This window comes from Staurois parvus, unplaced genomic scaffold, assembly GCF_062004578.1.
Source record: "Staurois parvus isolate SC_StPar_1 unplaced genomic scaffold, SC_StPar_1.0 ptg000198l, whole genome shotgun sequence".
NCBI classification, from domain to species: Eukaryota; Metazoa; Chordata; class Amphibia; order Anura; family Ranidae; genus Staurois; species Staurois parvus.
This window is the reverse complement of record NW_028317994.1, coordinates 15130389-15252284: the sequence shown is the minus strand read 5'-3', so window position 1 is coordinate 15252284 and position 121896 is coordinate 15130389. Positions and strand designations below refer to the sequence as shown.

The 121896-nt window shown below is 41.5% G+C and overlaps 1 protein-coding gene across 2 annotated transcripts; it reads right to left on the bottom strand.

Moving 5' to 3' along the window:
• Positions 1 to 960: 960 nt before the first annotated feature.
• Positions 961 to 69548, bottom strand: GLDC (glycine decarboxylase). 2 transcript variants are annotated; one of them, XM_089678132.1, is made up of 24 exons: positions 69201 to 69548; positions 65747 to 65825; positions 51881 to 52016; positions 41222 to 41386; positions 40727 to 40804; positions 38796 to 38943; positions 37598 to 37794; positions 28243 to 28339; positions 25088 to 25193; positions 23455 to 23594; positions 22980 to 23060; positions 20705 to 20799; positions 20499 to 20625; positions 19221 to 19363; positions 18655 to 18730; positions 16148 to 16273; positions 15642 to 15791; positions 15381 to 15493; positions 15062 to 15200; positions 14776 to 14887; positions 9376 to 9471; positions 8537 to 8709; positions 5623 to 5703; positions 961 to 2185 (listed from the first exon to the last, which is right to left on the bottom strand). In XM_089678132.1, the coding sequence occupies exons 1-24, from the start codon at positions 69477 to 69479 to the stop codon at positions 2042 to 2044; spliced, it is 3081 nt and encodes a 1026-aa protein (XP_089534258.1). In that variant the 5' UTR covers positions 69480 to 69548; the 3' UTR covers positions 961 to 2041. The 2 variants fall into 2 exon arrangements, with proteins under 2 accessions (XP_089534258.1, XP_089534259.1); XM_089678133.1 differs by lacking the exons at positions 51881 to 52016; positions 69201 to 69548 and having other exon boundaries at positions 65747 to 65810.
• Positions 69549 to 121896: the final 52348 nt, after the last annotated feature.

Here is a 121896-nt window from a genome sequence, read left to right as displayed (position 1 = left end):
AGGGAGCGCGCACAGCTAGAAAAGGCGGGTGCCGTTTATGAATGGCAACCCGCCCCTGGAGTGACACCGCCCTGCCGTTTATAAACAGCAGGCGGACGGCAAGTGGTTAATGAACCTTAAGAAATAGATTTTATGGCAAGTACAAAATTCTTATCATTGAGATTCCATAAACTACCAAACTTCTCTAAGTTGTTTCGTTTTATGTTTAAACTCTTCAAAACTGATCAGAAGTTTATTCTAGCCCACACATGACATACGTAATGTTGAAACTCAAAACTGACTGGGTGTCCTTGCAGTTTTCATACAACTGGTTTGCTAAAGGGTTAGTTAACAATACACCATGCAGTCAATGGGGCTTAGGTATGTTCAATAACCCTATGCAGCTTAAAAAGAAAAAAAAAAAAAAAAAATAATAATAATAATAATAATAATAATATATGCCTAGATAGATAGCAATACCTGTAAGCCACTCTCATTTCCCCGAAGCCTGGCCCAAAAAAATTCTGACAAGTAGCTTTGCCCATCTATTTCTGTTACTAGGATGTTCCAACTATTGGGCACTCGCCCCCAGCATCCCAGGTTGGAGTGCTCTCCTCTGCCAACCCCATATGCATGCGCAATACACTTTCTGCTCTTGTCGCAACATCACAGACCTCAGCTGCTGCTATGAGAGAGCACACTGCACATGAGGGGGCCTTTGTGATAGGACAGGGCACAGCTACCTGCAAGTTTTTCTGGAGTGGAGAGAAATTAAAAACTGCTATTGCCGATATGATAATGCTGGGATGACAAAGATGTATTGGAATGCTGACTTTTAAAAAAATTAATAACCAAAAAACAAATCATGATACAAAGCCACAATTTGTAGCATAACCGGAAATACAAAACATTTATCACATACTTAATGCGACTTCATAAATTATTGCAATGTAACTAAAAGGAAGAATATTATGCTTTAGGTATTGTAAGATTAATGCGTTTGCTTTATTTCCCAGATTCCCTTCCTGCCAGTGGCTCCAAGAATTTACTTTTTTTTCCACACGTTTTAAAGTTCTTCATTGACTTACAGGTTCATGGACCACAGTTGATGTTCCATGTACAGCACTATGAAAATGAGAAAACCCCTACAGATCAAACAATGAGATCGACAAGCACATTCAGGGCTTGGTAAGATTCCATGACTGAAGAATTTTATAACATGCAACACATTTATCTGAACCAAATTTAAGTATTAAAGTGAATCATTTACAGTCAAGTTTATGAAAAAAACTGTCATACAGGGATATCCCTCTGCTATTAAGAATTACACTGAAAAACCATGTACATCTGTAAGAAATATATTTACATTGTCAGGACTTATACAATGATCCAAACTGTTCAAATATTTACTCCTGTCTGAACTGAAAGTACACAGTTTAGCACAAAAAGGTTTACAAACAAATAAAAAAACAAAAAAAAACAAAACACATTTGACTACTGCAAAGAGTTTGCATATTTACAACAATGTCAGTTGTCCGACAACTTGCCTTTCATTGCAGTACTGTAAACAGCAGTTGCCAAAACTATACGTACCTATAAAATATTGGTATTTGGCAATTACCTTTTCTGCAGTTGCATGATTACTATTAACAGTCTTGTTTATACACTGAAATGCACACCAAATGACAATATTAAAAAAATATATACATATATTTACTGTTGTTAAAAGGAAACCTGTTGAGACAGTTATATAAGACAAGACTGCTATTGCTGAAGTTTATCTGAAAATGCTAGTTGACTGGCAGTCAATGGCTTCAATACTCAGTCACCAATAAGTACAGAGATGGCTTGCATTCTTGCGTTAGGTAAGTGATATACCATTAAATCTATGTCAGCATGATAGCCGGACTACTAGCATTTTTAAAAGATTAGCAATGGTATCCCCCATATTTCTTTCATGACCGGTTCCCTTTAAAAATAGCAAAATTGTTGCTCTCAGTATAGCTGAATGGAAGGTTTGTATTGGTAGTTGGAACATAACATGAAACACTAAACTGTAATACTATGAAGAAGCCCTCTTCTGTTCCGTGAATGGAGATTCATACACCTCCATAGGAGGACAAGTGCAGACCAAATGTTGATCCCCGTAGATATCATCAATTCGCGCTATCGTGGGCCAGAATTTGCTCTCTGGCTTGACAAAAGGCTAGGGAAAAAAAAAAAAAGTGTACACATTAACTTTTTATTCCAAAAGGTCATTGAATTAAAAACATGTGCACAGGAATAAAAATGACTATGTATATGCGAAATACAGTGCCTTGTTGTTAGCACTTCTGCCTTGCAGCACTAAAGACCTCAGTTTAAGCCCAACTAAAGGACTACTTGCATGGAGTCTGCCTGCTCTCCGGGTGCAGGTTTACAAATATAATATATACTGCTCAAAAAAAAATTAAAGGAACACTATGAAAACACATCAGATCTCAATGGGGAAAAATATCATGCTGGATATCTATACTGATATGGACTGGGTAATGTGTTAGGAACGCAAGGATGCCCCATAGTTTGTTTTTCTGGGTGTCTTTGATGAAAATGATCAACCTACAGAGGACTGAATTCAAAGTGAAAAAATTATGCAGCAGGCTAGTCCATTTTGCTGAAATTTCTTTGCAGCCACTCAAAATGGTACTTAGTAGTTTGTATGGCCCCCACGTGCTTGTGTGCATGCCTGGCAATGTCGGGACATGTTCCTAATGAGACTACGTGTGGTGTCCTGGTGTATTTCCTCCCAGATCTGGACCAGGGCATCACAGAGCTCCTGGACAGTCTGAGGTGCAACCTGACAGCATAAGATGGACCAAAACATGATATCCCAGAGGTGTTCTATTGGATTTAGGTCATGCAAGCGTGGGGGCCATTCAATGGTAACACTTCCTTCATCCTCCAGGAACTGCCTGCATACGCTCGCCACATGAGGCCGGGCATTGTCATACACCAGGAGGAACCCAGGACCCACTGCACCAATGTAGGGTCCGATAGGGGGTCCAAGGATTTTATACCGATACCGAATGGCAGTCAGGGTGCCATTGTCTAGCCTGTAGAGGTCTGTTCATTCCTCCATGGATATTCCTTCCCAGACCATCACTAACCCATCACCTACACAGTCATGCAGAACGATGTTACAGGCAGCATAACTCCACAGTTCTCCACAGCTTCTCCAGTCCCTTTCACGTTTGTCACGTGCTCAGGGTGAACCTGCTCTCATCTGTGAAAAGCACAGCGCGCTAGTGGCGGACTTGACAATTGTGGTGTTTAATGGCAAATGTCAATCGAGCTCTATGGTGTCAGGCAGTGAGCACAGGGCCCACTAGAGGATGTCAGGCCCTCAGGCCACCCTCATGAAGTCTGTTTCTTATTGCTTGGTCAGAGACATTCACATCAGTGGCCTGCTGGAGGTCATTTTGTAGGGCTCTGACAGTGCTCATCCTGTTCCTCCTTGCACAAAGGAGCAGATACCGGTCCTGCTGATGGGTTAAGAACCTTCTACAGCCCTGTCCATCTCTTCTAGAGTAACTGCCTGTCTCCTGGAAACTCCTCCATGCTCTTGAGACTGTACTGGGAGACAACGCAAACCTTCTGGCAATGGCATGTATTGATGTGCCATCCTGGAGGAGTTGGACTGCCTGTGCAACCTCTGTAGCCTCATGCTACCAATAGTGACACTGACCCTAGCAAAAATGCAAAACTAGTGAAAAACAGAAAAGATGAGTAGGGAAAAATGTCAATGGCTTCCACCTGTAAAACCATTCCTGCTTTGGGAGTTGTCTCACTATTGCCCATCCAGTGCACCTATTCATTTCATTAACATTAAAAGCAGCTGACACTGATTACCAACCCCCTCTGCTGCTTAACTGACCAGATCAAGATCCCATGAGTTTAACTGACTTGATGCTATACTCTGATTAAGTGATCCTTTAATTTTTTTTGAGCAGTGTATTATAGACACATTATATTACCAAAAAGTATTGGGACACCTGCCTTTATATGCACATGAACTTTAATGGCATCCCAGTCCGTAGGATTTAACATTGAGTTGGCCCACCCTTTGCAGCTATAACAGCTTCAACTCTTCTGGGAAGGCTGTCCACTAGGTTTAGGAGTGCGTCTTTGGGAATGTTAGCCCATTTTTCCAGAAGCACATTTGTGAGGTCAAGCACTGATGTCAGACGTGAAGGCCTGGCTTGCAGTTTCTGCTCCAATTCATCCCAAAGGAATTCTATAGGGTTGAGGTCAGGACTTTGTGCAGGCCAGTCAAGTTTTTCCACCCCAAACTCACTCATCCATGTCTTTATGGACCTTGCTTTGTGCACTGGTGCACAGTCATGTTGTAACAGGAAGGGGCCATCCACAAACTGTTCCCACAAAGTTGGGAGCATGAAATTGTCCAAAATGCCTTGGTATGCCGACAAATTAAGAATTCCCTTCACTGGAACTAAGGGGCCAAGCCCAATCTCTGAAAAACAACCCACACCATAATCCCCCCTCCACTAAACTTTACACTTGGCACAATGCAGCCAGGCAAGTACCGTTCTCCTGGCAACCACCAAACCCAGACACATCCATCGGATTGCCAGACAGAGAAGTGCGATTTGACACTCCAGAGAACATGTCTCCACTGCTCTAGAGTCCAGTGGTGGTGAGCTTTACACCACTGCATCCAATGCTTTGCATTGCACTTGGTGATGTAAGGCTTGGATGCAGCTGCTTGGCCATGGAAACTCATTCCATGAAGCTCTAAACACTGGTATTGTGCTAATCTACAGGCCACACGAAATTTGGAGGTCTTTAGCTATTGACTCTGCAGACAGCTGGCGACTTCTGTATGCGCTGACCCCACTCTGTCATTTTACGTGGTCTACCACTTCGTGGCTGAGTTGATTTTGTTCCCAGTTGCTTCCACTTTGTTATAATACCACTAACAGTTGACCATGGAATATTAAATAGCAAGGAAATTTCAAGGTGGCAACCTATCACGGTACCATGCTTGAATTAACTTAGCTTCAGAGAGTGACCCATTCTTTCACAAAAGGTTTGTAGAAGCAGTCTGCATGTCTAGGTGCTTGATTTTTTTTACACCTGTGGCCATGGCGGTGATTGGAACACCTGAATCCAATGGTTTGGAGGGGTGTCCCAATACTTGCAAAGGTAAAGGAAAATGGACATATTACAAGTACGGTTTGAACATATTCCATTCCAAAAAAAATACTCACAAGTCTAATTTGTTCCCAAGTCCAACAAAGTTAGTATTTGCAAGGAGTCCCCCTGTCAGAACACAAAGGCACAGCAGGGGAGATCACTGCACTAACATCGCTTTTGTTAGTACGGTGATCTCAGTTGTTTTCGTTCAGCCAGCTTTACATGATTGGACATGGAAACACGTTTGCATCTTTCAAAGTTCACAACTTGAATGTTCGCATGTAGGGGACTTACTGTACTAGTGTATGCACCTCTATTCCATTCTATTACCAATTTAACTAGATTTTTATTTTTTTCAAACTGGTATTTCAGAAATTTAGTACCACATAAAACAAATACTGGATTATACATTGTTAAAAAGTTACATGAGCTTTTATTTCTGAAATTTACCAAAGGAAAGGCAGCCACTTCTCTTGTGTATGGTCGATCCCAGTTGGAAGATGCAATGCATGTCAAGGTGTGTGGAGACATCTGCACAAAAAGATGAAAAGAAGTATGCAACATTATTAATTTATTCAGTCAACGCAGCAAAATATGTTGAAAGGAAAAACATACATTATGAAATGTTAAAATGTATTCAGTGTATACATTTTCTGTAGGACAAAATATATGTCTGACAGATCAAACAACTGCATTTCTCCACAAAAGAAATCTAAATGTATAGTGGTCACCACAAAGCTTAAGCTGGCCATAGATGGACTGAATCCTCCTTAACCGGCCAAGATTCAAGCCATCCATAGGCAGGCTGGTTGTACTAAAGTCGTAAAGTCCATCAATCATGGCTGGTGGCTATATCCGCTAACAGTGATCATTGTTTTCTGCCAGCTGGGAAAACTCCCCGCTGGCAGAACACAATAGCATTGCAGGAGAGATTCCCACATCATCACTCACTGTGAGATAGAGATATTTTTAACACGCAAATGTGCATTGATTCTGCACCTGGTATAAGCATTTTCAGAAACAGACACTCTGTTGTATAGACCTTCATTCAAACCTCTAGTAAGTTTAATTCTATATAGATGTAGCGAAATTTTTAAGTGATTCTAGCGGATAGAATTTTAAATTAAAATAAAAAAGGAGGTTTACGCTTTACCTGCTCTGTGCAATGACATTACACAGAGCAGGCCCTTACCTGTTCTTCGGTGGTCACCCACGGTATGGTCTACTTCTTCTTTCGGATGTCTCCATAGCAAGCCCTGTGCAAGGGCATGCTCCCGAGTTGGGTTGTGTACGTCTATAATGGGCACCTGTACAGGGGTGTGCTGCCGAGCTGGGCTGTGTGCATCTATAAATACACACAGAGTGGCTCGGTCACACCCCTCCCCTCCTCACAAGATTTGAGCAACAGCATCAGGCTGTGTCCTATGAGACCAGTAATTGAACAGAGAAGAGATGCATATGGAACAGACCAGGATCATGAGAAGAGGCTAGTAAGTGTTAAGGGATTTGGGAAGGGGGTGGGGAACAGTTAGTGGGGTGTTTTTACCTTAAAGCAGGAATGCATGAAGGTAAAAAGAGATAGCTTTTAGAACCACTTTAAAATCCGATTTGCTACTGTGGGATGATCACAGATCCCATCACGTTTCAGTGTGTAGGAATACAGTATGTATGTGGGGTGGATTAAACCCCTGGTGCCAAACCTGTGCACTTTGTGTGTGGCCCTCAGGGCCTCTGCAAACACTAATCTGTATTTCCCTCGATCCTTGTTCGAGCAATGATTTCTAGCTCAAAAATACGAGTGCAGCGCTACATAAAATTAAGTGGCAAAGAATAAATAAATAAAATACAGTAAAATATTAAAATAAGTCCACTGTAATATCAATATATGGATTCCTCAGTCCACAGTGAAATATCAGACGTTGTAGGTGCAATCCGGTCTCCCGTTGTGATAATATGAATAGATTGCCTACTCACCAGAAACCCAGTAATAAATGCATATCTGTATCACATGCATCCTAGGATCTTGACTAAAGACAGCCCGGAAATGGAATCCTCTGATGGTCCCTCAGTGGTGTAAGAAAAGGATACCTATCTGGTCTCCAAGTATTTACTTCATCAAGTCTGCAGCAATACCTAAATCACTGGGGCTGAGACATGGAGGCTCAGTGCCAGATATGGAGAATAAAGGTGCTCATAGTGTAGTATTTAAAACTGTAAATTTATTGCATTAAAATCTGAGCAGAGATACATACATAAATGACTGTATATAGTATGAAACTGCTATGAGCAGTAAAAGCACCCAAAAACACTGACCAGTATACATCTAATGTGGGCCGCCGGACCTCCTAATCCGGCGGCGTAGCGTCAAAGCGTGCAGGAGCCCCGGATCAGGAGGTCCGGCGGCCCACATTAGATGTATACTGGTCAGTGTTTTTGGGTGCTTTTACTGCTCATAGCAGTTTCATACTATATACAGTCATTTATGTATGTATCTCTGCTCAGATTTTAATGCAATAAATTTACAGTTTTAAATACTACACTATGAGCACCTTTATTCTCCATATCTGGCACTGAGCCTCCATGTCTCAGCCCCAGTGATTTAGGTATTGCTGCAGACTTGATGAAGTAAATACTTGGAGACCAGATAGGTATCCTTTTCTTACACCACTGAGGGACCATCAGAGGATTCCATTTCCGGGCTGTCTTTATTCAAGATCCTAGGATGCATGTGATACAGATATGCATTTATTACTGGGTTTCTGGCGAGTAGGCAATCTATTCATATTATCACAACGGGAGACCAGATTGCACCTACAACGTCTGATATTTCACTGTGGACTGAGGAATCCATATATTGATATTACAGTGGACTTATTTTAATATTATTTTACTGTATTTTATTTATTTTTCTTTGCCACTAAATTTTATGTAGCGCTGCACTCCTTGTATTTTTGAGTTTATCAGAAAGGTTTTGTGGTTCCTTTTAGTGCATTGGTCGCTTGTCGGATTGCACTCACTAACTTATATTTTCTAATGATTTCTAGCTGTCTCATGTAATGTGTCTCCAGTCTACATCGGTCTCCTGAAGCATGTGCCACTCCTTTAGCATGTCTGCAGTCTCACTGACCATCTCTTGCATCATGTCTGCAGTTTCTGACCATCTCTTGTGTCATGTATGATATCTTGCTTACATTTATTTGTGGGTATTGCAAAGATTCTGAGGTAAACTGACCTCAGCACATAATGTAGTGTGCCAGAGGTTGCTACACTAGCAAATGTGAATTATGACGAAAAGGCCTATGGATGCTGCAGAAAATTTAGGGTCTCAATGTTCAAACTTTACATGAACCAGTTACTAGTTTACCTTTAGGGGATTAATCCTGGAGTCCATTCTTCCTTCCTCAACATCAGCTATTTCCTGTCTTATATTGATCATGGCATCACAAAAACGGTCTAGCTCAGCTTTGTCTTCAGACTCTGTTGGTTCAATCATAAGAGTACCTGCCACTGGCCAGGACATTGTAGGAGCATGGAAACCTGAAAGAACAAATGAGATTGCTAAACAGCTGATGGCATGTAACAGAACATCTTAATACAGGTGCAAACAACTGATCTAAACTTTGTAAAATAAACCTAGAGTGATTGTATCTGCTAGTTAGCATGGCCTTTAAGCTAGCATAGCATACCTCTAGTGTGGTCCTCAAAGCATTAAAATTCAAAAATGTAAAAGAAGGTAAATAATGCATACATTGGATAATTTGTATTCTAAAGAAAATTTCAGCCCAAGGCCTGGGCCTTCTCCAAAATAGAGGAAGTCTTTCATCTGCAAAAAGACATTTGTATGTAGAAAGACTCTACTAAAAATGGAACCTCAAAGTGGATTTTTATTTTCAGACCCATTCATTTTGAAAAACAGCAATAAATAGTGGCAGCATTACATTTATTAATGCATAAAGGCAATCAATGGCAGATATATTGTCTGGAAGTCTTTAGGTTAGGTTTCATGTTTTTCATATGGTTTTAGCAGTAACTCGTGATGCAGTTTTCAACTTTTTTTTCTTCTTTTTTTGGTAACAATCACAGAAGAATCATCTCCGTGCAGACTGATGCATAAAAGGGTTGCACAAACACCAGTAAAACCAGTGTCACAGTCAAGGGTACCCCAATATCACAGGAAAGATGATTTTTTTTTTCTTTACTTACCGTAGTCTTGCAGTCTTTTTGCAATATCAACAGCTTCAATGTTTGCAGATTTCTTGAAGGGTCTTACATCAAGAATAAATTCATGAGCCACACAACCTGCAACAAGAGCATGTCAAATCCATAATTTAGATTTTAAGCATGTGTATTATATAATTTCTCAAGTTAAAGGATATATATCAATATTTCTGTATTAACGTAAAGCTTAAGGGCCAGTTTACACTATGTCTGCAGCTGAATTGCACAGAAAAGCACTGTGTGCTGTTTGATTCACATGTGGCTATGTGCTGTGCCATTTCAAACCCATTCATTTTGAATGGGCTTAAATCACACTGTGCCAAAAGTAGGGCATGTACAAAATGTACCATGTGATCTAGTGTAGGCAGGTGTGGGCAAATGCACTGCGTTTGGGGTATCGTTAAATTTTTGATTGCAAAAGCATTTTGGATGCGGTTGAATCACACATGAACACAGTGTGCTTCTGTGTGATTCAGATGCAGACATGGTGTGAACCAGCCCTAAAAGGATTTTTTTTTTCAGTTGCTACCTATGAAGTACCATGTCACTGTAAAATAATGTTAGGCTTTTCTTAGATCTCAACTACTTATAAAAAGGGGGAAGTTTTACCTTCCAAAAATGATGGGTTTTGTATCCATTTCTTCCATTTACTCAGCCCTGTCATACAGCAAAGCCAAGTAGATCGTCCCAATCAGTTAAAAGAGAAGTATGGCCAAAGAATGTTTGGTCATACTTCTTTTCTGAGGCACAGGAGTGCACTTCTTTTTATTTCAGCTGTCTGCTGATGTCACAGATGGCCTAGGCTCTGGAAGAAACCCAACTTTAAAGTTGGGATCCACCCTGGGCCTGGACCGGTAGCTGACTCAGCCTCTCAGAGTGCCTGAGTCACCCACTCCTGCCCCTCCACAGCTTGGCGCTCCAATGAGTGCTGGATGGGCAAAGCAGAGAGTGCTGAATGACAATCACAGCTCTCTGCTCAGTGAAACCTGAGAACTAAGTGATTAGCGGTCACATGATTGCTTGATTGTTGGTCTTAGAGCTAGCAGGGGAGAGCTGCAGCAATGTAGGAGAGTATGAATGTTTGTCTTTTTGGGTTTTTTTTAGTCCCTTTAAGGACTACATTGGTATCCATTTGCTTGCTCTGCTTTCTCCTATCAACATATTTGTTGTCAACTCATTTACATGTAGAACATATATAAAGTGGTGTAGCGCTCATATATAAAATAAATAATCTAATAATATTAAATAGTTTTGATATAGTAGATGGTAGGCACAAGATGAATGCTCTCTCCAGGTAGATATAAAATATACTCATATATCAGGTGTGCTACATGTAAATGAAGGTAATAGTATAAACCTCCTGTGCTATGAAGTGGAAAATAAATTAAAAATAGCTCCTAACACCCACAACCTAATACCTATAAGTGAATGCTAAACATATATAAAGTGATATATAAAATGTAGCGCTCATACATAAACCAAATATGTATAAACAAATGAATAATATTAATAGTAATACAAATCATAAATGGTGATACATAAATATATAGTGACCTGATCCCCTCTGGGATCTTAAAGTGACCTGAAAACCGTGAGATGAAAACTGTGGTCCAATTTGGACCCAATGAGGTAAACACACACACACTGCTATCCAATTACCCAAATCCCTAATTGGGATCAGTGGCTAAACACAGCCTGAAAAACAAAACAAATAAATGCCACATACAAGTGAATCCTCACCTCCTTACCATGACCCAATGGGTCAGACCGCTTTTGGGATCACAACTGGATCCTCCACGAACAGATTCCCCTTTGTGGTATCCTTCCAAGTAGTAGTAAAGGCTACTTCAGTATAATGCGTTTAGCATCTCAGATCACCTTAAGATTCCCTTCAGATGTACGTACCCGTAATATAGCCAACTCTCATATGGATCATAGTAATGACATGAAAAAGAGATCCTCCATAGTGTAGTACCATTTATTATAAAGCCATAATATTGCCAATTGCCCACTCACTTGATATCAGCAGATAATAAGCATTTCAACCTCATGCTATGGCTGTAGTTTGCATGGGTTTGTTTGGAGTAGCAAGATGGCATCCACGCTGGATGTGAGTCACCACGTGCCTCAGGGATCCTGAGGAAGTCACGTGTTAGTCGTGACGCAACGCGTAGGCACGTGGTGACGCACATCCGGCGTGGACTCCATCTTGCTACTCCAAACAAACCCATGCAAACTACACCCATAGCATGAGGTTGAAATGCTTATTATCTGCTGATAACAAGTGAGTGGGCAATTGGCAATATTATGACTTCATAGTGTAATACCATTTATTATAAATATAAAGTCATAATATTGCCAATTGCCCACTCACTTGTTATCAGCAGATAATAAGCATTTCAACCTCATGCTATGGGTGTAGTTTGCATGGGTTTGTTTGGAGTAGCAAGATGGAGTCCACGCCGGATGTGCGTCACCACGTGCCTACGCGTTGCGTCACGACTAACACGTGACTTCCTCAGGATCCCTGAGGCACGTGGTGACTCACATCCAGCGTGGATGCCATCTTGCTACTCCAAACAAACCCATGCAAACTACAGCCATAGCATGAGGTTGAAATGCTTATTATCTGCTGATATCAAGTGAGTGGGCAATTGGCAATATTATGGCTTTATAATAAATGGTACTACACTATGGAGGATCTCTTTTTCATGTCATTACTATGATCCATATGAGAGTTGGCTATATTACGGGTACGTACATCTGAAGGGAATCTTAAGGTGATCTGAGATGCTAAACGCATTATACTGAAGTAGCCTTTACTACTACTTGGAAGGATACCACAAAGGGGAATCTGTTCGTGAAGGATCCAGTTGTGATCCCAAAAGCGGTCTGGCCCATTGGGTCATGGTAAGGAGGTGAGGAGGAAATTCAGCCACTTTTGGATTTATCACCAGTGGCTGTAATGCACATCCACTGCACCACCTGCATGTTTTGGAAGAATTAGTGTAACACTCGGCATATATGCACATCATTTTGGACTTTTATAATTAAGTTTTGGTTTTTGATTTATCAGTATATTTCACTATACTATTATTTTTAAGACAATATTTTGGAATTAATTTTGAGAGTTATTCAGTGGGGGAGAGTGTTATGATTTTCAGGTATGGTGTGATTTTTTTGTGCACAATTTTGGAGTTCTTTGAGTTTTTTTCACTAAGCACAAATCACTTTATATAGGAGGTTTATCCCCCAGTGCAGGGATTTACTTGTATGTGGCACTGGTTTGTTTTGTTTTTTAGGCTGTGTTTAGCCACTGATCCCAACTAGGGACTTGGGTAATTGGATAGCACTTTGTGTGTGTGACCCACATTGGGTCCAAATTGCACCACGGTTTTCATTTCACAGTTTTCTGGTCACGTTAAGATCCCAAAGGGGATCAGGTCACTATATATTTATGTATCACTATTTATGGTTTTTATGTATCACCATTTATGATTAATATTATTATTAATTTATTTATACATATTTGGTTTATATATGAGCGCTACACCACTTACAGGGGATGACCAGAGACTGCGGAAACAGTACAGGGGATGACCAGAGACTGCGGACACAGTACAGGAGATGACCAGAGACTGCGGACACAGTACAGGAGATGACCAGAGACTGCGGACACAGTACAGGAGATGACCAGAGACTGCGGACACAGTACAGGAGATGACCAGAGACTGCGGACACAGTACAGGGGATGACCAGAGACTGCGGACACAGTACAGGGGATGACCAGAGACTGCGGACACAGTACAGGGGATGACCAGAGACTGCGGACACAGTACAGGGGATGACCAGAGACTGCGGACACAGTACAGGGGATGACCAGAGACTGCGGACACAGTACAGGGGATGACCAGAGACTGCGGACACAGTACAGGGGATGACCAGAGACTGCGGACACAGTACAGGAGATGACCAGAGACTGCGGACACAGTACAGGAGATGACCAGAGACTGCGGACACAGTACAGGGGATGACCAGAGACTGCGGACACAGTACAGGGGATGACCAGAGACTGCGGACACAGTACAGGGGATGACCAGAGACTGCGGACACAGTACAGGGGATGACCAGAGACTGCGGACACAGTACAGGGGATGACCAGAGACTGCGGACACAGTACAGGGGATGACCAGAGACTGCGGACACAGTACAGGGGATGACCAGAGACTGCGGACACAGTACAGGGGATGACCAGAGACTGCGGACACAGTACAGGGGATGACCAGAGACTGCGGACACAGTACAGGGGATGACCAGAGACTGCTGACACAGTACAGGGGATGACCAGAGACTGCTGACACAGTACAGGGGATGACCAGAGACTGCGGACACAGTACAGGGGATGACCAGAGACTGCGGACACAGTACAGGGGATGACCAGAGACTGCGGACACAGTACAGGGGATGACCAGAGACTGCGGACACAGTACAGGGGATGACCAGAGACTGCGGACACAGTACAGGGGATGACCAGAGACTGCAGACACAGTACAGGGGATGACCAGAGACTGCAGACACAGTACAGGGGATGACCAGAGACTGCGGACACAGTACAGGGGATGACCAGAGACTGCGGACAGTATAGGGGATTACCAGAGACTGTGGACAATACAGGAGATGACTAAGACTGCTGACCTTTGGGGAGGGAGGGGGAGCGGGTACCTGAATTTGACAGGTACCTGCTCCCACTTCTGCGGAGTTGTCCTCCCTTTAGTGTGGGCACCTGGCTGACAACCGGGTGCCCAGTGCGCATGCGCGAGAAGCGTTGTGCTTTGTGATTGGTCCGGCGCCTTCTGGGACCTGTCATGTGTCCCAGAAGACTCCAGGCCATTCACAAAGTGCAGCGCTTCTCGTGCATGCGCACTGGGCACCCGGTTGTCAAGCCGAGAGCCCGCACTAAAGAAGCCGGCACGGGAAGACTGTGCAGCGCTGGACAGAGGAACAGGTAAGGTCCTGCTGCAGAGCTGAACGGCCGGCCCGGTATTCTGACACGGCGGCGGTGGAAATACCGGACCGGCCACTCCATAAGACTGACATTTTCCCCCGTTTTGGGGGGGGGGGGGGGGAAAGTGCGTCTTATGGAGCGAAAAATACGGTATTTTTAATTTATTTTCCACTTCATAGCACAGGAGGTTTATACTATTACCCTCATTTACATGTAGCACACCTGATATATGAGTATATTTTATATCTGCCTGGAGAGAGCATTCATCTTGTGCCTACCATCTACTATATCAAAACCATTACCAACACACCAGGTGATATGGCAATCCAAAACCAAAAGTGAAAGATCAGAAGCAGAAAGTCATATCAAGTCAGACTTGCCTCTAGATCCTCGAAACAGGACTTTGTAGTGGTTTTCTAGTCTTTTTGCCATGTAATTTGCATTCAGAATAGCGATCTCTGTGGCATGTTTGAGTCCCTTTGCACCCATCATCTGTTGGTGTAGACCATCAAGAAAAAACATAATTTAGTTAAAACCCATAGAAAAAAAAAAAAAAAAAAAAAGGAAGGACTAAGTAAGTTCTGTTGGGCCTTATTGGCTACAACTAACAGCAGTAAGTTATGAAATGATTGGCTAATTTAGTGAGGTGTAAAGTAAGAATAATACCTTGATGTAAGCCCAGGAAATGGGTAATATAGCACTTGAACCCCATGGTGCTGCACTTACAGTACCCAAGGACCGGCCATCATTATCCTGAAGTGCAATGACTGGGTGATTTGGCAAGTAGGGTGCCAGATGCTTTTTCCTAAAAACAGTTCACATATTATTAAAAACACAGAATTGAAAAGTGGTACGTTCATGAAAGATCAACACTTATTTCTCTATTCTTTTTCCTGTGTGTTTTCAAACTCCATAAAATTAAAAAGAAAACAAAAAACAAACACCTAATAACAGTGATTACATAATGTAGGGTCAGGTCACTCACACTCCAATTGGTCCCATTCCAGGTCCTCCTCCACCATGGGGTATACAAAACGTCTTATGCAGATTTAAATGGGAAACATCTGAGCCATAGTCACCAGGGCGGCACAGACCAACCTGGGCATATGTTTGCAAAAAGCAAAAAATGTGTTATGCACTGCTTAAAACTGCATTGAGTGAACAGTAAAATAGATTTGTAGTTCACCAGATAGAAGGATAGAAGGAAAAAAAAAAAAAAGAAAAAAAAAAAAAAAAAGGGGCTTACCTGGGCATTCATATTTGCTCCATCCAAATAAACCTGGCCTCCATGTTCGTGAATGAGGTCACATACATCCCTTATGCCCTCCTCAAAAACTCCATTGGTGGAAGGGTAAGTGATCATTATAGCAGCCAAATTGTTTTGGTGTTTGTCTACCTATACAGACAAAACAAGTGCTATACATAAGCTCATACAAAAGGCAAAGTGAATGTGTGTACACAGATAAACTTTCTGTACAAGTATGAAAGGTGTTTTGTGCTCCAGAGACTCTGGAGCTAATCATGCCTTATGCCACTGCCAGGGTTTTTTTTGTTTTTTTTTGTAATAATCTATAGTATCCTTGAATGGATCCTGCTCATTTATCTGAGCCAAACAACCTGCATAGCCCAGTAACTCTGGAGTCAAGAGACTGTAAGGTGAATTATAATGTGCCACTAGTACTCATTAAAGCACGGCCAGGACAGAGCTCTATTACTTATACAAAGGCTTCCTTCGTGCACAGAGTTACCTACCATAGCTCGCAGATGTGCCAAATCAATGCTTCCGTCCTTATCTACTTCTACGGGCTGAATTTTCATTCCGGCCATCTGAGCACTTGCCGGGTTGGTTCCATGCGCAGATTTTGGAATTAGACAGACCTACAAAAAGAATTATTTCTGACGTGTTGACAGATGCAGGAGTTTATATGATAGGCGATGAAGGGTAGAGATAGAGACACAGACACTAACACAACATAACACTGACCAGTAAAGTCAATAACACTGATTATCTCGTTATAATGGCATCTGAACGTGGGTGGCATATATTAGGCAGCAAGTGAACATGTTGTCCCTAAAGTCAATGTGTTGAAAGCAGAAAAAAAAAAAATGACACACAAGGATTTGAGTGACTTTCCCAAGGTCCAAAGTGTAAATGGTAGATGACTGGGTCACAGAGTCTTGAAACTACAGCTCTTGTGGAATGTTCCTGGTTTTCAGTGGTCAGGATCCACCAAAAGTGATCCACAGAAGGAAAACTGGTGAACCAGCTACAGGGTCATGGGCTTTCAAGCCTCACTGATGCCCAAGAGCAAAGGTTGGCTCATTTAGTCTGATCCAATAGAAGACCTACTGTAGCTCAAATTGCTGAAAAAGTTAGTGCTGGTTCCAATATAAAAAGGTGCAAGAATACACAGTGTATCACAGTGTGTTGTGTATGGGCCTGCATAGCTGCAGACTGGTCAGAGTGCCCGTGACTTGTGTCCACAGTCAGAAGTGCCTACAATGGGCATGTGAGCATCAGAACTGGACCATGGAGCAATGGAAAAAGGTGGCATTCTCGGATTCAAGAATGGCTTGAGGAAACAAGTTCAAGATGGTTAGCCTCCAAATTCTCCATATCTCAATCCAATTGAGCATTTGTGTGACGTAAAGTATCTGCTACTGACAGATTGATGCCAGATACCACAGCACACCTTCAGAGGTCTAGTGGAGTCCACGTCTTGACAGGTTATTATAGGTGGTAATAATGTCATGGTGGATCAGTGTATATAGACAGCTTTAATTAAACTAGAAAATCTACAATTTCTGGGGAAATTGTGTGAAGTGTTCTTGCCTCCACCAGTAGTCTACAACTGAAGTGGGCGGAGTAACTGGGTGGAGTGGCTTGAGTACCTGTTGTGTGGTTGGAGTGGCTGGAGTAACTGTGAAAAGGTTGGACTGGAGAGAGTAACTTTATGGACTGGGCAGAGTCACTGTGTGGAGTGTTTAGAGTGAGTAAAGACAGTAAACATTACACTAACCAATTGATTGATCAAATTTAAAAAGTGCACATGGCAAGCTTGATAGAGTGAGAAATGCATTTCAACTTTTAATTATTTATATAGCATATTTAATTGCAATGCTGTTGCCCAAAGTGCTTCACAGTTACATTAAAACATACATTTATAAAAACATTAGCAGCATTATCAAGCCTAGCAGATGAGGGTATGACCACATGCATTTGGGGGGGTCTCAGCATCTTGACGTAGAATGGAGGTGAAGGTGTGCTATCTGTTTGATGATAATCAGTATTCACAACCACTGTTTCCTGGCAATGCTCATGCCTTGTTTATGCAGGCTCTAAGCGTGTTCACAACCATTGCTTAAAACACAATACACAGGATCATGATAGCTGTAATAACTGTGCAGTACTCCTGAATGGAGACAGTGCTGCACCCTGGAGATGTGCTGAACGTTTTGATATAAGATTTATGTAAGTGGGCTTGAAAATGAGGGAGTGATGGCAGTTTAGAAATCATGTCCTGATTTTTCAGCTCACACTCTAGCTTTTGTCACTCTGCTGCCTGCTCACACACCTGGGTTCCTATGGCAACTCACTCTACAGCAAGAGCAGTGAAGAGCAGTTAAAAACAAACTGCTCCAACTTGCTCACTTCACTGGCGGTTGCCATCTTCAAACGGTTGTAGTTTAACAATTATAAATCCTACACCGAAGATCTTTATATTGTGAGAATCACAAGACCCAGACCTACATGTTGATGCAGAGTATGTCTCTGAAATATAAAAAATGATATAAGATTTGTGTAGGTGGGCTTGAAAGTGATGGCAGTTTAGAAATCATGTCCTGATTTTTCAGCTCCCACTCTAGTTTGGAACATTCCGCCATTCATTCCTATGGGACCAATTTCACCACAAAAACGCCGATATTTCGTGAACCATTCAGCGAAACGTTCCACAAATAGCACACCAATCGGGAACAATCCACATGTTTCGGTATATTACTGTCTACGTAGTGTAAAAACTGTGGGAGGAGTTAGGGTGGTAAATTTGGCTATAATAGTAAGAATATATATGTGAGATAACAGTAAGTGGTCTTGCCATGCAAGAACACTTAGATATGAGAAGCCAATAGGAGCGTTCACAAGTACAGTTAGACACATTTTATGTCACAAATGTGGATCTGCAACCTTGACCTGCATGCTACTACAGCCTCATTTTTACAATTTCATAAACATTTCACTTTACTAGAATCATACTCACTGTGCGATGATGTTCACCTTTTCCATTCAGGTAAGCCTTGATGGCAGCCAGGCCAGCATATTCACCCTGTGCGCCACTGATTATACAAAAAGAACTACATAAGCCACAATTATACAGCGGATTGTTAAATTAACACAGATTGTATAATTACCCCTGGTTCACAAATAGCCAATACCCTGCTGGCTGGTTGTGGGAATCGTTGAGATTCCCGCACCCGCAACCACATCGCGTTTCTTTCAAAACGTGTGGTGATGCCATTCATTCTGAGTGGCACCCCCCATACATCTCATCCCAGAGCGCAATCGCAGGTGTGGGATCCACATGGAAACATGGTCAAAAAAGTTTTGGAATAGATGCATGCACCTTTTCCTTGCATGAAATGCGAGCACAGCAGCCCATTGAAATGAATGGGCTGCCGTGCCCACACTAGTGTGAACCAGGCCTAAGTTACATTTTGCAAATATAGAAGTACATTTTATCTGAAGTGTTGACACTTACTACACCTCTTTAAAAAGGAATTATGGATAACTTGCCACAATATCTGTTTAACTGCACTATATTCTAACCTGTTTGGCTGGAATGAGATTTTGTCATATCCAGTGATTTCACACAGATCCTTCTCCAGTTCCCTGAAGAGCTGCTGATAACCCTGAGCCTGGTCCAGGGGCACAAAGGGATGGATGTTGGCAAACTCCAGCCATGTAATTGGCTACAAAAGAAACAAGTTTTCTTTACAAACATGAAAAATGCACAAACCTGTACACTAATCAGACATGGAGCAAACCGGTTACATTGTTACCAGACTGTAACTAATGTTATCCTCAAGGAAACTGCAAATTCATTCATGCCTGCAACTGATTCAGCAGATGTGACTTTCTCCAGGGACCCAATTCACAAAGAAATGCATTAAATATTTTCGCTGTCTATGTTTTAGGATTAAGGCATTACCGATCAAAAGATTAGAGGTTTATTATTTAGTATAAAAAGTAAACAAATAATAAATAAAAAAAATAGTAAAATTATTTTTCTAATTGAACATTTTTTTTACTTTATTAGAGGTGACAAAAAAAAAAAAAAAAAAAAAAAAAAAAAAAAACACACACTACAGTCCTGTCTTTGAAGATATTGAGGCAGGGGAGAAGAAAAAAAGAGAAGATTGGGGATATGGAAAGGGGGGTTGGTAGGCAGAGGTGATGGAAGAGAGGAATGTATGTGATGGTTGCCAGGGAAGAGAAAGAAGGGGCTAAATAAGGTATACAGAAGGGTAGTGAAAGGAGGTCTGGGTTGGGCAGGGCTCAAATTTATGAAAGAAAAAAAAAAAATGTATTTTATATCTATCTATCCATCCATCCCACACATTTTTTTTTTTTTTTTTTTTTTTTTTTAACACAGATGGAACAGATCCTCTCCTACATCAGTTTTACCCGTTTGCATAGATGTAGGAGAGACTGCTGTGTGTAAAGTGCATAATTTACACAGATGTCAGCTTTGAAAGCAGGGGGTGGGGAGCTGAAGTTCCATCTGAGAGCTGATTGGAGGAGGGACACTCTTTCACATAGCACCCAGGAACAGACCTGAGGCTGTCAATCACAGGCTGTGCCCTCCCCGGTCACCAGTTTTCTCTTGGTGTCAGGAAACCTCATCAGAAGAAGTGACTCAAACTTATAAGAGAAGAACGAGGCAGCGTACAAAAAAATGACACTTCGTAACCTGGATTGAGACAAACACACACTATAGAGGAAAATGCTTTGTTCAAATTTTATGTCTGAGGTTTATAACCACTTTAAGTCAAAGCTCATCTGGTCCAGCCATTGGCAAGAATGGCAACAGTAGTGCTCTCTTACTGCAAGCTCAGATGAACTGTTCAGCTTCATAGTACAGGACCCCAAAGGAATCATACTGTGCACGAGAGAAATATCTTTATTCTCAAGCCGTTTCATGTAGCGGACAATATTGGTTTCTGAATGGTAACTAGGGAACAAAAAGCATAATTAGAATGCTAATATTTGTAGTTTTGGCTCCAGAATTGTTGCCATCTTCAGATGCTCACCTGTTAAAAACTGGATGTGCAAGGAACTTGCTAGTCCTCTTAAAAGCGGTGGCTAAGATGCCTTTTTCCTCATTCATGTTTTCAGCAACCAATTCCTGCATGAGAAATGTAAGAACCTTAAAATCACCAAAGAAGAATGATAAAAGAAACATACTAAACCACATGACTGAAGAAGGAGCTCATTGGGGTATACGCTTTCAGTCCTGCATAGTTCCTGGATGTGAGCTAATCTGAACTGTATTTTAGAGTTTGACAAGACTACTTTAAACTGAACTTTTGATACTGATATCACCTGTAAAACAGGCATTTGTGAGTCTTCTTCATGTTTGGATTTAAGAAGGATAAGTCCACCTTTTACAAAAAAAAATAAATAATGCACTTTTTTTTGCAGGTAAAAAAAAACAAACAAAAAACTGCATTATTTTACACTACACGCTGTAAGGCATTGCACCCGTGATCAGAAAGATTGCAGGTCAATGCCTGGATCCTACATACACTCGGTAAGCTGTGCCTCATACGGGCACACAGTTACTAAATGGCAAGAAGAATCAATGGACTATAAGAGTGCTCGCCAGCACCCTCGCAATTCATTGAGAACAAGCCGTCAGCCACAATGGTTGACAGTACTTGTAGGCATTCATGAACAGGAAATGATAAATGAATGATGCAGTCATGTGGGCATAGCCCCGCACAGCTGCAATGTTTTTAAATTGTGACAGCGGGTATTTGGAGAAAATCCCCACCCACTGTCACAGAGGGGGGAAAGGGGGGAGAGGAAGCAGGAGCTGGAACATGTTACATGTTCCACCCCAAATACAGGTGGAACAACAACATGTTCCAAAGGTTTCCTTAGCCTTTACATTTACAGCTGGAGTGTAATGCAGTGTCTGCCAACAGCTCAACCATTCACAGGGGGAAGGTGGGGTGGGAAGGGAAGGAGAGTACTAGTATGGATAGAGATCCAAAAATGCAGGTAGCTTTTAGACCAACACACATTGTCCTTCCCAAATCTGAACAAAATCATTTGGATCAATATACACTTTTGGCAGGGCACTCGGTAGGGATCACACCAACTTCCATGCACCCAGCTCATTTTGGGAGGAGCAGGCAATGTAAAACAAGTCCATAAGAAAGCAAGCACTTGGTGATGGAGAACATTTGTTAAATCCTTTATAGTCCACAAAGCAAAAAAAAAAAAAAAAAACTTTTCATTTATTTTTACTTAATGATAACCATTTGTATAAACAAACATTAAAAATTGTTAAAATGAACTACTCTTAATGGTCACTGATAAATGTGCATCTGGAAAATATTAAAAATATTGATTCTCTGAATTAGTTTGTATATAATGTAAGAGGGACAGGCTCATCTGGTATTGGCAGCAATAAACCATACACAAGAAAGTGAAGGAACAATTCAGGACAGCTTTGGACATTTTCTGACTAACAAGGTGCCCCTATAATGAGCTGCAAAAAACAAACTGGTAGCGAATGCATTTTTTAATGGTTCTGTGGGATCCTCCTGTTGGGTGAAATTACAGAGTTATACAGCACAGAGTGTGTGAGAGTGCAGCAGTCAGCTAGAGACCTGTGAGCAACAGAGATTTAACCTAACGTACGGACGGGCTACCATATGATATGCAGACCTAGGAAAATTACCTTATTTCCAGCCAAAGCGCTGCAATACCTAGAAAAAGAACTTAAGACTCAGAAAACAAAAAAAGGTTTCCTTTTTCTACATTAGCCATAAACCCTGGAGCCCTTCAACATGTGTATATGAGAAACCTAGGCAACACATACCATCCACAATCCTGTGTGCCATTACCTCACAATATGTACATGAGGTCAGCCATATTTTCCCAGTGCTTATGGTGGATCTGCATCCGCTTTAGTAATGCCACCCATTGTCCACACTCTTGCCCACCAGTGCCTCACAATATATACATAAGGGAAGACATATCTGTTCAACTCATATGGTGATTCTGCATCCTCTTTTGTAGTGCTGCGTAATATTGTCCCTTGTTATTCTGCTTACCCCATTGCATGTCTATCAGACAGGAACTGTAGGATGGAAAAACAGACCTTCTGCAGTCCTCAGGAATGTGAAATGCTCACAATACTTTTAGTAGCCCAGTTTTTTTGGCAAGAAGTACTTTTAAATAAAATAGGATTTGGTAATGATGCTCCGATTAGTCATATCTAGTCGAAATTAAATGGCAGGCCACTTAAATCAGCAAAAGAACAGAAAGCAAGTAACCATTTTGGATTGTACTTACTGCTGAGGATTCACAGCCAAACACCCACAGTAAGTCATCAAGGTCTTTCTCCTTAACAGTCTCATCAATAGACACTCCAAGCTGTTAAAACAATATTCAAAGTCTATTAAAACCTTTTAAAGTTGTAACGGTTTTATTTATTTTTACAGTAATACTGCTGATAATCCCTTCATCGACTAGAAGTTAGTTAACTAAAACATTTTGAAGAGCTGTGCAGGCTGGGTGGGTAGTCAACACAAGTCTATCAGGACTGGCAAGTATATGGTACAACAGACATATATTAGGAATATGAAATTTTTGGATAACGCAGTTTAATGAACAGGGAGATATGTCATTGCTGTGTACACTGAAAAATGGGCAGAATCTCTGTTCATTTCTTTCCCATGTTTGGCTTTTGGACAGCAAACAACTTCAAGTGCTAATCAGAAAACAGAAAAGACACTTGTGTATTCTACTAGAAGACCAAATTACTTACTGAACCATCGCTGTAAACACGAAAATTTATCTGTCGCTGAGCAGCACGATCCAGAACCTCTTTAACTGGACACCCACAATGTATCTTTAATGTGTCAAAAAACATCTCATCGTGCAACTGATGCCCAGCTCTCTTCAGACCTGAAAAAAAAAAAAAAAAAAAAATTGGATAAACTATTGGCGCAAAGCTAAAAGCAATGTAAAACTTTAAATTAAAAGTATAACATTTTTTTCTTTTTAGATTGTAGAACATCAAATTTGTACTGCTATCTGTGTTCCTTGCTTGGGAGAGTGATAAAAAGTCCAAATTTTAAAGTGGTCACCAAAGCAAAAGATATAAGAAAATCTTCAAAAAGGAAATGCTTTTCCAGGTACACTTAAGAGGATAATATCTCTTTTAACGATCAAGAGATTTGCACTCCATCTTGGTTGTGCCAGTAATGGAGGGCATATTTCTCAAATAGGACGAAAAAAAAAAACCCAAACACATAACCACACACATCAGATATCATTCTCTACTCTATCCAAAACAAACTTATGGGCTGAGGGCTATCCCTACCATCATGGGGCAGAGATGGTTGCTTCAGAAACTAATCACCAAGCAACAGTGTTATGTGGGAGAAAAAAGGGGACTCATATGTACCAGGTATTTTATTCACTCCCGGTGCCCAAACAGAGTGACCAGGGAGTGAAGAAAATGTGGCTAAGAGCTGCTGTTAGGGATGCCATTCAAGTAAACCTGCTGCTTTGCTCTGTATGGACAAAGCACGGGCTTGCTTTAAAAGGTAAAGAACTAAAAATGTGTTTTTCTGGGGAAAAATGGTCATCTATACCAGATCTGTGGTGACCTGGTGTGTACATTTTGTACTTTATGCCTCAACCATGGCAGGTTGAACACACACACACCTCCCTTAGAACTAATAAAATTAAAGCTACCTGTATTATCCAGCTGTCGTTTTCAAAGCCAACTTTAAAAGCATATAAAAACTCAACAAAAACTGTAATACATCACAGCTTGGACTAGCTGTGGTGGCTGCATTAGTTTTAATTTTTTCAGGCTTCCCCCCACCCCTTTAATGTTATGCAGTGATCCTACAAACACACTTTCTTTTTCTCCTTGTCTGCAAGCATTTCTCCATTTTAGCTATGGGGGAAGCCATGTTTGTCAAAAAGCTGGACTTCTAACAGGTCTGTTTTTGGTAATCTCAATTACATGGTGTATTGGTAGTAGTTAGTAGTCACAAGGACACTGCATTTTAGGAAAGATCAACAGGTATTTTTTGTACTTGCTGAAAATATTTTTAGTGACCAATTCAATCATTTTCATCAGGTTTTAAAGCATTGTAACAATTCATAGTTGAAATGCGGCACTGGGGGGGGGGGGGGAATATTTTGTATATATGAGGTGGAGTCGGGTTTTAACTGCTTTATGTGACCAAGGCCCAAGACCTTCCCTCATTTCCTGTGCCTGTGACACAATGACAATCAGGGGAACAGCTGTCACTGGGACATGAAGATGAAAAACTGAAACCTGACTAATACAAATAAGAGAGAAAAAAAAAAATAAGAAGGGTTTGGTTGGAATTCACAGCTTTAATAAACTAATTATTGCAAGCAGACCCCTCTGAGTGTACCTTCTGCAAGTATCAACGTGGCATTGTGAACTCTCCGTGCTATATGTTTTAAGCCATTTGGACCGTGATACACACAGAACATAGCAGCCATGTTTGCTAGCAGAGCCTACAGAATAAACACACAGTTATTACAATATTCACTATAAGAAATACAAAAATGCATCCCAAAGAACATACAAAAATGGGAAAAGAAAAAAAGAAATGTACTAAAATACATTATTTTCCTCAGTTTTTACAAAGGGTATAACAAAACAAGACTATATGGTTAGTAACACAGAATGTATCCTTGTGGCTAGCAGAAGCCAGCATTCAATAAAGACTTGATAAACTTAGTGTGAATAAATCACCAGTACCAGATGGCTTACATCCAAGAGTCCTCAAAAGAACTTTTAAAAGGTTATGAATAATGGCTTAGCTATAACATGGCAAAGACCGCTTAGAAAGTGGAATGGTACCAGCTGATTGGCAAAAAACGAACATGGGACCAATATTAAAAAAAGGCATATATACATACCTGGATACTATAGACCAAATCAGCCTAACATCAATAGTAGGTAAACTATTGTAGGGGATGATAAGGGACCATATCCAAGAATTTTTTTATGAAAAGTCTTAGTGGTAACCAGCATGCATTCATGAAGGATTGTTCTTACCCGTTAACATTCTATGAGGAAATAAGCTGTAATCTGGATAGAGGAATGTCTGTGGATGCGCTATATCTGGATTTTGCCAAAGCATTTGATACAGTTCCCCATAAACACACAAATTTAGGTCTTTTGGCATTGATGATAGTGTATGTACCTGGATGGAAGACTAGTTACACAAGCACACCCAGAGGGTGGTGATAAATCGTGTATGTTCTGGAACATACACGATTTATCACCACCCTCTGGACACGCCCCTGTAGCCAGTCTTCCATCCAGGTACATACATTATCATCAATGCCAAAAGTCCTAAATTTGTAAATTGTGTTCTGTCTGTGCTGTGTCTTTAGACCAATTCTGTTTAATTTGTTTATAAAAATGATACAGAGGTTGGTATAAAAAGAGTTCACTCTCAGGATTTGCTGATGATACAAAACAAACAGGACAATAACTTCACAACTGAAAAAAAAAAAATAAACTATTTACAAGAAGACCTTGACAAATTATAGGGCCTGTCAGCTACAGGACAAATGAGGTTTAAGGTTGAAAAATGAAAAAAGGTAATGCATTTGGGGGCTACAAATCTAAATGATAGTTAGTCGCTAGGGGGAGAACCTCTGGGGAAAATTGAAGAGCTGCAGCATGCAAAGTCAGCAGATGAATTAGCATGCATTAAAAAGGGTATTTACTCAAGAGATAAAACCAATTCTCCCACTCTACAAAAAACTGGTTTGGCCACACCTTGAGTATGCCATCCAGTTCTGGTCACCAATCTTTAGGAAGGATGTGTTGGAGCTGAAGAGAGTCCAGAGAAGGACAACAAAGCTAATAAGGGGACCTTAATTATGAGGAGCAACTGCAATCATTAAACATATTCTCCCTGGAGAGGAAACGCTTAAGGAGGAGATAGGATAGTAATTTCCAAGTATATAAAGTGTGATTCTAGTATAAAGAGAAACTATTCCGTCACAGGTCGCTTAATAAAAAAAAACAGCCACTCAACGGGGTTGGACGAGAAGCGGTTTAATTGCAGTACGCATAGGGAGTTCTTTACAGTTAGAGTTGTAACGACGTGGGCTCCCTTCCACACTTGGTGGTGTCAGCGGGAAGATTTGAACAAAAAAAACAAAACAAAACACAACACACACCATGCAGTATATAGGGGTATAGGAAATGGTTAGGACTTAAAACAAAAAACAAACAAAAAACACACACACACGGCTTAGGCAAATTAGGTTGCCTAAGGCCTCACACTCACCTTGCGCCCACCTAATTTGCCTAATGCAGCCGACTTGAAAATGAAAGGTATGTGGCAGCTCTATAGCTGCCGATCACCTTCATGGAGCTGGCAGCGCAGTGCATACCCACACCGCCTTCTACCGACGGCCCCCTTTCTTCTGTGGTTCCCGGGATCTCCCACTCTTACCAGAGCCCGGAACACATCCACCAGCTAGGGGAGGGAAAGTGTTGTGAGACCGATGCAAATACATGCCTTGATCTCACATTCAAACAGTGAAACCGGAATTTATATCACTTTCGGTTTCAAATGCACCCTTTCCTGGCCAGTACAGCCAGGGGACACCTCTAACCAAGCTGATCTATGTTTGGTTAGATGGTGTGAAGGGCAAGGGAAACATTGGCATCTATTAGACTCCTAATGTCTCTATAAAGAGTACCTGCCACCTGCCCAATGCTAGCACATGGGGGTTTATTAACCCCTTGTGATAGTAACCAAGTAAAAAAAAAAAAAAAAAAAAAAATTGCCAGAACCCTGCACACTGCTCTGCAAGCCCCTTGCAATCCACATAGTGGGGACGTACTAGATCATGGTTGATTAGAGCCCTGGATTAGTTGTTATTATTTTAATTTTTTTTTCTTTTTAACTGCCCTGCTTGGGGGTGGGGATTCAGGAAAGGAATGGGCTGGTAAATATGACCATCCTGAAATAATCCCTGTGAGCCCTGCTGCAGCAGCAGCTGGTGAAGGGAGAGGTGGTGAATCCAGCAGCACTGCGGGGTGGGCACACAGCAGGGTGAAGGAGAGCGTAGGTGATCAGAGCAGCTGGCGATGGGTGGGTGGTTTGTGGGGTGCAGATACTAGAACGGATCCTCATGTGTCTGGGCCCTGTATAGGAGGGCCATTACAGGTGGCCCTGTAAACTTACAAATTATAGTAAGGGAACAATATATGGCACAGATTTGATGCTAGTGTGTGGCTGTCACAAGCAAAGAAAAAAAAAAAAAAAAAGTAATACACAAAAGATTTGGTTTTACTTTTACTCTCTACTGCAATAGCCAAACCTGAAAGTATCTAGACTGGCTACCACAAGGGTCCTCTGAGGAATTGGGAAAAAAAAACAAAACAAAAAAAAAAACCCCACACACCACAACTTTTACTACCCCAGCAATTCAGATGAAATAAAATTAAGACGTAACATGTCTTCTCGTAGGCAATGGAATAACTCAGACACAATCCTGGCACTTGGTTCATGCATCAATTTTCAGGAGTTACCTGTGCTGTGCAGATGTTACTTGTGGCTTTGTCCCTTCGGATGTGTTGCTCCCTGGTCTGCAGTGCAAGTCGATATACTTCCTTTCCAGCAGCATCCCTAAAGAAAGAATAGAATGAAGTGTAACAAATACCTGTTTAATCTGCCAAAAATTCAGTGAGCCAATAACTTCCTACGCTGGCCATAGACTGAACAAAAATTTGGCTGGTTCAGGAGGGACTTCCAGAATTTTGATCCCTTTGTGGAAGTCCTAATGCCTGTCTTTACTGCCCCCTACCCCTATGAATGAGCCACTTACTCATTTCTGCAAGATGAAAAATTAATATCTAAACATTAAATATTTAGACTGCAGAATCTAATGTGCAGTTGCTGTTTTAGTTCTTGTTAGAATGTTAAAAGTGGGCAAACAATCAATGTCCACTTTCATGGCCATGCGGCCATCACTCCCTCTTGATGGTTAAGCATTTTAAGCGGTAAGCTCAATTTACCTCAGATGACACTTTCAGAGGTGTATGGCCCTTTAAGAAATGTATAGGTAGTTTGGGCGGGAAAGCAGCGCTCTACGTGACCTTGTGGAAAGTTCTGGAACCCTGGGGCTTATTATATAAAGAGCGGCCTCCTGCGGCAATTTGCCAGTTGGTCGGTGTTGTCCAATGAGCTCCTTGAGCTATAATACTGTCAGAAGCTTGTTGACGAATAGCCGGTCATGAAGACCCTGATGCGACGTGTCCTTGAGCAGGCTGGAAGCAGTCAGAAGACTGTCTCCGGTGCTGTCTAGATATGGACAAAGGAGAAAAGGAGCGGCGGGAACAAGCTCGGGAAGTGGCGGTGGGGGAAGAAGATGACTCACGAGCCCACCAGCAGTGAAGAGGCCACGGACTTCTCCTGCTAATACTGTTAATCCTAATACTAACTATTCTGCCATATAGACTAATTCTTCAGCTCCTTTTACTGTTACTGCTCATGTTAATTCGCAGCCATCAAACATTTTAATGGTTTCTGATACGCAGACTGGTAATACAGTTCATCCAAGTGTGAATAGCAGTTTATCAGCAGTACCAGAAACTTGCTTTAAAGAAGTATTGCCTTGTGAGATCTCACCACTGGGTTACCATTTGTCTAACATGATAAAAGAAAAAAAATATGGAAAGGGGATTATATTGATATTTTGTCATTGCTTCCTTCGGCGAAAGATTTTGTGTCTAAAACCAAAAAGAAGTCGGAGGAAAAAAAAAAAAAAATGGAGGAAGATAGGCATAGACCAGTGCGAGATCATTCCATAACTGGCTTCAAACATTTGCAATATTTTCTAGTGCTCTGGAAGAAAAGCATCCAGAATTTTGTAGTGGCCTTTTTCAACATCTGGAGCATGTGTTAGAGGTATATAGGAATTTCAGAGGTTTGGGCTGGTTTTTTTATGATGCGTCTTTCAGACAAATATTAGCAGTATACCCTACTATGAAGTGCGGCATGAAGGATGTCGGTTTGTGGTTAAATCTGATCTTACCACAAAGTCCTCCTTTGGTTAAACAACAGCCTATGGTTTCGTTTTCTCCAAAAAAAAAAAAAGAAAAAAAAAAAAGAAAAACAAAAAAAAAAGGAAGGTTTTTGTTTTGCCTATAATGAAACACCGTGTAAATGGGTGTCTATGTTGGTATAAGCAAGAATGCTCCCATTGTTCTGGAATGCACTCTGTCATCAAATGCTTTAGACCGAATAATTCGTTGCAACAAAATTCAAGGGAAAATTATTTCAAAAGCCCACACTCCAGTGAATTTGGCAAACATGCTTCATTGGTTGGAGCTTTACCCAAACAGGGAGAAAGCTAGATTCCCAACGGAAGGTTTTACCAACGGTTTCCCTTTACCCATATTTTCTGGAGTTGGATGTGTAATGGTCAATAACTTCAAATCAGTAGATAAGTATTTTAATATTGTTCTTGAAAAGTTGGATAAAGAAATTAGGGAAGGCTGCATTGCAGGTCCTTTCCCTGCCCCACCTTTTAAAAATGTCCGTATATCTCCGTTAGATATCGTTTCCAAGAAAGAGCCGAATACATATCGTTTAATTCATCATTTGTCATTTCCTAGTGGGTCATGTCTAAATGTTGAAATAAATGAAAAGTTGTCATCTGTTTCTTATAGCTCTTTTAAAGAAACCATTCATAGGATCAGACAATTTGGAAGGGGATATAAAGTCTGCATTTCGTTTGCTACCAATTTCCCCCAATTCTTTCAGCTCTTTAGGAATTCAGTTTACTGGTCAGTTTTATTCCGACAAGTGCCTGCCCATGGGTTGTTCAGTATCGTCCGCTTATTTCAAATCATTTTCTCATTTTTTACATTGGGTAGTTACATTTGAATCAGGTGGGGATAGAATAATACATTATCTTGAAGATTTCTTATTGATAGGCCCACCTGATCACGAGTGTGGTAATTTATTGCAACTATTCAGCCTCATCACCCAGCACTTTGGTGTTCCGTTAGCAAATTAGAAAGCAGTTTTTCCTACATATATTGATTTTTTAGGCATAAATATCAACACAGATGTTATGGAATTTAAATTGCCACAGACAAAAATGTGATAAAATTAGCATCCCTTATAATGTCCTTCTTACGTCGGAAGAAGGTTTTGCTAACGGAAAGTCAGTCCCTTCTGGGTTTACTGGCATTTACATCTAGAGTCATGCCTGTTGGCAGAATTTTTTCTCGCCGTATGTATTTGGCTATCTCGGGATTCAAATCCCCCTTTTCACATATTCGTTTAACCACTGATTTGAAAGAAGGCCTTTTGGTTTGTTCTAAAGTTTCTGGAAAAAACTTTAATGGCAAGTCGTTCTTTCAAGATGTTTTTGTTTTTGCTCCAGATTTCGAATTATTTGCAGATGCAGCTGGTTCCAAAGGGACTCCTGCAATATGGAGAACACACTGGTGTTGCGGGGAATGGCTTTCGGAGTGGGAGATAAATAAAGCAACTAAGAATGTACTTTTATTAGAATTATTTCCGCTAGTGGTTGCATTGTAAATTTGGGGAGAACAATTTAAACATAAAATAATGTTAATACAGTCGGTTAATAAAAGGAGTGCTTTATGCAATAAACTGCCTTTTATCAAAATCTATTTATGTTATAAAGTTCCTTAGCCACCTAGTCAAGTTATGCTTACAACTTAATAAATGGGTAAAAGCAAAATACATTCAAGGCAAGGAGAATAATATTGCAGATTCACTATCTCGATTTCAGATGTCAAGATTTCATCAGCTGTTGCCAAATGCAGACAGAGAAGGAACACCCATGGAAATTGATTTGACAGTCATTTTTGATTCTGTTAAGAATTCATTAGCAAACAATACATGGACCAATTATACGATCACATGGAAAACAAAAACTAAAAAAAAATAATGGAAGGATATCAGCTCGGAATTCATGTTTGCTTCTGATGCTCCTAATGAATCTGTAGTTTAACTGCATAACAGCACAAAAAAAGTTAAGAGTATTCTTATAGTCCTATCACAAAAATGTTGGTGGGTATTTCCTTTTTCTTGAAGATAAACAATCAGCCCCCTTGTGCCAGTTAGTTTTTGTTTCAGCAGGCTCTCAAGGGTTATAAAAAAAATCTCATACTTGCTCAGATAATAGAAGACCTCTCTCTATTCAAAACTTAAAAAAAAAAAAAAAAAAAAAATCTACCTTACTACTACTTCTGTTTTTCTGAGTTTGAATCAATTTTATTTAAGATCGCCTTTGTCCTTCTTTAGTGCTCTACGCATATTGGAAATTTTGCCTCGTAATAAAATTTATTAAAAAAGGAGGCCTTCATTTTGAGCAAGTTTTATTATCAGATAATGGAGTCCGTATATTTCCAAATCAAAAACGGACCAAACTGGTATAGGACGTTTGATTAGCTTACATAATTGTGGCGCTCCAATTATTTGTCCTTTAATTGCTGTTCGGCAGTATCTATCCTTTAGGCCAGTTGGTTCTGATCCTTTTTTCATTCCTGCGGATTCTTTCCCCCTTACAATATATCAATTTGTTTCCGTCTTTAAGAAATTTCTTTCTAGTAGGGCTAAGTCAGTATAAATGTAACCCCCATTCATTTAGGATAGGTGCAGCTACTGAGGCTGTAAGAATGGGCCTGAATGATACCATTATTAAAGAACATGGTAGATGGGACTCTCGCCGTTTTCAGTTATACATTTGACCTGATCATTCTGTTTGAATTCGAAGTACTAAAATTTGTGTTTGGATCACTGGACACTTGTTTTTTTGGGCAAAGAAAAGAGCAGCTCAACATTGCTATTCCACAAATATGTCCATAGATCCTTCATATTTTCAAGTTTATTGGAAGGGTATGAGAGGCTTACAGTGGGCCAACTTATTCTTTCATCTTTCCAGGGTTTGATATTTGGCCTAATACGGATATATTAATATTTCATCTGCAGGGAAATGATATACGCAAGGTAAAAACATTGGAGTTGTTGTTTATGATGAAGCAAGATAAGCACCGTTTGAAATGATCATTCCCGAATACAACTATTATTTTTTCTGAGGTTTTTTCCATGCCTGCGATGGCTGGTATGTCCTCAATTTAAACCTTTAGAAATAGTTAGGAAAAAGGATAAATAGGGCTATGGAAAAATTCATGCCACTAATTAATGGTTGTTCTTACCGCCATGTAGATCTGGAAGGTTTTAGTGGCATTTATAGATCTGATCAGATTAAATTTATCAGACATCGGCTTAGATATATTTACAAAATTGCATTGAATTGGCTGTGCTTTTGGAGTAGGCCGGTCTTATAAGCCCGAAATAAAAGTACAAATGCGGCGCTCTATAATATTTACAGTATGCAGGTGGTATCTCACAGTATTCAAACTTATTTGATATAGTACATGCGGATTAATGTGACTGTTATGACACAGTGAGCAATAATTAACTTTCGTGACTGCGGTACTATATAATATTAACAGCAACAAAGCTTATTGGATATAGTTCATGCGGAGTGATGTGACTGTGGATACACAGTAATCAAGGATTAATATTCATGACTGCTGTAGCTGGAAGCAATGAGCATACTATGCACCGACTAGATAGTATCACATAGTAACGGAAACTTGTAGGATATAGTTCATACGGAGTAATGTGGCTGTGGTGACACAAAGAACAGCGGATAACTTTCATGACTGCTGTGGCTCACGAACGTTATCCGCTGTTCTTTGTGTCACCACAGCCACATTACTCCGTATGAACTATATCCTACAAGTTTACATTACTATGTGATACTATCTAGTCGGTGCATAGTATGCTCGTTGCTTCCAGCTACAGCAGTCACGAATATTAATCTTTGCTTACTGTGTATCCACAGTCACATCACTCCGCATGAACTATATCCAATAAGCTTTGTTGCTGTTAATATTATATAGTACCACAGTCACAGCAGTCACGAAAGTTAATTATTGCTCACTGTGTCATAACAGTCACATTAATCCATATGTACTATATCAAATAAGTTTGAATACTGTGAGATACCACCTGCATACTGTAAATATTATAGAGCGCCGCATTTGTACTTTTATTTCTGGCATTTCTTGGAGGATCTGAGGTTGTTTCCTATTCTATGCTGGCTGCTCCCGCCTGTGTTTTTCCTTGTTGTCACCCAGCGCTCATATTTTTATTGTTTACATTGGTCTTATAAGCCTTGCTTGTGGGGCTTGTTGTTTTATGCTATTTAATTGATGCTTGAGTCCTTAATGACTGAGCTATTCTTGATTATTTAAGTCTAAGTTTAATACATTTGAATAAATGATATGAGTTACCGGTATTATTATTTAATTTTCAATTGATAGCAATAAAAGTGTCACGGCCAATTTTATGCCAAAGAGCAGGGCCCTCGAACCCCTCGTGCATTGTTTTGTCACTGTATTGTCTCATGTACTGTCCCCCACTATAATGTACAACACTGAGCAAACCTGTTGGCGCTATATAAATACTGTATAATAATAATAAATAATAGTGTGAGTGTGTGTGTCTTTCTTTATTTAAGTTACAAAGTGGTATTCAGGGAGGAAATTAGTACGGCCTGCATTCCCATGAATTGATCATACACGAGACAAGAGAAGAGAACAGCATGACAGGGCAGGCTGACAGACTGCAGAATTGGAATTAAAAGGCATACTACAACTGCAGGAGTAGCCAGCAATGAATATCAGGTTTTTGTACAGTTTATTTAAACCTCATATGGTTTGGCAGCAAGTAACCCCTATAGTGGGCAGCAGTGTAATTAGCACTTCTGCGTGGCAGTACTAGGGTCATTGGTTCGAATCCAAACCACTGCACTACCTGCGTAGAGTTTTCATATTCTCCCTGTGCCTGCGTGGTTTTTCTCCAGATACTCAGGCTTCCTCCCACACTCAAAAGGACATGGTGGCAGGTTAAATGGCTCATGTCTATATTGGCCCTAGTGCGTGTGCACATGCATATATGTATGTATGTACTGTACGTATGTATGTGCGAGTTAGGGATGTTCCATTGTAAGCTCCTTGAGGGCAGGGACTGATGTCAATGTACAATATACATGTGAAGCGCTGTGTAAATTGATGTACAATACAAGTAATGATAATCATATTAATAAAGCTTAAAAGAGGGAATTATTTAACACGACAGCACATCTAAATTAACAACATTCTAAAGTAAAAACATTTTTTACCTTAATGCATTCCCTGTATTAAAGGGAAAAAACAAACATTTTACCACTTGTTAAGCCCCCTCCCTTCCTAAACACTTATCGGAGTCTTCTCTTCATGTACAGCTGTGCCCAGCTGCAGGTTCTCTCCACTCTCCCTGGTCTCAGGCAGCAGCGGAAGTCATTGGCTTCTGCTGCTGTCAGTCAAAGTCTGTGAGAAGAGAGCAGTAGTCGTAGCCGAGCCACGTTGTGTGCATGCGCATGATTGGACACATAATGCCTAGCTCGGGAGCAGGCTTGCAAGTGTGCCCCCATAGTATACGGCTTTCTATGGGGTCACATGCTAGAGAGGAAGAGACAGTGCTGGCAGGGGGCTCCAGAAGAGGAGGTAAGTGACCACTCTGTGCAATACCACTGCACAGAGCAGGTAAAAAAAATAAAGGCTTTACAGTCACTTTAAATCTGTCACACACTGCTTTTTATCCAACTAGTGAATTCTTGTGTACATTCCAAAAATTTGTTTATAGGTAAAAACAGTTCGGCAGTGCATCTATAACAGAATGTTCTGACGGCCTCACACAAGAAAATTTACTAGACGTCTTCTTCTATGTACTGGAAAAAGGGTTACTTTAGTGTTAATCTAGTGTTTTGCTATTTCTACAATCATGTGCTAAACAAAACATTCATAAAACTTGGTTTAAACTAGTGTGACTTCAAAGTCATGCAATTTCCAGTGTGACTTTCAAACTCTATGGAACTCAAGTCGCAAGACAGTTGCATCAAAGTTGTGTAAGAAACAATGAATCAACGAAAAAGCTAAAACCTAGAATGATGCACACAGCCGCATCCTACTTTATGTCTAAGAAGCATGTCAGGGGGCAGAAGGCAGAGCAGGTCTGGATGGAGGCACACAAAATCCTCCCCCGAATGTTGGGGGTGCCTGCATCAGGATCATGCTCACCATGGAATCGTCAGTCCTTGCCCTATTGCCCTAGACCTTCACTGGTTATGGTGCTGGCAGCCAGGCTGGACCATGGCAACACATGATGCTGATACAGGTCAAACTGTTCTTAACCACGGTGCTGCAAATATGAGATGCAATCTATATTGTATTCAGTTATGAAGGGAAAAGAGTGAGAGAAAACTAAAGGGAAAAAAAAAAAAAACACCACAGCATGTTGTTCAATATAATATGTACCAACATTGGGAAATATGAAAATTATTACACTGACAACAGCTTACCTAGAAGTTACCCAAGCACTGCCCTAAAGGTGACAACTTGACTGCTGAATTTCTAACATGTATGTATGCCAAACACACCCAATTAAACAATTTCTTTGTGTTTAGAGGTGTGTCACGTTTGTGTTGTGACCTATGAATAACTTAATTAAAAAGTTGGCTTTTTCTTTTAATGTTTGATGTATATATTAAAGGCAGACCATTTGTTTTCAGCAGCTAGAGATTTACATTGTTATTTTCAGGACCACCACACGTGGCACAGGATAAGGCAATACTTTAATCATAAAAATGCTTATATAGCCAAAACTCCAAAACTATGTTTTAGATGGATGAACTAAAACCTGCTAGATTTTAATGCCATCTGTGTCCCAACAGTAAAGTTCACCCTCCCTGTGTCTTGGTGACCACTGCAACTGGGACAGAAAGTGACAGGAAATGTTAAGGTTTAGAGCCACAGCCAGAACAAGATATAATGGTGACTCATTCAATATAGGCAAAATGTTTCAATGACAGCTGTCTAAATGCCACACACACACACACACACACACACACACACACACACACACACACACACACACACACACACACACACACACACACACACACACACACACACACACACACACACACACACACACACACACACACACACACACACACACACACACTACAATCTGACTGTATAATCTCCTTAAAATCTACCAACAACTATGTAGAACATGGGCCTGCCACATTATGTACAAACTGATTGTATAGTTTTAGGTAGGTTCTCATATTACATGTTTTTGTTAAATTTAAAATTGACTATATGATGAACTTTTAGAGGACAAATTTCCCTCATTTATTGCACCAGGACACGAAGTAAGGTTAAAATCCCCAAAACAAAAAAGGAAAAATTATTCTGGCTTTGTTATGAAACACTACAAGCGTTAGTTAATGTAAAGGGGGCATTAGTTTAACTGTTAAAAGTTTGTTTATGCTTTTCTCTAAAAAGAGCCAAGAATACATAGTTTGAGTAGTGTTGGGTGAGGGTATGAGCTGATGATTCATTTTAAAAGGATTATTTTAAAAATCAAAGTGAACTAAGCTCTATCTTTTACAGTCAAGGAAGGTGCCATCATTATCTCATTTTGATCTGAAGTTGTCATGGTTCTACATATGTGATCAGTTATGACAGCAGCCATTTGCTGGCTTATGTGCTTTACTGTTTTGTGCACTAGAAGATTTTTAACATTTTTTTTAAATATTTGTGTCTCCAAAAGCCTGCAGTGAAACTACTGCACCAGGCTATCAGAGTTAACAACTAACATAACAGTAATCCTCTTGCTATCCTAAGAAAAGCTGGAACTCATGCACCATGGAAAATAAACTTTTTCTTAAAATTTTTACCCATATCTTACACAAAAATCTTTGTAATCAAGTATAGATCAACATACCTTGTGACACCAACCATCCTTCCAGGCATCATGCGAATTAGATTCTCTCTCACAGCAAAAAAAGCCGCGTGTGGTCCTCCATAGCCAAGTGGTACACCAAACCTTTGGGAGCTTCCCAGAGCTATATCCACCCCAAACTCCCCAGGAGGTCTCAAGATGCACAGCGCCAGAAGGTCAGTCGCACAGCAAGCCAATGTCTGATAGAGAAGTTAGAGTTATTAAAATTGGTTTCTAATAACAAAAAATGTCACCCATATGACTTCTGTCTCACATAAGCAATTTTCATTTTTATGGTCAAGCCATTATTTCATATATGTTGAATTTGACAAAAAAAAAGCTTTTCTCCTGACACATTTTCAAATAAATATTTTCCTGGCTTGCTTATGGGCAAATAATATTTTTTCTCTCCCTTAGATGTGTCTGTAAAAAAACAACCTCCGTGAAGGTCAACACTCTTGTTACTGGGCAAAACTAGATCCTTATTTTATTTCTTATGCCTTAGCAACAGGTCCAACAATCTACATTGGTCCATAACCTTCCTTCTGCATAATTGGCTATGTCCTCTTTGATCTATCATGAATGCTGCTGCCAGACTCATCTACCTAACCAACTGCTCGGTGTCTGCTACCCCTCTCTGCCAGTCCCTCCACAGGCTTCCGATTGCCCAGCAAACTGAACTCAAAATACTAACAACATACAAAGCCAGATACAATTGTGGCCCAAGCTACATCACCAATCCTTTATCCAAATATCACCCAAACCATCCTCTCTGCTCCTCCCAAGACTTCCTGCTCTAAAGCACTCTTCTTCATTCCATGCTCATCTCCAGAGCCTCTCCCATCCTCTAGAACATTCTACCTCAATCTGTCCAGCTATCTTCTACTGTAGCTGCCTTTAGGCAAACCCTGAAAACTTCTCTTAATGGAATCCTATCATGTCTCCAACTAAGTCAATTTTTATCACTTCCATCAGCTCATCCCCCACAGTTATAACCTTTTTGTACCACTTGCTCCATCCTATTAGACTTAAGATCTTATGAGCGGGGCTCTCTTAGCCCTCTTGAATTTTATTGCATTGTAACTGTACTGTCTCCCTTTAGATTGTAAAGCGCTGCACAAACTCTTGGCACTATATAAATCAATAATAATAATTATTATGAAAACACAAAGACATATAGTGGATATCACTACATACTTACTCCATTTTGGTGAGCTCTATCAACCAGCTGAGTGAATTCTTCCACTTTTCCATTTGTATCAGGATATTGAAACAAAACACCACTGACATCTTTTCCAGTGAAGTCCATCTCATGTGGCAGCATGAGTTCTGTTGTGACACCAATGTAGCTATAACATAGTAAAAAACAGCCAGTAATAAAAAATGTGAAAAACAAGACAAGACACCAGTCAATCATATGTTACATAGTAAGGGATTACTACAGTAGGTTGGCTAAAACTACAAAAGAAAAGGATTCAGGGGTGTTTATTTCAGGTTATTGCAAAAAGGAGAAAGTAAGTAGTTTGGTCTGGCAGTGGAGAAAGCAAATAGAATTCTAGGGTGTATCACCAGCATGTGGAAGTAGACCCAATGTCCCTATATATGGAGCTTTAGTTAGACCTCATTTAACTACTTGCCTACTGGGCATTTTTACCCCCTTCGTGCCCAGGCCAATTTGCAGCTTTCAGTCACACTTTGAAAGACAATTGCACGGTCATGCAACACTGTACCCATATGAAATGTGTATCTTTTTTTTTTTTTTTTCCAAAGAAATAGAGCTTTCTTTTGGTGGTATTTAATTGCCACTGGGTGTTTATTTATTTTTTTTAATGTTTATTGTGCAAAAAATAAAATAGGAAAAAAAAGTTTGTTTCCATTATAAAATTTTGCAAACAGGTAATTTTTATCCTTCACTGACGTGCGCTGATGAGGCTGCACTTATAAGCAACAATGATGGGCACTGATAGGTGGCACTGCTGGGCAACACTGATCATCAGGGCCCTGATGATCAGTGCAGATCTGCTCTGCTCTGTTACAGCTGCCAGTTATTGACAGTACTTTCCTCACGCTGTCACAGCGTGAGGAAAGTGCATCCGATAACCGGCAACTGTATTTACTCAGTGATCTGCTGTGTCATTGGACACAGCTAATCAAGTGGTAAAAGGCCGTTGCGATTGGCCTTTTACCTCATATGATCAGCTTTGTCCATAGGACACAAAGATCACGGAGAACGCCGGGTGCATGCCGCTGGGGTTGCGCAGGAGGGCGCGTTCGTCATATGAAGCCCTCCCAGAACTGGACAACCGCACTGTACCCATCATTCAGCTATAGAGCGGTAAGGATGTGGTTAAAACATGGTGTCAGAGTCTGCAGACCTCACTTACAAAAAATATTGAATCAAACAAGAACTGGTTCTGGCAAGCTTAGTAGATGATCAAAAAAAATATATACTATATATACCCTCCTCCGGTTGAACTGAATGGACTTGTGTCTTTTTTAGGGTGGAACATGTTCACACTGAAGCAGCCTCTCCCAGATTCCACTGCCTCTAGTGACAGCGAGCCAGGGGCCTCTGCCTGCCCAGCCACATCATTCACTCGCAGAGTTTAGTGAATGGGAAAAACTGCAACCACCATCAGCCTTTGTCACTGAAGGCTTGTAGTTTTCAACGAACTGCCAGAGCACTGGTGAGCGCTCTAGGTAGTTCATTTATGGTTTCTGTCACTGTGTAACTGCCTGCCAGTATGAGCAGACAGCTTACAATGACCATCCACAGGAGCCCTGCATTGCACCAGTGGTTTGCTGATCGCAGGTGCAATGCTTTACAGGAACCTAATTAAAATAAATAAATGCACTTTTTTACCTGCAAAAAAGATGTGGATTTAATTATTATTATTTTTTTTTAAAAGGTGAACTTATTCTTTACAATTGGTCAGGTCTATTTTAGGTCTGTTTTTGAGAAATTATGCATATTCAGGATTAGAAAAAACTTATTTAGTACATATAAGGCTGCTAGCTAAAAGACATAGGCTAGATCGGTGAATGATATATAGGTCAGCAAACTAACAGGACATAAATAAGAAATTCAGAGACTTACTAGTGATCAATGAGAGAATAAAAGAAAATGCTTACTTGGCTCTTGTCTGTACGACAGCTATAGTTTGAGGATGACATCTGCTATCCACATAGAACTTCCTCCTCTTGTTTTGTCTACAAAACAAGAAGGATCAGCAAGACCAAATAACGTGGAAATCATTACAAACAAATACTCAGAACCTGCATTTTAAAAAAAATATAGTTTGCTTACCAGAAAACAGTCATTTATCATGCACAATATAGTGCACAAAAGAAACAGGTGCTAATGTCACTACCACCAACCACACTACTGCAAACAAAAGACCGTTGTAAAAAACATTATTCAGGTATAGGAGGATTGAATAGACAGGTTTACAAAAGGGAGGTGGTGGTAGTGATGCTTAGACATAGTGTCAGCAGGCAGGGAGGTGAAAATGCAGAAAGGCAATGCTGTCACCCTCCTGGTTATATTGTGCGATAGGGATGAGTAAATCTTAAGCATGGGTCAGAAAACTGTAAATATCTTGGAAGGGAAAAAAAAAAAGTTCAAACCTGTGGCACAACTGCATGGCTTCAGCAGCAGCTGTTCCTTCATCCAGTAAAGAAGCATTGGCCACATCCATCCCAGTTATATCACACACCATAGTTTGATAATTCAGCAAGCTCTCCAGACGGCCCTGGGACACCTCCGGTTGATATGGCGTATACTGCGTTACCCTAGTGAGATAAATTTTGGTCAGAATAAAAAAATTATAGGTTTGCCAGATCACATGCAAGACAACCTCATTTGTCTGCCTTATCACTAATAAAAAAAGATTCCAGGATCACCTGTGTCAACCTTACTTATAAATGTGTGTAGTATATGAGTTTTATCTCCTTGCTGCATCTGTGCTAGGACCATTTCATTAGCTATATGCATGTATCTAATATAGTACAAGGGACCTAAATGCCTGATTATTGTGAAAGAAAGCAAGATTTGTCAGTTTGAATGGTGTACTACATTAATGTTTGCATTAGCAAAAACCTAACTCTGGGAACTGGATTCACATTCACCCCATTTACAATAGGATGAATATGCACAAAGCGAATGCAGCTGCTTGAATCTCATATGTATGGTATGCTGCACAGGAGGAGGTGCCAGCAAGGGTGAGCCTATGAACCACCTGCCTGTTCCCCTCTGCATTGAACTGGTTTTAAGGTCCAGTTCACCATGCATTCAGTTAGACTAGAACTACAGACAAGACTCTACCCCCCCCCCTCAATTTGGATAGTATAAGGGAGGGTTAGAACATCTTTCAGATTTTTTTTTTGTGCCATTTGTCCCATTGGGGAGATTTACCTTCCCTTCCTGCCTCATTGCCAAAACAGGAAGTGAGAGGAAATCCCTGAAAATTGAGGGAATCCCTTGGGGGCCCCCAGGCCACAAGAACTAGTGTCACCATTGAAAGATTTCCCCTCTATTATGTTTCTGGGAACAACCCCAATTTTTTTTTTTCTCCCATGGATAACGGTAAAACAGGACAAATAGAAAGGGTGAATATCCCTAATGGGGACACAGACCGCAAAAGAAATCTGACAGGTGTTATAATCCATCTCCACTCTATCCAAAAAATAAATAAATAAGGTTTTACCTTAGTTATACATTAAGGAGAAAACAAACAAACAGTCTATACATTAAAGTCAATAAAGTACTTTAACCATTTCAATACCGGGTACTTTTACCCCCTTCTTGCCCAGGCCAAATTTTCAATGTTATTGCACTTTGAATGGCAATTGCTCAGTCATGCAACACTGTACCCATAAAAAAAAAAAAATATCATTTTTGTCACACAAATAGAGCTTTATTTTGGTGGTATTTAAATCACCACTGAGTTTTTTTTTGTTTGCTAAATAAACAACCCCCGCCCCATATTTTTTTAATTTGTTACAAAATTTTGCAAATAAATAACCTTTCATAAATTTAGGCCAAAATGTATTCTGCTAAATTTTTTGGGTGAAAATACCCCAAATTAGTGTATATTATTTAGTCTGTAGGAAAGTTGTAGAGTCCATAAACATAGATTAGATAGATAGATCTGACAATTGATCAGTCCTGATGTACGGGCAATCTAATTTCTTAAGGCCCGAAAAACACCAGGAAAGTACAAAAAAGTCCAAGGTATTTCGTAGGAGGCACAATTTTGCACTGAAGTCAATTGCCCAAAGTTGGGCTAAATGTAGAAAAAAAAAAAAAAAAAAAAAAAAAACACCATACAAAAACCCACACACCACCTGCCTGGTGCCTGGAACTGCATAACCTGGGGACATCTTTCGACATTTCTGGAACCTGAAAGGAAAGTGCTATAATATACAGTGCACTTGTTTCAATTTTGGTTTATTGCAGCCTCTTACTATAGTTGTTTAAATTAATTTTTTTTCAATATTCTACACTCAGTACCTCATAATGACAAAGTGAAAAAAGAATTTTAGAAATGTTTGCAAATGTATAAAAATGGAATGACAGAAATATCCAATTGGCATAAGTATATAAATCCTTTGGAACAAGACTTGAAAGCCTCTCCTCAGTACAAAAACACATGAAAGCCCACTTGAAGCTTGCAAAAAAGCACCTGAAGGACTCTCAGACCGAGGAAAAAGATTCTCTGGTCTGATGAAACCAAGATTGATCTGTTTGGCCTCAATTCTAAAATGTTATATCTAAAGGAAACCAGGCATGGCTCGTCACCTGCCCATTACCATCCCAATAGTGAAGAATGGTGGTGGCAGCAACACGCTGTGGGGGCATTTTTCATCATAAAGGGACTGAGAGACTGGTCAGGGTTGAGGGAAAGCTGAATGGCACCAAGTACAGAGTTATCCTCAATGAAAACTTGTTCCACAGTACTCAGGACCTCAGGTTGGGCTGAAGGTTCACCTTCCAACATGACATGATCTTAAGCACACAGCCAAGACAACACAAGAGTGGCTTAGGGACAACTCTGAATATCCAAGGGTGGCCCAACCAGAGCCCTGACTTGGAAGTCTATTAACCATCTCTGGAGAGACCTGAGAATGGCTGTCCAATAGTCCCCATCCAACCTGACGGAGCTTGAGAGGATTTACAAAGAAGAATGGCAGAAAATCCCAACCCAGGTGTGCAAAGCTTGTTGTATCATATCCAAAAAAGGACTTGAGGTTGCAAATTGCTGCCAGAGGTGGCTCAAAAAAGTACTGTGCTGAGTACAGGGTCTAAATACTTAACTACATGTGGTATTTCTGTTTTTTCTTTTTAAATAACTCCACAGACATTTCTAAAATTCTGTTTTCACTTTGTTATTATGGGGTACCAGGTGTAAATTGAGGGAAAAAAAAAAATTAACACAATTGTAGTACCAGGCTGCAACATAACAAAATTGAAAAAAAGTGATGGGGGTCTGAATACACTGTATGTCATCCCCCTTCTCCTGCCAAACCAGCACTTAATAAAACCTGACAACACACACACCTCTTTCTCCTGTATTATGCCCTTGTGCTGCATAGAATTTTTTATCAAAGCATCAAAAGCAAACAGGAAGGGTTTTCAGATGAAGCCCTATGCTGAGCAGCACCCAATCACACCCTAAAGGACGCTTTGCTTACATTTTAGTACCTACAGACTCTAGAATAGCGTTCCTTCATCATTCTGTTCTCCACAATTTTCTCTCCTTTATTTTCTTCTCACGTCCCTGGAATTTGTTGGCTTGGTTTCCAAGGAGACCAAATTCCAACTGGCATTTTTTGGAGATGTTGTTAGCAGGGCTTGCTCTAATGTTAACACTTACTTTTCCTGAATGGTGGATTCTAGCAATTGGTATAAAATCAGCCATATCAACTTACCCTAAAAATCATGGAGTCACCTGGGTTTTTGTTCACTTCTGACTCTATATGATGTGCAGATCACCACTGGTTCCTTTCAATCACCATTGACTTAACAACTGCCTTATTTTTTTAGGCATTCTATATATTTTATTTAAACAGTCCTGATCAGTTCTTATGCAGTAAAATGTGCAGTGTGTCATTTGGTTTCCAATTTCTAAAAAGGTTGTCAAATATTTATATGACCTTTGCATACTACTACTTTGGTTATATACAGCAAATAGAATAATTTGTTTTGTATATAAAATGTAACATCCCACCACATGTCTGTTGTATGCAGTATCAGTTTCCATTCTGCATGTATCAATGGATTCTAAACCAACACTCTTTTGTGCATGCTGGGTTTCATTCTCACCATTAATTCCTATTCTATATGTATGGACCCTGCATATTATTATTATTATTATTATTATTATACAGTATTTATAAAGCGCCAATAGTTCGCTCAGCGCTGTACATTACAAAGGGGGACAGAACATGTGACAGAACAATACCAATACAATGTGATACACGAGGGGTTTGAGGGCCCTGCTCTTTCGAGCTTACAATCTAGGAGCATAAACTTCTCTCATCCTATATGCTGGCTGGAATTCCCATATCTCTTCCTATTCTGTGTGTATGGATGCTGCACAGTGCCACATTAATATTTATATATATTTGACAATGGTTCTCATTCACCAAGTGCACTGAGCAACTTCCTATCTTTGCTCAGAATCTTTGTAGCATGCATTGCAAACCCATTTTAACTGCATAATAAGCCATATTCCTTAAATTTAGTCACAACCAGTTTGTGTCAGGGTGGCAAGCTACAGTCAGGTCCATAAATATTGGGACATCGACAAAATTCTAATATTTTTGGCTCTATATACCACCACAATGGATTTGAAATGAAACAAACAAGATGTGCCTTAACTGCAGACTGTCAGCTTTAATTTGAGGGTATTTACATCCAAATCAGTTGAACGGTGTAGGAATTACAACAGTTTGCATATGTGCCTCCCACTTGTTAAGGGACCAAAAGTAATGGGACAGAATAATAATCATAAGTTAAACTTTCACTTTTTAATACTTGGTTGCAAATCCTTTGCAGTCAATTACAGCCTGAAGTCTGGAATGCATAGACATCACCAGACACTGGGTTTCATCCCTGGTGATGCTCTGCCAGGCCTCTACTGCAACTGTCTTCAGTTCCTGCTTGTTCTTGGGGCATTTTCCCTTCAGCAAGTGAAATGCATGCTCAATCGGATTCAGGTCAGGTGATTGACTTGGCCATTGCATAACATTCCACTTCTTTCCCTTAAAAAACTCTTTGGTTGCTTTTGCAGTATGCTTTGGGTCATTGTCCATCTGCATCTGTGAAGCGGCGTCCAATGAGTTCTGAAGCATTTGGCTGAATATGAGCAGATAATATTGCCCGAAACACTTCAGAATTCATCCTGCTGCTTTTGTCAGCAGTCACATCATCAATAAATACAAGAGAACCTGTTCCATTGGCAGCCATACATGCCAACGCCATGACACTACCACCACCATGCTTCACTGATGAGGTGGTATGCTTAGGATCATGAGCAGTTCCTTTCCTTCTCCATACTCCTCTCTTCCCAGCACTCTGGTACAAGTTGATCTTGGTCTCATCTGTCCATAGGATGTTGCTCCAGAACTGTGAAGGCTTTTTTACATGTCGTTTGGCAAACTCTAATCTGGCCTTCCTGTTTTTGAGGCTCACCAATGGTTTACATCTTGTGGTGAACCCTCTGTATTCACTCTGGTGAAGTCTTCTCTTGATTGTGGACTTTGACACACATACACCTACCTCCTGGAGAGTGTTCTTGATCTGGCCAACTGTTGTGAAGGGTGTTTTCTTCACCAGGGAAAGAATTCTTCGGTCATCCACCACAGTTGTTTTCTGTGGTCTTCCGGGTCTTTTAGTGTTGCTGAGCTCACCGATGCATTCCTTCTTTTTAAGAATGTTCCAAACAGTTGTTTTGGCCACGCCTAATGTTTTTGCTATCTCTCTGATGGGTTTGTTTTGTTTTTTCAGCCTAATGATGGCTTGCTTCACTGATAGTGACAGCTCTTTGGATCTCATCTTGAGAGTTGACAGCAACAGATTCCAAATGCAAATAGCACACTTGAAATGAACTCTAGACCTTTTATCTGCTCATTGTAATTGGGATAATGAGGGAATAACACACACCTGGCCATGCAACAGCTGAGAAGCCAATTGTCCCATTACTTTTGGTCCCTTAACAAGTGGGAGGCACATATGCAAACTGTTGTAATTCCTACACCGTTCACCTGATTTGCATGTAAATACCCTCAAATTAAAGCTGACAGTCTGCAGTTAAAGCACGTCTTGTTCGTTTCATTTCAAATCCATTGTGGTGGTGTATAAAGCCAAAAATGTTAGAATTTTGTCGATGTCCCAATATTTATGGACCTGACTGTACATCCATGTTACACTATAAAACAGTTTTTCCAGGTTGATATCTCTGAATACAAGAATGGACACACATTCTTACAGACCAAGAGAAAAAAAACAAAGCAAAACAAAATCACCCCCCCCACCCCGGTATACAGAGACAGATGCCATTTGAGCAAGCAATGGAAGGTTAAGGAGGTTAACTGCTTTATCAGTATGTATCCTTAAACGGCAGCTTTATAGTCTTAGTAGTCAAAGATCCCATTCAAAAAACACATTAAAAGATCCCACCACATAAGAAAGGTTAAAAAAAAAGAAAATCCTCAAAACATTAAAGGATAACCCCATCCAAACAGCTAAATATATAAAAACAGCATTGATGGTATGAAAAGTTTAACCCAGCAGAATGTGTTATTTAACAGGAGGCTATTACAGATCTCTGTAACCCCCTTGTATCCAGCAGCATTCAAAACAGGTTTACCCTTTGCAAGCTTGATATCCACTTTTAATTGTTTTCTCCTAGAACTGAAGTGTATGTAAAAGCAAAATTTATTTAGCTTTAGAGTTGGACAGTGTGGAAAGGTCAATGATGATGGGCACCAAGACAAAGTAAAAGAGGAAACCCAACAGTTTTTAGAGTTATTATGAGAGCAAGAGGTATAGGGGAAAGGTTCTAAGGGGGACAATGTTCAAGAGATAACTGTCCAAAACGCAAATTCCCTCACGGCTCTCATTTAAGGTTTCCTTAAGAAAAGAAAAAAGGGAAATATCCCCAGCAGGACACATAGCAAAAATACCCTGAAAAAGGGGTTTTAACCATTTCCTACTTTATTCAAAACAAAATTTTGGTTATACATACACACTTTAAGAATATCACACTGGATACATTTTTAAAAGTTTCACGACTTTTAAAAAAGGAGAAGTACAGCCAAAGTTCATTTGGCTGCACTTCTCCTGTGGATCATAGGAGTTCAGGTCATTCTGCACTCCTGTGACCCCTTTTTGTTTGACCCTCCCCAGTGAGTTGAGTGCTGGGGGAGGGGGGAGGGGTGTCAGAGCCAAGCCCCGACTCTTTGCTCACAGTGGTGTTGGATTGCTCAGTTCTCAGCCTTAGAGCCAGCAGAGGACAGATTCAGCATCGCATCAATGCTGCATCTACCTATGTATGATTGAAAAAAAGAAAAGAAAAAAAAAAAAAAGGGGGGGGGGGGCAGGGTGGATCAATAATGTAGGTTACTGAATAAAACATTTGAATAATATCAGTTACTTACAAATCAATTAACTTAAGCAGATAGTAATTAAAAAAGACCCAAATCAGTTGACATCCTTTAGTAAACTTGCAAACTACCCAGTGCTTCAGAATTTAAAAAGGAACATGCAACATCCTCCCTGGATGCAGTGCTCGGGCCTTGCAGATGGAGAGAGAAACCTCCCTTTGTGCATGGACATAGGATGGCTTGGTGGTGGCTGCAACAGAGGAAGGAGCATTGGGGAAAACTGAAGAGCAGAGTGTAAGCCAGGTAATGCGTGAGCTTTACAGATCTCGTCACTGTTCCCTAAATAACGGTATCTTTAAAGGTTTACTTTACTTAAAGTAGAACTATAGGTAACACAAAAAGAAAGAAATACTCTAAAAATAGTAACTACAATTCCTCCCTTCTAGGTGAGCCATATACACTGCAAGAAATTTGCAAACTTTGCAGCAAATTCTACCCATTTCTGTTCTAAAGAATTAAAAAGGTTTCATCATGTTCTTTCCAGTCTGATTCCTCAATGGATGGGTGAGTCTTCCTTAAAACCACCTGACCAAATCTAATGTTAATAAAGAAAATTCTGCATGGTCTCAACCCCCCTTTCAAGCAGAAAGTGACATATACCAGATGTGTATGAATGCACTATATGCATGCAAATGGCCCACTGAGTGACAAAGCCCTTCAATAAAAAATAAATAATGCCAAAATTATCTATCATTAACAGCATTTTCAGCTAGATTCTAATTCACCATGCTATATTTCTACTAATGCAGTTGCTAATAATCTCATCACACTACCAAATCGTAGCTGCCTAGGCATGTATTAAATGCAAATATATACACAAATTATATACTCAAAAAAAAAAAAAATATTAAAGGAACACTTTTTAATCAGAGTATAGCATCAAGTCAATTAAACTCCTGGGATATTGATCTGGTCAGTTAAGTAGCAAAGGGGGTTGTTAGTCAGTTTCAGCTGCTTTGGTGTTAATGAAATTACCAGGTACACTAGATGGGCAACAATGAGATGACCCCCAAAACAGGAATGGTTTTACAGGTGGAGACCACTGACATTTTCTTCCTACTCATCTTTTCTGAATGTTTTTCACTAGTTTTTCATTCGGCTAGGGTCAGTGTCACTACTGGTAGTATTATTATTATTATTATACAGTAGTTATATAGCGCCAAAAAGTTTGCTCAGCGCTGTATATTATAGTGGGGGACAGTACATGAGACAATACAGTAACAAACACAATACACGAGGGGTTCGAGGGCCCTGCTCTTTGGAGCTTACAATCTAGGATGAGGGGATACCTGGACCCTGCAGAGGTTGCACAGGCAGTCCAACTCCTCCAGGATGGCGCATCAATACTTGCCATTGCCAGGTTTGCTACATCTCCCAGCACAGTCTCAAGAACATGGAGGATATTCTAGGAGACAGGCAGTTACCTCTAAGAGAGCTGGACAGGGCCATAGAAGGTCCTTAACCCCATCAGCTGGACCACTATCTGCTCCTTTATGCAAGGAGGAACAAGATGAGCAATGCCAGAGCCCTACAAATTGACCTCCAGCAGGCCACTGGTGTGAATGTCTTTGACCAAACAATCAGAAACAGACTTCATGAGGGTGGCCTGTACTCACTGCCCAGCACCATAGAGTTTGATTGGAATTTACCATTGAACACTGGAATTGGCAGGTCCGCCACTGGTGACCTGTGCTTTTCACAGATGAGCGCAGGTTCACGCTAAGAACATGTGAAAGATGTAAAAGGGTCTGGAGAAGCCATGGAGAATGTTATGCTGCCTGTAACATCGTTCAGTATGACAGTTTTGGTGGTGGGTCAGTGATGGTCTGGGGAGGCATATCCATGGAGGGACGCAAAGACTTCTACAGGCTAGACAATGGCACCCTGGCTGCCATTAGGTATCGGGTGAAATCCTTGGAACCATTGTCAGACCCTACACTAGGGCAGTAGGTCCTTGGTTCCTCCTGGTGCATGACAATGCCCGGCCTCATGTGGTGAGAGTAGAGTATACAAGCAGTTCCTGGAGGATGAAGGAATTGATACCATTGAATGGCCCCACGCTCACCTTACCTAAATCCAGTAGAACACCTCTGGGATATGTGTCGGTCCATCAGACGCTGCCAGGTTGCACCTCAGACTGTCAAGGAGCTTAGTGGTGCCCTGGTCCAGATCTGGAAGGAAATGCCCCAGGACACCCTCTGTCTCAGGAGCATGCCCCGACATTGTCAGGTATGCATACAAGCACGTGGGGGCCATACAAACTACCGAGTACCATTTTGAGTTGCTGCAATGAAATTTCAGCAAATAAACCAGCCTGCTGCAGCATTTTGTTTCTTTGATTTTCAGGGTGTCTTTGAATTTAGTCCTCTGTAGATTTATAATTTTCATTTCCATCAAACGATGGGGCATGCTTACATTCCTAGCACATTACCCAGTCCATATCAGTATAGATATCCAGCATGAGATTTTTTCCCCATTAAGATCTGATGTGTTTTCAAAGTGTTACTTTAATTTTTTTTGAGCAGTGCAGTTTCTAAATTTGTAGCTAATAAAAAGAAGAAAAAAGTCAGAGAAATTTGTTCCCAAAATTTCTTCTACAGAACTATAAAATATAGACTCCATGACACCGAGCAGTGAGATAAATCTTTTCTGGCACTCCTTTCACTTGTCCACAAGGTGTCAGCGCAATCAGAGTAAAAACAAAAATGTGTACTACAAATATAAAACAAGATTTGTACGTACCTAAAAAAAAATGTAACATGATTAATATCACACTTTAAAGGCCCATTTATTTGGGATTGTACAACTCAAATGGGCCTTGATCAGAGTTTAGAGTAGGAGACTCCATCTTGTATCAATTATATACGTAGAATTTCCTTTTAAAGCATTGAGAGAACGTGTGAGAGACACTGCTTTCATGTACATTGCTCGATCAAGATTGGGTTTAGGTAAGTATTGGGGAGGTTGAGGTAAGAGCTGCACACCATGTAATACAGCAATTCAGAATTTTGGGACTGGCTACATGCTTGTTCTCACTAGGCACCGAAGTTAGGATCACTAAGACAGACACACAGACAAGATACAGGCAAATGCTTTATTGAGAATTTGCAAAAATATTATGGTAGGCTGTTTGGAGCCCATTTTCTCTCATGGCCTCATGCACACAGGGCATTTTACCGCTGCTCCTAGGGGTGTCTGGTGTTTTGTTTTTTTTTTCCTTTCTCTAAAAACTACTACATGTTATTCCTAGGTGTCCATGCACACATAGGCTTTTCGAAGCTCTTCGAGACAGAGCTTTTAAAATATTATTGCAACAATACTACAGAGGCACCCCTGTATAAATGAATTCTAGGGCTGAATCTTAAATACTGGGTTGAGTTTTGGGTACCACATTTTAGGAAAAACATAAAACGTGAGAAGATTCAAAGTTAAGCTACTAAAATAATAAAGAGATGAGATGTCTTATTTGTCATGATTTAATGGCTTTATACATAGCCAGAGTTAATGTAATAATTTGAGAAGATGACAACCCTTTCAGATATAGTTTTACTCTATGAGGATTGTTTATTATTTCAAAAGCTGTGCCTTACAAAAACAAGTGAAAAAAGCAAGACATACCAGCCAGCATTTTCCAGTAAATTTCTTAAGATGGCCTGTGGAACGGAGCAATTATAGTAACCCATGCCAATATAGGACTTCCAGAGCTTGTTCTTTGATGCTATATTTCGAAGCGTTTCAAGAAGTTCATTTTCACCTGCGGAAAAAGTGTCACAGGTGTTTGTAGTAGCAAGTTTAATTACAATAAGCCAGCAAAATAAACCTCATGTACTGGGCTCTATGACTTTACCTTGGCTTCTATAACTCAAGACCAGCCCATTTTTCTCCTGCAATGCTGTACATGCTGTAAAATGCAGCAATGATAGGCTAAGTACAGTAATCCACAGCAAATTTCAGACTGACAGTTGAGTCATGTCAGTATTTTTGCTTTGGGTTCCTGTATTGGCATTACTGAATTGATCAAAATGTGTACCGATTCTAAGTAACAACCCTTCAAAGGAAACTTGTACAAAGAAAAATGTAGACGGACATGGCAGATAGATATGCTCTATCCATCTTTATGAAATGAGCCTGCATGTGCAACTTTTAAAAGCTGAAACTGTAGCTATTTTAATAAAATTAATAAATTGTGAAATGTAAAATGATCTACCAAGACCATTACCAGTTACCAAATATTTGTGTGCGGGTGGTGTGATTTTCTTTTCCACAGCTACAAAAACTCTGTCTTTTCAACATGTCTACCAAGACATGCATCCTGTCTTGTCAGTCTGGATCAGGTACTATATAAAACAACGTCAATACTTATTTCGCAAGCTGTTGTTGACTTGTCATTCCCAACTATGGTATATTTGGTAGCTAGGAAATCTACCTCTTGCAGGTCACAGACTGGGTGTCATTGAACCTATACATTTCTTCATAAGAGTGCGTGACATAAGAAGTTTAAATAAGCAGCTGTCATGCTCATTACATTTTCCAACAGTGCAACTGCTATCAGCAGACAGAGAAAGTTAAAACTAGACTCGGTTTGCATAGTTCAATGTAAACATTTGCAGAGTTGCCCTTATAATAAAAACGGCCATGTAGTTTCCATTTAAGTGCGAGCAACACATCTGCTACACGCAATTCAGTGTTTGGTGCCACAAAGTTCATGCTGACAAACAAGTTCTATAAGGTACGTTTGTAGGCACCTCGCCAACCATGGCTGATTATTCTGGACCAAACTTGCTCAGGGAATGTTACCGAGTTGATGGTTACTGTTTCCCCCACAAGCAGAAAAATTTGCCCAATTTGGATCTCTACTTTTTTAGGAAAAAGTTGTTAGAAAGATTACGACATCACGCAAAGGGGATGCTGGGAATCCATGGGCAGGCAGTAAGTAGGTCTACTGCAGAAAAGATGTAGTATGTCTCTTTTGCAATAAAACAGCTTGCAATTTTTTTTTAATTTAACTTTAGGGGAATCTGGGCTATAGTTAGCCTAAGCCAGCAATGGGCAATCTACAGCCCGGCGGACCTTTTAATCCGGCCCGCGGAGCTAGGCTCCCGCTAGGCTCCTCTCACAGTCCGCCCTGAAGACCGGTGTAGCATGAAAATCTGTCTCCTATGAGGATCTGTCCCCCTCAACGTATCTGCGCATGTGCCGGAGATCGCCGATCGGCTACTAATGCCTGAAACTGGCACATGCGCAGATACGTCGAGGGGGACAGATCCTCATAGGAGACAGATTTTCATGCTACACCGGAACGGCGCGGGAACACGGCGAGAGGAACGCGCAGTGCAAAGGTAAGTGAATTGACACAGGGGGGACTTGGGGACTTCATATGGGGGATGAATTAATATGGGGGATGAATTACTATATGAGGGATGAATTACTATATGGGGGGTGAATATTACTATACTTACTATGGATGACACATACACATCATTCATCTACTCTTGGTCCGGCCCCCGGGTCCAATATATGAACCCATTGCGGCCCTCAAGTCAAAAAGTTTGCCCACCCCTGGCCTAAGCTCTAATTGTTATTGTTCTGCATACACTGGGTTTCCCCCAAGTTCAGACTATTGTTTACTGCAGCCTGTTAGTGAGCAGCCCTAGAAGATACAGCAAGAAGAAAGGAGAGTTATGAATGCTTAAGCCTCTCTGGCAAATAGCGAAGAGGTTTATTGTCAATAGTGCATGCTCATGCTGGGGGAGGATATAAATATATGGGATGATTTTGGAGAAGGGTCTTTGCCTCCTGGGCCCCTCCCAGGAGGAGGTCTTTGTCCTTCCAGGCTTTGTAGAGGTCTTTTGCCTTACAGACCTGCTGCCTGGAGAAGGTTGTTACAGAAAGAGGAGCCAGAACCTGGGCTTAGGGAATATGCTGCCTTGCTAGAGGGTACTGTCACGATCGCGGCGTCCGACCCCAGCCTCTCTCACCAAACTCGTAACCGAAGGACTGGCTGATCTAAAACCGCGATGTGACATGCGTAACAATATTACGCCTAGCTGCACCCCGCACAAAGATTTTCCAGCTAATGGACTACAGTCTGTGTACCTGCAGCCTAAGCGATTGTTACTGGGTCAGGTTAATTACGCAATTAACCCTTCACACTGCCACCACCGCCTTTTTATACAGAGAAAGAGGAAACTCAGCAGTACACTAGGATGATTGGTTAACCGTCAGTATCCCGCTATCTCCACAGACAGGTTATACAGAGGGTTAAATACTCATAGTAGCGTCTCTTTAGAGGCAGGGATTCTTAAATTGCAATTAAGAGTTATAGAAACAATTCAAAACTTTCAGAAAGTAAGATTTATTACCAAAAGGTTAAAAGGGTGCAGTACGAATACTTACAGAAAGAAGATGTAACACACACACACACACACAAAAATATAAATATACAGAGCACGACAGCACAGCAAACAGATAACAGAAAGAAGTTTAGGTAAATAAGTACTTGCCAAATAAATGCCTGGGGTCAAGCAGCTTAAAGTTTCATGAGTTCTAGGATGATTTGCTTCTTGTCTCTACTGCTAATTCCATTGACTCATCGCAGGAGACTTTGCCTTCTGTCTGCAGATCTTGTATCGCAGACCGTTCTCTCTAACTGACCTCAAGAAGAGAGAAAGCTCTTCTTATCTAAGACAATCACACTGAAATTTTTCTATCACAGCCAAACCAATACCTTATTTGGCAAAAGGATTGTTAGGCAGGCTCAGCGTCATATGCTGCTTGCATTCCTGAGGGAGGGGAATGAGGAGATACATGAAACCTCCAGGTGTTTGCATAGGAGTTTGAGAGAAATACCCAAAATGTAGAAGTTTGGAGCAGGATGGATGACCTGCACCTCTCCCTGTGTGCATGATTGTGACAGGTACATCCAGAAAGAGTGCAGCAGGAAGATGGCACAAGGAGCATCCTGAGACGAGAATTCACTGCAGAATAGTGTCCTAGAATGCTGGGTAAAATGCTGCTGGTGGACAATGCAGGAAGTTCTGGCTGTGCATCAAGGTATTTGTGCTTAACCGTCTATAAATACAGATTGCCACTCAAAAGGTCTGTATTGACTGCTGCTAGAAGAGAAGTCTGGAGCCACTTCTTTTCTATTTTGGGTATCCTGTGCACTAATCCATCTCCTTGAGTTTATTGTGCTTTAAAAGACAAAAACTAAAAGTAATTGGTGCCCAATTCCTTTGCCCCCACAAAGGAGACAGGGATTCTCCCTTGAGGCTTGAAATACTAGCCCAATGAGCCACCCAGAGGTCCTCCTTATCTGCCATTGGATAAAGGGAATGCTACACTAGAAAATGCCTTAAAGTGGTTGTAAAGGCTCAAGGTTTTTACCTTCATGCATTCTATGCATGAAGGTAAAAAAACTTGTGTGCAGCAGTGCCCCCAGCCCCCCCTCAATACTTACCTGAGCCCAGTCGTGATCCAGCAATGCGAATGACCGTCTCGGCTGGCCTGGGTCTCTGCCTCCTCATTGGTTGAGACAGCCAAATGGTTCCCGCTGCGGTCAATCACATCCAGGCAGCCAATGAGGGAGAGGGGGCAGGGCCAAGCTTCAGCTCTGTGTGTGAATGGGCACACGGACCAGTGGGTGCCCCCATAGCAAGCTGCTTGCTGTGGGAGCACCCGGCAGAAAGAAGGAGCCAGGAGAGCCTGCAGGGGACCCAAGGAGGAGGAGGATCCAGGCTGCTCTGTGCAAAACGACTGCACACAGCAGGTAAGTATAGCAGGTCTGTTATTAAAAAAACAAACAAACAAAAAAAACAAAACAAAAACAACACAACAACCCTTTAATGAGTACAAGCACCTACACATAATGCAGTTTATGTGGTGCCAGTGGGAACTTATCTGAGATGCAGGAATTGCTCATTACCCAGGGAACGCCTAGCAACCTCTGGAGGAACCCAAAGGTTCCATGGAACTCTGGTTGAGGAACCCTGCTATATACCCTACAGACAAAAACCTTGGCCTTGGCCAGTTTAATTAGATATTTACTGCTCAAATCATTTTTTGTTGCAAAAAACAATGAACACAGAGAAAAAGGGAACTCAACGCTCATTCTATTATTGGTGGCAGCTCACTCACAACCCTATACATCATAAATTAAGAGCAACCTAATGCCATGTAAAACATGTATTTTTAGCAGGATAATTTAAACTCAAAACATCAGTTACAAGAAGAAATGGCAAAAGTAAGTTTCAGTCAGCTTATACCAACAGAGCGACGTAACCACTACAGCAACAAGCTGTAGCTTTCATTCCTTTACAACACAATCCCTGGAATACATTACATCCCCACAGCCAGAATATGCTGTGTCATGTTTAGTAAAAGATTGGCAGTGCAAAAGTTTTAAAGCATCTCCCATCAGCTTATCTGCAAAATGTTCAATATATATTCATACCATTCTATTATTATGGTAAAGCAGGAATATAATTTAACTGGGGATTTCCAGTCTGCAGCTATGCTGGCATTAGAGGAGTTAAAGTTAATTGCTAGGTTTTTCCTCGGTCATACTAGCTGGAGCTTGAAATCATTCTTTCCCTCATCCTGTACAGACTGGTTGCAGAAACCTCATGAAACAGGCTTGTACAATTATTCGACTGATCAAGCTTAGCTTAAAAACAAACATGCTTCTTTGTGAAACCGTGATGAAATCATCATATACAAGGGTGCATGAAGTTACCTCAGTATCTCCATGAAACCATAAAGGGCTGGATGACAACCCCAAGAGAGAGAGCAACCTTATGGCAAAATTAGTGGAACCCATGTTCTTTAAACTGTTTAATAATAAAAAAAAAAAAAAAAAAAAAAAAAACACACACCACCACTACACAGCCCAACTACAGATCGTAGCACCTCTTCTGCCAACCACTAGCTAAGGACACAGCCCTCAGTAAAAGTGAAGTCCAGGTATTATTAGTTACAGCCACCATGTAGGAGAGCAGCCACGACTGCCTTTGAATCACTCATCAATTTTCATGGGTTTTGCCCCAATCCTGCTAATGTTGTCCAAGCCAGTCAAAATCAAGAATACAAATGATCCCCAAAAGTACAGGTGGAGAGTGAATCTCCAAGTCACAAATTAAAGTCAAAACAAAGTATTATAGTTTACCTAAAGTAGAATGCCAGCTAAGACTTTTAACAATAGATAACATATAAAAGCAGTTACAAACAAACAAACAGGTTGTTCTCATGTACCTTGATGTACTTTAGTGCTTACTGTCACAGTGGCATGTCAACATGGTGATAAAAAATGAAAAGGGGGAGGAAGAAGAAAACAAGCACATGCAAAAGCAACCAAAAATGGATTTCTAGTACAGTGGAGGGGAGTGAAGGTATGCAGCATAGATTTATTTTGCTGTGTAATCCTGGTGAGCTGATAATCGTACTATTGCCTCACATTCTGTACCGAGCAGCATTATTTACCAAACCAAAACAGAGCAATTAAGAGACATTTGTTAGAAAAAGGTATTTCCCCTCTTAATATGTATTTTTTTCCCCCCACAGAGATTAAATCGCCTCCAAGGAAAGCTGCTCGCAGTGTGTGTGAAGGCATCATTTCAGATTCTTGCCAGCACCCACTGCTATTTGGCCATCTGAATGTAGCCTTAATGCATCTGTGTTGAAGGTTTTTCAAATGTCTGAAGGAGAGCCATTTGAAGCAGAGCGCTACTCAATGCTGTAGCACCATCATCAGCAGGGGCAGACTGACCATTTGGAAACTCGGGCACTGCCCGAGGGCCCGGGGTCAGTAGGGGGCCCCATGAGATGCCTCTGGTACCTTTTTCATAGGCTTTTTTGAGTTTGGGCAAGGACACAGGGGCCCCATGATCCCCTATTGCCTGGGGGCCCCATGAGTTGTCAGTCCGCCCCTGATCAATAGTGACTACCAACTAAATCGCTAGTTGCATTGCTGGCATTAGTGATCTGTACAGCGATTAAACTGCTACAAAATTCCTCAGCTAACATCAGCCTTAGTTCATCAATTTGGCTATACAAACACATACACAGTGTTTAAATTTCTGTTAGGTATGTACCTCTGTTAACTGACAGAAAGTGATTGGATATAGATATGCCAATCTGTTAAAGTGTAACATCTTATTGTCATATTGACAGGGTGGATTGGAATTAAATCATGATTTAAATCACTAGTGAAAAGGCTCAATTTATTTTTAAAGAGCAATTGTCATCTCTGTCCCGCAGTGGCTCCTCCTCTGACCCACTGTTGACTCACCGACAGTCTCATTCACTTTAATGGGACGGCTGGTGATGCGGCAGTGACACAACAAGGTGAGGGATGCGACGGCAGCAGGTGAGTGGATGCCCGCTAACAGGCGCTTCCATGATGGATCTAAAATGACAGGTGCTCTTTAAATGTAAGGAATCCAACTCATTCTTGCTGGTAGTTACAGTCTTTAATATTTGCAAACCAAATGAGGTTTCCTTTTTAGAATAACAAGCTGTCTGGTTAGTAAAACAGCGATATCAGAACCAATTTTAGGTTAATCATACATAGCTGGAGAACTGCTTAAATTCTTTTATTTCATGGTTACTGTGAAATTGTGTGAATGCATCAATGCAGTGCATGTTCTCTCAGCTTGCAGAGCTTGGATTCATTGAATGAGTTTACCAAAAATGTAAATATTGCAGAATATACACCCTCATGCTACATAACCAAGCTCCATTTCATGCTGAATAAACTAAATTATTAATGGATCTTAAATAGAAAACTATCTTTAGATAGATTTGTAAGCCAACAGCATTTTATTAAAATAAATTTGATTAAAACAAAACAAAAAAAAAAAATCAGATTTAAATCTAAAAAAAAATTATCAATTTTCATCCACCCTGCATATCGATAAGTATGGTGCTTTGCAAAACGGCTCCACATCCATCAAAAGTACAGTGCTGCCCCATTCCTTTGTATAGGGTTTACACTGACCTGTGAAGAACAACTCATCTGTTAACAACAGAGCTGATTGGTGTTCAGCCTGCATCTTTTTGAAATGCCTAGTCATGTGTGACTAGAGACTTAGCCTTGCCATAAAATGCCTGTGTAAAAGATTAACAAGCTAAGAAGGTTATGAAAGCATAGCTAAGACCAAAGCCAGTCTTCCTCCTCCGTAGATCATGCTGCTAGCAGACACTTGGTCCCTCTTGTGTTAAACTCCAGGGGCAGTAGGTGTTATACAGTCGCTCTACTGCATTCAGCTGCAGCTATTCTCTGATGTCATCCTGAACAAACCAGATTGAACTGGTCAAAAACTTGACAAAAGCAATGGGTTGAAAGTTTGTACTTTGACTGCAATGTGCTTTATGTGCAATTACATGGGAAGAGACGGTAGAAGGGGACAAGTTCAATCACAGAAGCAGACAGCAGGAAGCCGCACAACCACCAATTACCAAAGGGTGCTTCCCGGGAGTGCGTCCATTGCACTGTCACAATACATTAAGAAAAAATATTGACATCCAATTAAGTAGAAAAAGAAAACTGCCTTGCTAGACACAGCAAACCGGTAACTGTTTTCACAAATTTAGGATTTTGTACATCAGTTTGTGATCAGATAATGCTTTAGCCACTATTAGGCCTTGTACAAACTGGGTGTTTAGCCTCTATGCATCAAATCCAGGCTTTTGTTTGCACCTGGGAAGCACAAGTGCAGCATCCAGCCTTACAACCTGCAGTCTGCCAGTCTATGACAGATTGAAATACACCGTGGCTGAACGATGCAACGAGTTGTGCTTACGTTTAGGGAACCATGCACAGCACAGTGGCTTAATGGTTAGCACTTCCGCCTGGCAGTACTAGGGTCGCTGGTTCAAATCCCAACCACAGCACTTCCTGCCTGGAGTTTGCATGTTCTCCCTGTGCCTGCGTGGGTTTCCTCCGGGTACTCTGGTTTCCTCCCACACTCCAAAGACATGCGGGTAGGTTAATTGGCTCCTGTCTAAATTGGCCCTAGTATGTGTATGTATGAATGTCAGTTAGGGACTTTAGATTGTACACCCCTTGAAGGTTAGGGACTGATATGAATGTACAATATATATGTAAAGCGCTGCGTAAATTGACGGCACTATATAAAAACCTGAAATAAAATAAATAAATAATTCAGGAAGGTATGCTCAGAAACAGAGTACCTGCATTCCAGGCATATGCCCTTGAATGGATAAAGCCCTTACTGCCACTTGGTGCAAAGTATCTCTGCCTGTCATAGATTGACAGGCTGCAGGCAGTGGGGCTGGATGCTTTGTCTGTACCCAGAAACCATCTGTATTTGATGCACAGGGGCTAAACGTCCAGTGTGCATGAGGCCTTCAACTGATATTGCTCAGAATGCTTCCTATAAAAAAGGTGAAATGATGTGGGGATTATTGGAAATATAAGTAAAAAACAGGAATGGATAGAAATAAAAATTAGATGGGAATGGCAAAATAAATTGAGAATTCTCAGGATTATACTGCACTCCACCTTGAAACAATTTAAAAAAATGGAGTGTATTGTAGGTTTTATTTTCACTATATAGATCTGCATTGAAAATAAAAATGCTGAAGTTGTAAGTAAAAGAAAAAAAAACACCCAAAAAAAAAAAAAAAAAAAGAAAAAATTTAAAAATCATCATGGTAATGTTTCACTTTGCAAGAAATACAGCTAATAAAGACACAGGTATAATACAGGGTGTTTAAAAAAGGAACCCCAGGTAAAGAGCTGTTCAGCAGTCTTGTGATTCACATAGGTCTGCCACACACCACAGGTAGCAACATTACCTGACCACTGCAGATTTATAGCACCTTGGATCACTTCTCTAACAAGGATGATGCCGATTCAAAAACAAAAAATTATTCAAGTACACGCAAACATCTAACAGCCAACTCTGACCTTTGAAGAATCTGAACGAATGTAACCTTTATAAAATTCTTTGCATTGCATATCAATCAGTCTCATATGAAAGACTGCTCTTGTTATAAAAACAAGTCTATAAATAACAGTAGTGCTCAGTATACACAGGCTATAAACAAGCTATAGATGCAGTGGATAAACATTCAGTACATTTTGTTATTGAGCGAAAGAACTACAGTCAGCATCCACACCCTGCATTTCTAATGAACACTCAATGGAATGTTCCTTGTTTTTGCAACTGAGCAAGATGAAATGCTAGGCAACAGTGCTTTCAGATGTAATATGGGACCAGTACCAACAACCCAATGTAATCTCTAGTCATCCTGGTAATACTCCAATCAGCCAGACAAGTATTTCACAGTAGGGAGGAAAAAAAAAAAAAAAAAAAAAAAAAAAAGAAGGATTTGCCATTGGCAAATAGTTTACGTTTGTATTAGGTGGGCAAAACTAGGTGTATTACGTTGCAAGAAAGGCAATGCATATCTTTAAGGGTAGAAGTTTGTTCTGAACTGAAAAACATGTGGGAAGAAAGGAAGGATTTTTATTGGTGAAAGAGAATGGCCTCATTCACATACTTTTGGGGCTCAACTATGATTTCCTGTGGGAGACTCCGCAAGGTTTCATGTGAACAGCTGCTGGCGGAAAGCTCCATCCCACCCACAGCAGTTACCTGTGGATGATTGACCTGGACGCAGACTTGTCCAAGGCTGATCACGGACAACACACAGATAACCATTGCATGTCTGCTTACATATGAACAATGACAAATAGCTGTGGGAACCATCAAGCTCTCATTGCTTTGAGTGGAGCTTCATGCTGGCAGCTGTCCACAAGAAAATCAGTCAGCCCCAAAACACGAGTGAATGAGGCCATATTAATGTCTGCTCTGCAAGAACGGCTTCTTACCACCCTCACAATATGCTTTAGAACAGGGGTCTCCAAACCAAGGATCACAGGCCACATCTGACCCACAGCAACTCTGAAGTGATGGGGGCTCCTGATGGGAAAGAGGAAATCTGATGTGATGGAAGGAGGGGGGGGGATGGAAAATATCTGCTGCAAAGCTATTTTCAATCATTCATTCAAAAACTGCTTTTTTCTGCCCCCAAATATCTGTAAATTATACAGTGTGGCCCATGTACTGAAAAGATTGGAGACCCCTGCTTTGGAATGTACACCAAACTGACATAACTCATAAATGTTCACAGGAGTTCATTCATCCCAACACCAAGGCATGTCTAGAAAGAACACTGAGCTGCGCAGTAGAAGTTACATCATCCCAGCTAATCAAAATGACCAAAAACCCCAGAAGAAACCACCAAGGTGCCGGAGCCAGTGCCAGTGCGGACGCTTCCTGCCATCACTGCTAGAGGGGAGGTGAGAAGGGCACGAAGGGTCTTGTTCTACTTTAACTAAACAGGTTAAGAAGAGTGCATATTGCATTTTAAGTATGCATATCTTTTGAATAATTCTTGCAGCACATTCTCTCATACTTGATTATCCTTATTTTTGCTATGGTGTGTCTACTCCAAAGATACAAACAATTATGTCAAGAGGTAGATTTATAGGCAGAAGAGACTTGAAAGTTTTTCCTGCCAAAAACATATTTCCTCTGGTTCTGTGCAGTGTTCATTCCCTGCCCATTCTTGGCATCCCATACTGAGGATGAAGCAACTCCTGCGCATGCACAGGAGTTACATCATTCATGGTTGCCCAATGGCACAAAGAAGGATGCCAGGCATTTTGTCAGCAGCAGTGACAGAAATATGAGGGGTGTGGGGAAATGTAGGGAATTGTGAATCTCACTAGAAGATGGTAGACTGAAAGGTTATTGTGCAATATTGTTTCAGCATACTTGCACACTACAACAAAAGCCAGCCTACCCCAATAGCTGTAGATTCATGCTTTAAAGAATATGTAAACCCAACATTTCATATCCCTAGTATGTGACTGCTGTACCATGTACTTGTATGAAAAAGTATCTTCTCTGTGTATTGCTTCTTTTGTGTGAAATCCCTGGTGTTCCTGCCAGTCCATCTGCTTTCCTAATAAAAATTGATCACGCTAGTCATGACAGCACAGCATAGTCAGTGTTCTGGACTCAGTGTGCTTTCCTCCAATGATCAGGCTTGTGTTGATACACCCCCTTTGCACAGCCTTTCACTGGGAAGATCAGTGTGCTGCAGCTTCTCCTCCTTTATGCAGCCAACAGATGGCATGTGATCACTATATATCTCTATCTATCCATAAATAAAGAAGGAGTATTTAAAACTTTTTTTTATATGTATACAAATATTTTGTATTTATTTAATTTCTATTTTAAACTGAATGGGTTGTTTTACAAGGTTTCATATATACTTTAAGTGAAAAAATCTGTAGAGTAGAACTGCTTAACAGCTGCCAAGATAGTACAGAAGGTGCATAAGTAGTTTACTTTTTTTAGTAATTTGGCCAACCCATAAACTTTCATTGTCACAAAGAGAAGTAATGTAGTACACATACTCCTGTGCTTGAGGATGGACTCCACAGAGACTACAACCACATATCGACTGCCTTGGAAAGTGCACACCTTGCTGCCCTCAAAGGACCAGGGAAGTCCAGACACACTGGATGCAAAGAAAAACAAACAGAGGGAGTACAGGCCTAGTGCATTACCTAAAAAACCTTTTATTGATAAAAATAATAAGTATTATACTCACAGATGATAATAATGTCAAAGGTACATCATAAAAACAGCACTGTCCAGTCCACACTTAGTGATATCCGCAATGAGAACCCTAAACCTCCAACAGGCTAACACGTTTCGGGGGACTTGCCTCTCCCTCAGAGCCAACATATACAATGCCTGTACCCTCTCTTATGTATACCCTAAACCTGTTGGAGGTCCAGGGTTCCCATTGCGGACATCACTAAGTGTGGACTGAACAGTGCTGTTCTTTTATGATGTGCCTTTAACATTCTTGTCATCTGTGAGTAGAATACTTATTGTTTTTATCAATAAAAGGTTTTTTTTTGGTAATGCACTAGGCCTGTGCACCCTTCTTTACAAAAAAACAGAAGTGGCACTTTGTACCACTGGAGAACAGCTAATTGATTTTTTTGTCTTTTTACATTAAAGTGTCTTGTTTACCTATAGTTAAACTCAAGGCAAACAGCTAAATACATATGAAAGTGGTTAGGCTTCATTCACACAGGCGCTGAGGCCCATGATTTTACAAAAAGGTCAGGGACTTCTTTCCCTGCCTTTCTTGTAGGTAGGGCAGCCCATTTTAATTAAATGGCTGCCCAACATGCAGCATGTACAGATGTGAACCAAGGCTTATTGTTTCTCCATCTCCACTCTGGATGGGGGAGCATCAGAGACACCTTTGGACAGCATAATTGCCTGTGTGCTGAGAGGATAGTGTTAGACTAGTCACTAGCAGATTTAGATGGACTTGACTATAAATTAAAGCTGAACTCCGGCTATCATTTTATAAGTAGTTACAGCAATGTTGTTTTCCCTTTTGGGATATAGGCTTTATATAAAATGTATAACAGTTGGTCATTATAAGCACCCCCGTCTGTGGCAAATGTTTGTCTCAACCCTTTAGCTGCCACTTCTGCTGGACAGCCATGTCTGTTCAAAGTTAACAGAAGTTGACCCCCCCCCCCAAAAAAAAAAAAAAAAACAGACTTACTGAAAATGAAAAAGGAGAAAAAACTCTAAAGACAAGACTAATGTAGTTACCACTTCTAAGGACCGTTAAGCTGCTATATAATACATATTTGTTTTGGAGTTTTAGAATGTTATGATTCTGGGATCATTATAACTAATCAGAAAACTGCTCCCACCCCCTTCTAACACCTATACTAACTACCCAATGGAAGAAAGATGCATGAACAGATGTAATGCAGGTGGTTTCCTGTCTGCCCTTCTGTTGCCTTTATAACAGCACTACAGTGTATAGAGGGAACACTTGTACGATTCTTGTGTCATGAGATATAGAGTGTGGCTAGATAAGATCAGGGGTGCCACTAAGTATACAGAAAATTGCATACATGTAATAAAAGGGTAAGCTCTAACGAGCAGAGCCCCCTGATCCCTCCTGTATTAAATTTGTATTGTAACTCTTCTGTCTACCCCTATGTTGTAAATTGCTGCATAAACTGTTGCCGCTATATAAATCCTGTGTAGTAATAATAATAATAATAATAATAATAATAACCCATCTACGTGCTAGTTGGCTGAAAGAATCCTAGCTCAGTGTTCACATCCGAGCTCCACCTGCTGTCTACCTACTGTTCTTAATCAGCTGTGCTACTTGCTATAATAATGTGAACTTGCCAAAATATACTTTTAATCAGTACTCATAAAACCATAATTCCTATCTACAGAGGAATGCCGCTACAGCAATTATACTGTAGGTCACCTAGCCTTTATTGCAACTAGATATCTATCAGATGTTACCATACTGATGATGACAACCCCGTAAACCAATCTTGATCAATTTCAGACTTTTTTTTTTTTTTTTTTATAAAAAAGGTAAACTTACAAACTTGATCATCCATTTTCAGTGGTCTTGACAGGCGGATGCTTGCAGGAACAGTCTTATCAATCAGCTCATCAATACTCTAATAGGATAGAAAGGAAAAACACTGAGACATCCATGGACTCTTTTCCTAAGCAACTTAACCCACATTCCTGGATCTGACACACAGCATTTGTTCCAGGAAGATTAAGCGCATTGTTACTACCATATGAGCTAATCATGTGAAGGATCTCCACAATAACCCTCACAGAAACTAACTCTGAATGTAAAGAAAAAGGTCTTGTTAATGACTGTTTAATCAGACTTCCTGGCATTCACTGGGATGCATGCATAGATGAGGTTTAGGCTCCTCTAATACCCCTGCACAGTTGAGCCCATTGTACCCCAAGGAAAGGATTCTCTTGTGTCTCTAGCCCCTATTGAAAGCTTCATTGATATGCAAGCCACCAGCATGACAGAAAACAGAGTGATCACTTCACAACTCAGAATGGTTGGTGAACCACTGCAAACACATTCACAGATTAAACAGAAATAGTATGCAGGTTTATCAAGATACAAATAGACAGCTGAGTGAAAGAACAGACAACAGCATGCTGAACACTGGAAGCTTCAGTGTATGATCACCCTGTGTAAACCCAATCACTACAATCTCAGAGACTTTAACACATTAATGTCATTTTCAGGATTTTTAAATATGCTGCATTTAATTAACACATGGTGATCCTGCCATGAAAAGTCCCAGTTCAGGCACTTCCTGTAATAAGGAGACACTGCTCTGTCCCTGCCTTCCAGTTATGTTCCTGCTTTATCACCTAGTCTGGCTTCTATTGGAGACTACAAATGGTCAAGCCAACACACATTTTGTGGGCACAGTACACCGTTTTCACCACCAAGAAGAGAACCATTTCTGAGGTACATGAATATAAATGGAAATTGGCCTCAGAGGCTGTGGGAGATCAACAGTACTGAGGACAAATAAAAAAAAAAAAAAAAAAAAAAAAAGGGGGTAAAAGATTAAACAAAATACTTTAATAAAAAAATAAATAAATAATTAAAAAGAATAAAACCACGCACAAAATTGTTTACGACACACGGTGCTTTAGCAAAACAAATGTCATTGAGGTACGGTTGACTAACACGTTGAGTAACCCATACACATAAGAAAATTGTCCGAAAAGTTTAACGGAACCACTGATCGAATGATTTTCTCTTCATTGATGAGCAGGATGTTCTAACCGATAACGATATCGCGAACGAAAAAATCTGGTTGAACAACAGTGAAAAATGTTGTAGTTTTGCATACGACCAATTTTCTATGCGGTGGTATGACAGTCGTACGACTAAAAAAAAAAAAAAAAAAAAAAATCTATCAAGCGCTATCACGCATGAGCAGAAACAGAAGATGACTCGGATGTTTATGTCCAAGGAATCTTTGTAAACACGAACAACAAATCCAAATGTTAAAAATAGATTGGCCTAATGAGATAATGAAACCAGAATGATGCATGTTATATTTTATGTGTCACTATTTATGTATATAGGTAATGTAATAAACTATATTATACTCATTGCTGTTAATTGTTGTGTATATTGCTTGTTCTGGCTGGAAGGGTGTGGCTACAAGGACACACACACACACACACACACAGTATTGCCCGACGAACGATTTTTATAGATTGGTTAATGTGGGCCACGATTTCAACCAACGAACGAACGCCTCTCGGTCATCGGATGACCGATCGGTCGATTTTCTAATCGTGTATTCCCACTTGTAGAATATATCTACGCATTCTATCTAATCTACCAATTACATCCATCCATTCTACAGAGTCATTTAACTATTTGATCTATCCATCAAAATGACCTATCCATTAGTTGTATACATCTGATCTATCCACCCAATCCATGCAGTCAGTCATTCTATACAACCTAATTATTCTATCTAGCCTATTCATGTATCCATCAAACTATTCTATTGGATCTATCCATCCAATACAACTATCCATGCATCCATATGTTCTATACGCCTATCCATACATCCTTTAGTCCTAGACATCCATTTTAGCCATCCTAGATGATCTAACCAACCATTCAATACATTTATCTATTCCATCTATCCATCCAATGCGATCTAGCCATTCAGAATATCCATCCATTCATTCCATAAATCTATCCACCTGTTCTATGTGACCTATCCATTCTATCAGATTATCCATCCAATTTGATCTATCTGTTCTATCAGATTTATCCATCTGGCCATGTATCCATCTGTTCTATCAGATTTATCAATCCATCCCTTCTTTCCATCTATTCTATTTGAGTTACCATTCTATCATCAGATTACTCATCCATGTATCAATCTGTTCTATCCATCTATTCTATCAGTTTATCCATCCATCTTATCCACGTATCCATCTGTCCTATCCATGTATCCTGTTTTATCTATCCATTCTATCAGATTATCCATCCATTTTATCCATGTACCCACAAGTCCTATCCATCTATTTGATCTATCCATTCTATCAGATTATCCATCTGTCTTATCCATGTACCTACAAGACCTATCCATCTATTTGATCTATCCGTTCTATCAAATTATCCATCCGTCTTATCCATGTACCTACAAGACCTATCCATCTATTTGATCTATCCGTTCTATCAGATTAACCACCCATCCTATCCATATGTCCTATTCCATCTATTCTATCCATGTCTCCATCTATTCTATTTGATCTATCCATTCTATCAGATTATCCATCCGTCTTATCCATGTTCTGACAAATCCTATCCATCTATTTGATCTATCCATTCTATCACATTATCCATCCATCCTATCCATATGTCCTATTCCATCTATTTTATTTGATCTATCCATTCTATCAGATTATCCATCCATCTTATCCATGTACCCACAAGTCCTATCCATCTATTTGATCTATCCATTCTATCAGATTATCTATCCATCTTATCCATGTACCCACAAATCCTATCCATCTATTTGATCTATCCATTCTATCAGATCATCCATCCATGTGTCTTATTCCATCTATCCATTCTATCAGATCATCCATCCATGTGTCTTATTCCATCTATCCATTCTATCAGATCATCCATCCATGTGTCTTATTCCATCTATCCATTCTATCAGACCATCCATCAATTCTATTCGATCCATCTATTCTATTTGGTGGATCCATTCTACCAGAGATTTTCCCATCCATTCTATAGGATCTATGAGATCATCCATCTATCTCTATCACCAGCTTTCTTTCAGGCACACTGGAGGAGTGTACCCCAGTCAATCCCATATGAAGCCAGCCCCCCATCTCCCTATGACATATATATCAGAGTATAGTGTGCATTCTTAAACACTCCTGAATGAGTGGAACTCTGTAGAAGACACGAGGAAGGATGTGATCTGTGAATGTGCTGCGCTCAGGATCGGTCCATTGCTCACCTGCACTCCCAGGGTCTCCAGCATCTCCCTCTTCTCCTTATCCCCGGGTCCGATGTGTCTCTCGGAGAAGTCATCATGCCGGTGGAAGAGGCGCTCAATGTGGCGCTGGTTTCCGGGGGCTGAGGCTAGAGCCGCCGTAGCTGGCCCTATGCTAGTACTGTTGGGTCTCCATGCCCCTTCTATCTGCCTCCATGGAGCCCTCCTGCTGCCCCCCATTGTTCTGCCCTGCAGCCTCACCGCCCTGCACAGCACAGGCCAGGACTTGACGTAGCTCTGCATGGTGCTGGCAATGGAGCCTGTATAGAGCGGAACACGGATGAACAGCAGTAGATACAAACTTGCTCTGTGAGGAACACCTGCGGATCACTTTGTACTGAAGTACCACAGACTGATCCCCACGCCCCCTCACTATATCTCCCTCCGCCAATCACCTTGTCAGGACCGGATGACGTGGAGCCAAGCCCCCGTGCAGGGAAACAAGCTAGCGTGCTGTGATAGTGGAGAAATGCCGAGCTTGCACAATTGTCCGGCCAGGCGGCGGCCGGTTTGGTAAACACGTGCTGCTGAGAGAAGGCGGTGTGCCCCGAGAACCGGAGCCGACCGGTTTAGTGAAGTCCACTTCTGCACTAAATATATAGGTGGACGTTGCTGTTCCAGCATCTTCTGCGTATAGGGTTCACTCGGTATAGGTTTACCTCACAGTCAGCAAAGCACAGGCAAATGGTATGTTTAGTGGAGGATGTGGTGAGGCGGGAACTGGGGAACCTCTTGGGGCTTTATTCAGGGGTTCAGGGTCCTGTGACACAAGGTGAGAGAAGGTGGAGCTTTAGAATTTCACAGAAATTATACTTGAATTCTACCTTCAGGGCGCCATGCACACTGGCATTGTTTTATAGGCTCAAAAAAAAAAAACGCTGGATGACAAATGGTGATAATAGCGTTTTGTGGCAGCTTTTAGGAGCGTTAATGTTTTATTAGCATTTTACAGTACATGAAGAGAAGAAGAAAAAAGCTTTTGGGGGCATTCAATGGTTTTTCTGCTGAGAAAACGCTCCCAAAAACTCTAACCACTAGCCTACAGGGCACTTCTACCCTGGGATGGACTGACCATTTGGAAACTCGGGCACAGCCCGGGGTCAGTAGGAGGCCCCATGAGATGCCCCTGGTACCTTTTTCATAGGCTTTTTTTAGTGTTGGCAAGGACACAGGGCCCCCATGATCCCCTATTGCCCAGGGGCCCCATGAGTTGTCAGTCTGCCCCTGCTTCTACCCCCCTCCTGCCCAGGCCAGTTTCCAGCTTTCAGTGCTGGAACAGTTTGAATGATAATTGTGCGGTCATGCAACACTGTACCCATATGTATTTTTATCATTTTTTTGTGACAGAGCTTTCTTTTGGTGGTATTTAATCACCTCTGGATTTTTATTTTTTCATAAACAAACAAAAAAACCACTGAAAATTTTGAAAAAAAAAGTTTTTTCTTAGTTTTTGTTATAACTGATGTGTGCTAATGAGGCTGCAGTGATGGGCACTGATGAGGAGGCACTGGTAGGTTGCACTGATGGGAATTGACAGGCATCACTGATGGGCAGTGAAAGGCAGTACTCATGTATGGCACTGATAGGCGGCACTGCACACTGATAGGCAGCACTGGCTGGCACTGATAGGTGGCGCTGACTGGCACTGATGGGTGACACTGAAAGGCAGCTCTGATGGGCACTGATATGTGGGATTGATGTGCACAGGTAGGCATTGATGTGGCACTGATGGACACTGGCAGGTGGCATGGATGAGCACTGACAGCTGGCACTGATGGACACTGACAGGTGGCACTGCTGGGGCTACACAGATCATCAGGGCACACTGATCATCAGTGCTCTAATGATCTATGTACATGTCCCCTCTGAGGAATGCTGATTACCGTCTCTCCTCTGTCAACGTGACAGCTTGTGGGGAGAGAAATGCCGATGATCGGGATTTCCCTATTTACATGTGATCAGCTGTGATTGGACACAGCTGATCACATGACCGAGCCGACATCTTCGGCTCTTTCCGTTGATCGGTGATCCGCTGTGTCCGAGGGACACAGCGCACCGCCGATCGCTGCACGCTCCTGGAGCCGCGCATGCGTGGTTGGAATGGGACGACATCATATGACGTCCTCCCAGAAAGAGAGAGAACCGTCTTGCGCCCGTCATTGTACTATATGGTGGGCAGGAGGCAGTTAAAATAAACATTTACTTTCCTGCTCCTAAAAGCTGAGGGCCAATTCACACTACTAACATGCTCTCCGGATACATTTTTGCTTACAGTTCGCACCACACGCAGTTCCTGTGCGGTTTTGATGCAGTTTGCTATGTTCCAGTATGCTCTACTTCTTTCTGCACCGGAAACTGACTGGAACTGACTGCACTGGTTGAACCAAGGCCATTGGAATACATGGAAAACACTGCATGCATTTTTGATGCAGAAAAAAAGCACACTGAACTGCATATAATGTGAGAGTTTCTAGTATAAATTAACCATTTCAAGCAGTGGTGTAGTTAGGGTTTGTGCTGCCCTAAGCAACACAAAAATCAGACGGCAGAGAGAGCTTCACACTGACCAACACCAGACACACACACCACTCCCCTGTGGAGAAAGCCTGACAGTGACCAACAACACCCCTGCCCCACCCGAGAGTGCTTTCCACTAATATTCACCCCCCCCCCACAACGACAGAGAGAAAGACACTCCCCTTCACAGCTCTGGACATCCCTGGAAACGGCAGTTGGGCTCTGCATATACCATCAAGCAGCCCCCAGCCTCTCTTGGATCCCACCTGGTCCCCGTGTCGCATATCTCCCTTCGTCCAGGGGGCAATGCTGCCCCCCTAAAAAATGCCTCCCTAGGCAAATGCCTTGTGGTAAATACGCCCCTGACTTCAAGTCCGTACACTTCCTGTCTGGGCCAATTTTCAGCTTTCAGCGCTATCACACTTTGAATGACAATTGCGTGGTCATGCAACACTGTACCCAAATGAACGTTTTTGCATTTTTTTGAGACAGATAAAACTTTATTTCGGTGATATTTATTCACCACTGGGATTTTTATTTGTTTGCTATATAAATTAAAAAGTCTGAACATTTTGGAAAAAAAAGTGTGTTTCTTATAACCGTTTGCAAACAAATAATCTTTCTTCATAAATCTTGGCCAAAATGTATTCAGCTATCTTTTTTGTAAAAAAAAATAACCCACATTAGTTTATAACCAAAAATTATAATTTAAAAAAAAATTTTTTTACATTATTTTATTTTTTTATATTATTTGTTTTTTTTTTACATACTGTCACCCTAGTAGTACAGTGTCACCATAGTGACACTGTACTACTAGTGGGGGGTGATGAAGATTTTTTTTTTCTTTTTTTACACTGATTGCTTTTATACCCGTAAAGGCTGTAAAAGCAATCATTTCTCATCTCTGGCTGCATTCTTGCAGCCATTGAGAAATACTGTGAGAGCTGTGCTTGGTCACAGCTTGTCACATGGTACAAGACTGTTGTGAATAGCATTGTACCATGTGACCTCTGTGATCATTCAAAGATTTGACTAGTAAGCAATGATGTCAGGTAGTGACATCTTGCTTACTACTATTCATGTGATCACTGATTGGCCAATCAGGGATCACATGAATCGGGACCTCACACAGAGGTCACGTACAGCGATTGTTGTTCCTCTGGACACAGCGGGCACCAGATCACAGTGCTGCGCACAGGCAGTTAATGCAGGTGCCATTTATAAACGGCCACCCTCTGCATTAGTCAAAAATAGCACTTTCTTCCTCTACCAACCCTGAAATTGCTTAACAGTCCTTCCCCTGAAGTACAAACAAAATAATCCAATAAGCAAAAATAAGTGACTACCCAAACATATTATAACCTATGTAAAAAAATATCAAATATAGTATAAATAAAGTCCCATACACCTAAAGTCCAAAAAAAGTCCAAAATCTTTAAAAGTGATCTCTTAATTTATCTTTATCCCCGGATTGGATTGGTGACACGTTCCAAATAATCTTCCGGTACCTCAAAAAAACAAAAAACTCAACATAGTGTGTTACCCTAAACAAAATATGTATATTATGTGCCACACGTGTAACATGCAAAAAGAACACTAAAAGTGTCACAGCAATCGTGAAATCCTCAGGGTATGATTAAAGTAAACCACTTCACTGCACACAATAGATGGAGTGCATAATTACCCCCTTTCAAGATAAAGTCAGCATAGAGTCCATATTTAAAGATGGAACTGTCTCCACACATGGATCAGATAACGTCTCCTGCCTTTTCCACAGACCTCATAAAATAGACCAGGGATCAGCGTATATATAAAAATATAACAAATTTTATTGTAGCAACTTACACTTTAGGTTAGACGAGTACAGCTTCCATACACTAGGAACGTCCCATATGTAGAGCCCACTCCTTCGTGGTGGCTGTTTAACAGCCTCTTAGTCTTACTGCCGAGAGAGCCAGGTAACCATGGGAGTCTTAGGGGTAGGAACTACCGCGTGTTCCCGAATCCAAGATGGCCGTCCCGGCACTTCCGGAAAGCGTCAATGCGTCACAACGTCACGTGCCCCGTAACGGGGCACGTGACGTTGTGACGCATTGACGCTTTCCGGAAGTGCCGGGACGGCCATCTTGGATTCGGGAACACGCGGTAGTTCCTACCCCTAAGACTCCCATGGTTACCTGGCTCTCTCGGCAGTAAGACTAAGAGGCTGTTAAACAGCCACCACGAAGGAGTGGGCTCTACATATGGGACGTTCCTAGTGTATGGAAGCTGTACTCGTCTAACCTAAAGTGTAAGTTGCTACAATAAAATTTGTTATATTTTTATATATACGCTGATCCCTGGTCTATTTTATGAGGTCTGTGGAAAAGGCAGGAGACGTTATCTGATCCATGTGTGGAGACAGTTCCATCTTTAAATATGGACTCTATGCTGACTTTATCTTGAAAGGGGGTAATTATGCACTCCATCTATTGTGTGCAGTGAAGTGGTTTACTTTAATCATACCCTGAGGATTTCACGATTGCTGTGACACTTTTAGTGTTCTTTTTGCATGTTACACGTGTGGCACATAATATACATATTTTGTTTAGGGTAACACACTATGTTGAGTTTTTTGTTTTTTTGAGGTACCGGAAGATTATTTGGAACGTGTCACCAATCCAATCCGGGGATAAAGATAAATTAAGAGATCACTTTTAAAGATTTTGGACTTTTTTTGGACTTTAGGTGTATGGGACTTTATTTATACTATATTTGATATTTTTTTACATAGGTTATAATATGTTTGGGTAGTCACTTATTTTCACCCTCTGCATTGTTACCGTCTGGCCGTTTATGTACATGGGCCGGATGGAAAGTGGTTTATTTGCATGGACATGTAGGATAACACTAACTTCTAGGAGCAGTCAAAAATGCTGATAGCTTTTAAGAGATTAAAAAACACTTGTGTGCATGGAGTCTGAGAGCCTGTTTACACTCAAGCATTTTTCAGCTTGACTCAGAAACTCAACAAGTAAAATCCCAATGTAGATAAAGAAAAAAAAATGCAGAGCAGCAATAAAAATGATAATAGTGCTTACAATCTTATAAGTGCATGTATAAATGGTGATAATCAAACTGCTGTGCTCATGAGGATCAACATATGCTACTCATGATATCTTCCAATGCATACATATAAACTCCCATAGAGACTGCACAAAACCAGTGCTATAAATATACCATAGTGCACACAAAGTACACAATCCTTGATAGTGCTCTATCTATGGTATATTTATAGCACTGGTTTTGTGCAGTCTCTATGGGAGTTTATATGTATGCATTGGAAGATATCATGAGTAGCATATGTTGATCCTCATGAGCACAGCAGTTTGATTATCACCATTTATACATGCACTTATAAGATTGTAAGCACTATTATCATTTTTCATTGCTGCGCTGCATTTTTTAAGTTTATTTTGTTATATGTGGGAACACATTATATGCTAGCTACACATTTATTTAGGAGATCTCATTGCGCTGAAGGTTTTTCTAGACACAAGTAAAATGCCATTATTTCCAAAGGTCCCTGTTCATACTTGAGCATTCTGTCGCCTGTAGCAAAATGCTTGTTCCTCAAAAAGTACTTGTGCTACTGTTCAGATAGATCTGAGCATTTTGTCCCCATAGACTTCAATGGAAAACACCTGAGTAGTGGGAATGAGTGTTTTTTCAAGTGCTTTCAGCTCAAACAGCAGCTATTTCTATTGGCCACAGCAAAAACGCCAAATCTGCTAAAAACAAAAAAAACCTTCAAAGGCACCTGAAAAATGCTCAGCTCAGTGTGAAGGAAGCCTTAATCTCAATTTGGGATCGGATGCTAGGAACTGGAACTTGCAGGTTACTAAATTGGTGTAAGGCTGGCCATACTTTATACAATTTTCTTGAGAATTTTGCTCTAGATTTACCAAAAATCATATAATAGGAGGTCAAACCTAAACAACACTTTCAATTGTATCCAATTAGGCAGGCCCTTGCGCTACATAGTTGAAGGTAAATCTAAAGGAAATTGGACAGAAAACTGTATAGTGGATGGCCAGCCTAAGGCTACATTTACACTGAGCTAAGCGGTTTTCAGGCGTTTTCTAGTGTGTTGGGGTTTTTTTTTCCAGGTGTTTTTGAGCGTTCTTGTAAGAAGATTTGCAAATATTATTGGTGTGGTTTTTTTTTTTTTTCTGGCATTTTCAGCTCAAACAGCTATTACCATTGGCCACAGCAAAAACACCTAAGTAAAAAATGCCTGAAAAAAATGCCTATAATATATACTAAAAACGCTTGAAAAATGCTTAGTTCAGTATGAATGAAGCCTTACACCAGTTTAGTAATCTGCAAGTTCCAGTTCCTGCCATCTGATCCCAAATTGGAATTGATTAACCTCTTCCTGACCGCCCTATACCAGAAGTACTGCTACAGGGCGGCACGGGTGCGCAAAATCACGTAAATATACGTGATTTCGCATTTCCGGGGTAGGGGACATGCACCCAACTTGCGCAGCCATTCATGGCCTCGGCTGTCAATCACCGTGTCCCGCACAGTGATTACTCAATGGCACTTGGTGGCACAGTGAAGCGCAAACACAGCCCATTATGTAAAACAGCACACAGTTAACCCTTTGATTGCCCCACATGTTAATCCCTTCCTGCCCAGTGCCATTAGTACAGTGTCAGTGCTTTTTATTAGCACTGATCACTGTATTGGTGTCACTGGGGAAGTCAGTGACACAAAGTCAGTTCCCCCAAGTGTCAGAATGCCAGTACTAGTAGGAAAAAAAAAGTCACAGTATCTCGGGTGCCCACAGTTAAGATGCTGGGGACAGAGGATGGCCGGTGAACCCGTCTGGGGTGAACACACTGCTTGCTCGTGGGACAGGCTGTCAGCAGCAACAGTTTTTGTCAGAGGAGACTAGACAACCGCTTTAAATTTACATTTTTCACACTGGCTATCGCACTAATGTACTGTGCGTTTTAGATACATCAATTATAAGTAGGACTTTCATGAGACTGGAAAGTTATTTCAAGGGTCACTTCATGTTGAAAAGCTTGCTCTATAATGAGGGTCAAGCAGAGAATCATTACTTCAACAGAACAAAGCTATTTGAGATTATCCTTCTAGAAAACATCTCCCACAGGAAAGCCCAGGGTAGCTGTGGTTACACAGGCAAACTGGAGGGATCCAAGGACACGGGGCCACCACACTGAAACTGGAGTACTCTGGTATCAATTGGGGAGGAGCTTCCAATAGTAGCTGGGTCTTCTGGGTTGCAGCCAAAATGCTCACACGCCAGTTCTAATAGTGGAGGGCTGCTCACCTTGATGCAGGTCACTTGCCAAGCAACTTCTGCCTCGTTAGATGTGACATCTTGGAGCTGCCAAGAATGGGAAGCTGAAAAAACTTTTCGTACAGGAACTCAGCTGCGTAAAAACAAGTTGTGCCTGCATTTGAACATTGTAAATGGACACTCTACTACAGTCCTTGATCAGGACAGCTTGATCATGGGGCCCCATAGAGCCCACCTGACAGCCCCCCCCTTTTGGATATCCAGAATAGAGGAACGAGGCAAGGTGCTGCATATTTTGGGAGTGGAAAAAGGGGCTTAATGCTTTTATCTATGTATTAAGTGCAGGGATCCAAAGTGTGTAATGCAGGGATCATAAGCATGTAATATACAAAATGCAGGGGCCAGGTGTGTATAATGTGCATAGTGTAAAGGTCAAGGGTATGTAACATACAGACTTGAGGGGGAAGGTGTGTTTTTTGTACTATACAAAGTTCAGGGGTCAGAGGTATTAAATGTGCATAGTGTAGAGTCAGATGTGTGTAATATAGATAGTGCAGGAGTCAGATGTATGTAATATACACTTAGTACAGGGGTTAAGTGTGTGTAATGTATTGTACAAAGTGCAGGGGCCAGATGCATGGAATATACATAGTGCAAGGTCAGTTGTGTGTAATGTACAGGGGTGGTTAACATACAGAATGTAGGCGTCAGGTGTGTGTAATGTACATAGTGCAGGGGTCAGAAGTATGTAACCTAAAGAGTGCAGTATGCAATATACAGCTTTCACATGTATATAACCAATAGAGTGCAGGGGTAAGATGTGTGTAATGCACACAATTCAGAGGTCAGAAGTGTGTAACCTACAGAGAACAGGGATCAAGAGTGTGCAAGATAAATAGTGCAGGGTTCAGGTGTGTGTAATGTACAGGATGCAGGGGTCAGATGTATTTAATGTACAGGGGTCAGCTCTTTCCTTGACCTTCCATTAAGTCCTGTATTGCTTCAGGCTGTGCACACAACTACCAGCAATCCAGACCCCCTGTACCCCACACAGTAGCCCCTCAGTCCCTCCACTAATTAAACATGTACTCAGCACACACCAAATAAAGTCCAGCCACTGCGGCTGCTCCCCCTTCACTATGGAAACTTCTGTGTTGCTGGTCTGAGAGATATTGTCTGCAAGGTACTTAATTATTTAGTTCCCCTTTACCTTGAATATTTATGCTGTTGGAAAGGGGGCCCAATGGTAATTTAAAAGTAGGACATGGCTTATATGTTAAATTCTTGGGTGGGCAAAGCAAAAAACAATGTGAATATATTTTTATAGAAAACATTTGGACAGAGTGGTTTTAGATTTTTTTTTTTTTTTAATCTTCAAATATATATATATATATATATATATATATATATATATATACACAAACTTCATACTAGATACCAGAGACTGTAGAAATGTTCTTCAACACCATGTAAACCTCAGCACTTCTAGCTGAGAGCGAGCAGAACAATAGCAGATTTGATCTGCAGTTGACCTCCTTCTGACTTGCATTTGACCTGCTTTAACCCATTTGCTGTCACGGACATATGTGCTATGTATGTGGCAACACACCTTTGTAAACTGGCGCTTGGCTGCTACAGCAGCTCACATCTCTTCAGCTGACTGTCAGTTTTTAATGGGAAGCAATTCAGGGTGGCTGGAAGGTGCTTCCACCCTATTCTCTTTATTCTGTAGCTGCTCTGGTCCAATCATATAATCAGGTCCCAGCGTCAGCTGCATTGTAGAATATGGACAGCCGACAACAATTGTCCCATAGTAAGCCTATGGGTGACGTCACTGCACAGGCATTTGCAGTCATTGTCGAAGATATCTCCTCTACACTGAAGCTGCCCTTGGATATATCATGTGACCATACCAGAGCTTCAAAATATGTAAATGTAAGCATCTTTTCTTTCACAGGTTACATAGAATAGTCTCAGAATTGGGGTGGGAGTAGGTTTAGCCTTAGTTAGATTTTGACTGAACTCCTACTTTAAAGTGGAGTTCCATCCAAAAGTGGAAGCTCTGCTTTCCTGCCTCTGCTGCCACATTTGGCACCTTTTTTTTTTTTGGGGGGGGTTGGGTACAGGTGCCTGCTCCCAGAAGTTCAACACCCCCCCACAGCCCTCTGGGACATTTCCAAGGTCCCAGAGCACTGTAGCCCATTCACAAAGTGTAGCACGCTTTGCACATGCACCGTAGTACAGTGAAGCTGCAAGGTTTCCCTTAGTCAAGATGGCAGCGTCAGCACCTGACAGCCGATTGAAGAATCGGCTCGGGGTGAGGACACCGCTGGATGAATGGACAGGTAAGTGCTCTACTATAAAGTCAGCAGCTATAGTATTTGTAGCTGCTGACTTTTGTTTTTTTGGGAGGTGGCAGGGGTCAGAACTCCACTTTAACTACCTGCCGACCGCAGATAGCCGAATGACGGCTACACTGCGGCCGTCCAGTTCTGGGTGGGCGTCATATGACGACCTCCCAGAACGCGCTCTCCTTCACGCCCCCGGGGGCGCGCACCGGCGATCTCCGTGATCGCTGAGTCCTACGGACACAAAAGGCCAATCACAGCTTCCTTTTACCACGTGATCAGCCGTGTCCAATGACACGCTGATCACTGGGAAATGCAATTGCCGGTTCTCGGCTGCACTTTCCTCACGTTGTCAGATCGTGAGAAAAGTACTGCCGAGAACCAGCAGTTGTTAGAGCAGGGATCGGCACCGATCATCAGGGCACTGATGATCAGTTCCCTGATGATCGGTGCGCACCAGTGCCACCCACAAGTTCCGGGCACACCTGTGCCTAGCAGTGTGCCCACTAGCTCTGCCCACCTGTGCCACCCACCTGTGCCGCCCACCAGTGCCACCGACCAGTGTCCATCAGTGCAGTCCAGCAGTGCTGCCAGTCAGTGCCCAGTGGTTGTGCCAGTCAGCGCCCAGCAGTGCCGCCAGTCAGCGCCCAGCAGTGATGCCAGTCAGTGCCACCTATCAGTATTGTCTATCAGTACCCATCATCAGTGCCGCCTATATGTGACACCTCATTTGTGCTGCCTATCAGTGCTACCTCATTAGTGCCGCCTATCAGTGCCCATCAGTGCTGCCTATCAGTGCCCATCAGTGCTGCCTATCAGTGCCCATCAGTGCTGCCTCATCAATGCACATCAGTGAAGGAGAAAAATTACCTGTTTGAAAAATTTTATAATCGAAACAAAGAAACTTTTTTTTTTTTTCAAATTTTTGCACTTTTTTTGTTTATAGCGCAAAAAGTAAAGTGCCCAGCGGCGATTAAATACCACCAAAAGAAAGCTCTATTTGTGAGAAAACAATTATAAAAAGTTCATATGAGTACAATCTTGAATGACCGCACAATTGTCAATCGAAGTGCGACAGCGCTGAAAGCTGAAAATTGGCCTGGTAAAGAAGGGGGTATAAGTGCCTGGTAGGCAAGTGGTTAATGATTCCAGAGGTGCATCATTGTACAGTTGTGTTCAAAATAATAGCAGTCAGACCTCACTAACCTGATCAATCACTGTTTTTGGTAGAAATGATATTTCTACATGGCAAATAATTTACTATCAGGTGTAGTAGAGTAATAGAAATCCAACAGACCCAACAGTCATGACATGCATGCTGCTGATTCTGTGTAATTGAATCACTAATTGAAAGGGGCATGTTCAAAATAATAGCAGTGTGGAGTTCTATTAGTGAAGTCATTCATTCTTTGAAAAACAGGTGGCAATTATTGCCCTTATTTAAGGAAGGAAGGCAGCAAATGTTGTATATGCTGGTTACAGTGCATTTCTCTCTGAAATTCTGAGGAAAATGGGTTGTTCCAGACATTGTTCAGAAGAACAGCGTACCTTGATTAAAAAGTTGATTGGAGAGGGGAAAACATATAACGAAGTGCAGAAAATTATAGGCTGCTCAGCTAAAATAATCACAAATGCTTTAAAATGGCAACCAAAACCTGAAAGACGTGGAAGAAAGCGAAAAACTACCATTCGAATTTATAGAAGAATAGCCAAAATGGCAAGGACTCAGCCAACAATCAGCTCCAGGAAGATCAAAGAAGGTCTAAAGTTACCTGTGAGTACTGTTACAATTAGCAGACACCTATGTGAAGCCAAGCTATCTACAAGAAGCCCCCGCAAAGTCCCACTGTTGAAAAAAAGACATGCTGAAGAGGTTACAATTTGCCAAAGAGCACATTGACTGGCCTAAAGAGAAATGGCGGAACATTTTGTGGACTGATGAAAGTAAGATTGTTCTTTTTGGGTCTAGTGGTCGGAGACAGTTTGTCAGACGACCCCCAAACACTGAATTCAAGCCACAGTACACTGTGAAGACAGTGAGGCATGGTTGCGCAAGCATCATGATATGGGGATGTTTCTCATACTACGGTGTTGGGCCTATTTATCGCATACCAGGGATCATGGATCAGTTTGAATACATCAGAATACTTGAAGAGGTCATGCTGCCTTATGCTGAAGAGGAAATGCCCTTGAAATGGGTGTTCCAACAAGACAACGACCCCAAACACATCAGTAAACATGCAACATCTTGGTTCCAGACCAACAAGATTGACGTTATGGAGTGGCCAGTCCAATCCCTGGATCTTAATTCAATAGAAAACTTGTGGGGTGACATCAAAAATGCAGTTTCTGAGGCAAAACCAAGAAATAGAGAAGAACTGTGGAATGTAGTCCAATCATCCTGGGCTGGAATACCTGTTCACAGAGGCCAGAAGTTGGTTGACTCCATGCAACACAGATGTACAGCAGTTCTCAGAAACAGTGCTTATACAACTAAATATTAATTAAGTGATTCAAAGGAAAGCAAAATCTTCAAACATTTTTCAGTTTATATAGTGAATGTTTGAGTTTGTAAAAGAGAATACAAACACTGCTATTTTTTTGAACAGTCTAATATTCACTTTTCCTCAATTTTTTTAGAGGAACAACACAAATTTGATATATTTTTCTTCATGTTTTGATTTGGAATAGAATGTGTAGTGTTCCCAATGCATTTGTGTATATGGAAATAAAAGCTATTAGAAGGATTTTGAGCTTTATTCACTTTTTTCAACACACTATTATTTTGAACACAACTGTATATCTATTACAATATATTTACTTAGAATTTAGCTTCAACCCCTACACTTCTACTAGATAGAGGGCAACCAGAAGTAATACTTTTGTGGCAGCACTGTTGCTGCCTTAATAGCTATATCAATGCCAGCAAAAAGGTTAAAGCCAAATTCCAGGGCCACATTAAGATGGCTATTTCTTTTACCTCTGGCTTCCTGAACAACTTGCTGCAATGTCCTACACCAAGCATGGATTGATCTGAAGCGTGCCCAGACTGACTTAGGCCAGAGAGCTAATTCACAGAAAAATCTACTGTACATTACAATGCATGAAATTGTAGCAGAACACTGCAATGACCACCAGCAAAATAGGGTACAGTGAGCAGTAGTTCCCCATATTACATTGTCCAAACTACTGTACTTCATGCTGTATGGTACATACGCTGCACTACTGCATCCTTTATGCCAGATTACACACCATATGCCATGCTGTGTGTTACATGCAACAGACTACTGAACTTTGTACGCTGTGCTGTGCATTAAATACTATCAACCGCTATATACTGTGCTGTACAATGTATATTCCAGACTGCTGCATTCTGTATACCATGTTGACTGCATATTGCTGTACACTGTATACCATGATTTACGATCTTACCTGACACAAAAGCTTAGGAACAAAATTTAGAAATGCTAATATGTTCATGTGGTCAAGAACATGTACAAGCTGAGGCACTGATGCAATATATATATATAAATGTACTGATGCCCTTAGCTCAGCACCATGGACAGGGGTTAAATTATGCCAAACTGCTTGTGCTGGGTTCTAAGATAAGATGACAGGGAAACCTGAAAACGTGGCATTGGTGTCAGGCACTGGTGTGTGTGTGTGTGTGTGTGTGTGTGTGTGTGTGTGTTTGTTTGGAGTTTTTTTTTTGGGGGGGGTTATGCCTGAGGGATTTCTAACAGTTTTAGTGGGTACTTATGTTTGCTAAACTAAATTTTATATCAGTTTACAATTTTAGAAAAAAAAAATCACAACAAATTTTGAGTAGGGTGAGATTTAAATCTATATAGGGTACATTGAAGTGCAGTGACTGTGTGCACAGTACGGGAACATGTAATCTGACTGGCTGGCACATACTGTTTTTCTGTGCTTTGCATTAAATTGTGAAATGTTCCTTAATTGTCCAAACAGCATTTATACACAAACACTGAATACCCTTTTGCATAGAATGAGCAACCTATGGTGATTTTTTTGTTTTTTGCGTGTCTTCACTGGGAAGATGTCCCCTGACTTAATTTACAGTCATGGCCAAAAATATTGGCACCCCTGCATTTCTGTAAGATAATGCACCGCTTTGCCCAGAAAATGTTTGCAATTACAAATGTTTAGGCATTGTCGTGTTTCTTTTGTTTATATTAGTATGATAAAAAAAAAGTGGAGAAACAAAAATCGAAATCAGACACATTCCATGCAAATCTCCATAAATGGACTGGCCAAAATTTTGGCATCCTCAAATTAATATTTGGTGGCACATCCCTTGGAAAAATTAACTGAAATCAATTGCTTCCAGTAACCCTCGATGAGTTTCTTACACCTCTCTACTGGAATTTTGTACCACTCTTCTTTCGCCAACTGCACCACTGGAAGGGTTCCTTTTCCCAACTGTTGTTTGAGATCTCTACACAGATGCTCTGTGGCAGGCATCACTAAATGGCGGACCGAGGTCCGGATCCAGACCCAGAAACATTCCTTTCCAGTCTGCAGCCTCACCAAATAGTTACCTGAATGTCCTACCCCCTGATGCCGACTCACCCACCCGCCGCTGCAGCTATTATCTTCAAGGAAGGGTACAACATTTGAGGTGCAGCAGGTCCGTGCCTTTCATAATAGTGCAACACTCTTTCCTTCCTCCCCACACTGTCCTACCTTATTCACACAAACCAGGAAGCACGGCAGGTCTGGACATAGGGCGTGGCCTTTCATGGAAGTGAGTGATTGGCTGCTAGGCAGTGGGCCGTTCAAAGCAATAATTTACCCGCCTTTAATATGAAAATTCCTGCCCTATGTCCAGACCTGCCATGCTTGCCGTCTTGTGTGCAGGTAAGGTAGGAGTGTGTGTGTGTGTGTGTGTGTGTGTGTGGGGGGGGGGGGTTGGGGAAGTAGTGCTGCGATATTATGAAAGGGTCAGGAATCTGTAATATGCAGGAAGGACTGTGAATGGGGGGTTCTGTGATGAGGGGGTCTGTAAAGAGAGGATCTGAGATGAGGGGTCTGTGATTGGGGAGGGTCTGTGATGATGGGGGGTCTGAGCTGAGGGGTCTGTCATGGACGGGTTCTGTGATGGAACAGTCAGTGATGGGGGGATCTGTAATAGGATGTCAGTGATGGGGCGGTCTGTGATGTAAATGGGGGGGGGGTGGGGATGGGGTTAGGAACTGTGATGTGAAGGATCTGAGCCATAGCACAACATGACACTCGGATTTCCGCTGGAAGAAAAGTTTAGTGTCCGGACCCCTGTGAATTTTAATTCAGTACCCTTGTTCTGTGGAGTTGAGATGTGGACACATTGCTTGCCAAGTCATTACTCTCCAGCGCTTTGTCTGAAACAGTTTCTGGTTGCTTTTTTGACATGTGCTTTGTGTCATTGTCCTGCTGTAAAACCCATGACCTCTGACAGAGACCCAACTTTGACACTGGGCCCTATATTGCACCCCAGAATTCTTTGGTAGTCTTCAGATCTTATAATGCCATGCACACAGTCAAGACATTCAGTGCCTGAAGCAGCAAAGCAACCCCAAAACCTCAGTTAACCTCCACCATGTTTGACTGTGGGACTGTATTCTTTTCTTTAACCACTAGCCTACATGGCACTTATACCCCCTTCCTGCCCAGGACAATTTCCAGCTTCCAGCGCTGTTGCACTTTCAATGACAATTGCGCAGTCATGCAACACTGTACCCATATGAAATTCTTATCATTTTTTTGTGACAGAGCTTTATTTTGGTTGTATTTAATCACCTCTGGGTTTTTAATTTTTTTCTTAAACCAAAAACCACTGAAAATTTTGAAAAAAAAAAAAGTTTTTTCTTAGTTTTTGTTATAACATTTTGTAAATAAGTGATTTTTCTCCTTCACTGATGTGCGCTAATGAGGCTGCAGTGATGGGCACTGATAGGTGGCACTGATGAGGCATTGACAGGCATCACTGATGGGCGCTGAAAGGCAGCACTGATAGGCGGCACTGATAGGTGGCACTGATTGGCAGAACTGATAGGTGGCACTGATTGGCATTGATAGGTGGCACTGACTGGCACTGAAGGGTGACACTAAAAGGCAGCTCAGATGGGCACTGATATGTGGCTTTGATGTGCACTGGTATGATATGTGGCATTGATGTGGCACTGATAGGCACTGGCACGTGGCACTGATGAGCACTGACAGCTTGCACTGATGGACACTGACAGGTGGCACTGCTGGGGCTACACTGATCATCAGGGCACACTGATCATCAGTGCCCTGATGATCAGTGTACATGTCCCCTCCGCGGAATGCTGATTACCGTCTCTCCTCTCCTCTCGAGCTGTCAGCGTGACAGCTCGAGAGGAGAAAAATGCAGATAACCGGCATTTCCCTGTTTACATGTGATCAGCTGTAATTGGACACAGCTGATCACATGACTGAGCCAACATCTTCGGCTCTTTCCATGGATCGGTGATCTGCTGTGTCTGAGGGACACAGCGCACTGCCGATCGCCGCGCGCTCCCTGAGCCGCGCATGTGCTGTGAGAATGGGAGGACGTCCTATAATGTCCTCCCAGAACGAGAGAACTGCCTTGCGCCCGTTATTGTACTATAGGGCGGGTGGGAGGTGGTTAAAGGCCTTATTGCTTTTTCTGAAAACAGTAGAATGATGGGCTTTACCAAAAAGCTGGATATTTGTTTCGTTTGTCCACAGCACATTCTCCCAAAAGGATTTTGGCTTCGTCAGGTAAGTTTTTTTTTTTGGTAAACTCCAATCTGGCTTTTTATGTTTCTGTGTCAGCAGGGGGTCCTCCTGGGTCTCCTACCATAGCGTCCCTTTTCTTTCAGATTGCGATGTATCCAATATAGTGAGAGCTGACATAATTTGTACCCTGTGCCTGAAGGTCAGCTTGATTTTGTCTGGAAGTTGATCTAGGTTCTTTATTCACCATTCAAACAATCCTTTATTGCAATCTTTGATCAGTTTCTCTCTTTTGTCCATGCCCAGGGATAATTGCAACAGTGCCATGGGATGTAAACTTTTTGACAGTGTTGAACACAGTGGACACAGGAACATGAAGATCTGTTAATTAATCCAGGTATGTTTAATTACAAATTACAGGAGCATCACAAACTTATAATACAATTATTTCTCACAATTTTGATAAAGTGCCAATAATTTTGTCCAGTCCATTTTTGAAGTTTTGCGTGGAATGTGTCAGATTTGGCTTTTTGTTTCTGCTCTTTTTTGTGTTATACCAATACATATGAAAGAAACATAAGAATGCCTAAACATTTGTAATTGCAACAATTTTCTGGGTGAAGTGGTGCATTAGCTGACAGAAATGCACAGGTGCCAATATTTTTGGCCATGACAGTATGCATGGTCACGTGTCTTCAATGGTGACAAGGAAATCATCAAATGTTTGAGTAGTAGAATGTGTTTTGTCCTGCTGTTACAAGAATAAAATATATAGAGAAATCGCATAAAAAGGAGAATTGGCAATAAAAAGTTTAGTTTGGTTGTTTTTTTTGGTGGTGGTGGTGGGGGGGGGGGGGTTGGGCAGTGACAATCACATTGGTAACTTGTGATAGTGTGCATCTCATGTTCTTCAGGCAGCTGCTTCATAAAAAAAAAAAATATTTCCTTCATGGTGTCGGATACTGCCCAGAGTGGTGGTCTTCCAGGGTTACATTGGGGTTAACTGCAGTGGCTGTGAATGTGAAGGATTTGCACTGCTAATCTGGCTTTTTTTGCCCCCTCCGCCATTCACAGAACTCATTCTATTATTTTCCACAATGCAACATGTTCTATGAATGGACAGGGGAGAACCTGTTGTTCATCTATTCCTCCTCAATTCGCTTAATGCATTGCAGGAGCATGCGAGTCACATTATTGCTAGGTTTGGATACTGGAAGGTTAGTGCACAGTGGGTTCATAGGTAGCGAATGACAGAGAATTTTGTCATAGTACTGCTTTCTCCATGGAGCTTCAACACGGCTCCCTGCATCTCCCATTCTTTTCCAAAATTAAAATACGTTTTTTTTTTTATTTACATCACTATGCATCCACTAAAGAAGTCTGAAAATACAGTGAAGGCATCACAAAACGTGTATGTATACAATTTTCTGGTGACTATGTAGCAAAATTATTATACCTAATTAAAACATATAGGAATTGTGTGTAAAATGTATTATTCCCATCAGTCAGTAAAAATAGACATGGCTGCATTACTTTTCATTCAACCCTTGTACATGGTCGTCAGTCTCATGAGGTATGACTGAAAATTGTCCTGAAATCTCCAAAGATTAGCTCCATTTGCTATACACCTGTACAGGAAATTATATTTCTATTTAGTTACAGACAATTGTGTAATTAACCATTGAAGTGAATGATCATACTTAAAGCAATTTATTAAAGGCAATTTTTTAAATTTTAAAATAACAAACATCATACTTACCTGCTCCTGCTCGGTGATTACCGAGGATCAATGGGGAGGAGGGCTGCTTTGTTTACTAACAGTCCTCCTCCCTGTTGACTCGGGCACACTGCTCTGGATGGCCATCCAGAGCAGTCTGCTTACAGTGAAGCACCAACACACTGCCCCACCCAGTAAAACACTCCCAGCACACAGTTAACCCTTTGATCGCCCTCTCATGTTAACCCTTTCCTGCCCAGTGCCATTAGTACAGTGTCAAGTGCTTTTTTTTTTCTAGCACTGATCAATGTATTGGTGTCACTGGGGATGTCAGTAATAGCAAGTCAGTCCCCCCCCCGTGTCAGAATGCCCGCCGCAGTCCCTCTATAAGTCGCTGATCGCCACCATTACTAGTTTAAAAAAAAAAAATTGGAAAAAAATTTCCATTATATATACCACCATTTGTAACCACTATAACTTTCACGTAAATCAATTAATTTACACGTATTGGGTTTTTTATAGAACAAAAAAAACACAGGCGATCAAATACCACCAAAAGAAAGCTCAATTCGTGGAAAAAAAAGGACGTAAATTTAATTTGGGTGCAGCGTTGTATGATCACGCAATTGTCAGTTAAATAATGCAGCGCCGTAACGCAAAACATGGCCTGGTCAGGAAGGGGGGTAAATCCTCTGGAGGGCAAGTGATTAATTGGACATGTTTTTATGGAAGCTTGGGTAATTGGTGAACTGTGTTGTTAAGTGGTAGCTTTTCCAAATCGCTGAATCTTTTTATTTAATTTCAGCTTAATATTTTGTAATTATACACACTATCATATGCTACATACTCATGTAGGCACAGTCATGTACTCTCATTCATCTACAGAAAGTGTTCCAGTATAATCCATTACTTTCTAACATACTGTTTTGTTAGGGTTTTGGGGTTGTATTTGATAAGTGCAAAGAGATCACACAAGTACTTATAAGTAAAACATTTATTACAACTAATGACAGATACAGATAAAGAAAAATATAACAAGAATATTTACAGTAACTAAAGATGCTGTTTCTGCCACGGGTCCCTCCATTACATGGTGTGGCACACAGGTGACCACAGACACTTGCTTAACGCAGCTCTGAGACGAGACAAATATTTCCAGTCTAGCTGTATATTATATACTGGACCTATGTGTAAGCGATTGACAACCCACCCCCCATGCAAACAAAAAGGGGAGCAGTAATCTGACTTGGATTGTCCAAATAGTCACTTTCCTTTGTTATTTAAGATAATCAGAACTTATTCTCGTATAGCACTTTAACCAAGTCTTGGGGCATTTTTAAACATTTGTGAGGCCAACATTAATTAAGGGAATATATAATATACAATTTCCCTATTACTCCACCTCCTGGCTCAAAAATGCAAGTGATGCCTCTCACTGTACATAAAGGCAACACGTCAACAGTGGGGAGAAAGCACCTAATTATAGTAAACAACTGAATAATTAATGTGTTCTTCTACCCCCTAGTTAATATTACCTTAAATGAAAAATGGGGGATCTAAAGTGTATCTATCTAGAGTGTAGATGCCTACTTACCCTATCTGATTTACCTACACAGAAATCTCATTCAGCTATGTTAGGGCTGAAAAATATAAAAATATCAAATTCAAAAAATATTAAAAAAAAACCTACATGTTGGACTGACAAAAGAACACCAAACTTTTCCTTTCAAGAATTCAAAAGCAAAGGAGCAGACACTAACCTCAAACTCTTTTCCAAGAGTTTAGAAGCTTGTCACAGTTCTCTAAATCTGGACAGCAGAATCTTAGTCATCCAATGATCAGATCACAGCTGCAGCACAGCACATGCAACGTTGTAAAAATCAAAGAACTGTACAATATAAAGTCCATTTTATCATCTGGGCTATTACTGTTCACAAGTCATAGAAGTGCAGACACTTGACCACCATGGTAGATGGAACTTTTGACTTGACCATCATGACAGTTCAGTACTTGGCCATGATAGCGAATGGAGCAATTCAGGTAACTGACCATCAAAGCAGGTGGAGATTGCATCAGCTGCTGATCAGTGGCAAAGTCTTTACTAACGGTTGCTGCTGTCAAAAGCTTTTTTCTCCTTTTCTCCAACACGTTTCTGGTTGATGTCAAGGCAGGTGTGTTGCCAAGGCTGTCAGTCCAGCATTTCATAACTAGCAACATTGCCCATATACAGTCATGGCCGAAATTGTTGGCACCCTTGATATTTCTCCAGGAAATCATGTATTTCTCACGAAACGTATTGCATTAACACATGTTTTGCTATACACATGTTTATTCCCTTTGTGTGTATTGGGACAAAACAAAAAAAGGGAGGAAAGAAAGCAAATTCGACATAATGTCACACAAACCTCCAAAAATGGGCTGGACAAAAGTATTGGCACCCTTTCACAACTGCGGATAAATAAGAATGTTACAAGCATGTGATGCTCCTGTAAACTCACCTGGGGCAAGTAACAGGTGTGGGCAATATAGAAATCACACCTGAAAGCAGATAAAAAGGAGAGACGTTCACTTAACCTTTGCATTGTGTGTCTGTCTGTGCCACACTAAGCATGGACAACAGAAAGAGGAGACGAGAACTGTCTGAGGACCTGAGAACCAAAATTGTGGCAAAATATCAACAATCTCAAGGTTACAAGTCCATCTCCAGAGAACTAGATTTGCCTTTGTCCACAGTGCGCAACATTATCAAGAAGTTTGCAACCCATGGCACTGTAGCTAATCTCCCTGGTCGTGGACGGATGAGGAAAATTGATGAAAGATTGCAACGCAGAATAGTCCGGATGGTGGATAAGCAGCCCCAAACATGTTCCAAAGACATTCAAGCTGTCCTGCAGGCTCAGGGAGCATCAGTGTCAGCGCGAACTATCCGTCGACATTTAAATGAAATGAAACGCTATGGCAGGAGACCCAGGAGGACCCCACTGCTGACACAGAGACATAAAAAAGCAAGACTACAGTTTGCCAAAATGTACTTGAGTAAGCCAAAAGCCTTCTGGGAAAACGTCTTGTGGACAGATGAGACCAAGATAGAGCTTTTCGGTAAAGCACATCATTCTACTGTTTACCGAAAACGGAATGAGGCCTACAAAGAACAAAACACAGTACCTACGGTAAAATATGGTGGAGGTTCAATGATGTTTTGGGGTTGTTTTGCTGCCTCTGGCACTGGGTGCCTTGACTGTGTGCAAGGCATCATGAAATCTGAGGATTACCAAAGGATTTTGGGTCGCACTGTAGGGCCCAGTGTCAGAAAGCTGGGTTTGCGTCCAAGATCCTGGGTCTTCCAGCAGGACAATGACCCCAAACATACGTCAAAAAGCACTCAGAAATGGATGGCAAAGAAGCGCTGGAGAGTTCTGAAGTGGCCAGCAATGAGCCCAGATCTAAATCCCATTGAACACCTGTGGAGAGATCTTAAAATTGCTGTTGGGAAAAGGTGTCCTTCCAATAAGAGAGACCTGGAGCTGTTTGCAAAGGAAGAGTGGTCCAAAATTCCGGGTGAGAGGTGTCAGAAGCTTATTGATGGTTATAGGAAGCGACTGATTTCAGTTATGTTTTCCAAAGGGTGTGCAACCAAATATTAAGTTAAGGGTGCCAATACTTTTGTCCAGCCCATTTTTGGGGTTTTGTGTGACATTATGTCATATTTGCTTTTCTGCCTCTGTTTTATATTTGTTCCAATACATACAAAGGGAATAAACATGTGTATAGCAAAACATGTGTTAATGCAATACCTTTTTTGTGTGAAATACTTGATTTTCAGGAAAAATATCAAGGGTGCCAACAATTTCGGCCATGACTGTAGTTCATTATAGATTTCTGAACAATTAAATCCATGATCCCTAGTGACCTGACCTAACACTAAAAAAGAAAAACTTTTTGTTTTGCTTTTTTTTTCGTTAGGGTGAAATGTTGTTACAGGAACACCCCCCCCCCCCATCTACCACCTACATTTTACACTACTCTGCATCTACTTAACCACTTCCATAAAGGGCACTTTTACCCCCTTCCTTCCCAGGCCAAGTTTTAGGTTTCAGTGCTGTCACACTTTGAATGACAATTGCGTGGTCATACAACACTGCACCCAAACTAAAATGTTATCATTTTCTTCACACAACTAGAGCTTTCTTTTGGTGGTATTTAATCACCACTGTGGTTTTTATTTGTTGCTGAATTAACAAAAAAAATGACAGAAAATTTTGAAAAAAAAAAAACCCACGTTTTTCTTTGTTTCGGTTATAAAAGTTTGCAAATAAATAATTTGTTCTTCATAAATTTAGTTCAAGATGTATTCTGCTACATGTCTTTGGTGAAAATAACCCAAATCAGTATTTATTATTTAGTCTGTAGGAAAGTTATAGAGTTCACAAACTATGGGATATATCTGAAAATTGATCAATCCTGAAATGCTGACAGCCAATCTAATTTCTTGAGGTCCAAGAATTTCAGAACAGTACAGATATCCCCCCAGATTACCTCTTTTTGCAAAGTAGACAGTCTGACATATTTCATAACAGACATGGCAAGTTTTTTGAAGTTGTAATTTGTTTGTCATTTTTCGGAAACTTAAGGAATTAAAACAAGGATTTTCACTATTTTTTTTTTTTTCATACTGTCACCAGTGCAGTACAGCATCATCATCATAACTGGCATGGCGGTGATCAGGGACACTGACTGCTGACAGTACGAAAAAAAAAAAATTGCTAATTTACAAAAAAAAAAAGTATTTTTAATTTTTTATAAAAATTTTTCTTTTTTTAATATTTTTTTTTCTTATTGTACTATGACAAATGTATTATTGTACTATGACAAATGTAGTATAATGTTACCATAGTAACATTGTACTACTTTTGGGAAGTGATCAGTTTTTTTTTTTTTTTTTTTTACAGAATTTGGTTATAGCAAAGAATTACTTTGCTATAAGCAAGCATTTACCTGAGTGAAATCGATTCATTCAGGGGTTTTTTTTTTGTGATTAGCTGTGATTTGGCCACGGCTAATCACATGACACAGCTGGGCTATGATTGGCTCAGCTTGTGCATGTGATCGCTGTGACCATTCACAGCTAGACACACTTGTATACAATGGATGGCATGAAAGGAAGCCAGCCATTGTATACAACTGTCATGTGACCTGCTGTGATTGGTCACAGCAGGTCACATAATACTGACAATGGGGCCAGTACATAGATCTGTCATCGGCCGTGTCCGTGGTACACGTTTGGTGACAGATCGTGCCACAGTGTGGCCTTGCAGGCATGTACAATGTGCGTTTTGGAGAGGATGCCATATGGCGTCCACCCGGAGTAATGAGCTGCTCACTCAGCCGCCATCTGGCTATAGGCCGGGCGGCAACTAGTTAAACTATAGGTCCAATTTCTAATTTATGTGTCTCCTCTGTGTACTCTCCTCTCACACTCTAAAGATATTCTGGCAGGCTAATTGGTTCTTGTCTGCACTGACCCCAGTATATGTGTACAATTTACCTATACATATGTGTCACCATACTCTACATGCCAGTTCCACGCCCAAGTAATCAGGGAGAGTTGAGGAAAATCAAACCTGGGAACTTATTTTATTATGATTATCTACCAAGAAAATTAGAAAAGTTTATGAACACTCAGGTGTATCAAAAGTGGTGGCCAAAGGATCGCTGAGTTCCGCACTATAACAATGTATGTGTCAGGACTTACAGCACCTTATTTTAAAGGACTTACTTTAAAATTTGTATCCATTGCAATAAACCAAAATGATATGATTACCTTAATCGCTTCCCGCCCACAATGTACCTGTATGTCGCTCTGGCTGTACTAACACAGGGGCGCTCCCCCCCCCATTCATAACAGCTCTGCTTCTCCTCCTAGTGAGCTGTGATTGTCCCACAGCTGTCACATGCTACATTGGTCCAATCACAGCACCCTGTACTATGTGACCAGCTCCAGCCAATCACAGATAACTATCTTGAGCTGTCAGAAACCTAAATGATCTTTATTTCTCCTGCAGAGCAAAGTGTAAAAAAAAAAAAAAAAAAAAATCCCTGATCTCACACACACACTGTACTATTCTGATAAAAGTATTACAAAAAAATTAAAAAAGGTTAAACATATATATAGACACCATATTGTGAATTTTTATTTTTTGAAGGTTTCTTTTTTTAATGACTTGCCAACTGCTTACCCACATTTGCACAGCAACATAATCTTGCTTGACTTCCTATTTTGGGGTGTGAACGTGCCTGCGCCCCCCGCTGCCCCCCCCCCCTACACCCCCCCCCCCCGGGTCAGGCCAGGGAGAGAAGAGAGAACACTGCAAATGTAAAAGCATTACATTTAACACACACGTTAAGATTAGCACATTTAACCCTTTGATCGCCCCTATTCAGTGGTGTATTTTGGCTTTGTGCTGCCCTAGGCAAGACTAAAATCAGGCACCCCCCCCGCATCTAAATTTGTCCCACCCTTTCCCCTGCAAACTCCACCCCTTCCACTTGAGGCCCCACCTCTTCCTATTAGAGCTCCACCCACTGATGATTTCTCACACTGACACCAATGATGGTGCCCCATCATTAGTGTCAGTGTGTGAGGAATAGTGCCCCATCATTGGTCTCAGTGGGAGGAATAGTGTCCCATCATTGGTGTCAGTGGGAGGAATAGTGTCCCATCATTGGTGTCAGTGGGAGGAATAGTGTCTCATCATTAGTGTCAGTGGGAGGAATCGTGCCCCATCATTGGTGTCAGTGGGAAGAATCGTGCCCCATCATTGGTGTCAGTGGGAGGAATAGTGTCCCGTCTTTGGTGTCAGTGGGAGGAATAGTGTCCCGTCTTTGGTGTCAGTGGGAGGAATAGTGTCCCGTCTTTGGTGTCAGTGGGGGGGGATAGTGTCCCAACATTGGTGTCAGTGGGGGGGATAGTGTCCCAACATTGGTGTCAGTGGGAGGAAAAGTACCCCATCATTGGTGTCAGTGGGGGAAGGAATAGTGTTCCATCATTGGTGTCAGTGGGAGGAATAGTACTCCATCATTGGTGTCAGTGGGGAAAGGAATAGTGTTCCATCATTGGTGTCAGTGGGGGGAGGAATAGTGCCCCATCATTGGTGTCAGTGGGGGGGAATAGTGCCCCATCATTGGTGTCAGTGGGGGGGGAGATAGTGTCCCAACATTGGTGTCAGTGGGAGAAATAGTACCCCATCATTGGTGTCAGTGGGGGGGAATAGTGCCCCATCATTGGTGTCAGTGGGGGGGGAGATAGTGTCCCAACATTGGTGTCAGTGGGAGAAATAGTACCCCATCATTGGTGTCAGTGGGGGGGAATAGTGCCCCATCATTGGTGTCAGTGGGGGGGGAGATAGTGTCCCAACATTGGTGTCAGTGGGAGAAATAGTACCCCATCATTGGTGTCAGTGGGGGAAGGAATAGTGTTCCATCATTGGTGTCAGTGGGGGGAGGAATAGTTCCCCATCGTTGGTGTCAGTGGGGGGAGGAATAGTGCCCCATCGTTGGTGTCAGTGGGGGAAGGAATAGTGTTCCATCATTGGTGTCAGTAGGGGGAGGAATAGTTCCCCATCGTTGGTGTCAGTAGGGGGAGGAATAGCGCCCCATCGTTGGTGTCAGTGGGGGGAGGAATAGCGCCCCATCGTTGGTGTCGGTGGGGGGAGGAATAGTGCCCCATCGTTTGTGTCGGTGGGGGGAGGAATAGTGCCCCATCGTTGGTGTCGGTGGGGGGAGGAATAGTGCCCCATCGTTGGTGTCAGTGGGGGAGGAATAGTGCCCCATCGTTGGTGTCAGTGGGGGGAGGAATAATGCCCCATCGTTGGTGTCAGTGGGGGGAGGAATAATGCCCCATCGTTGGTGTCAGTGGGGGGGGAAACGGTGCCCAATCGTTGGTGTCAGTGGGGGGAAGAATAGTGCCCAATCGTTGGTGTCAGTGGGGGGAGGAATAGTGCCCAATCGTTGGTGTCAGTGGGGGGAGGAATAGTGCCCCATCGTTGGTGTCAGTGGGGGGAGGAATAGTGCCCCATCGTTGGTGTCAGTGGGGGGAGGAATAGTGCCCCATCATTGGTGTCAGTGGGAGGAAAATAGTGTCCCATCATTGGTGTCAGGGGGAAGAATCATGCCCCATCATTGGTGTCAGTGGGAGAAATAGTGTCCCATCATTGGTGTCAGTGGGAGGAATAGTGCCCCATCATTAGTATCAGTGACACCAATGATGGGGCACTATTCCTCCCAATGACACTTAACTTGCTGACCCCTGCTCCAGCCTAGGTGCTGCTGCAGCCAGCATACCTGGTTGCAGCCGCACCATCAGCACGGCACACTTACCGGGCGATCAGCTGTCCTGCTTCATTCACTCCGGGCGCTCCCTCACTCGATGTTCGTGAGGCCGCTCGGCTCCGCCTCCTCGCAGGTGATTGGCCGCCTCTGTGCCTTTCCTGAGCTACAGTTCTGGCGCCCAATCACCGGTGAGGAGGCGGAGCCAAGCGGCCATGCGAACATCGAGTGAGGGAGTGGCCAGAGAGAATGAAGGAGCAATGCTTCCTGGACTGGATCGTCGTGGGACTGGGACCGGAGCCAGGTAAGACACATCAGCCCCCTGCCGCCCCTGTACTAAATGTCCCTTCCGTTGGAAGGGGGGGGCGGCACCGCGCCACCCCCCTAAAAAGTGCCGCCCTAGGCAAAAGCCTTGTTTGCAAATATGCCCCTGCCCCTATTAACACTTTGATCATCCCATCACCCAGTGAAATTTTTCACTGATCACTGTATTCCTGCCAGTAGCGACATCAGATAACATCAGTCAGTAAGCGCTCCACCTAGCCAGGGTCAGCTAGCGTTAGATTTAATATATAAAAAAACTCCGCGAGCGCTTAATAAGAAAGCAGCTGTGCACTAAAAGGGAACCATAAACCTTCTCAAAGACGTATAAAATATTTGTGCAGCGCTAAAAGATATCAAAAGTTATGCGATAAATGTTGTAATGTCCTGATGTACATAAAAATGGGGAAACAAGGGGATAATAAAAGTTCAAATGAATAAACTCCACATATAGATGAATCAAATCCACATGTAAATGAATATTTTCAAAACCCAGGTGACTTGATTATTCCCAGTTGTGCATAATTCAAAAGGTCCGGTAAGGTGCGGGATACAGATAAAATGCGCACTCACCAGATGCACATTGGTATTGCGCAGTGTAATATATTAAATGGAGGTCTGCCAGGAATCCCTCTTTAGGTGGTACCAGATGCAGTCCAAGTAAGGTGGCTCTCGTCAGGGTTAGAGGATGGTGGTGAAACCGGAGGTCCCCTTTAAAGATGTAGTATAATGGATACAGCCTCTTCCAATCACTGGGATGGTCACCCGGGAAGTTCTGGGGGAATTAAACGCTCAGTGCAGAGCAGAAAGGGAAATTCCCATAGTGTAGTACTTTAAATGCGTTTTATTATTGGAGTAATTAAATGTTTAAAAGCAAGCCAAATATCCACATACATCGGCATGAAGTAAAAGTATCATGGAGATGTGAAATTACATGCAGCATAAAGCTGCTGAAAGCACTGACCAGCTGGGTAGTTAAAATGGCCACCGGACCTCCGTGATCCGATGGCGTGATGTCACGGCGTGCAGGCTCCTCCTTGAAGCGTTTCGTGCGATAGTACGTTCTCAAAAGGGGTGTGCCATTGCAGCCTGACATCCTGTGTGTTCCTTTATATAGCCCTAAAAATGGCGCGCGCAATTAGTGGGCGTCATCTTGCCGGAGACCAAATTGAAGTGCGCATGCAAGAAGTAGCGGGCACCATTTTTCATTGGTTCGGATTGATAGTCTAAAGAATAATCAAATAAAGCTGGTAAATGCACATGTTCAGGTGCCATTTTCCATTGGTCTAACAAGGACAAAGCAGGCAGCTCATGTATAAGGTTATAAAGCCGTCAAAAAAACTATTGTAAATATTATTACATATATAGAATTGTAAATATATAAGATTATATGAGAAAACGGAATAAATATAAGTGGGTAAAGTAAATTAAAAAATAAAAAAGAGAGGAATTAAAAAATAGAAGACGAGCCACCTGTCGTATCCTCATTACGGTCCAATGTATATGAACATAAGATAAATATATTAATAGAATACATAAACTAAAATACTGACAATGAGAGTCTTAAAAGGTAACAACCATTAAATGATAGGTGACTTGTATCTAAAAAGCCCAATAGGTAAAAATTATGTAAAAACACATAAAGAATAATATCTCAAAGACCAATAAACAAAAGAGTCACTAGTCACAAAAATCCATAAACGCACAAAAACGGGGATAAAACTGACTAGATAAAATTGTCCTATCACAGAAACAAATATCATAAGGGGAAGAAAAAATATGAAGAAAAATAAAAAGTTCCATTGTGATGGCGTGGTCAAAACATACTGGCTATATAGAATAAAATAGCCAAGAATACAATAAAATATCCCAAAAAACTAAAACCACAGTGAGCATATCGTGTGTATGTAAAACGTATATGTACATAAAAATCATTATATATAAACCATATATGTAAAAAGGGGGAGGCCAAAGATCATATAAAATATAAAAAGAGAGAGATGGATGTCTTGAACTGACATGGGATTAACTGTTAGCTGTTATCGATAAAACAATTAATATCTACATCTATGTTGTGGCCTGTAGGGGTTAGAGTCTTCATATTATAAATCCATTTGGTTTCTGCTTGTGAGACAAGTCTGCTCTTATTAGACCCCCGCCAGTGGTTCTGAATAATGTCTATGCCAGTAAATTTAAATAGTGGATGGGTCCCTGCTATGGTGATACCTGTAGTGTTTAGATAATGAGTGTTCCTTGAAGCCTCTCTTAACCATTAGCCGCCCGGCCAATAGCCGTTTGGCGGCTTCAAAAGCGCTGCAGCTTTCCGGGTACACGCCATTTGGCGTTGTCCCGGACACGCCCCCAAAGCGCACCCCCAGCGGCGCGCATCCGGCCGGTCTCATGTCCGCTGTGTCCCATGGACACAGCGCTTTCACTGATGAGGGTAACAGCCAACACTATTGGCTGTTTACCCTGCGATCGGCTGTGTCCTATCACAGCCGATCAAAAGTAGCAACAAGGAGCTGTCACTTGGCTTCCTCCCGGACACGCCCCCAAAGCACGCCCCCGGCGGCGCAGCGAGCCGGTATCTTGTCAGCTGTGTCCCATGGACACAGCGCTTTCCCTGATTAGGGTAACAGCCAATACAATTGGCTGTTTACCCTGCGATCGGCTGTGTCCTATCACAGCCGATCAGAAGTATAAACAAAGAGCTGTCACTTGTTGTCACCACTTCTTCTCCTCACACACGGATCCTGTGTGAGGAGAAGAAGGGGAACCGTGAGTTACAGCTCAGTACAGTGCAGCACATTATAGATTGCCAGAGTGTACCTGTCAGTGTACCTGTCAGCCCATAACAGTGTACCTGTCAGCCCATCACAGTGTACCTGTCAGCTCACCTGTCAGCCCATCAGGGTGTACCTGTCAGCCCATCAGAGTGTACCTGTCAGCGCATCACCAGCCCATCACGGTGTACCTTTCAGCCCATCAGAGTGTACCTGTCAGCGCATCACCAGCCCATCACGGTGTACCTGTCAGCCCATCAGAGTGTACCTGTCAGCCCATCAGAGTGTACCTGTCAGCCCATCAGAGTGTACCTGTCAGCGCATCACCAGCCCATCACGGTGTACCTGTCAGCCCATCAGAGTGTACCTGTCAGCCCATCAGAGTGTACCTGTCAGCCCATCACAGTGTACCTGTCAGCGCATTACCAGCCCATCACAGTGTACCTGTCAGCGCATCACCAGCCCATCACCGTGTACCTGTCATCAGCCCATCACAGTGTCCCTGTAATCAGTCCATCACAGTGTACCTGTCAGCAGCATATCACCGTGTACCTGTCAGCAGCCCATCACCGTGTAGCTGTCAGCAGCATATCACCGTGTACCTGTCAGTGTACCTGTCAGCGCATCACCAGCCCATCACCGTGTACCTGTCATCAGCCCATCACCGTGTACCTGTCATCAGCCCATCACCGTGTACCTGTCATCAGCCCATCACAGTGTACCTGTCATCAGTCCATCACAGTGTACCTGTCATCAGTCCATCACAGTGTACCTGTCATCAGTCCATCACAGTGTACCTGTCATCAGTCCATCACAGTGTACCTGTCCGCAGCCCATCACCGCGTACCTGTCAGCGCATACAACTGTGCAGCCTGTCAGTGTGCCTGTCATCAGAGTACCCATAAAAGCCACCATCACTGCAGCCCATCAGTAGTTACCCATTACCCATTACAGTTGCCTGACATACTGCCAACATGTCCAAAAAATATTATTCTAGTGAGGAGGCTTTCCAAATCCTGAGCATGACGGACGAGAGCAGCGGGGAGCTCTCACCGTCCGATTCCGATTTGGATTACGAGCCAAGAGAAAGCAGTGGATCGGTGACCGAATCGGAAGAGGAAGTAGTCCCTACAAAAAGAGTAAGACGCTCTGAAGAACAGGCAACAACGAGCAGCGCCAACATACAAGTGCCATTACACACAAATGGCCAGTCAGAAAATACCAACAGAGCTAGACCCCAGGATGACAGGCCCAGTACCAGCACTGGGATATCACGCCAGACCCCAAGAGTCAGGTCCCAAACTTGCCTCCCAAACTCTCTTGCAAACCCTTTGTGGCTGCTTTCCAACACAGGATCAGCTACAATCCACCCTTTCACCGCACAACCAGGAGTGCAGATCAACACAGAAAATTTTTCCCCAATTGATTTTTTTAAATTTATTTTTCCCTGATAGTTTCCTTCAGTCAATTGTCAATCAAACCAACCTATTTGCCCAACAATTTATTGCAGCCAACCCCAATTCGTGTTATGCCCGTCCATTCGAGTGGAGACCGCTAACACTAGAAGAGCTTAGATTGTTTTTGGGCCTTACGGTCAACATGGGGCTTACAAAAAAAATGTACTACATTCATATTGGTCCACCCACCTCATCCATCACATTCCCATATTTTCATTCGTAATGTCCAGGTCACGTTATGATATGATAATGCGTTTCCTGCATTTCAGTGATAATTCCCAGTGCCCTCCCCGAGATCAGCCAGGCTTTGACAAACTGTACAAAGTTCGCCCCCTAATTATTTTTTTTTCTAGAATATTTTCTGAAGTTTATGTCCCTGACCAAAACATCTGTGTGGACGAATCTCTTATCCACTTTACTGGCCGGCTGGGAATCAAGCAATACATGCCCAGTAAGAGGGCCAGGTATGGACTTAAGCTCAACAAGCTGTGTGAAAGTGCCACGGGTTATGTGCATGCCTTTCGCATGTATGAAGGCAAAGACTCCCACCTTCAGCCCCCTGGGTGCCCAACCTACATTGGCATAAGTGGCAAAATTGTCTGGGACCTGGCCTTTCCACTCCTCCAAAAGGGGTATCACATCTATCTTGACAATTATTATACAAGCCTGCCCCTTTTCCGCCACCTGTACCTTGAAAAAACAATGGCCTGCGGTACTGTCCGACCAAACAGGAAGGGCTTCCCACAAAGTTTAATTAGAACGACTCTACAAAGAGGGGAATCTGCAAGTGTTAGGAACGAGGAAGTGCTGGCCGTGAAATGGAGGGATAGGAGAGATGTTTATGTCCTGTCCACAATCCATAATGACATCATGGTGGACATTCATAGAAGACGAGGGGAAGTCCAAAAGCCAGAGTGTATCTTCAATTATAATCAATTCATGGGGGGGGTGGATTTAAACGATCGCATGCTGCAGCCATACTTACCATCAAGGAAGTCCCTCTACTGGTACAAAAAAGCTGCAATATACATTTTCCACATGGCAATTTATAATTCATATATAATCTATCAAAAATCAACTGAAAGACCTAGCCACCTCTTCAAATACACTGAAGATGTCATCACTGCCCTAATCTATCAGCAAGGATCTCCACCACAAACCATTCGCTCCGATTGTGTCAGCAGACTGCATGAACGCCATTTCCCTGAGAGAATTCCACCATCAGAAACAGGAAGAAGACGTCGAAAAACATGTAAGGTATGCAGCAGAAGGGGAATTAGGAAAGTCCCCAATGTCCCTCCCAACCAGGCCTATGCTTCGGAGACTGCTTCAAACGTTATCACACTTTAATAAGATATTAGTTCCCCATATTTTCAACAGCCTGCAACTTCCCCATTTTTGTTATCTGTGCTGATCTTTTGCCTACTGCCATGATTTATCATGCCTCTGCCTTCTACCTTAACTGACCCTGGCCTGTTTATCGACAATGCCTCTGCTTGCCGTCTGAATTGCTTCTACACCACATTTCTGCTTTTCACCAAAACTGACCATGGCTTGTTTATCGACTATGCTTCTGCCTGCCGTCTGGATTATTAACCACGTTTATGCCTTTTTCCTGGACTGACATTGGCCTGTTAAATCGACAATGTTTTTTGCCTGCTGCTTGGATTGATCTTTTGCCCTGCTACTGCAGTAGTGGGATTCAAGATAACACAGGGGTCTCGCATATGTGAGGGGCTTCAGAATAGATAAAAAACAGTTTTTGGTTTTCTCCGGGTTTTGTTAGTCCCGGAATAGGGTCTGTTGTCCAGAGGCTTCGAAGAGATTGGGTAGGACGAAGCCTCTACCCCTGTGCTCCAGTCCTACCTGATCAAGGCCCTAAGCCTGATGTTCCTGTCTGCTGCCTGGACCAATACTTTGGCTGTGCTGACCATATCTCCTCTTGCTACCTGTACTGACCCAAAACTTTCGGGCCATGTTCCTGCCTGCTGCCTGGACCAATACTTTGCATGGACCAATACAAACCAACACAGGTTAATCATATCTCTGCTTGCTGCCTGTACAGACCTAGGACTTTTTATGGACCATGTTCCTGCCTGTTGTCTAGGACCAATATTTTGGCTGTGCTGACCATATCTCTGCCTGCTGCCTGGACTGACCAAGGACTTTTTATGGACCATGTTTCTTCCTTCTACCTGGATCTCAGCCTGCTGCCTGTTCTGACCCTGGCTTGTTTATCCACTATATTCCTGCCTGCTGCCTGGTCGAATCCTGTTGCTGTTGCCTGCTTCCTGGTCCAATGCTCTCCTAAAACCATAGGTAATCTTTTGCTTATCCTTTCTTTAGCTGTGAAAAAGTTTCAGATTGTGGTATTGTCATGTTCAGGAGGAGTAGTAAAATGTATTTTCGAGTATAGAAGAAATATCCTATAAATTGACAACTTTGTGTAAAAAAAAAAAAAATACTTTTTCATTTTTTTCCCACATTTTCTAAAAACTTGTGGAAAAAAATAACATGTTCAAAAAACTCATTATGCCTGATACATACCTTGGGATGTTTGCTTTCCAAAATGGGGTCATTTTGTGGGTGTTTCTACCATCCTGGTGCTCCAGGGCCTTAAAAACTGTGATAGGGAGTCAGGAAATTAGATGTGTAATTTATGCCCCTTTTATGCTCCTAGAATGCATGGAGGTGCTACTTGGATGTTGGGTCTCTGTATGTGGCCAAGCTGCGGAAAAGTCTCACACATGTGGTATCGCCATACTCAGAAGGAGTAGCAGAATGCATTTTGGGGCATAATTCTTGGTATGTACATGCTGTGTGTTAGAAATATCTTAGAAATTGACAACTTTGTGTGAAAAAAAAAAGTTTTCATTTTTCTTTCCACATTTTCTAAAAACATTTGGAAAAAAATAACCCGTTCAAAAGACTCATTATGCCTTATAGAATATACCTTGGGATGTTTGCTTTCCAAAATGGGGTCATTTTGTGGGCGTTTCTACCATCCTGGTGCTCTAGGGCCTTCAAAACTGTGATAGGTAGTCAGAAAATTAGATGTGTAATTTATGCCACTTCTATTCTCCTACAACGTGTGAAGGTACTACTTGGATGTTGGGTCTCTGTATGTGGCCAGGTTGTGGAAATGTCTCACATATGTATCACAATACTCAGGAAGTGTAGCAGAATGTGTTTTGGGGTGCAATTGCAAGTATGTCTATGCCAGGTGTGAGAAATAACTTGTTATTTTGACAATTATGCGTGAAAAAAAAAAATAATAATAATTTATTCATTTTCCAAAGAATTGTGGGAAAAAATTACAACTTCAAATAACTCACCATGTCTTTTACTAAATACTTTGGACTGTCTATTTTCCAAAAAGGGGTCTTTTGGGGGCTATTTGTACTTTCCTAGCATGTTAGGGCCTCAAGAAATGAAATAGGCCATCAGTGCTTCATGTGTGATCAATTTGCAATGATTGGTGCCATAGCTTGTAGACTTTATAACTTTCACACAGACTAAATAATATACACCAATTTGTTTTTTTTTTTTACCAAAGGTATGTAGCAGTATAAATTTTTGCCTAAATTTATGAAGAAAAATTACTTATTTGCAAAATTTTATAATAAAAACAAAGAAAATCTTATTTTTTTTCTAAATTTTCGGTCTTTTTTTGTTTATAGTGCAAAAAATAAAGAACTCAGGGGTGATTAATTACCACCAAAAGAAAGCTCTATTTGTGGGAAAAAAATGATAAAAATTTCATATGGGTACAATGTTGCATGACCGTGCAATTGTCATTCAAAGTGCGACAGCACTAAAAGCTGAAAATGGGTCTGGGCAGGAAGCTGTAAAATTGCACAGTATTGAAATGGTTAATATTATAAATATGCTCACAAAATCTATCCCTTAGCCTTCTGGTAGTGCGGCCTATATACTGTTTACGACAAGGGCACTCAAGTACACGGCATAGCGACTATTACATGTTATAAATGCGGCTATGTCGTAGGTTTTTCCTGTAGAGGTGGATGTGAAGGATTCAATCCTCTTAAGAGGATTTTTACTTTGTTGGCAGATCACACATTTCTTACATGGGTAAAAACCATTCATAGAATTAAAAAATGTGGGTCTGAGGGGGGATCCACTATGTTTGGAGATATTCTGTTTCTCAGGTTAGGTGCTTTTCGAAAGACAATTTCTGGTCTCTCGGGTAGAACTCTGGATAAAATAGGGTCTCCACATAAAATATTCCAATTCTTGTTAACAATTCTGCTAATTGTTTTATATTACACCGAAAAAGATGTTATAAATGGACAAAACCTGTTGTTTTCGCGTTAGATTGCCCGCACACTATCACACTCACACTATAGGTCTCTGATCACCCCCATTACTAGTATAGCGTTTGTACGGATCAATATAATGATCATGAACAGAACTATACTAGTGCCTGGTTTGTATAGTGTCCACAAAAATGCAGTGTTAGGAGGATCAGCCCCGTTCGCTGCCAGCACTAGCGTTTAGCCCTTCCGCTATTTTTCACAGAAGATTTGTACCAATTTATTGTTGGCGAAAGCAATTTATACACACAACAATACATCGCCGCCCACCCAAATTCAGCTTTTGCCAGATAATTCGCATGGAAAGCTATCATGGTTTAAAAATGTAAAATGTTTTTGGGCCTAACCCTCAACATGGGTATTACAAGAAAGAATGAATTGCGGTCATATTGGTCCACAGACCCGGTTCATCATACTGTATGTCCATGTTCTCTGCTACATACAGTTAGGTCCATACAGGACATCCAAATTGTAGGAAGGGTTTAGGAATTACAGCTCTTAAGAGTAGCCATCCTCCCCTTTTTCAAGGGACCAAAAGTAATTGGATAATTGAATATAATCATAAATAAAATGTTCATTTTTAATATTTTGTTGAGAATCCTTTACTGACAATGATTGCCTGAAGTCTGGAATCCATGGGCATTACCAAAGACTGGGTTTCCTCATTTCTGATGCTTTGCCAGGCTCTAACTGCAGCTGTCTTCAGTTGTTCTTTGTTTGTGGGTCTTTCTGCCTTTAGTTTTGCCTTCAGCAAGTGAAATGCATGCTCAATTGGGTTGAGATCAGATGATTGACTCAGCCATTGCAGACTATTCCACTTCTTTTCCTTTAAAAGCTCCTGGGTTGCTTTTGCAGTGTGTTTTGGATCATTGTCCATCTGTACTGTGAAGCGCCATCCAATCAACTTTGCTGCCTTTGGTTGAATCTGGCCTGACAGTATGTCTGTAAACACTGCAGAATTCATCCGGCTGCTTCTGTCACATGATCAATAAACACCAATGACCCAGTGGCACTGGAAGCCATTCATGCCCATGCCATCACACTGCCTGCACCAGGTTTTACAGATGACGTTGTGGGCTTTGGATCATGAGCTGTCCCAAGCCTTCTCCACACTTTTTTCTTCCTGTCATTCTGGTACAAATTAATCTTAGTTTCATCCATCCAAAGAATGCTTTTCCAGAACTGGTCTGGCTTTTTTAGATGTTTTTTGTCAATCTAATCTGGCTTTTCTTTTCTTCAGGCTTATGAATGGTTTGCACCTTGTGGTGAACCCTCTGTATTTGCTCTTGTGAAGTCTTCGCTTGATTGTAGCCTTTGACAATGACACGCCCACCTCCTGGAGAGTGTCCTTCCTTGTCTGGATGTTGTGATTGGGTTTTTCTTTACCATAGAGAGGATCCTGCAATCATCTACCACTGTTGTCTTCCGTGGATGTCCATGCCTTTTTATGTTGCTGAGCTTACCAGTGTGTCTTTCCCCAGAATGTACCAATCTGTTGATTTGGCCACTCCTAATGTTGCTGCTATTTTTCTGATGGATTTGTTTCATTTTTGAAGCCTTACAATGGCCTGTTTCACTTGCATGGACAGCTCCATTGAACGCATGATGTAGGTTCACAATAGATTCCAAATGCAAATACCACACTTAGAATCAACTCCAGACCTTTTACCTGCTTAATTGACAAAGAAATAATGGAGTTACCCACACTTGGTCATGAAACAACTTTTGATTCAACTGTCCAATTACTTTTGGTCCCTTGAAAAAAAGGGGGGATGGCTACTCTTAAGAGCTGTAATCCCTAAACCCTTCCTCCAATTTGCATGTACACACCCACAAATTAAACCTGAGAGTGTGCACTTTCAGCCAATATCCATTATATACAGTTGCAAGAAAAAGTATGTGAACCCCTTGGGATTACGTGGAGTTTTGCATGAATTGGGCATAAAATGTGCTCTGAACGTCATCTAAATCACAACAATAGAAGAACACAGTCTGCTGAACATAATACTACACAAACATTAGATGTTGCCATGGTTTAATTGCACATAACATGTAAACATTCACAGTGCAGGGAGGAAAAAGTATGGGAGGCCCTAGCTTAATGACTTCTCCCAGAGCTAATTGGAGCCAGGAGTGAGCCAGCCTTGACTCCAATCAGTGTGATGATATTGGATGTGTTGCTGACAGCTGTCCTGCCCTTAAAAAACACACACCTGTTTTGGGTTTACTGGTTTCGAGAAGCACTGTCTGATGTGAACCATGCCTCGCAGAAAATAGCTCTCAGAAGACCTACAATCAAGAATTGTTGACTTGCATGAAGCTGGAAAGGGTTACAAAAGTATCTCCAAAAGCCTTGATGTTCTGTGGCCACGGTAAGACAGACTGTCTACAAATGGAGAAAGTTTAGCACTGTTGCTACTCTCCCTAGGCATGGTCGTCCTGTAAAAACGACTGCAAGAGCACAGCGCAGAATGCTGCATGAGGTAAAGAAGAATCCCAGAGTGTCAGCTAAAGACCTACAGAAATCTCTGGCACATGCTAACATTTTTGTTGACACATCTACAATAAGGAAAACATTAAAAAAGGATGGAGTACATGGGAGGACATTACGGAGGAAGCCATTGCTGTCCAAAAAGAATATTGCAGCACGTTTGAAGTTTGCAAAAGAGCACCTGGATGTTCCACAGCACTACTGGCAAAATATACTGTGGACAGATGAAACCAAGATTGAGTTGTTTGGGAAGAACACACAACACTATGTGTGGAGAAAAAAAGGCACAGCACACCAACATCAAAACCTCATCCCCACTGTAAAACATGACGGAGGGAGCATCATGGTTTGGGGCTGCTTTGCTGCCACAGGGCCTGGACAGATTGTTGTCATTGATGGGAAAATGAATTCCAGAGTTTATCTAGACATTTTGCAGGAAACGTACGACCATCTGTCCGCCAACTTAAGCTCCGCAGAGGATGGGTGATGCAACAGGACAATGACCCAAAGCATAAATGTAATTCAACAAAACAATGGCTGCAACAGCACAGAATACACCTTCTGGAGTGGCCCAGTCAGAGTCCTGACCTCAACCCGATTGAAATGCTGTGGCATGACCTTAAGAGAGCGATTCACACCAGACATCCCAAGAATATTGCTACACTGAAACAGTTTTGTGAAGAGGAGTGGTCCAAAATTACTCCAGATCGTTGTGCAGGTCTGATCTGCAACTACAGGAAACGTTTGGTAGAGGTTATTGCTGCCAAAGGAGGGTCAACCAGTTATTAAGTCCAAAGGTTCACATACTTTTTCCTCCCTGCACTGTGAATGTTTACATGTTATGTGCAATTAAACCATGGCAACATCTAATGTTTGTGTAGTATTATGTTCAGCAGACTGTGTTCTTCTATTGTTGTGACTTAGATGACGTTCAGAGCACATTTTATGCCCAATTCATGCAAAACTCCACGTAATCCCAAGGGGTTCACATACTTTTTCTTGCAACTGTAACTATAGCTTGAATATGTTTTGGTAAATACCTGAAAAAAAAACAAAATTGTGCCTTTGCCCAAATATATAAGGACCTAACCGTATATGCCCAACATGGACCAGCAATGTACTGGTACGTCACTGGACTCTGAGTGGTTATACTGAGATGAAGCCTGCAGCTACAGTCATCATCCTGGTATCGTTTTTTTCAGCTGACGGTCGGCTTTCATGTAAAAGCAATCCTAGTGGCCAATTAGCTGCTGAATTGTTTTTACGAGCAGTGGGAAGGGCCAACCCCCGCCGCCTTCCACAGTTTTCTTGGGCTCTCCTGTTCCACAGGGGAATCCGAGAATGCAGCCAGCAGATCTGCTGGCTGACCATAGAGCTGATCAGAGACCAGAATGGCTCTAATCATCTGTATAATCTAAGATGTGGTGAGATCAGATGATGTAAGGGCAGAGTATATATCTAAAGTCTAACAGACCCCAGATTTCTCAAGAAAAGAGTACCTGTCAATGCCTATTGCAGTCAGAGGGGATATTTTACATTCCCTGTGATAGCAATAAAAGTGATTAAAAAAAAGAAGGGACAGTGTTAAAATAATTAAAAAAAATCAAAATAACTAAAAAGGAAAAACAAGCACCCTTGCCCCCTTGTTCGCGCGCACCTGTGTGCTCAATCATTGATCTCGTGCCGGTATGTAAACAGTGGTTGCACCATGCATGTGAGGTATCGCCGTGAATCACTAGACCTCCTGTGTAAATATAAATTGGTGACCTGTAAAGGCTTTTAAAATGTCGCCTATCGATTATAACAATGTATGTACTTTGTTGCCATTGCACGGTCATGTGCAATTTTAAAGCATGTTATGTTTGGTATCTATTTACTCGGTGTAACATCTTCTTTTATAATTTATTAAACAATTGGGCAACATATTGTGTTTTTGTGCAGTAAAATTCTAAAAAGTGTATTTTTCCCAAAAGATTTGCATTTGACAAATCGCTGCACAAATTCTGTGTGACGTAAAAAATTTCAACACCCACCGTTTTAATCACTAGGGCCTCTGCTTTAAAAAATAAATGTTTGTGGGTTCAAAGTAATTTTCTAGCAAAACAACGTTTTTTTTCATGTGAACAAAAAGTATCATAAAAGGCTTGGTCTTCAAGAGTGGATGATGTGTGGCATAAGCTTCTAATGTTGTCCCTGAAATGTCAGGATAGTAGAAGCATCTCTTACAAGTCTGAGTCCCACTCTGTGTACCTTTTTAATATTCCACCTCTACTCCTTCTTTTCATATTACTTTCCTGCGTTCCAAATTCTCACTTCTTTATCCCTCTGCTCCACCCCAAAATTTGTACATCTCACCTTCACTGCTACCATCTCCCTACTACTGCTCTCATCACCTCCTGCTGATACTTCACTCTCCTGCTGACCCAAACACTAGGACTGGAAGGCATGTGCGCTCGTGTACATCCCGCTCCCATGTTACTTTACTCACCCTTCTTCTTCTCCTAACTTCTGGGGATATTTCCCCAAACCCTGGTCCCCAACTATCTCACCCCCACACCAGGAATCCTCTTTCTTCCGGGAATAGCCGCAATCCCCTCAATTTAATATCAGTCCCCGTGCTCCCAAAAACCACCCTCCCTTTTTCATGTGCGCTCTAGAATGCCTGCTCTGTCTGTAATAAGCTCACCTCTGTCCATGACCTTTTTGTCACCTGCTCCCTTAACCTACTAGCAATTACAGAAACCTGGCTCCAAGCAGCAGATTCTGCTTCCCCCGCAGTACTTTCCTATGGAGGCCTCATCTGGACTCACTCACCCAGACCCAGTGGTCGGAAAGGTGGTGGGGTTGGTTTGCTTCTATCCCCACTGAGCACCTTTCAAGTCCTCCCTAACCCTCCCTCTCTATCCTTCTCTTCTTTTGAGACTCACTGCATCCGGCTGTTTTCTCCCATTTCTCTGAGGATTGCAGTGATCTATCGGCCTCCTGGACCGGTGTACCGCTTTCTTGATGATTTCTCCGCCTGGCTACCCTACTTTCTCTCCTCTGAACTACCCACTATCATTCTCGGAGATTTTAACATCCCCATTAATGTCAACAACCCGGCTACATCCCAACTTTTCAACCTAACCTCATCTTTTGCATTAGCACAGTGTATACAGTCCTCCACTCACTCTGATGGGAATACATTAGACCTTGTTTTCTCCCATCTTTGCACTCCCTACAACCTCACAAACATCCCCTTTCCTCTCTCTGATCACAATCTCATCACTTTCACAGTCTCCTTGTCTTCAAACACCTATCCCTCCAAGCGGCAAACAATTACCCGTAGAAACCTTCACAACTTGAACCCTGCTTCTTTCCACTCTACAACTGACCAACTCTATGACAGAATCTCTCCCCTGTCCTGCCCTGACCTGGCCACTGCATTCTATAACAGTTCGCTTTCATCTGCATTAGACACACTTGCTCCTCTAACAACACGAAGCATCAGGCCCCGACCGTTACAACCTTGGCAGACTGACGACACCAGAAATCTTAAACGACATAGTCATGCGCTGGAGCGATTGTGGAATAAAACCAAATCTCAACAAGCATTCACCCTATATAAATCTGCTTTCTTAACATACAATTCCTCCCTTCATGCTGACAAACAAGCCTACTTTGTCACTCTTATTAATACCTTGTCATCCAGCCCTCGTCGTCTCTTCTCTACTTTTAACTCTCTACTTTCTCCACCTCCACCCAGTACCTCACTCACTGCTCACAAGATTGCAAATCATTTCAAAAACAAGATTGACACAATTCGTAGGGGCATCGCCACTGCACAGACATCCATCCCACTTAGCATACCTTATACTAAACCTCCCTCAACACTTTCCTCTTTTGACCTTGCTACTACTGAAGAGGTCACTAAGGTATTCTCTGAAGCCCGTCTCACTACCTGCCCCCTGGATCCTGTCCCCTCACAACTACTACGGTCACCCTCTTCTTCCATCCTATGCTCCCTCACTCACATTTTCAATCTTTCCCTCTCTACTGGTGCCTCCCCCTCCCCTCTAACGCATGGGAACATCACTCCCATACTTAAAAAGCCCTCCCTGGACCCCACCAACCTGAACAACTTAAGACCCATCTCCCTGCTGCCATTTACCTCTAAACTCCTAGAATGCTTAGTCTACAATCTCCTGAGCTTCCACCTCACCGACAACAACCTTCTTGACCCTTTACAGTCTGGCTTTCGCTCACTCCACTCCACTCCACTGAAACTGCCCTACTAAAACTCACTAATGATCTAACTGCTAAAACCAATGGCCACTAATCCGTACTCTTACTACTTGACCTCTCTGCGGCTTTTGATTCGGTTGACCATCCCCTCCTCCTCAAAAAACTCCACTCTCTTGGCCTCAGAGACTCTGCTCTCTCCTGGTTCTCCTCCTACCTATTGCAGCACTCCTTCAATGTTACCTATAACGCTGCCTCCTCCTCTTCACTCCCTCTTTCTGTAGGGGTCCCTCAAGGTTCTGTCCTTGGACCCCTTCTCTATCTACACTTCTCTTGGTCACTTGATAAACTCCCATGGCTTTAAGTACCATCTCTATGCTAATGACACACAAATCTATCTTTCTACCCCTCACCTCACCCCTTCAGTCTCCACTTGCATTACTAACCTACTAAGTGACATATCGGCATGGATGTCACTCCACTTCCTCAAAAACTCAATCTTTCCAAAACTGAGCTCTTAGTATTCCCTCCAGCCCGTGCCCCCTCCCCTGACTTCTCCATCAAGATCAAAAACACAATCATCAGTCCCTCCCCTCATGCCAGTGTAGAAAATGTAATCCTAGACTCCCATCTGTCCTTTCAGCCCCAAAATCCAATCACTATCCAAATCTTGTAGACTTCACCTTCGCAACATCTCCAAGATATGTCCGTTCCTAACCTCGGAAACCACTAAGCAGCTTATTCACTCCCTTGTTATATCTCGCCTTGACTATTGTAACTCCCTCCTGATTGGCTTACCTCATTGCAGGCTATCCCTTCTTCAGTCTATCATGAATGCTGCTGCCAGACTCATCCACCTTACTAACCGTTCTGTATCTGCCACCCCTCTCTGCCAATCCCTCCACTGGCTTCCCGTTGCCCAACGGATAAAATTCAAAACACTAACAATAACGTATATAGTCATTTATAACTCTGCCCCAAATTACATCACCGATCTTGTCTCTAAATATTACCCAAACCGTACTCTCCGCTCCTCACAAGACCCCCTACTCTCTAGCTCCCTTGTCTCCTCCTCCCATGCTCATCTCCAGGACTTCTCCAGAGCTTCCCCCATTTTCTGGAAACTCTCTAACCCAATTTATCAGACTATCGCCTACTCTGCTCACTTTTAGGCGATCTCTGAAAACCTATCTCTTCAGGGAAGCCTATCCTGCCCTCAGCTAATAATGGAATTTTCTACTCTTCCAACCAGTCCACCCCCCACAGTTACTACCTTTTTGTACCACTAGCCCCTCCCTCTTAGATTGTAAGCTCCAAGGAGCAGGGCCCTCAAATTCCTCTTGTATTGAATTGTATTGTTGCTGTATTGTCTCCCGTTATATTGTAAAACGCTGAGCAACTGTTGGCGCCATATAAATCCTGTATAATAATAATAATGTTGTCCCTGAAATGCCAGGATAAGTAGATACTCTAAGGTATTTGCGAAGAGGCATGGTGAGTATTTTGCAGATATCATTTGTTGCCACATGTTTTTTTTTCTTTTTCAAAACCCTGTGACAAAAATGATATCTATAAAATACTCACCATGCCTCTTATCAAATTCCTTGGGGTGTCTACTTTCCAAAAAGGGGTCATTTGGGGGGGAGGGGGGGTGTTTGTTCTATCTGGGCATTTTAGGGCCTCTGAAACTCTGATAAGTAGTGGGAAGTGATATGAGGAAATACAGTTGCAAGAAAAAAGATGTGAACCCCTGGCAACATCTAATGTTTGTGTAGTATTATGTTCAGCAGACTGTTCTTCTGTTGTTGTGACTTAGATGACGTTCAGAGCACATTTTATGCCTAATTCATGCCAAACTCCACGTAATCCCAAGGGGTTCACATACTTTTTCTTGCAACTGTATGTCCTTTGAAAGCCTGGAGGTGGTCATTGGTTTTTGGGGGCCTGTATGTAGCTAGGCTGCCAAAAAGTCTCTCACATGTGGTATCCCCATACTCGGGAGAAGTAGAAAAATGTGTTTTGGGGTGTTATTCCACATATACCCATGGCATGCATGAGCAATACATCATTAAAATAACTTTGTGTAAAAAAAAAAAATGTTTTTAAAACTCATTTTCAAAAAATTTTGGGCAAAAAATAAAATATTCCATGGACTCAACATGTCTCTGCAAAATCCTTGTGGTGTCTTCTTTCCAAAAAGGGGTCATTTGGGGGGGGGGGGGGGTTTACTGCCCTGGCATTTTAGCACCTCAAGAAAGGTGATAGGCAGTCAGTACGTAAATTCTAATATATATACAACATAGTTTTGTAGACGCTATAACTTTCACACAAACCAATTATATACATGTATTGAGCTTTTTTTTGACCAAAGACATGTAGCAACATACATTTTGGCCTACATTTATGACTAACTTTGATTTTATTGGATATTTTTTATAACAAAAAGTGAAAATTATTGTTTTTTTTTTCAAAATTTCCAGCGTTTATAGCGCAAAAAGTAAAAACTGCAGAGGTGATCAAATACCACCAAAAGAAAGCTATATTCGTGTGAAAAAAGGACATAAATTTTGTTTGAGTACAGCATCGCATGACTGCACAGTTGCCAGTTGAAATAGCGCAGTGCCGAACAGCAAAAAATGGCCTGGTCATGAAGGGGGGTATATCTTCTGGAGGGCAAGTGGTTAAATGTAAGTTGTCATTCATGTAAACAAGTTAAACCTTTACTGAAGTATCACCCTTTCTCTCCCTCTACTGTGCACATCACTTCCCCAGTGGTTCTGCCTTACTGATCCACTAGATCAGTGGTAGGCAACCTTTTTTTTCAACTGAGCCAAATCTCGCCAAAACCACGATTGAAATTTATTTTGAGAGCCACATTTTTAAAACTGAAAATACATCTCCCATATAGTAATTCATCCCCCATAGTAATTCATCCCCCATATAGTAATTCATCCCCCATAGAGTAATTCATCCCCCATATAGTAATTCATCCCCCATATAGTAATTCATCCCCCATATAGTAATTCATCCCCCATAGTAATTCATCCCCCATATAGCAATTCATCCCCCATATAGTAATTCATCCCCCATATTAATTCATCCCCCATAGTAATTCATCCCCCATAGTAATTCATCCCCCCATAGTAATTCATCCCCCATATAGTAATTCATCCCCCATATAGTAATTCATCCCCCATATTAATTCATCCCCCATAGTAATTCATCCCCCATATAGTAATTCATCCCCCATAGTAATTCATCCCCCATATAGTAATTCATCCCCCATATAGCAATTCATCCCCCATAGCAATTCATCCCCCATATAGTAATTCATCCCCCATATAGTAATTCATCCCCCATATAGTAATTCATCCCCCATATTAATTCATCCCCCATAGTAATTCATCCCCCATATAGTAATTCATCCCCCCATAGTAATTCATCCCCCATATAGTAATTCATCCCCCATAGTAATTCATCCCCCATAGTAATTCATCCCCCATATAGTAATTCATCCCCCATAGTAATTCATCCCCCATAGTAATTCATCCCCCATATAGTAATTCATCCCCCCCATAGTAATTCATCTCCCATATAGTAATTCATCTCCCATATAGTAATTCATCCCCCATATAGTAAGTCCCCCCCCATATAGTAAGTCCCCCCCCATATAGTAAGTCCCCCCCCATATAGTAAGTCCCCCCCCATATAGTAAGTCATCCCCCATATAGTAATTCATCCCCCATATAGTAAGTCCCCCCCATATAGTAAGTCCCCCCATATAGTAAGTCCCCCATATAGTAATTCATCCCCCATATAGTAAGTCCCCCCTGTGTCAATTCACTTACCTTTGCTCCGCGCGTTCCTCTCGCCGTGCTTCCCGCGCCGTTCTGGTCTTCAGGGCGGACTGTGAGAGGAGAGGAGTTCGTCACGCTGCCCCGCCTACATCCTGGCTGCCCCGCCTACATCCTGACAGCTGCAGAGTTCTGACTTTTGGGGCGGCCGCCCGAGAGGAGGGAGGGGAGCGGGCGGCCGTCCGAGAGGAGGGAGGGGAGGGGAGGTGAGGGGGCGGCCGCCCTGCACACGCCCGTCCGAGAGGAGGGAGAGGAGGGAGGGGAGCGGGCGCCCGGCACACAGAAGAGCCGCATTTAAGCTTGTAAAGAGCCGCGGCTTGCCGACCACTGCACTAGATGACTATGGCACAATATACCAAAGTACATGCCGCCATAATCTATCTTAAATACACACACGAAGGGACAATACAGAAAGATGTACAACCACATTTTCAGTGTAAATGTTTAGGTATTCTTTACCTTTAAAAACACAAAAAACAAGTAAACCATCCCAGATGAAAACAATATTACTAATAAACAAACACTAAGTTTTTCTCTATTGTTGTTTCATATCCAACTTAACCAGAGAAAACTCTTAAATAGTGATAATGCAGCATCAAAATTATTAGCTGCCAAGTTTACAATTAGTTCTAACAGCAACTTTCATCACATTTATATATTACATAAAAGTAATGACAATAACAAAATGATACAAATTGTCCATGGAGGCTGTAATCTTCTTTAATGCTTTCCAATCAACCATATACTAATGCCATTTAGTATTATCTAGGAACTAAACAAAATAAAAGGTCTTAGTAAATTATCAATACATTTCATTCCTAGAAATAAATAAATGGTTAGCACAGTACACATATTACAAAAGACACAAAACATATGGCCCTTATTGTTGATTCATAAGTGCACTCTGTTACCCATAATAAATGAGCTCATATCAATTAATTAATACATTAATTATCACCACCTAGATTTTCATTAAAGGGCATCCATCAAAAGTTGTCAATAATTTACCATGGTTGGGGTGATGTTCACAGATTCACCACATATGCACAAACATTATACGTCACAATCTATTTTGAGTTTTCTATTTCATCCTGTTGTTGAATCCTATACAGACCTTGGAAACTCCTTAACCTCTAGAAACAGATCTGGTTCTTTCTGTGTTAACAAGAAAGCTTGGAAAAAATCATCAGTGTTGTGTTCTTAAAATATTACACTTCATTACAATCGCCAATAAGAACAATACAAAGATATACATGTACATATCTAGAGATCACTCATCATTGCCCTAAGTTAATCTGTTACTCTTAGCTTGGTCATACATTTAACATGTTATACAGAACTTTACTAGTCAACTATCTTGTTCAACTGACAGTCGTTAAAGGGGTACAAACAGGTTTTGTCAGTGGGTGGAACCTAAGTTGTATTTCATCCCTTCTTCCTTTTCTATGCCCAGTAGGCTGGAATAGAGAGCTAAACATTGAAATAATTATAATAATTATAGCTGCTTTTCAGGAATTTAAAGGGTATCGGACACAAGCAGCAAAAGAATGTCAACCACAATCAGCCATTTTCTTTTGTTTCTTTTTGCCACAGACAAAACAACATGCAGTCATCATGTCTTCATACAGTTGCCATGTCCTCAACATTTGCTAACTACAAACCAAACACGCTGAGATTTGGACATATACACATCTCTTACATTACTGCAGTACTCACAATCTGCATTTCCCAAGCATCATGTCATTGTTTTCAAACCTAAAAAAGCTAATTTATCTGAAACTTGCCTACAGTCCAGAGTCCAACACTTTTACTATTGTCACAAATTTAAGCTTTCTGACAATACAACCATTCTCTTGAACATCAGTCTCTAGCTCAATTTATCAAACCAAAACAATTCCTTCACTAATTGGTAAGGAACGCTAGTGCAATGGGATTCCACCCAACACAGGAATGGGCTCAAACCTGATCACCTACTAGCATCTCAATTAAACCAGCTAAGTATCTGAAACATTTTCTATGCTTTTTGAATGTACTATGGCTTACAAAAAAAAAACACAACATAAAACCCAGCACAAACAACCTAGCACAATTCTGCATAATTTCTTCATATTTCTAGTTTACACAGATTGAACTCCACACTTCTGGTACCATGTGTTTTGTTATGTTTTTGGGGTTGTATTCAATATGTTCATAAAGAGATCACACAAATACTAATAAGTAAAACATTTATTACAAGTAATGACATACACATATAAAGAACAATAAATATAACAAGAATACTTAACCAAAGATGCTGTTTCCGCCACAGGTCCCTCCATTATATGGTGTGGCACACGGGTGACCACAGACACTTACTTAATGCAGCTCTAAGACGAGAAAAATATTTCCAGTCTAGCTATATGTTATATACTGGACCTATGTGTAAGCGATCGACAACCCAACCCCATGCAAACAAAAAGGAGAGCAGTGATCTGGCTTGGCTTGTCCAAATAGTCACTTCCCTTTGGTATTTAAGGTAATCAGACCTTGTTCTCATATAGCCCTTTAACCAAGGCTTGGAGGCATTTTTAAACATTTGTGAGGCCAACATTAATAAGTAAATATATACAATTTCCTCATCACATACCCATATAAAAGGAACCCCTTTTTGCCCTTTGCGCACAGGTATAGCAGAAAGACTGTAGCAGTAGACTTTTATAGCATGTAGAATATACAGTGGAGAGGTCCTCTTGTTGATGGGACTTTTAAGGCACAAATTAGTTTTTTCCTACATAAAAGCAATTGCAATCACATGTGAGTAAATAAACTACACCTTTAGTTTTGCAGTTACCATAGTGTTTGGGAGTGAATTTCTCCCCATTGGGCAATATAATAGATTTCTTTGTGTTCATATATTGACAGTAAATACAGCCTCCACAAGTTAAGGTGCCCGGAAACTTACAAGGATCTTTGTTCTTTTGCAGTTGATATTTGCTCTGTACCAAGTAGTCTCTTAGTGAGTTGGGTCGTCTGAAAGTAAAATTAGGGGTACCCAAGACAAATTTATTGATGGTAGGGTCATTTGTCAAAAGGTGACAATATTTTTGCACAATTTGCTTAAATTGCCTATGCTGATTAGAACATTTTGTTATTATTCCCACTTGAGTGCTTTCTTTTTTGTTTTTTGTTTGATGTAGTAGAGAGTGTCTAGATTTGTTATATGCTCTTATAGGTTTTTGTGAGGCACATAAATGAATAACCTCTTAATAAGAGACATTTCCTCAATGTATCGGCTTCCTTTTTATAGGATATATCATCAGAGCAATTGCGTCTGATGCGTAGGTATTGGCCATATGGGATGGATTTGACCATGTAGAATAATGTTATTTGCGGTTCACTTACGTTAAAGATCACTGTTCAAAGTGCCATCTTCATTTTTGTAAATTTGAACATCCAAAAATGAAATTATTTTGCTGTCAAAGGACAAGTGCAACTTATGTACGAGTTATCTCTACATTCCTACTGGAATATCATCTTTTGACGATACTGCCATACTTTGTACTGTAACCAAATGTTCTTTTTTAAAATTGTTAAAATAAAAATAGTTTGCTTTTTAATTGTTGAACTGTCCGTTTACTTCCTGATAAATTTGTGCCTTTAAAGTCCCATCAACAAGAGGACCTCTCCACTGTACTTTCTCAGGGATGATGGCACTTGTATTATATCCCTTCCCTTCTTGATTCATGGCATGTATAGAGCAAGATATGTTATTAGGCTTCGTTCACACCTATGAAGTTTGCTTTTTGTCCATTTTGCAGTGCTTTACGCAGTTCGTTTTGCATTTTTCTACACACGTTTTTGCCACAGTTTGCGTTTTTGTTCAGCTTTTTTTTTTTTTTTTTTAAGTGGACTTTTTTTGCGGGGCAGAATAAAAATGCGGCAAAACTGCACTACCATGCATTTCAGCAGACTCTCCATTGAACTCTTTTAAAAGCAAAAAGCAGCGTTTTTGCTACAATAAAGTCCCTGACCCTTTCCAAAAATGCAGCAGCTCAAAAAAGCATTAATGTGAACATGTTCCATAGGAAACCATGTTAAATGGACTGTAGTGCATTTCTGCAAAAAGCAAACCGCACTAAAATACGCATTGGTGTGAATGGAGCCTAAGAAGGAGGGATGTTATTATATTGTCCAAATTGTATGCCAGAAGCCCATCAATTTAATATGTGATTTTTAACCTGTGTTATGGGTTTCCTTTTTTTTTTTTTTTCTTAGAAACTCTCACTGTCCTGTTATCTCACTAATCTTTCACTTTGTCATTAGTAATATGTTTACAATTCAAACAACATGTTCTGTCCAGAGGAAGCAGGGACAAAGCATCACATTTTAATAAATAATTTCACTGCCAAAAACAGCTTCTCTGTGGATAAATATTAATCCACTGCAACACATGTACTGAGGCAAAAGACACCCAATATGACAATGACTCATTCGTAAAGTACATTTATTAAACCAAGGGCATATTGACCCCAGTGCCAAAAAAAAGAGACCCATGTGTCCAAATAAGGCTTAGATTGCAAATGATAAATGTTTATTACCCAATGAAATCTTAACAGCTATAATTTGACACTTAAAGCAGAACTCAAGCCAAAAATAATATAAAAAAATTAAAAAAGCAGTTTTGTTGCACTTTCATTCTGGATGTCCCTGCAGTGCTTCTTTTCTGCCACAAGATACACTCATTCTTATGGCCAGCATCATTCAACTAAATTTCTCTGAGCAGACTTTCCTGGATCCACCCCAGCATGTGACTGTACAGTGAAAGCAGAAGCAGCACAACGAGAAGCCTATCCCCTTGTCACTTTGCTTTGTTCTCCTTTTATGGGGAACTAGAACTATAACAAACTTGTACAGAGTATATAAAGTACTATACATATAACAACTGTAAATAGTGGCATCTAATGGACAGAGATATGACCACTACAGTAAGCCTGATCAAAAGTGTTTAATGCCCTCTGGAATGAGTTTAACTGCCTCCGGCTCGCCGTATAGGCAAATGATGGATGGGTGGGAGCTCTCTTGTTCTGGGAGGACATCATATAATGTTCTCCCACTCTAGCGCATGAGCTATTGGCCCGGCTCTTTACCACGTAATCGGCTGTGTCCAATCACAGCTGGTCACAAATGTAAATACAAAGTGGTAGCTCACTGTACCAGCTTCCCCTCCTCACACACAGATATTGTGTGAGGAGAGCAATCTTCTAACAGTGAGTTACCATTCTTTACACAGTGCACAAACAGCCACAGTGCCCGCCATCAATGCACCTATCGCCCATCAATCTACCTAATGCCCATCAGTGCACCTGTCGCCCTTCAACAGTGCACCTGTCACCCATCAGTGCCCATCAGCAGTGCACCTAGTGCCCATCAGCAGTGCAGCTGTCACACATCGTCCATCAGTGCCGCCATCAGCACAGTACCCATCACACAGCCACCACCAGCAATGTACCCATTTCACAGCCCCCCACTAACAGAGTACTATCACACAGCCACCATCAGTAGAGTACTGTAACACAGTCACCATCACCAGGGTACCCATCCTAAATCCACCATCAGCAGTCTACCTGTCCCAGTGCCACCAGAGCCAGCCATTTGAAAAAGAATTTACGCTAATGAGGAGGCATTCAAAATCCTCAGTATGACAGATGAGAGCAGCGGGAGCTCTCACTGTCTGATTCTAATTCAGTGTATGAACCTATTGAAAGAAGTGGATCAGTGACTGAATCAGAGGAGGAAATGGTCCCTCCTAAAAGGATATAGCCCTCTGAAAACCAGGTAGCCACCAGCAGCGCCATACACCTCAATGGTCAATCGGCTAGCGCCAGTGGCGCTAGACTCATGGATGAAAGGCCCAGTACCAGCATTGGGATATCCCATCAAACCCCAAACCTTCCTCCCAGATGCTCTTGCCAACCCATTATGGCTGCCCTCCAAGTCAGGATCAACAAGCATTCCCCCCTTTCACCGCATAGCCAGGTGTGGAGGTCAACACTGAAAATCTTTCAGAAACTGATTTTTTTACATTTTTTTTGCCCGACAGTTTACTTCATTTTATTATGGACTAGACAACCCTTTTTGCCCAACAATTCATTACTATCAACCCCAGTTCATCCTATACCCATCCATTTGAATGGAGACCTCTTCCACTGGAGGAATTTAAGTTATTTTTGGGCCTCACCCTTAACATGGGGCTTACAAAACAAAAATGAAAGAAAT

Coding starts and splice junctions, on each gene's coding strand:
- GLDC (XM_089678132.1), bottom strand. CDS start 69,479: ATGCAGAGCTACGTCAAGTCCTGGCCTGTGCTGTGCAGGGCGGTGAGG. Junction 25,194..28,242: donor GTAACATCTGCACAGCACAG/GTAACTCCTGAA, acceptor TTTATTCTGTAG/GCTCTGCTAGCAAACATGGC. Junction 18,731..19,220: donor ATCTCATTCCAGCCAAACAG/GTTAGAATATAG, acceptor TTGTATAATCAG/TGGCGCACAGGGTGAATATG.